We start from the raw sequence: 140,852 nt of genomic DNA, 5'->3' as shown, positions 1-140,852 counted from the left end.
AATACAAAACAGTCTCTTGTCCTTTTCACCTGGCTGACGATTAGCAGTGCTTTCTTTCTTAGCTTGTGTTTGAAAGAAAGAAAGAGAGAGGGGAAGGGAGGGAGAGAAGGAGGGAAGGAGGGAGAAGAGACGGCTCAGGGGTTAAAAGTACTGACTGCCTTTCTGGAGAACCCAAGTTTAACTCGCAGCTTCCACTCTGCTCACAACTGTCTCTAATCCAGCTCCAAGTGATCTGACGCCTACACACAGACATACATGCAGGCAAAACAACAATGCACATAGAATAAAAAAATAGGTTATTTTTTTAAAGGCTGCAAGCTGTGGGTTAGGGCACGGGGCTTTAATTGTGACACTCGGGAGGCAGAGGCAGGTGGGTGTCTGGAAGTTCTAGGCCAGCCTGGTCTACGTAACGAGACTGTCTCAAGACAAAACTTGAAGACAGCTGATTCTTACTCACAGTTGGGCAGCAGAAGCGTGTGAAGTGAGAGAAGAACACGGTGGTTGGAGGATGTCACTTGTCTCTGGTCATCCATAGCTTGCCCCACACCGTCTGACGTATGGCTCAAGTGCCTGTTCTCTAGTGCCTCTCTGAGCCCTCAAACGGTCAAATACCGCATCCTTCGCAGTTCTCTGCGATTTCTCCAAACAGATTTAACTGGAACCTTGGAATCCTGGTGGCAGGCTAAGCTCCTCCAATGCATATGAATAGTTTTTACCAACTCTGTAGTGCCTGCCTCTGCAGTGCCTGCCTCTTGTCTCTAAACAGCTCCTCTGAGGTGTGAACCATATTATCATATGTCCTAACAGTTTAGGGATTTCAGATTTTTTTTTTTTAATTCAAAAAAGCATTTGTTGAACAAATTCCTGCACGCAGAGGCCCAATTCCCTCGGGTTGGAAGGACTGACTTCAGAAATCTTAAAGAGTAAGTGTAATTTCTGTACTGGGAGGCTGAGGCAGGAGAATTGCTAGAAGTTCAAGGCCAGTTTGGGACAGAGTGAACCCTTGTCTTAAAACAGGAATTCAAAAGAAGGATCGCAAATGGAGAGGCAGTATCTCAGTTTGTAGAGCACTGCCTACCATGAATGAAGTCCTGGCTTCGATCTCCAGCACCAGAGTAGACCTGTTGGCCTATGCCTGTCATCCTAGCACTTGGGAGATGGGAGGCAAAGAGTCAGAGTTCAAGGGCATCCTCTGAGTTCTAGGGCAGCCTGGACTTCAGAACTATTTTAGCTTCTAGATTCTAGCCTAATCAGCTAATGTAACTTAGGTTGGCTTTGAAAAAGTAGTGATTCCCCTGCCTCCACCTCCCAACCACTACAATAAGAAATATAAGGCACATTTTTTTTTTTAAAATATAGCAGTGGTTTTCAACGCTCCTAATGCTGCGACCCTTTATATAGTTCCTCATGCTGTGGTGACGCCCAACCATAAAATTATTTTTGTTGCTACTTCATAGCTGTAATTTTGCTATTGTTATGAATTGTAATGGAAATGTCTGTGTTTTCGATAGTCTTAGGCAGCCTCTATAAAGGGGTCATTCAATACTCAAGTGGGTTGGGACCCACAGGTTGAGAACTGCTGGCATAGCCCACTGTGCACCCTTCTGATTGTCTGTAGACTTGGCTGTGACAGAAGCAGGACTGTGGATTTCCTCATGAAGAGAAAATACCGCCCCCCCCACCCCCCATGGCCTCTTTCTGTTTCAGATGATTTAATTTTAGCACAGGGCCTCCAGAGCTCACAGAGAGTGGGGTGAGGGGAAGAGAGACCGGAGACTGATGAACTTAATTTAAAAAGACATAAAGAATTGTGTTCGTTGTATAAGTATTTTGGCTGCACGTATGCATAAGTACCATGTACATGACTGGTGCCTAAAGAAACGTACTGTTTGTATGCTACTAAAAGTAATAAACAAACAAACAAACAAACAAAACAACCAAACATTGACTGGCTATGGTGTGAATTGGATTTCCTGAAACTAGTGATGCACACCTTTAATCCCAGCACTCAGAAAGCAGAGGCAGTTGGATCTCTCTTAGGTTTGAGTTCCAGGAAAGCCAGGGCTACATAGAGAGACCCTGTCTCAAAAAACCAACAACTACATGTGTAATTGATAAGTCTGTGATGGTGGCCTTTACATGGAGTCCCAGCAGAGGTGGAGGCAGGGGGATCACCTCTTGTTGGCAGCCAACCTAAGCTAAGTTTCAGAGCGGGCTCCAGGCTCCAGTGTAAGACCTTGGTTAAAACAAACAAACAAGTCGGGCTGTGGTGGCGCACGCCTTTAATCCTAGCACTTGGGAGGCAGAGGTAAGCCGATTTCTGAGTTCGAGGCCAGCCTGGTCTACAAAGTGAGTTCCAGGACAGCCAAGACTACAGAGAAACCCTGTCTCGAAAAACAAAAAACAAACAAATATGTACATATGACTTAGGTTAATGCTTCAAGGTAGGAGATGCTCTATATTAAAGACAGGTGCATGAAACCCTTGGTCTTAAAGACACTGGTTCTATGAACTAATCACAGAAAATGTTCTCAAGACAGCCTTGATATGTGTGGATAAAGACACTTTGTAATATTAAATCATGTGTGTGTGTGTGTGTGTGTGTGTCTGTCTGTCTGTCTGTCTGCCTGTCTGCTGTTTGGTTTTGCTTGTTTGTTTAAGGAAAAAAAAAAAAAAGGATCTCTTGCTCCACAGGCTCACCTTCACCTTCACTTGCCACGTAGTAGAGGCTGGCCTTGAACTCCTGACTCTTCTGCCTGCTAATCATTAGGAACTTAAGTGCACTCCACCATACTAGGCCAGTTATTTATTTATTTTGTTACTTGTTATTTTTAGTGGCACACAAACAATAGGTTTCATGATGACATTGGTATAACAAGATATGACACATATCTTGTTGTATACCCACTACTGTTCCTTGTCTGGGCTCCTCTCCTTCTTCCACATAGGCCCCCTTCTGCTCTCATCTCATTAATACACATGCATACACACACACACACACACACGCACACACACACACACAGACAGACTGTACATACAAGAGGCCATACATGAGTTTTATTTCAGGAAACATGTAGTTTCACTGCTATGTGGTGGTGATAAATACTTCGTCCTGAGAATGGGCAGGAACTGAGCAGTCTTGGCTTCTAAAGCTCTGCCGTTGTCCTGTTCCACGTTGCTGCTAGTTTCCTGACACTGATTTTGAGAACAGTGATTACACAGCCTTTCTCCCTGAGATGGAGGACGAAACCTGTTACGATGCATGGATGGATAGAGTAGGGAGGGAGGTGTTGCCTTGGTCTGTGAAGAGATTGAAGCCTCAAGTTTCAAGGGTCAGTGTAGTGGTGCACACTTTAATGCCAGCACTCAAGAGGCAGAGGCAGGAGAAACTGTGAGTTCTAGGCCAGCCGTGGCGACAGTGTAAGCACCTGTCTTTAAAACAGGGTTGGCGGTAACAGGGGAGGACTGGAGATGTGATGGTGACTGAGGGGGGACTGGGGAGGACGGCTGAAGATGGAGATTATGTGTTCAAGCCAAGGTAGAAATGTCTCACTCCCAAATGAGATGCAATGTAGTTAAGAATTACGTTGCGTGGAGTTGGAGAGACGGTTCAGGGATTAAGAGTATTGCTGCTCGGGCAGAAGACAGGAGTTGTGTTCGCATAGACAACTGTGTTGTTCCCGCATCCAACCAGTGACCTCTGCTGGCCCCCAGCGGAATTACATTCACATCCAAAAACTCACAGTCAAGACGTCCACAAAATTTAAAGAAAATATTTTAAAACTCTTCTTTAAATCATCAAGATAAATATAAAAATGTTAAAAATAAAAACTTTTTAAAAATTACTCTATGTTACGTGCGTTCAGAAAGCAGCCCTCCTCAGGCCCCTCTCCTGAACGGTTCTCAGCTCCCAGCGCTTTCATCCAGCGTCCTGGTGCGCTTTCTATTGCTGGGATAAGCACCTTGACCGAAAGCTACTCGGGAAAGAAAGGGTTTCTTTCAGCTTACATTTATAGTCCATCACTGAGGGAGGGCAGGGCAGGAAGCTGGAGGGAAGACTCAAGCAGAGGCCATGAAGAAACAGTGCTGAGGGCTTGCTCCCCATGGCTTGCTCAGTCTGCTTTCTTATACCACTCAGGGCCACGTGCCCAGGGCTGGCATCGCCCACGTCAGTTATAATCAAGAAGATGTCCTGCTGACTTGCACACAGACCAATCCAATGGAGGCATTTTCTCAATTGAGGTTTGTCCTTCCCGTTTGACTCTGGATTGTGTCAAGTTGACAAGAACTGACCACTACATCTGTTTGCTTTGTTTTGTTTTTATTTTTTCTTTGCTGATGCTAGATTAGGTTAATGCCTCATTGTAGGAATGGGCTGAAATGTATCTCTGTCCATTTCTTGATATATCTCATTTGATGTGTTTTGTCTGTTTTAGATAGGGTCTCACAATGTGGCACAGGCTAGCCTGGAACTTTAGTTCTGTCTTCTAAAGAAAAGAAGAAAATAAAACTATATATGTGTATGTATGAAATAAAACATATTAGCTTAGGACCTTGTATAGTGGCACAGGCTTTTAATCCCAGACAGAGGCAGGAAGCTGTCTGTGTATCCCTGGCTGTCCTCAAACTCACTCTGTAGACCAGGCTAGCCTTGAACTTACAGAGATTCAACTGCCTCTGCCTCCAAAGTGCTGGGATTAAAGGCATACAGTTTGTTCCTTTTCAATGAGGGTTACTTCTGAGTGTCAGGGGGATCTCCTTTATGGGTTGATATGATCATGAGTCACCCGGATATGTTCAGTGACTGAGAATCCACAGCTAACCTGTAAGATGAGCATTGATCTCTGCGTTTTTAAGCATCTGCAGCAAAAATTCAACAATGGTTTCAGCCAATGACTGAGCAGGCCTCAAGTCTAACCAGAAAACAGTTTGTTACTCCCTAAATAGCCACGACGCTATTGTAGTAGAGTCTGCATCTTACTTAGAAGGTCAGTGTTGTAGATGCAGGGTCCAGCATGAGACCTTGGATGTCATTTCTTCCACAGTGGCCTGCCTGCTGCCTCCTGGCACCATGGAAGCTAGAAGTTTGCTGCTCAGTTCTAGATTGATGTCTCCATGGTGTGCAACCAGGATGTACGATGTCTTCAGTATTGCTGTGTGACCAAGAGCCACGGCAGTGTCTGTTTCACTGGGGTGGAGTGGAGGCTCAGACACTCTTTTAGAAGTTGATTTTTTCTCACTGGGTGGTGACGGTGCACGCCTTTAATCCCAGCACCTAGGAAATAGATGCTGGTGGATCTCTGAGTTTGAGGCCAGCCTGGTCTACACAGTGAATTCCAGAAGAGCCACAAAAGCTGTCAGGAAGGAAGGAAGGAAGGAAGGAAGGAAGGAAGGAAGGAAGGAAGGAAGGAAGGAAGGAAGGAAGGAAAGAAAACAAAAAAGAAAAGCAGAGTTGCCAGTCTTCTTTGGGTAACTTTTTAGTCATTAGTGCCACCTGCTGACAATTTGTAAAAGTGGAAAGTCAGAATTACTGGTCACAGGTGTGCGTGTGTGTCTGTGTGTGTGTTTGTGTCTGTGTGTGTGCATGCTCAGTTTTTGCTTTAAAAAACTGTAGACCCTTTTATTGGATATGATTTTGAGAATGACCCACTCTGGAGAATGAAAATGGATCTTGTGATAACAGTAAAGTAGCAAGCATACCCAGGCAGTGGTGACACACCTTTAACCCAGCACTTGGGAGGCAAAGGCGGGCTGAGCTCAAGGTAAGCCTGGTCTAGAGAGTGAGCTCCAGGACAGCCAAGGCTACACAGAGAAACCCTGTCTTGAAAAGCTACATAAAATAACTGTTCTATTTTCTTTCCCTGCCATTTTGCGATTTTCCTAAGTTTGTTTGAACGCCCCATTTTTTTTTCTAGCCCATTCACCAAAGGAAGAGGAAAATGTGGACCAACATTTTTCTTGTTTCTTGTTTTTGTTTTGTTTTGAGATGGTATTTCTCTGTGTAGCCCAGGCTGTCCTGAACTCACTCTCTAGACCAGGCTGACCTGGTTCTCACAGAGCTCTGACTTCCTTTGCCTCCCGAGTTTTGTGATCAGAGGTGTGGGCCACCGTGCTGGGGTTTCCCCACCCCCTTTAAATGGCAACTTTATTTAGGTGTACTTGATTCAGAGTAAGTTGCACACATTAGCAGGGTGTAACTTTATGAGTTGTAATATATGTGTCTGCCAGCCAGGCACAATCTCTGAGTTCAAGGCTGGGCTGCTTTACAGAATGAGTTTCAGAACAGCCAGAGTTACATAGTGAGACCTTCTCTTGAGAAACAACAACAAAATGTATATATGTGCATGTTTATGTCTAGGAAATGATTGGCCCATCAAGGTAATGAGTATGTCACCACCCCCAAGTGTCTCTCTTGCCTCTCTCCTTCTCTCTGGCTATCTGTAGGCATTTAATTGACCGTCCATGACTTTTTGTCAGTTTGCATCTTCTCCTTTTGTATAAGAGGAAGAAAATAGTAATAGAGTAATTATACCCCCCATGGAGCCCAGCTGTCAATGGATGATCCTCCCAAATGCTGGAATTCTAGGTTTGTGTCAGCTTGCCAGACCCCATTTAATTAACTTATTTATTGAGTCTAAGTTTCCAATGTTGACCTTGAACATTTTTGAGATCCTCCTGCTTCAGCTCCAGCTATCTGCCCTGGTTTTGATGCAGTCTGTCTCTTGGTGTTGAAGTGGTGGGACTTGCAAGGGACAGACCATAGTGGATAGCTCTTGATCACTGTCAAGCTCTGCAATTTGGAAAGATTGAGGTAGTTCCCAGGGGGCCTGGTTAGTTCTCACTAGAGCAACTTTCTATAAGAGAAAGCCACCCTTAGAATTTGGTTCATTTCTAGCTTCCCGTCCCTCTGTGTCTGTCTCTCTCACTGCCATGACAACATCTACCATGGTGTCCTTATCAGAGCCAAGTCATTGCTGGTGCTCAGTTAAACAAGCCTCTTTTCTTTATGAAGTTATCCAGTCTCAGGCACTTCGTTATAGCAACAGAAGGCAAGGCTGCAGCAGATTTCCTTCACCGTGCACTATCACGCTGAGATGTTGCCATGCCTTCTCAGACTTTATCACTTCATGCTACTGCCAAGCCATCATAGCAAGCACAGATTGTCTGCCCCTTACCTGTTGATGGCTGTTTCTAATCAGTTTCCTCCTAATTGAGACATTCCCTTCTGGAGGAGGTAGGGAGCTCCAGAAGCTAATAAAAGGTATGAGGTTTTAGTTCAGAAGTTTCTAAATGCTGGGCAGTGGTGGCACACGCCTTTAATCCCAGCACTCGGGAGGCAGAGACAGGCGGATTTCTGAGTTCGAGGCCAGCCTGGTCTACATAGTGAGTTCCAGGACAGCCAGGGCTACACAGAGAAACAACAACAAAAGTTTCTAGATGCACAAGGCCCGAGTGTCACATAAGCAGTGGCAGTTGCTAGGGAGAGGAAACTTGCAGAAGTGCCTGTAGGTTGTTCAGTGAGATCCAGGCATACAGTTTTCACATGTTGTCACCCATTTAGGGCCTGGCTTCCCAGGGATGTGACAACATTTGAGTCAGCCATGCTCCTGCCTGTGATCCCGTTAAATTCACCATTTTCCCCCAGCCGGGTTTGGATGGTGTCTTCCTTGCTCCGTCATGGTGTCCCATCTGGAGAGAACAGACGTTTGTTTGCCTCCTCTCAAGAAAAGTCGCACGTGGGTGGACATGCGACTGCTTTTGAATCAGGAGCAGGATGTCTAGATTTATGGCAAATGTGTACTTTTATTGCTCTTCCGTTTAGAGAAATCATTTAGCTTCATGTGTATGAGTGTTTTATCTGCGCGCACATGTGTACTGCATGCAGGCAAGGTGCCCACAGAGGTTGGACGATGGTGCAGAATCTCCTGGAACTAGTTACTGACAGTTGCAGGCTGTCGTTTGGGTGCTAGGATCCAAACCCAGGTGCGTTGGGTAAGCAGCCAGGCCTCAGTGAGCCATCTCTCCAGCCCTGTCTTCTCTCCTTTTGTAACAGGATCTCATTTGGCCCAGGCTGGCCTCATCCCTATGTAGCTGAGGAGAACCTTGAATTTCTGATCCTTCTGCCTCAGCTCTTGAGTGCTGGGCTTAGTGGATCGAATCACCATGCCCTTTTATGCCATGCTAGGGATGGAACTCAGGACTTCCTGCATGCTAACAGGCACTCCACCAATCGAGCTACACCCCCAACTCCTCTGTCTGTCTGTCTGTCTGTCTCTACCTTTCTCTATCCCTCCCTCCCTCTCCCTTACTTTTTCCCTTCTCTCCTAAGGCTCTTACTATATACACCCTTGGCTGATCCACGTATTACCTACGTGGACAGACTAGTCAATCCTGGAGCTTACGGTGAGCTTCGCACCTCTGCTGCCTAAGTAGAAACGCAGTCAGATTCCATGATGCCAAGATTGTCTACGTGCCTTTAAGAATGCCTGCCAAGGCGCTGAGAGAGCTCAGCTGATAAAGTGCTTGATATGCAAGCATGAGCTACTGATTTTGATTCCCCCAAATCTTCATTTTAAAAGCTAGTCGTGGAGTTAAAGAGCACCTGCTGTTCTTTTTTTAAAAGAAGATCTTATTTATTTTATCTATATGAGTACACTGTCACTGTCTTCAGGCACACCAGAAGAGGGCATTGGATCCCATTACAGATGGTTGTGAGCTACCATGTGGTTGGTGGCTCAGAGCAGCCAGTGCTCTTAACTGCTGAGCCATCTCTCCAGCCCACACTTGCTGTTCTTATAGAGGAGTTGGGTTTGATTTCTAGCCTTCCTAAGGCAGTGTTGTGGGTTGCCCTGGTGCTGTTTGTATTTTGATGTTAATTCTACTCCCTCTAGAAGAGAAATAGATTATGTATTCAGGTGATCTCACCGAACCTTCTCCCCATTCTGACTGGTCAAATAAAGGCTAATGATTGGGCAGTGGAAGGAAAAGGTGGGAAGGGTAGTCTCAGAGAAGGGGAGGAGAGAGAGATGGAGGAAAAGGAGGTAGAAGGAAGATGGACCAAAGGGGGTCTCATAGCTGGGGAATAAATTAGTATAGTGGTAGATCTGCCCAACCTAGGCATATAGCTTATAAATATAATATCTGGTTGTGTGTGTGTGTGTGCGTGTGTGTAGTGTTTTAATACCAGCTTATTGGTGTAAGAAATTACTGCAACGTTTGGTGTGCCAATGTATAGCTTAGAACTCAACTAACCTTAGATAAAAGTTCACCCCACCACCACCAGTACCCCTCCCCGAATGATCTAGGGCTGCAGCAGTGTGTGGATTGAAAGCTGAGTGGGTCTGAGGGAACTACGGAGAGCTGCTGAGAGGCTCCCTCCCCAAGCCTGTGACAGCCAGAGGCAGCACCCTAGCCCGAGCTGGGACTTGGACAGCACAGGGTGGGGGTTCTCAGAGCCTAAAACAAGGACCAAGGACTCTGGGCCGCGATTGTCAGTAGAAAGGCCTTCACAGCTGAGATTAGACAGCTGGAAAAATAAAAAACAAAAAACAAACCAGTAATTAACCTTCTCACAGGCGAAGCGGGCTGATTCGCCTTAGGGAGCCTTCCCGTGCTCTCTTACCCCAATGCCCCAATCTAAACAGGTCAAAGACCAGCCAGCCCCGCTCTACCAACTGAGATTGACTGGCAAACACCACAGGCTTGCAAACAACAGCAGGACGGTCCAGAAATGAACTACAGTGTCCCAACGAGAACAGCAGAGGGAGACAAAGGTACAACAAACTCCAGATCAGGTAACAAGATAATTTTTAGATAGTTAAAGATGAGAAACAAAATAAATACCTTTTGGATTTTATGGGGTGATATTTTGAACGGTGTGACAGGGATAGATGTAAAGGAAATTGACACTTTGTCAGTTATAATTATTACAATATTGAGTAGCTTGATTTACTATGTCTCTACTATGTCTTCTCAAGAGACAGAGCTTTAGATAAAAAAAATTACAAACCTTAGAAAAAGGATTAAATGAAACATTGGAAAAGATGCTAGAACAAAAGATGCAGAAATTCACAGATGAGACTGAACAGCAAAGAGGTAGCAATAAAGTTTGGAAGCAGAGTCTAGAAGATAATTTACTAAAACTAGTAAATCAAAAAATAAGGTAGATGCTGCAATATCAGAATTACAACACGAAGAGAAGTTAGAATCACGGAAGCAGAGCCTAGAACAGAAGGTACAGGAGTTTACAGAGCAGCATGAGCAACAGAGAGAGAAATTTAAGACCTGACAACATGGCCTAGAGGAAACACTGGAACTACAGATAAGGGATTTATAGGTCAGGATAAGAAGAAAATGAAGGTGGGAGACAGGGCCTGGAAAAGACGCTAGAACAAAGGATGCAGCAGACGACCGATCCTTTGATCCCAGATCAGACTGAGCGGCAGAGAGAAAATAATGAGGATTGGAAGCAAGGCTTGGAGGAGAACCTGTTAAAACTAATCAATCAAAATAAAATAGACAGCAGAATACAGAATTACAACATAAAGAAAAAATTAAAATGTGGAGGCAGAACCTTGAACAGAGGGTATGGGAACTCAGGGAACAGGGGGAGGAACAGGGAACAACTCCTCATTTCTTGGGCTATTAAAAATAGAATAATCCCCCCCAAGACTGGAAGGATATAGCAAAAGCAATACTAGAACCTGTGTCACATTAACAATGGTTCTTATGGTGGAGAGACGAGGCAAAGGCGATAACAGGAAAAAATAGAGCCAGAGTAGAGTAATTTCCACAGATCAGCTGCTTTGCTGGGATAGAGGTGCAGGCTGTATACAATGAAGAAACCTTGGTATTATGTCACTCTGCAGCCTTAAATACTGGGACAAAGCCACAGAATCAGGGAAAAGATTTGAACCATTTTCTCAGATCATGCAAGGTCCAAAGGAAGTATTCCCTGACTTTTTGCAAAGGCTGACTTCAGCTGTGGAAAGGCGTGTATCAGATCTAGCAGCAAGAAAGGCAATGATCGAGTCCTTAGCTTTTGAAAATTCGAATGCTGAATGCAAAGGAGTAACCAGACCATCGAGGGCAAGGGCAGCATCAGTAGACGAGTGATTAGATATACAGCTGATGTTAGACCCTGTTCACCTGATATGACCTTAGTAGGAGAAGCCACCACTAGAGGCCCTGAGATGACCCAAAATTTCAAATGTCTTAATTGTGGTGAGCAGGGTCATTTCAGAATAAACTGCAGAGAAAACCGAATTAATCCCAAAAGGGAGCCCATGCCTCCTGGAATATGTGAAAGATGTGGCAAAGGCTGGCACTGGACTAGGGAATGTAGAGCAATAACAGACAAATGGAGCAATATTTTAGCAAAAAACTCCCAGGGCTCCTGCAGGCCCCAAGGCAGACAGGGAGAATTCTCTTCCTCAGGACAATTGAATATCATTGTTCTAAAAACAGATGTGTGAGACCAGACGAGGCTGAGGCAAGTTCTACAAACAATTTTTTAAAAACTAAAAAGGGGCCAAAAATGAATATTTTGGCAAACTTCTATAGAAGACCAAAGGCCCAAGCTTAAAATATTACTAAACACTATTGAGATTGAAGGAATGGTGGTCACTGGAGCAGAGGTCACCATTATCTCTCCAAAATCTTGGCCTTCAGATTGGCCACTTCAAGAAGTAGACATCCTGTTTCAAGGAGTTGGACTTTATTCCGAATAAAGCAAAGCACCAGATGTTTTAAATGTACAAGGCCTGAGGGCCAGATAGGAAAATTAAGGCCATATGTGGCTGATATAGCCATAAACTTATGGGGAATAGATCTGTTACAACAGTGGAAAACACAACTTAATATCCCTCAGTTTCATAGGTCAGCCACAAAACCTGTCAGGCTCCTAATTTAAAAAAAAATCAAATTAGTTAAGGAACGTTATCAAAGACGGTTACAAACTGTCCAGGCTGCCCATAAACAAGACAAGGCAGAGGCTGACAATTCAACTCTACATCAAGGAGCCAGTGCTGATCAAACATCAGCAACCCCCACTAAGGTGGTTGACTGACCAACCCATTTGGATTAATCAATGATCTACGACAAAAGAAAAACTACAGGCACTAGAACAGCCTAGTCCAGGAGCAGCTGGGGGCTCAGCACATAGAGGAGTCCACCAGCCCTTGGAATTCTCTGGTAAATCTAATAGAGGACGTTGACAGATCTCACAATGATTAATAAGATTATTCACCAATGGGTTCCCTGCAGCCTGGAATCCCATTGCCTTCCTTGTTGCCTAAGGAATGGTCTATCATAGTGATTGATCTAAAAGATTATTTTTTCACAATTCCTCTACATGAACACAATAAGGAGAGGTTTGCTTTCTTAGTACCTACCTTTAATAGACGTTGTCCAATAAAAAGATATCATTGGAAAGTCCTACCAAAAGGAATGTTAAATAGTCCCACCTTATGCCAATATTTTGTACCCAAAGAAATGATATTTGGCAAATGGATGTGTTCCATTTTACAGAGTTTGGTAAACTGAAATATGTGCACCACACTATAGACACATATCTAGGATTTCAATGGGCAACCGCCTTAGCTCCAGAAAAGGCTGATTCTGTCATTAAACATTTATTAGACGTTATGGCCATTATGGGAATACCCACACAAATTAAAGTGGACAGAGGTCTGGCATATGTCTCTAATAGGATGAAGCAGTTTTCTATATAATATAAAACATGTTACAGGCATACCACACAATCCTACAGGACAAGCAATCGAGGAGAGATCTAATCACACTGTAAAGGAGATGCTTAACAGGCAGAGGGGCAACAAAACCCCAGACATAGATTACAACATGCTTTATTAACCTTAAGGCTTTCAAATGCTAATGAACAAAAAAAGTATGGCTGCTGAAAGAGATTGAATTGTGGGAAAATCTGCTGAACTAAACCAGCCTGTTTATTTTAAGGATGTTCTGACATCAGAATGGAAAATGGGAAATGTGTTACGCTGGGGGAGGGGCTATGCCTATGTTCCCACGGGAAAAGAAAAGCTGTGGGTTCCTTTCAAGTTGATAAAAATCAGACATGAGGGCTGGAGAGATGACTCAGTGGTTAAGAGCATTTAAGGTCCTGAGTTCAAATCCCAGCAACCACATGGTGGCTCACAACCATCCGTAATGAGATCTGACGCCCTCTTCTGGTGCAGCTGAAGACAGCTACAGTGTACTTCGATATAATAATAAAGAAATCTTAAAAAAAAAAAAGAACCGGGTGTGGTGGTGCACACCTTTTATTCCAGCACTCAGGAGGCAGAGGCAGGCAGATTTCTTTCAGGACAGCCAGGGCTATACAGAGAAACCCTGTCTTCAAAAACAAAAACAAACAAACAAAAAAGGGTTGTTCCTATAGCTGGGTGGTGGTGGTGCATGCCTTTAATCTCAGTACTCGGGAGGCAGAGGCAGGCGGATTTCTGAGTTCGAGGCCAGCCTTGTTTACAGAGTGAGTTCCAGGACAGCCAGGGCTACACAGAGAAACCCTGTCTCAAAAAACAAAAACAAAAACAAAAACAAGAAAATCAGACATGACAAAGGGAGACCTCCTGAAGACCTCAGTGATGGAGAAGAAAAGGGAGACTAAAACAATCAACAAAATAGGTGATGTACATGCGGTGATGTATATGTCTCTGTACACAGACAGCTATAGGACCATCTGAGACTTAACTATCTATACACAGCCAATAACACTTATTGGGTACAAATCTTTTGACTTATTACTACATACCATCCTTTAAGATGGCATGGATGGAAATTTATGTTGTAGTTTGATTATGTGATCAAACTAACATGTAAAGATAGACAGTTGTCTTTCCTTATTGATCTCCCTTAACTGATCTGTGCACCCTTCATGTCCCATATGAATGTCTTTACAGAGCCATGTGCTGCTTCTAAGGTTTGTATATTGCAGAATGAAAGTGGAGAGAGACAGCCCTGAGAAGATTTACTCTCTGGGGTGCTGAGATCCTGGGACCTTACATTCCAGCTCCTTGCTTGATTCTACCTCAATTACATCGAAGCTGTTTCCTCTAAAGACTTGCTTCTGAGACATTTCCAGAACAGGTAGCTCACCCATCCAGCCTTTCAGACTGTTACAGTCAGGACTTCAGCTAAGGCAAATGATGCCAGCTAGCCCTCCCTTGACAAAACCAATTTTCCTATTTCCCTTTGGGTCCCCAGAAGGGAATCTTCACCCCAATTCAGCTAGAAGCAAGCAAAAGAAGATCATTGTCCCAGGCTCTTAGGTTGGAGTGGATGGTCTGCTTTTTTATAAATTGTAGATTTCTTGTCATTTTAAGGGATCGTTTGCAAATGCTTTAGACAGGGAGGAAACCAGAGAACTCACATGCAGGGATTTCTACCTTTCTTTTCTTCTTCTCTACCTTTCTTAAGTAAATGAAAGGAGGTGGAAGAGTAAGGGGGACATAGTAATATCATAGAAATTAGAGGAATAGACAAATAGGGATAGGTTATCAAATTTACTCCTAAACAAAACACTGTAAACCTGTAATCTTACATTGATAAAAATCTTTATAACTGATGCAAAAATTGAAGTTACAATTTCTTACATTAGCACATAATTTGCATATTGATGTAGGATTAAGGCTTTTATTGGTGTAAACCTGAATATTGTTATAAAATTTGAAATTAATATTGTTACTCGTAGATAGGCATTTGTCTATGCAACTCATTTAAGAATACAAAGCCCTCTAATTACAAACTCTTTAGGATGATTAGTAGCATAAGTTAAGGGCCAGATAGTAAAGTCATGGTTATGTTAGACCTAATTATGATAAAGTGTTTTCTTTTTCTTTTTTTTTTTTAAAGATTTATTTATTAATTTCATGTATGTGAGTACACTGTCGCTGTCTTCAAACACACCAGAAGAGGGCATCAGATCCCCATGACGGATGATTGTGAGCCACCATGTGGTTGCTAGTAATTGAACTCCGGACCTCTGGAAGAGCAGTCAGTGCTCTTAACTGCTGAGCCATCCCTAATAAAGTGTTTTCAATGAACTCAAATAGAAATGGCTAAGAGTAGTTAAGGTTTAACAGGTCAGATATACTTTACATAGATAGTCTTCAAAAGCATCAGAAATCCACAGGATGAGACATTTAATGTTATTTCATTATTAAGAATCATTTGACCATGAGACATATCTGCTCCTGACAGTTTCCCCATTCATGGTTCAAAGAAGACATTGAGCAGCTTTACCTCCAGGCAAGGTTGCTTATCGTAGCAAGGTAGCCACTGGACAGAAATTGCCTATTTCATCTGCAGACAAAATACTGTCCAAAAAGGACAAACAGATGTGGACTAGTCATCTGCTAAGCTCTGCCAAGACAGGGTAAACTAGTCCTTCATATTCCTACTTCATTTCAGGGTCTGTCAGATGGTTCTTGGCCAGAAGGCTGAAGACGGATGCTCCGATGTTAAAAGAAATTAAAAATTAGGCTCTGTCCGGGTAGTCAGCTGTCTCTACAAACTTTAACTTTTTTTTTGTTTGTTTGTTTTGGTTTTGGTTTTGTTTTTTTCAAGAAAGGGTTTCTCTGTGTAGCCCTGGCTGTCCTGAAACTCACTTTGTAGACCAGGCTAGCTTCCAACTCACAAATCTGCCTGCCTCTGCTGCCCAAGCGCTGGGATTAAAGGCGTGCTGCGCCACCACGCCCGGCCTAACTTTAACTTTTAGAAGCTATGTTTTGTGCTTCTTATTTACTCATATAATAATTAATTCATTCTCGAATTTCTGACAGCGTTGAGGACTAGTTATAGTCTCACAAGCAAACTTCAGTTGTTTAGCATTGAGATCTATATATGATACAGACTTAAAAGGATGGTTTTCAGATGGTAATGCAAACTAAAATAAGAACATAATTCAGGTATAGAATTGTAAGCCTTGGGCTGGTGAGATGGCTCAGCAGGTAAGAGCACCTGACTGCTCTTCCGAAGGTCCAGAGTTCAAATCACAGCAACCACATGGTGGCCCACAACCATCCGTAACGAGATCTGATGCCCTCTTCTGGAATGTCAGAAGACAGCTACAGTGTACTTACATATAATAAATAATAAATAAATCTTTAAAAAAAAAGAATTGTAAGCCTTTTTAGTTAGGATAGATGGTAGAATACTTTATCTAAATTGACAACTATGATAGACTAGGTGTTAAGGGTATATTTTACCATTTGCATAATTGTGAGGCTTGTGCTCAATTTATATCTGAGAAAAAAAAAGAGCCTTTTAATTGGACAAAAAGGGAAATGTTGTGTGTTGCCCTGGTGCTGTTTGTATTTTGATGACAATTTGGCTTCCTCAAGAGGGGCTGCCCAAAGGACAAGTAGATCTCACCATCAGGTGATCTTACTGAACCTTCTCCCCATTCTGACTGGTCAAATAATGGCTAGAGCCGACGATTGGGCAGTGGAAGGGAAAGATGGGACGGGTGGTCTCAGAGAAGGGGAGGAGAGAGACGGAGAAAGAGGAGGTGGAGGGAAGATGGATAAGCCCCAAGTAGCAAGGGGTCTCATAGCTGGGGAATAGATTAGTATGGTGATAAATCTGTTCAGACTAGGCATATAGCTTATAAATATAATAACTGGCTGTGTGTTTTTTATACAGGCTTATTGGGGTAAGAAATGACCACAACGAGGCAGCTCACAAATATCCATGACTTCAGAACCAGAGGATTTAGTGCCCTCTTCTGGCCTCCAAGGGAACCAGGCATGCACACAGTGCACAGACATACATGCAGACAAAATACCCACACACATAAACATAAAAACAAATAAACCTTAAAACAAGAAGGCTGGGTAGGGAGGACATGCAGCTCTCCCAGAGGACAGTCCTGTCCCCAGCACCCACGTTAGGAGACTCTCTATGCCCTGTAACTCCAGCCCAGGGAAATCCAACCAATCCTACATTCACATGTACATACCTGCACAGAGACACACATATACAAAGTCTCAGTCAGGTTTCTGTTGCTGTAACCAAAACCAAGGTTTTGGTTTTACAATTTCCAGGTCACTGAGGGCAGGCAGGGCAGGAACTCAGGGAGGAGCCCAGAGGCTGAGCTGAGGTAGAGGCCACAGTGCTGCTTCGGATCTTGTTTTCCATGGCTTGTTCAGCTTGCTTTCTCATAGAACCCAGGACCACCAGCCCAGGGGTGGCCCCACCCACACAGGTATCTGGGCCCTCCCACATCCATCACTACTCAAGAAAATGCTCTACAGGCTTGTGGACAGGCTATCTGATGGAGGCATTTCTTCAAGTTTCTCTTCCTAGTTAACAGCTTGTGTCAAGTTGACAACAACAACAACAACAACACAACAGGACATTAGGCATCACACACTTTGATCCCAGTACTTGGGCAGAGACAGGTAGATTTCTATACGTTGGAGGCTGGCCTGGTCTATATAGTCTATGTATTGACCCTGTCTCAAGACAAAAACAAAACAAAAAAAGCTGGACATAAAAAAATAAAAAGTTAAATGTAAAAGAGTGGGTGAGGGGATCTGAGATGGCTCAGTGGGCGAAGGTTCTTACCACCAACATGATAACCTTAGTTTGACTCCCAGGACCCCCATGATAGAAGGACAGAATGGACTCCAAGTTGTTCTCTGACCTCTACACGTGGGCTGTGACATGTTCTTGACACGCATGGCCTTTCCCGTTAAATGAATAGGCATTTGTTTTTAAAACTGAGCTGGTGCCATTTGTAAGCCACTTCTGGGGAGGTAAAGACAGGTGGATCCTAGTAGGGCTCAATGGCCCGTCATCCTCGCTCGCACAGTGAGATCTAGGCCGGTGGAGACCCTGTCCTGTCTCAAAATAAAAACAAAACAGTATGGACAGCTCCTGAGCAAAGGACTGTCAGAGTTAAGTCAGAGTAACCCTCCTGCTTACACGTGCACACTCCCCCGCTGAAATCTATCGAACCTACCGAAAAACACTTTTCTTACAAACTGGTTGTCCTAGTCTACATTTCTACCACACATGGAACAGCCCATCTCTGAAACATTCCACATCTCGACAATATTAAAGATTGTCAGAATTCTATTAAATTTTTGAGTTTGTACTGGTTTCGTTTGCTTGCTTGTTTTTTTTGTTTTGTTTTGTTTGTTTTTTGTTTTAGACAAGACCTCACTATATACCCCTGGCTGACCTGGAACTCACTATGTAGGATGTAGGCCAGACTGGTCTCAAAGTCCTAGAGATCTACCTACCTCTTCCCCCCACCCCCCACCCTACCCTACTCCCCACCCCACCCCGTGCTGGGGATGACCATGTGGGCCGCCACTGCCCTCACATGAGGAAGCCAGGGGTTGATGGCAGGTGACTTTCTCACTGGGTCACCACACTTGTTATTTCTAGCTTTAATTTTCCATTTTTAAAGTTTTTTTTAAAAGCTTTATTTTATGTTACGGGTGTTTTGCCTGTATACATGTCTGTACCCCACTTATGTGCAGGGCCCTCAGAGGCCAAGGATGGCATGGGATCCTTTGGAATGGATGTTATAGACAGGTGTTAGCAGCCGTGTATGTGCTGGAGACTGAGCTGGGTCCCTGCGAGAGCAACACGTGCTCCTCGCTGCTAAGCATCTCTCCAGCTTGGCTCTCCATCTTATCAGGTATTGTGAGCTTGTAGCCATGCTCACGATGGCACACATCTGGCAGATCCCAGATGTGGAGGTCAGGGGACAGTTTTGTTGAGTTGCTTCTCTCCCTCCACCTTTGCAGACTTCAGGATCAAGTTGTCAGTCTGTCCTGAGTGCTGGTTTTGCAGCCAGGCAGCTGCCGTCCTAGGGAGTTCAGCTGCACCCCCTTGCAAAAGGTCATCCCAATGGGGTTGTTGGCAGTTTACACCCCCACCCCCAGCGAAATCCCCCACGTAGAGGAGCTGAGTGGGAGAATCTCTTGTCTGATTATTTAGCTGCCACCTGGCAGCTGTACACTTGGCCTCACGGTGGGGCTAGAGCCGTGGTTCTCAACTTGTGGCTGGTGACCCACTTCTGGGTCACGTATCAGATAACCCAAACATCAGATATTTATTTATACTATAATTCATAATAGCAGCAAAATTACAATTATGAAAGTAGCAATAAAATAACTTTATGGTTGGGGGTCACCATACCACGAGGAACTGTATTAAAGGTTGCAGCATTCGGAAGGTGAGAGACATTGGGCTAGAGTGTAGAGAGGCTGGGAAAAGCTTGGGGAGGGAGGCTCCTCTGATCCCTGCTGGGTAAGGTTTGAGGGGTGCCCGTGCTCCTGCATGTTAACTTCCTAAGTTATCTGTGCTCTGTAAGAAAGCCCAATAGACTCACTGGCTCCCCAGAGTGAACTTTTGCAGAACCGTGCCTTGGTTTGTCTGTCAGTGAAACCTTAGGGGAAAGGGGTAACCTGCACTTGGTCTCTCCTGGGAAGGAATTTTAGAAGCCCAGGCTTTCCCACCACACTCATACGTGGGCCCATTGAACATCTCACTGGCCCTCCACCTTATTTTTTAAGACTGAGCCTGAAAGTCACCATTTCTGCTACACTGGTTGACCAGTAAGCCCCAGAGATCTGCCTGTCTCAGTCCGCCAGACGGAAGGAAGTTACAGACATGAATCACTGTGTGCAACCTTTAAGTGGGTGCGGGGGACCCAAGCTCAGATCCTCACGAGACAAACACTTTACCCACTGACTATCTCCCCAGCTTTTCTCATCAAAGTTTTAGTTAGATTTGCATCACCCTATTACTAATAATGCTGGTAGTCTTTTCTTGTGTTCATTTGAGCTACTCAGTTTTAAACATTCCATGGGGCAAAGGGCTAAATCCCGAGTCTCAGCAAGGAAGAGTTTTATATGACTGATGCCATAAAACAATGACATTAGCCAATTGGTTATGAAGTTTTTCTTTGAGAGTCCCACCTCTGAGGAATAAAGTTGCTCTTTAAGAATGAGCGATTTTTGTTCTAACATGTTGGCAAGGCTGGAGATGCAGTTCGGTTGGCACCGTACTTGTCTAGCATGCACGAAGCCTGGAGTTCGGTCCCCAGTACTGAATAAATTGCATGGTGGTGCAGGCCAATCCCAAAACTTGGAAAATGGAAGCAGTAGCAAGTTCAGGCCCAGCTCAGCCTACATAAGACGCTGTAAAAAACAAAACTAAACAAATGTCATTAAAGTGCCCACAGTATCTATAAGTTAAGGTACAGGAGTAAATACAGTACACACACAGATACACACAGACGCACACAGAGGCACACACAGACACACGCACACACAGACACAGAGAGAGAGAGAGACAGAGATAGAGACAGAGACAGAGAGACACACACACACAGAAACGTCCCCATTGGAATAGATTATTTCCTAGATGAGCTAAAGGTTGATTCAGAAAATATAAAGACTGTGCTCTGGGAATGGTCCGAGTTGCTAGAGAGGTGTCAAAGAGGAGTTGAGAACTGCAGAGGAGCCAGGCACTGAGAGCCTGCAGGAGAGGGGCGCCAGGCACCAAGTGTGGAATCACTCTCCTTGTTTGGTTAGAAGCAGTGCCTATGTAGAACACCCCAAATAGCACACCTTCTGACCTTAGTTTTATCCTCCACAAGGTCGGTGGCTTTGGGCTTGTTTCCCTTTCCCAACACTTTGAAGGTCTTTGGCTTCACGTGAGAAAAGAGCAGAGCTTTCGTAGTGCCATCTGTCGCCGCAATCCCCTGCCTCTGCCTGCTCCACAATCACAGCCCCTTGTCACTCTCTTTCCTCAGGAATGCGCTGGCTGGCTAAGAGTTACATCTTCAGATGCAAACGGTGTCTGTTCACTGTCTGACTCTGCTACTTATTAGCTGTGTGTCTGTGGGACAGATGCTCAATCTTTCTGTACCACACCTTCCTTACAGTAGAAATGAGATATACAGTGCTTAGACAGTATACACAGGCCCAGGTTCATCCCCAATGCACAGAAACCCCCCAGCACCACCAACATAAAGATAAGGTGTGTGTGTGTGTGTGTGTGTGTGTGTGTTTGGTGCTGGAGATTGGTTCTAATGCTTTGATTCAATCAGGAATCTGCATGTCCAAATGCTAAAGGTCCTTGTCCCCAGGTGGTTTTTGATCAATTAATAAAGATGCCAACAGCCAATGATTGGGTATGGGGTGGGAGAGCCTTGTTGCGCAGGTGAGGACACAGAGAGGAACAGGAGAGAACCACCTCACTCAGGGAAAGAAGATGGGATGCAGGAGCAGCAGGAGATAAAGCCAACCAGCCGTGTGGCCACTGGCCACTTCCCCGATTGGGCCTGAGATAGCAGGGGAAGGTTTAGGAGTGTCCAGCCTTTGACATAGTCAAGGCATTTTTTTTTCAATTCATTTAACTTTTTTTTTCTTTTTTTTTTTGGCATTTTAAAAATAAGCTAATGTGTGTGTCTTTCATTTGAGGACCCAAAGATAGTTCCTGGGTGGATGCAAGCATGCGATCTGGGAGCACAAAGTGGTGAAGCAAAAAAACTTGATATATTTTAAATTTTTTACATGTATGTGTGTTTGTTCAGCATGAATTTATGTGCAGTATGTGCACACAAATGCCAGAGGAGGCCTGAAGGTATCAGGTTCCCTGGAACTATAATTGCAAGCCATTGTTAGTATTGTGGGCGCTGGGAACAGAACCTGAATCCTCTGTCAGAAATCCAAAAGCCATAGAATCCAGTGAAGAATTACACACTCCTCCACCCACTTCAACCCCAGCGCTTGAGGAGTAGAGACAGTTGGACAGCAATGCAAGGCCAGCCTGGACTACATGAGGCTCCCCCGAAAATAAAAAACAAATGTAATAATACTCATGACTCCTTCCTATGAACCAGTTTTTTTTCTCTCCAACAACCTGTAGACTCCAAGAGGGAGGAGACAATAGCTGGTAACTGCAAGGCCTCTTTCAGTGGGGTGAACACACAGCCTCAACTCCATGCCACATCTGCAAAGGGATTTAAAAGAGGCAACAGAGGACAGGATGGAGAACTAATCGCTTTAATAACAGATTAGGAAGGGATGGAAATGCCCGTTTCTGAGTTGGTGCCAGTCTCCAAAAGCTGACTTCCTCTGCCAGACAATGCCCACTTCGTTTCTGAACCAAAAGCTTTTCCTAATTAGCTTCTCCTCTTTTGACTTTCTCAAAGAGAATCATGTTTTTGCCTTTACGATATCTCAGTCCTTTAATGTTTCACTGGTCATTAGCACTCTCACAATCTCTAGGCTTGTAGGAGTGGTATCAGGTGTATGGAGAGTGGAATTTCATTACAAGTGGGAAATCACTAACTGGGAAATCCATGGTGAATAGCCCACACCAAGGTCTGGAGTGCAAAACCCTGGCCCAGAATCTTTATTCTAGGGTCATTTCAGCCCTGGACTGCAACCTCATCTGATTGAGTAAGTGTTGTCTCCTGTCCCCGCTGTTTCCTTTGGCACATCTTTGTGGTTTCTCACACCAACCTCTATCCTCAAATCGTTTCCAAACCAGTCATGGGTTGCTGGCCTACTTACTGAAGCAAAGCCACAGAACAAAGAGGGCCGAAAGAAGCGGGACTAGGCAGATGGCAGGAGAGAGGGGAGGCCCCGCATCTGAGGGAAAGAGATGTAAGTTCTCTAAATCCGTCAAGAAGATTCGGGCATCGTCCAGAGCTGTCTGAGCTGCCACAGTAAAGTTGGGGTCACCGGAGACTGAAACATCAAAGACGCAGGATTGGAAGTAGGCATCTTCAACCGGAAGCCCTTCCTTACACAGCCTTCTGGCAGTATCTATGGCTATAGCCCCACGGCGGTTGCGCTCTGAGCGAGAGAGTCGCTGGCTCGGAGGGCATCCCCCAACACACAGCTGTAGGTCCTGCTCTGCGGAGAAGGCCCGCGCCACATCCTCTGCTACCCTGATGGAGAAGGAGAGCTGCCCAGCTGTCTGTCGAATGATGATAGTTGTTCCAATGTAGGCAGCTCGAATCTCCACGTGACTCCCAAGGTTAGCAGTTTGAATGGACAAACTCGAGCCCCCAGGTCGGTCGCCCCCATTGATAGAACCATCTTCAAAGGCTGCAGGAAGATTGTCCACCTCAGCCTGGTAGACTTTCTGGTCAATGCATTCCTGCATGTTTTTAAATATGATAGTGATCTATGAGGACAAGAGAGAAAATACTTCATTAGGGCCCAAAGCATCCTCACGCCAATCAAGCTGCATAGAGAGTCAGGGATCCGATCCCAGCAGAAATGCGAGTTTCTTCCGGGTCCTCAGTCCTTGATCCTATCCCCTACTGTGTTCCATTAATAGTGCCTGACCCCCACTCAACCTCCTAATATCTCTCTCCCTATGCCTCTCTCTATCTGCCTCTCTCCCTCTCCCTCCCTCTCTCTCTCTCCTTTTTGTCTCAGTCTCAGCAACTCCCAAGTTACTTGCTTTGAAAGAAATTCCTGAATTACATTTACAAGAGCAAATGTTTGATGGAAGGAAGCCATTCAGGATGGAAGGGAATGTTTGGGAAAGACAAGAACAGGGAGCTGGGTGGCTGAATAGTGGGAAGAAGAAGGAGTGGTATGGCGGACAGACCGTGAGAGGGCTCAAGAAATTGTGTTGGGATGAAAATCGAATCTCTGACCTTCCGGATGGTGGTAGCGTTGGCTCCCGACGAAACCGGGGAGCTGGTGGCCTGGACAAAGAGGAAGTCGTTATCTAGCAAGGGCCAAGCTCCTTGGACACGGCATGTGTGAAATTGGTTGTGGAAACTGCGCACATGGGGATCTCCAAAGGATGCGCAATGCAAGAAGCCCGGGGCTCGACCGTGCAGCCTGGAAAACCGGGCCTCATAGTCACAGGGATCTGGGGTCAGGGGCGCTGGCCCGGCCCCGGGCAGGGCGGGGCCCCGGGCCGGGGGCGGGGCCGTGGGACCCTGGCGTGAGCAGTTGTGCTGGATCATCAGGTCCTCTATGCCATGCACCGCAGAGTGGAAAGCAAGGTCCCCGCGGCAGGTGCGGGCCGTGCGCCGCGTGCAGAGAGCGTAGGAGCGCAGGGCGCGACACAAGCCACCTGAGGCCAGCCCACCACGGCCGCCTCCACGCGGCGTGTCCGGTGAGCCACCTCCCCGAAGACTCAGAGTGGACGAGACATACTCGGCATTGCAGCGGAGGATCTTGCACTGGGAGTGAGCTGGGGACGGAAGGGAGAGGGCAGTGAAATGAGACACAGGTTCTATCCAAGTCCAGTATGCACCTAACTGCCAAAAACCATCCGCCATCCCACCGTTCCTACCACTCAGCGTGGCCGCTTTCCCAATCTCAACCTTCATTCTCCCAATCCTTGCCTCCTTCCCTCCTTTCCTCTACTAAAAACGTGTAAAGCAGTCAGACTTCTTTTCCCTGGGGTCTAAGGACGCCATCTGTGTCCTTCTTCAAGTTAAATGGGAAACAAGACAGGCCTCTTTCAGAGTTGGGAGGTGCTGGGACTCAGCACACATCCCTCCTCACTCTCCCCCCACCCCCCACACCCCCACACCCCCACCCACCCCCACCCCCGCGCGCTCATTCCTACCCAGCATCCTAACCTCTGGATATGTCCAACCCTTCCCTGGCCCTTCCTTACCCTGTCCACAGAGGAGCAGCAGGAGAGTGAGGGTGCTTAGAGTTGGAGGGCTGCCGTGGGGGGACCGGGGACTAGGGGACTGGCCCATACCTATCCAGCCAGGTCCCCCCAGGCACCGGTTCTTCCCAGATGATGAGCCTCCTACCTAGTGAATTTCTCTGGGTACTTCTGTGACTGGAAGAAGAAATTTGGCTGAGTGTGGGGAAAGAGAAGGGTTGGAGACCAGTCAAGATGGTGGGTAGAGAGAGCATCTGAAGAGACCAAAACAAAAATGAGACAGACTGGATCTTGGGAAGAAGGAGGCTTCCAGAGGGTGAGCGTGGCTGGTGAGCCTCTGTGCCCTGCCCCTGCGGCCACCTTCAGGTCCCTTGTGCAATATGCCTACGGGGGCGGGGTGGTGGTGGAGGGAAGGTTGAGTGACCTCAGTGTGCAGAGTCCAGTGTACTGCCCCATCCTGACTACCAAATAGCAGATGTGCCAAAAATGGAGGACCCCTAGAGAAAGTGAGGTTCTGACCATGTCAGTGGGTCCCCAGTAGCACCAGGATCTGATCACGCTTTAAGAACATACTTCTTATGGATCCTTCCCACCAGAAACCACCTGCCGTTTCATTTTCTTCACTGTGTTAGAAGGGCACAAAGGGTAACATGGTAGGCAGACGCCCTGTCTACGATATCACCTTCCCAGTGAAAGGAGAGCCGGTCTCTCAGCCTCTCCAGAGGGCTGACAGTACGATCCCTCTCACAGGATGGGGTACAAATCAAGCATTCAAATTAATATATGTTTCTGTCTAACAGTTCATGTGTTTTTCCAGACCCAGCTGAAAAGCCCAATCCAGACACTCCTGGTCTTTTGAGGAGAACAGATATGGGGGAGGGTCTGTCTCCTTTTCTCCTGTCAAAACCCTACTTTGGGATAAGCATATGAGCAGGAGGTCAGAGAGGTCTTGAGGTAGGGATGGGAGTGTAACTCGATGGTAGCTGAGTGTTTACCATGCTCAAGGCCCTGGGCCCAGTCCTTAGCACTGCCCCCTCCCCCTCTCCCAAGGTCTTGGTGTAATAAGATGGAGAGGAAAATAGGAAAGCCAGAGAGAGGCAGCATTAAACATCAAATGGCCATGGATTAGAAAACATCTAGGCAAGAGGAAAAGTGAAGACTGGGGTAGTTGCTAAGGGGAGATCTTAGTTTTCAGAACAGATGTCTGTAACTTTATGAAGTTCTGGCCTTGACCCAAAAGCTTATCAAAGTGATCGACATTTCATCTGGACTTACTGTTTCCCGAGGTCAAGCATTACTCTGATACTGGGTTCTCGAGCCATAGTTGCCTATTCTGTTGGTCTGCTCCAGCCAGGGGGTCCCCCATCTCTTTCTCCATGATTGCCCCGGAATGGCTGCAGTCTCACTCAGGTCAGAGAGCCAGAGGAGGTTTGGTGTGGGGGGAGGGGGGAGGGAGAGTATATGGTTGGCCCAAGTACTGGACAGCTGAGAGGAGGAGGGAGGTGCCTACTGAGTTGACAGTTTTAAAAATAGCTAGGTCCAAAATTCCAGGAACGTTGGTGGCAGTGGGGTGTGGGAGCTAAGGCAGCAGGAACGATGAGCAAAATAAGGATGGAATATGGAAATATTGGATACCAAGGGAGGGAGAGTATAAAGAAAGATGATGGCCAAGTCATATATCCAACTGTAGCTTATAAGCTGCCACTCAGGCCCTCCAGCATTCCCAGTAATGAACTCAGTATTCCCAGTAATGCCTTTAAGACTGCTGGTGGTGATTTTGTGTGATGCCAGTCACTCACTGCTCTCATCCTCTCTTTACTGAGGATTCCATTGAATTTCTTCTACACATAATACACTGAGGTGGCCGGCTTTGAAGATGGACGGCAAGCATAGTTCAGAGACCCTCCCCCATCTCTGCCAACTATTTCAGAAGCTGAAAGGTCCAGCTGTCCCGAGAAATCCGAGAGCAGAATTGTTTCGAGAAGGGTTTATTCCGTCTGCCCAGATCAGATCTCTGCAGCTGTCTACTCTCTCTCCACCTTTTCCATTACACTAGTTTGTGCAACAATCCCTCCTCCCTCCTCCTCATCAATACAAACACAAAAAACAGAAGCTTCCAGGTTGCAGGGGCCGGGGCCGGGGTAGTAACAGAGGCAGAGAGAAGAATCGGAGTCAGTTTTGAACACTACTGATCCACAGAGGAGTGGCGTTAGATAGGTGAATTCAGAAGGAAGACATTTGGGAATATACTTTTATAGACAAACTGTTTGAAGATTCAATTATAATCAGGGTTTTAGCTATGTCCGTCTTTTCACCTGGTGGCATTTCTGGGACACTGTCCCACAGTACTTGCCAAGGGAAAGCAGCACAGGACTGATTACAAAGTGTGTCACAAAAGCTTCTGGCCCTGTCAGCTCTACATGAAGTTCTACAGGTCCACATGGTACATGGTCCCTTCTCAGGCACGCATACACACACACACACACACACACACACACACTTTACAAGAGAAGTGTGGGAGCACATGTATTTTTTATAATGAATTTAGCTTTTTCTCAACTATACAAGACCATATCACAATAATCTTTTACATTAAGTTATTTAGAACATGTCTGTCTCTGTGTGTCTGTGTGTACCTATGTGGATGTCAGAAACGTTATAGGAGTCAATTCTTTCCTCCCACCATGTGGGCGTTAGGGGCCAAATGTGAGGTTTGGTAGCTAGTTCCTCTACCTACCTGCTGAGCCATTTCACCAGCCCACATCCCAAGAACTTTTATTCCATAAAATTTCCCTGCACTGGATGGTTGGGTGTGTCAACTTGACACAGGCTGGAGTTATCACAGAGAAAGGAGCCTCCCTTGAGGAAGTGCCTCCATGAGATCCAGCTGTAAGCATTTTCTCAATTAGTGATCAAGTGGGGCGAGCCCTGCCCATTGTGGGTGGGACCATCTCTGGGCTGGTAGTCTTAGTTCTATAAGAGAGCAAGCTGGGCAAGCCAGGGGAAGCAAGCCAGTAAGTAACATCCCTCCATGGCCTCTGCATCAGCTCCTGCTTCCTGACCTGCTTGAGTTCCAGTCCTGACTTCCTTTGGTGATGAACAGCAATGTGGAAGTGTAAGCTGAATAAACCCTTTCCTCCCCAATTTGCTTCTTGGTCATGATGTTTTGTGTAGGAATACACACCCTGACTAAGACATCCCCCAACTAAATTAATCAAGTGACTTTAAGACATACTAGGTTGTCTATAAAATGCAAAGTGGCATATACTCTGAAACCCAAAATACGTGCAAAAAAAAAACAGTTTCTTGAGGCTGGAAGGATGGTTTAGTGGTTGAAGCACTTGCTGCTCCTACAGGGAATTCAGGTTCCACTTCTATCACCCACATGATAGCTCATTACTAACTGTAATTCCAGTTTAGGAGCTCCAATACCCTCAGTTGACCTCTAATGGCTTCTGCACACAGTTAGTGCACAGACATACATACATTCAGGCCACATACACATACATGTGGTGCACATACACACATACACTCAGGCATACACATATGCACATAAAATTTAAAAAATAAAAATATTTTTAAGGAATCAGTTGTTTTGAAACAGAGTGTTGTTATATGTGTGGTCCCAGCTGGCTTAGAACCTTTTATGTTGGCCAGATGATTTAGATAATTACCCTGAAGGTGCTGGGTTATAGGCAGGGGCCACTGTGCCCAACTAGTACCAAAGTATTTTACAGTCCTCACTATCATTGACAGTGGCGTTGGTATTATTCTGGAACTATTTTGAGTTTGCTGTGGGCTTAAAAAGAAATTAAGGAAGGCTGGAGAGATGGAGCCACAGTTGAGAGCACCTGCTGGTTTTACAAGGGACCTGAGTTTGGTTCCCCGAATCCACGTCAGGGGCTCCAGGAGAGTCAATGCTCTCTTCTGGTCCCCTTGGGAACTACTCAACCCACACACAGACACACATTCAAAAATAAAACCTTATTTTTAAGTAATAATGGTGGGGTTTTGGTTTGGTTTTGTTTGAAACAGAGTTTCACCATATAGCCTAGGCTGGCCTGAAACTTGCGATCCTCCTGTCTCAACTTCCTGGGTGCTATAATTACAGGTGGCCAATTCTTGGACTTTAGAGAGCCATGATATTTGATGTGGGATAGAAATACTGATTCATGTTGATAAGTAAAAACTCCCGTAATTCAAATCTAAACTGCTCCAGGGGACCTGGAGCCTCCTTCTGGTCTCCTCAGGCATTGCATGAAGATGCGCAGAGACGTACATGCAGGCAAAACACCCATACACATTTAAAAAAAAAAAAATTTAAATACAAAGATAACTGTGTGTTCATGACATTTTGTCTTTAACTATTCCTAATTTATTATGAAAATACCTCAAAGCAGTGATCATTGGTAGTGAACACTTCTAATGTCCAAGTTGTGGAACAGAAATATGATGTCCCACTACAAGAAATCAGAATTCTTTGGAGAAATAACCTATTCCCATTTGGAGCCAGGAATTATCCAAGCTAAACAAGGAAGCTTTAAAATACTGTATCAAGCTGGGCGTGGTGGCACATGCCTTTATTCTCAGCACTTAGGAGGCAGAGGTCGATGCATCTCTATGAATTTCAGGCCAACCTAGCCTACATAAGGAGTTCCAGACTAGCCAAGGCTACATAGTGAGGTCCTGTCTCAAATCAAGCAAGCAAACAAAAAGATAGTTGTCGCTCTCCAAAGACAGGACAAATTAGTTATCAAAATAGAAACTGAGTATATTGGGTTGACACACACCAAGTATTTTAAGCCTCAATTCACAATTATACTTAAAAGTAAAAAGCATGGGGAGGAGTACTGGGGTGAGGAACTGTTGGAAGGCAGACTGGGAGGAGGATAATGACTGGACTATAAAAAAAGATTAAATAATAAAGTAAAAGGTGATCGGCTAGTATTGGAGAAAGCTGTTGTATCGTCCATTTTGAGAAGTGCTGGTAAATGGGAAAAAATAGTTAATTATTTTTTTTTGTTCTCAAATTTTCACTACTTTTATTTATGTATTTGTGGGTGGAGGGAGTGAGTGTGTGTCACAGTGCAGATGTGAAAGTCACAGGACAACTTTCAGGCCCTTCTACTATGTGGGTCCGGGGAATCCAACCAATGCTGTTGGGCTTGGTGGCAAGCACCTATGCCCACCCAGCCACCTCACCAGCTTTTTTTTTTGTTGTTTTGTTTTCTGTATTTTTGAAAACAAAGTTTCAAAGGTTAGCTTCCAACCTAAAACGTAGTTTAGGATGATCCCTCTGCCTCCACCTCCCACACACTTGCGTTCCAGGTGTGAGCCACTATTCCTAGCTTTATTCTGATTTTCTTATGAAAACCATATCTTAAACTGATGGAAAAATTCTAGAATCACTCAGTAAATAAATGAAGATGTCACACTGCATGGAGTGTTTAGTCCCAACACTTGGAAGGCTAGAGAGGTTCAGGTATGTGGGTTAAAAATGGCATCCCGTGTCCAGACCATGGCTTGTGCCACTGGGCGAGGTGGGACATGGGAAGTTTGACTGTATGCACCCCATGTCACCTCTGGGCAGGCATCGGGCTGTGAGAAGACGGAGGACCCAGCTCCAGGGGTGGGGATCCGCAGTCTGAGGTCCCCGAGGACCTGCTGGAATTGGCTCGGGGTCCCTGGGCCTGCACGGAGGCCAAGGACAACAGGTTCTCACTCTTGGGCACCACAGACGCCACCGAATGGAGTGGGTGCCCTCGGGGCTGGCTCTGGCCCAAGGCCAGAGGGAAAAGGGAGAAGAGCGCTCCCACTGGGTCCCACAGGGAGGAGAGTCCTAGGCTTGCTTGGTGGCAGCTTGGGCTGGTGGAAGCCGTGGCTGAGAATGCAGAGAGGCCTTCTGTGGGAGATTAGATGCCCGGCTCTTTAGAGGAAGATCTGCTCCATTGCTCCTGCACGGCGGATTCTGATAAGAAGAGGCAGTCCATGGTTTTAAGGCATTTATTGTAGAAAGGCAGAGAGAGGGAGAGAGTAGGGAACTAGACGCCGGCCAAGACCACGGTAGAGAGAGGGGGAAGGGAATTTGGAGAGAAGGGGAGCAAGAGGGCAAGAGAGTGGAAAGTAGTAAGCAGGAGTAAGAGTAAGAGAGAGAGGAGGAGGCAAGCAGCCCCTTTTATAGTGGGCCAGCCTACCTGGCTGTTGCCAGGTAACTGTGGGGGTGGAGTCCAGATAGAATACCAGGGACTTGGGGCGTTGCCCTACATGACAGATGGCCACAGAATTATGGAGCTGGGGCCTCGTGTTGTTAACCTGGTGTCTGGGAGCCTAGCAAACTTCCTTCCATCCCTTGCAGAATTATCTGCTGGGTCTCTGGGGTTGAAACTTAGCTCAACCAGAAAACAGGATGCCTTTCACAGTCCCACACAGGTAGGCCTAGGCTACTAGGTCACTAGACACAGAAATAGATTTATGGTAAATCTAAGTATTTACTATTAAAATACTATATCTCAATCATAATACCAGCATTTTACAACTTCTAGTGAGTTAATGTATCTAGGCAAAAAAACAATTCATCACTAAAGAGAGAAAAATATGTTCTTCTGAATGTAGTTAGGTATACAAGGCTACTTTGCCTTCCAACAAAACAAAACAAAACAAAACAAAACAAAACAAAAGCTGGGTTTGGGATGATCCGCAGGGGGCAAAAGGATCAGAAGTTCAAGGTCACCCTGGGCTTCAGAGGAAAACCTCTGTTACAAGCAAACAAAAAGCAAATAATAAAACATTTCAATCTGGTAGGCTGTGGTGACCCCATTAACATAACCCCAGCACTCCAGAAGACAGAGGCACATGGATCTCTGAGTTCCAGAGCAGCAGGACTACACTGAGAAACCCCATCTTAAACAAACAAACAAACAAACAAACAAGCAAACAAGCAAACAAACCACAAACAACCATTTCAATCTGAAGTTGATCAATCCCTTGTCTAGAACTATTTACTAAGTTATAGGAGACTCAGGAAACATCAAATAGATCTCAGAGATGCAAATTCAGATTGTAAAACTATCTTACAGGAAAAAAATAACAGTAAATTGAAACAAAAATTGGGGAAGGAAAGAGTAGACTGAATGTGACACCAAAGGACTCGGGGTGGCATCCAGGGTAAGCATGCCTGGGGCCCACTGTTTGATCCACTTTAAAGAAAATCAAACAAACAAAACAATTGAACAGATGAACATGGCTCAAACCACCTGAAACTTACATTTGACCTCATCAGATGGTCTGTGAAAAGAACTGTCAAAGGATTTACTGGAAAAGAAAAGAAACTATTTCGAGAGAAAGCTGGATTAAGATGGAGATACAGTGGTAAACACACATAGATTTCTGGCAAATCTATTTACTATATGTTAAAAAAAACACACACACAAAAACCTACTTTGGAGGCTGGAGAGATGGCTCAGTGGTTAAGAGCATTGGCTGCTCTTCCAGAGGACCAAGATTTGATTCCCAGCTCCCATGTGACTGTTCACAGCGGTCTGTACCGCTGGTGCTGGAGGTTCCTACCTCCTTCCAGCCTCTGAAGACACTGCATGCAAGCGGTATACACACACTCATGCAGGCAGAATACCCACACACATGAAAAGGAAAAGGAGAGGGAGGGAGGGAGGGAGACAGAGAGAGAGAGAGAGAGAGAGAGAGAGAGAGAGAGAGAGAGAGAGAGAAACCCTTACTTGGTCCAAACATAGTGGTTCAGGCTGAAGGTCCCCTGCCTCTGCCCTAGAAACTACACAGGGATATTCTGAAGGTTGAAGAAGGAAGATTGATTGCTTGAAGTTAGCCTGGGTTACATAGACCCTGTCTTAACCTTCCTCTCCCCAAAACAATCCTAACAAAAGTAAAAATAGGAAAAATGGAGGATGTAGAGGGCACCGTAATCAGAACTCTCTGAGATTCTCCAATTGCTTGTGGTGGTTAAGGTGAAACTTGCCCCCATAGGCTTGTATGTTTGAATGTGTAATCATCAGTTGGTAGTCTGTTTGGGAAGGATTAGGAGGCGTGGCATAACTGTGGTTTTGTGGGACGAAGCCCATCAGTGGGGTGTGAGGTTTCAAATGCCCGTGCCAAGCTCCGAGTCTGTCTCTGCTGCCTGTGAATCAAGATATAGCAGTTTTCACTATTTCTTCAGCACCAAGCCTGCCTGCCTGCTGCCACACTCCCCACCATAGTAACAAAGGAGGACTCATCCTCCTAGACTGTAAGTGAGCCCCCAATTAAATGCTTTCTTGTATGAGTTGCTTTGGTGGTCATGGTGTGTCTCCACGGCAATAGAAAAGCCAGTAAGACACTGTTTAAGAAGAATAGATCCAGAGCCTGGTGGCACACACCTTCAATTCCAGCACTTGAGAGATAGACACAGGTAGATTTTTGAGTTCAAGGACTGCCTGATCTACAGAGCAAGTTCCAGGAACAGCCAGGACTATACAAAGAAATCTTATCTTGAAAAACCAAAGAAGTAGTCCAAATTGGTTAGTTTTATGCTCTGTTTGATTTTGTGACAGAGTCTGTCTCTGAAACCCTGGCTGGTTTCAGACTTACAGAGATCAGCCTGTCCCTGCCTCTTGATTACTGGAAATAAAGGCATGCTTCATCATACCTCGTTTTTGTATACTTTTCCCCCCCATACAGGGTTTCTCTGTGTAGCCCTGGCTGCCCTTCTTTGTAAACCAGGCTGACCTCAAACTCAGACCTGACTGACCAAGTGCTGGAATTAAAGGTGTGCATCACCACTGCCTGGCATTTTAATGATTGTTTATGTGTGTATTATGTGTGTATGTGTGTATATCCATTAAAATAATAGGAAAACATAATTTTTTAATTAAAAGAAGAATTAAGTAAAACAAAAAAGTTAAACTTAATATAAAAAGACTGGGGGAAGCAAATGATTAAAATACAATGTATGAATTCACACAGAACAAAAGTAAAATACCAGAAAGGAGAACAAGACAGAAAAGTGACAACTGAAATTCAAAGTATTATCATGGTCTAAATCTTACAAATAAGGTTTGGAGAGGGGGAAGGAAGCAGATTCCACTGGCTGTGGCCAGGGAAATGATGTCATCACGAGATAGATTTCAGAGGTAAATGCTTACCTTAGACATTGTTTGTAAGATATTTTCTACCACTTAAAAAAAAAAAAAAAGCAAAGAATCGTCAGCTAGGAAAGATTACAAAGTGATCAAAATGCCTGAGACTAACCTGTATACAGTTTTTAGTGGAACAGAATACTCTGTGAGTGTTAGGGGTAAGGCCACATTTGAAAGCATGGAAAGGTTCAGACAAAGTTAACTGAACACTTGAGAAACTTGTCGAGAAGATATGTCAACCTTCAGTCATTAAGAGAGAGAAGTCCTGATGGCCCAGGGATGGCAGCCGTGAGACACCCTGAGCGGACCCACTGCAAGTGTAACAATAAAATAGAAGCTTCTATTTGTAGACGCCAATGTCAGAGCCACGCTGTGTGATCGGAATGAGTGTCTCCAAACCTTAAGCTGTAAGGTAGCTCATAGCCTTTGCTTCCCAGAGGAGCTCAGATTCAGGAGGCTTCATTATAACTTTGCTATAAATATGAGTAGTGGCACGCCCTATTCAAATCCAGACTTAGTTGGCCTAGAAGTCAGGTATCACTGTGGCTACTGTAGATTCTCCAGGGGCTGTGTGTGGGTGGAAATAAACAGGAAAGATACACCCAGACTTAGACTCTGAGGTGGAGAGGACTGAAGAGGCGATCTCTAGATTGGATTACAGTTCTGGCTAAGGGAGGGGAGGGGAGGGGAAGGGAAGGGAGGGGAGGGGAGGAGAGAGAGAAAGAACTAGAACATATTTTAGAAGTGGGTTCTCTTGCACTCGGCTTGGCCTGACATGAAAGAATCTTTGCCCAGCTGAGCCATTCCACTAGCCCATGACATAGTATTATATATAATGCTGTAGATAAAATAACCAAGTTAGATTGACAGAATTTACTGTAAGAAACTAATCCTCTTAGGTTGATAACTAAAGTCTTGGGTTTTGTTGTTTTTTGTTCCCAAGCACTTACTGCAAATCCTATAATGATATATTTTTTTGCTACGTTTCTGCTTTAGCCACTGCTGTTATTTAGTGTCTTGTATTCTCATTAAATGTTAGATCAAATGGCTGCAATGATGGTGCTTGCCTTTAATTCCAGAACTCAGGATACAGGCAGGCAAATTTTTGTGAATTCAAGGCCAGACTGATCTAAAAGTTCCAGGACAGTTGGGTTTTACAGAGAAACTATCTCAAAAAACAAAACAAAACAAAACAAAAGCCCAAAACTAAAACAACAACAACAAAAACCCCAAACAACAAAAACCAAAAACCACACACACAAAACCTTCTTGTTTCACCTCAGCTTTGGATTGTGTTAATTATCCTAAATTAAACTCAAATAGTGGCACAACACAGGAACTTGTTCAGCTAATTGGCCTGGGTGAATTCAAATATTGGCCAAGCACATAAAAGTAGCTAGAAATATGTAACAATTAAGGCCCTCTAGCCTAAGTGCACTCTTGCCAATGTAACAGTAACAGCTGAATGTAAGATAAAAGCAATTCAGTATTCCAGGGACACACACCCTGCAGTTCTGAAAGTGCAGCAGCAGCAGCCCCTGTGTGCCCAGCAGCCCCTGTGTGCCCAGCAGCCCCTGTGTGCCCAGCAGCCCGTGTGTGCCCAGCAGCCCCTGTGTGCCCAGCAGCCCCTGTGTGCCCAGCAGCCCCTGTGTGCCCAGCAGCCCGTGTGTGCCCAGCAGCCCCTGTGTGCCCAGCAGCCCCTGTGTGCCCAGCAGCCCCTGTGTGCCCAGCAGCCCCTGTGTGCACAGCAGCCAGTTGGGGAACTTTGCAGGTGCTGGTACTCAGACCACAGCCCACACTACTTCCCAGCATCTCTGGGGAGGACTCAGGTTTAAACAATAAAAATCACCCCTGTGGTTAGGCCACTGGCCCAAGAGAATTGTGCACACACACAACTCTCCTGCTCTCAGGCTGCACCCATCCCTCCAGAGCCAGCTCTACCCACTGTGTATGCTCCCTAGTTGAGGTCGGAGCCTGCGCTCCGGAGTGCTACAGCCTGCAAGGGGTGGGCTATCTCTCTCACTCTCATGACCCCAGGATCCAGTCTTTAAACAAACAAACAAACAAAGCAAAAACAAAACAAAACAACAAACAGACAGACAGACAGACAGACAGACAAACAAAAAACACTTTTTACTTTTTGCCAGATTGTGGGAAGCCACATGTGCCGTTGCTGAGTGGCACTGACTACTGCTGGCCACCATGCATAAGATTGGACAAACAACCAATGTGTACATATGCAGTAAAGTTTTTTGCAAAAACACTGCCAGGCCCAGGCATGATAATGAGGTTCTGTAAGGTACTGAGAGTATAACCAATCGGATGTGAGACATGCAAATGAGGTATGATAATGAGGCTCAGTGAGGTACTGAGAGAGAGTAGCCAATCAGATGAGGAACATGCAAATGAGGCTTAGTGCATAACCAATCAGGGTATGAGACACGCCTCTCCTAGGCCTATAAAAGCAGCACCAGCTCTGGGCAAAAGGTCTTTTCGCCTCTACAATCAAGCTCTCCCAATAAACGTGTGCAGAAGGATCCTGTTGCAGCGTCGTTCTTCCTGGCCAGTCGAGCGCGCGCAAGAAGTGGTGCCGAAAACCCGGGACAGGAAACATCTTCAGGCACGAGCGAAGACCCCCTACTACAGGGAGGATTCAGAACTGCATCGCGGGGAAGGAGCGGTTAATAAAGGTTCCCGTAAAACAGACTGCTGAGAAGGATCCGGCGTGGATTCAGAACTCTTCAGCTGGGGAGCGGTGTTAATAAAGGTTCCTGCAAAACAGACTGCTGAGAAGGATTCAACTGCGTGGATTCAGAACTCTTCAGCTGAGGAACGGTGGTACCGGTAAGTATAAAGAAATTAAGGTAAGTCTCTGAGAGGTATGCTTTCTTATGCAGTGGGTCTGGTAGTTGTTGCTGGGTTTGTGTGGGACCAGCTGTTAAGGAAGGGCAGCGACTTTGTAGGAGTACCAGGAAGGCATATCAGAAACAGAGAGAAAGGAAAAAGAAGATGCGCGCAGAAAAATAAGTAACTTAAGAAATATAAAAAGAGAAAAAGAAAGGAAGCTAAAATATAAAGATACAAAGGATAATATAAAATGTAAAGATACAAAGGATAATATAAAGATATAAAGGATAATATAAAAAACGAAGAACAAAAAATTAAGTCAATTTACCCTCCTCTTGAGGACTTTGACTAAAGAGGCAACCTTCATCAAAGGCTTAAAGATAGCTCTCAGGGAAAGAGGAGTAACTATTAGAAGCAGCCACTGTGCAGAATTCCTAGAAGAAGGAGAAAAAATGAAAATAAGCTATTTCAGAGCCCTCCTAGGGACAGACAGAAAACGGGAGACGTCCTGCTTCCTCTCTGGCTCCTATGGAAATATTTTTAGCTTGGAATAGGATATCTGTGTTCTATTTTCTGTTTTTTGGTGCACCAAATTGTCTATATGTCTGTCAACTCGTGTTTGTTTTTGCTTGGATGATTGAATGATTGTTGTTCTGTGTTTCATGTTGAAAAATAAAAAAGCAGTCTCAGTCTGCACAGCAAAAATTGACAAGTTAGCTGCACAGTGGCTGGGAGTCAAGTACAGCTGAAAAAGCCCTGCTGAAGGCTGATTGCAAATGGAGCTTTTAAAGGGGCAGGCAGCCTTTTGCTTGTAACAGAAAGTTAGCTTAAAATTGGAAACCCAAGGTTGGAGTTATTCTAAACAACATAAGAAAACAGGTAATATGCAAAAGCAGTGTACAAAGGGTAGAAAGAGTATGTTTGAAAATAAAGTACATATCTTTACAAATAGAAGGAAAAACCTTTCAAGGTATAATGGATACAGGAGCAGATAAAAGCATTATATCTAGTAAGTGGTGGCCTGCTTCTTGGCCTGTTAATCAATCATCACATAGCTTACAAGGATTAGGATATGAGGCTACCCCAACTATAAGTGCAAAATCCTTACAATGGAAAGATAAAGAAGGAAGGACAGGGCTTTTTCAACCTTATGTACTCCCTTTACCTGTAAACTTATGGGGGAGAGACGTGTTATCAGCTATGAACTTTATATTGACTAATGATTACTCTCAGAAAAGCAAGGAAATGATGAAAGGAATGGGATATATACCTGGACTAGGTCTTGGAAAAGTTTTGCAAGGTAGAATTTCACCAGTTAAAGCCACTGTAAAGGCAGACAAGAAAGGGCTGGGTTTTTTCTAGGGGCCACTGAAGAGCCTTTGCCCATCCCGTAGCATACGGAGGACATGGTGTAGGTGCCTCAATGGCCTTTACCCTCTGAGAAGTTAAAAGCAGCTAAAGAATTAGTACAAGAACAATTAGACCTGGGACATGTGGAACCCACTCAATCACCCTGGAATACCCCCATTTTTGTTGTAAAGAAAAAGTCAGGTAAATGGAGATTGTTACATGACCTAAGAGCCATTAATGCACAAATGCAAGTTATGGGTCCTGTACAAAAAGGACTCCCCCTACTCTCAGCTCTACCTAAGGATTGGAGAATTATAGTTGTAGATATTAAGGATTGTTTCTTTTCAATTCCATTAAATAAGAAAGATAAACCTAGATTTGCATTCACCTTGCCTTCTATTAATCATATGGAACCTGATAAAAGGTACCAATGGCGGGTATTACCCCAAGGAATGGCAAATAGCCCTACCATATGTCAGTTATATGTAGGAAAAGCTTTACAACCGGTTAGGGATGGTTTCCCCTCCTTAAAAATTTGTCACTATATGGATGACATTGTAATCTGTGGACCTGAAGAAGAAAGTATACAGCAAGCTTATGGCTTGCTTAATGAAACTTTAAAAAATAATGGTTTGAGTATTGCACCAGAAAAGGTACAGCAGTCTAATGTTAGTCATTTTCTAGGAGCCACTATTACTTTACAATGTGTCACCCCACAAAAGATTAGTATTAGAAAAGATCATCTAAAGACACTAAATGATTTTCAAAAATTATTAGGAGATATAAATTGGATTAGACCTTATTTAAGCACCCCTACTTCGGAGTTAAAACCTTTATTTCAAATTCTAGAAGGAGACTCACATATTACCTCATTGAGACAATTAACACCTGAGGCTTCTGATGTTCTTAGGAAAGTGGAAAAGGCGATCCAAACAGCACAGTTAACTCGTATAAATGAGCAAGAACCTTTGTGCCTATGCATATTACGCACCATCAATCTGCCAACTGCTGTGTTATGGCAAAATGGTCCTTTAGTATGGATACATCCACATATATCCCCTAATAAAACTATAGAGCATTATCCCACCATGGTAGCAAATATGGCCCACAAAGGGATAAAAACTTCAATCACTCACTTTGGAAAAATGCCTGATAGCATAATTGTCCCGTATACTGTCGCACAAATGCAAATATTGTGTGCTACTATAGATGAATGGGCCATTCTTAGATGCAGTTATTCTGGTTTAATTGATAATCGTTATCCTAAACATCCGTTATTACATTTTATGTTATTACATCCAGTAATATTTCCAAAGGTAACGGCTAATACCCCTATAAAGGGAGCCATTGATATTTATACAGATGGATCCAAAACAGGAGTTGGAAGTTATGTAATCAATGAAAAGGCTGTAAGGTTGCAATTTACACCAGGAGCCCCTCAATTGGTAGAATGTTTGGTGGTTTTAGAAGTCTTTAAAAGATTTCCTATGCCCATAAATATTGTCTCTGATTCTGTTTATGTAGTTAATGCGGTTCTAGCATTAGAGACTGCCGGAAATTTTAAACAGTCCAGTCCTGTATCTGAAATTTTGATGAAAATACAAAATTGTATTCTGATGCGTGAGCATCCCTTTTATATTCAACATATTAGAGCACATACATCATTACCTGGACCTATGGTTAAGGGAAATGCAATTGCTGACTCAGCCACCAGAGACATGGTTTTCCTATCACAAAGTTCTATAGAAAGTGCTAAGAATTTTCATCAGCTTTATCATGTCCCTGCTTCTACATTACGACAAAAATTTAAGCTCACACGAACAGAAGCCCGAGATATTGTCCTACAGTGTGGTAAATGTGTAGAATTTATTAATGCACCTTCCGTGGGTGTTAATCCTCGCGGATTGCGACCCCTAGATGTTTGGCAAATGGACGTCACGCATATCCCATCTTTTGGGAAATTACAATATGTACATGTATCTATCGATACCAGTTCTGGTGTCCTACATGCCTCTCCCTTGACAGGGGAAAAAGCAGTTCATGTCATATCTCACTGCTTAGAGGCTTGGGCTGCATGGGGCAAGCCCCTAGTGTTAAAGACAGATAATGGTCCTGCATATACTTCTTCTAAATTTAGCCAATTTTGCAAACAAATGCAAGTAAAACATATTACTGGATTGCCCTATAATCCACAGGGCCAAGGCATAATTGAGAGAGCCCATCGCACTCTGAAACAATATTTGCAAAAACAGAAAGGGGGAATAGAGGCTATGACGCCAAAGATGGCTCTATCCCTTACAATATTTACTCTTAATTTTTTAAAATTGGATGATGCTGGAAGATCACCAGCTGAAAGGCACGGACAATGGCCTCAATCGCCCAATGAAATGGTCAAATGGAAAAATGTCCTTGATAATAAATGGTATGGCCCAGATCCTATTTTAATCAGATCCCGGGGAGCTATTTGTATTTTCCCACAGGGTGAAGAAAATCCACTTTGGGTCCCGACGCGACTGACAAGGACCGTGAAAGAGCAAGATGAACCCCAAGATGATTCTCCTGCTCCTGATGATTGAGACCGGGATAAGTATACCTTTGTGGGCCATAGTAAGATCATGGCCAGTACCTTTACCGGTACATTCCAATTCTTCTACCTTACCTTTATTTTTTGCAACGGAATGTTATTTGGATGCGCCTTGTGCACGACAAACTCCTCAAGAGCCACGGGTGTATAATAGTTCTAGTTTTCATTTGAATTATACACTATGCTTTGTGCATAATGTGAATAAACCTTTTACACCCTGTATATTTTTAAAGAAAAAGATTATCTCTAATTGGGCAGATCCCATTAGCCAAAATAAGGTGAGCTCTGGAGTGTTGTTTAATGCTTTAACGCAAGTTGCTCGAGGAGCGCAATCAGGCTCAGGTGATGTTGAAAATAATATAACTTCACCTATAAACATCACCACTATTATGATAAAGGGAAAGGTGACCATTCCCAAAAGATCACGATGGCCTGTTGGCAATGCTACTGCTATACGCAGCATGCCTTGGTGTCATCCGGACCTCGCATTTCCTATAGTTTTTTCACCTTGTCAATCAAAAATTTTTCCTCGGAAAGAAATAGCAAAGGGTTTTGTTTTGTCACCCCCACTAGATTTTGCTATAATGAACGATAAAGGAGATGCTACAGGGAAAGAAAATATTTGGCCATATTACCAATGGATTTTAAGCAATGAGGCAGGTGCTAGTACCAGTCTGTCAGCCTTTGCATTGCTGACTGGAACCTTTCATGAGATATTGAATGTTTCTGCCACTCTTTCCAATACCTCTACTCATTTAGATAATGTGACAACTAATAGAATTATCAGAAATATGACTACTTCTCCAGTAGAAGTTTGTGTCAATCCTCCATTTTTCTTTATATTGGCTGAATTTCAAAATAATACAGAATGGTTAGATTGTACAAATGTCACTTGTTTTTTGACGCAATGCTGGAATGGAACCAAATTCTTAGCCTTAGTGGTTCATCTACCAATCTTTGTCCCTGTGCCTGTTGAGGCAGATCCAGAGAAGTTCCCAATAACAAGTCTTATTCGGCAAAAGAGAGGTTTTGGAATCACAGCTGCCATTGTTACAGCCATTGTGGTGTCCGCGGCATCAGCAGTTACCGCAGGAACTGCTATGGCCCATCAAGTTAATACTGCTGACACCATAAGTCAGATAGCAGAAAAATCCTCTGAAGCATTGCTTACCCTGCAAAAGGTGGATTCTCATATCGCCTCAGGGTTAATGTTAGTGAATCAGAGAGTGGATATTTTACAACATAATATGGAACGGATGATGGATGTCATACAAATGAGTTGTGTGGCATCCACATCGCATGTGTGCATTACTCCCAATAAGTATATTAATAATTCTTTTATTAAAAGTACAGACCTATCAAATTACCTGAAAGGGAACTGGTCGCAGGAGCTGGAGAGGTTGCAGACGAGACTGCAGATGCAGATCCTGAACCTTAATGGGACCAGAGTGGAACCAGTGACCCTCGGAGACTTTACCTCTTGGTTTACCTCTGCTTTTTCTTACTTTAAGGAATGGGTGGGAGTGATTTTGTTTGGTGCTGCCATATGCTGTGGACTGGCGTTCATGCTCTGGTTGGTATGCAAATTCAGAACCCAACAAAAACGTGACAAGGTGATTGTAACTCAGGCACTTTTAGCTATTGAAAACGGCTCCTCCCCTGAAATTTGGTTATCTATGCTCAAGAATTAGTCAGCATGAGATTAGATGAGAGAGACTCAACGATCATTGATCAGCCCTTGCTCATCAATAGGGTGATCATGATTTCCCCACTAATTCAATTTTTGGCTGGCCTCTTTTGCAGAGTTCGCCCTAGGTCATTTAGCAGTTATTGTCACACAGCACTGCGGTATCCAGAGACGGGCAACTTTCCTCGTGCACAGTCCAACCTAAGACATGGGGCCCGGTGGCGATAGGGTTACCCTATGACGGGTAAGGCTGTGACATTAGAGGAACGACCTAAAACAGGAGCCACGGCGGATGGGCATAATTGCACAGGCCTAGTCCAGCCTCATTTTATTAAAACAAACAGGGGGAGATGTGGGAAGCCACATGTGCCGTTGCTGAGTGGCACTGACTACTGCTGGCCACCATGCATAAGATTGGACAAACAACCAATGTGTACATATGCAGTAAAGTTTTTTGCAAAAACACTGCCAGGCCCAGGCATGATAATGAGGTTCTGTAAGGTACTGAGAGTATAACCAATCGGATGTGAGACATGCAAATGAGGTATGATAATGAGGCTCAGTGAGGTACTGAGAGAGAGTAGCCAATCAGATGAGGAACATGCAAATGAGGCTTAGTGCATAACCAATCAGGGTATGAGACACGCCTCTCCTAGGCCTATAAAAGCAGCACCAGCTCTGGGCAAAAGGTCTTTTCGCCTCTACAATCAAGCTCTCCCAATAAACGTGTGCAGAAGGATCCTGTTGCAGCGTCGTTCTTCCTGGCCAGTCGAGCGCGCGCAAGACCAGATATGGCTCATGACATTAATCCCAGCACTTGGGAGGCAGAGGCCAGCTAGATCTCTGTGAGTTCAAGGCCAGCCTTGTGTACAAAGTGAGTTCCAGGACAGTCTAGGGCTACACAGAGAAACTCCATCAGAAAGGAAGAAAGGAAGAAAGGAAGAAAGGAAGAAAGGAAGAAAGAAAGAAAGACCCTTTTTAAAACAACTTTTGAGCATTAGTGTCTCTGTGTAGTTCAGGCTGGTCTCAAACACAAGATCTTAAGCCAAGCATGGTAGCTCATGACTGTAATCCCAGCACCTGAAGGTGGAGGCAGGAAGACCAGGAGCTAAAAGCAATAACCTGGCCACATAGTTTATGGCCAATCTGGCCTACATGAGACTCTGTTTCAAATACAAAAACAAACAAACAAACAAACAACCCCAAAGCAAAACCAACAAAACAAGCTAAAAAATAAAACCCAGTGCATTTGCTACTATGCAGGTGTCCCCATATCTAGCTCTGTATTTTCACAACCCAAAAGGAAAACCTGAACCCGCTGATCATCCATTCCACAACCTAGGACAGCTACCAGTCTCTCTGTCTGTCTCTACAAACTTACCCTACTCTGCACATGTCAAATATGTGACTTCCCAGTATAGTTTCTTGGTGGCTTTTGTTTGGTGAGATTTGCTTTGTTTTGTTTGTAGTATAGTTATCGTCTAGGATCTATCATGACCAAGGACCTACTATGTAGACCAGGCTGGCCTTGAACTCAGAGACATCTGCCTGCCTCTGTCTCCCAAGTGTTAAGATTAAAAGGTAGCTGGTTTGAGGATTTTTGAAACAAGAGTGTCAAGTAGTCCTGGCTGTCCTTGGACTCCGGATTCTTTTGCCTCTATTACCCGGTGCTAAGATTCCAAGCATAAGCCACCAAGTCTAGCTTTAGGGTGAAGCTTTTGAGTTTCATTTGTAGCATCATTCAATATTTTGTTCCTTTTTATAGGCAAGTGATGGATTCATATATCAGTAGAGGCTGAAAAATTACTTTCTGAACTAGAATACATACAGTTCTCTCTCTTGAAGAGAATTTTCTGTTTTCAATGTTAAAGACCAACTCCATGACTTCCATATGCTGGACAAACACTCTACCACTGAGCTACAGTCACACATGCTCTCAGATTCCATTTTCTCTCTTCATTTGCTGAAGGGCATCTATGAATGGTTTCTACATTTACAGAGATCTAGAGGTACGCACACCCAACAGTGCTCCAGTGAGCATTCATATACACGTATTTATTTATTTGTTCTTAGTGTTTTGAGCTTTACTCCCAGGCGTGGAATCACTGAGTCATGTTCTATATTTGCCTCTTGGAAGAGCTGCCAATCTTCCCCGTAGCAGCTGCAGCGTCCACTCTTCCTATCAGTAGGCTCCAATGGTCCACTCGCTTACCCTCATAGACACTTGCTCTTCTCTATCTTTTTGTTTAATTTATAGCCATCTAGACCATCTAAACTCAGTGGTTTGAATGAAAATGGCCCCCATAGGCTCACAGGGAGTGGCACTATTTCAAAGGACTAGGCCATGTGACCTTGTTGGAGTGGGTGTGGCCTTTTTAGAGGAAGTGTGTCATTGGAGGTGGGCTTTGAAGCTTCAGATGCTCAAACTAGGACCAGTGGCTCATTTTGTCTTCCAGCTGCCTGCCAATCCAGATGTAGAACTCCTGGCCCCTTCTCCAGTATCGTATCTGCCTGTGTACAACCATGCCTCCCACCATGACGGTAACGGACCAAACCTCTGAAACTGCAAACCAGCCCCAATTAAATGTTGTCTTTTATAAGAGTTGCCATGGTCATGGTGTCTCTTCACAGCAATAAAATCCTAACCAAGATGCCATTTTTTTGTTTTATATGTAGGCCAGGCTGAGATGAAGCAGGCTCTGACCTTCTGATCCTCCTGTCCATAGCTCTTGAGTGTTGGGATTACAGGTGTTTGCCACCATATCCAGAGTTATGGGGCAGCAGGGATTAGAGTGTATGCCAGGCAAACACTCTACCAAACAACTACATTTCTAGCCCTTGTTAAAGTTATTTTTTGTTTGTGTTTTGTTTTGCTTTTTTTTTTTTTTTTTGAGACAGGGTCTCTCTACATAGACCTGGCTGTTCGGTAGCTCACAATATAGATCAGGCTGGCCTTGAACTCACAGAGGTCTGCCTGCCTCTGTTTTCCCAAGTGCTGGGAGTAAAGGTGTGTGCCACCACTGATAGGCTTGGTTTTTGTTTTTAGTTTGTTTTAATTTATTTTAAAAGAGCCTCAGTACACTGTAGCTGACTTCAAACACACCAGAAGAGGGCATTGGATCCCATTCCAGATGGTTGTGAGCCACCATGTGGTTGCTGGGAATTGAACTCAGGATAAGCAGTCAGTGGTCTCAACCACTAAGCCATCTCTTCAGCCCCATTGGTTTTTTGTGTTTTGAGACAGAATTTCAATATACAGTCTTGGCTGACCTAGACTCACTATGGAGACCAGGGTAGCATTAAATTCCTAGAGATTGCCCTCCCCACCCCACCCCACCCCCGCCTCCCAAGTGTTGGCATTAAAGGTGTGCTCCACCATACCCAACGAGTTAAAATATTTTTTATAGTGACTACCTTAATGTATTAGAACTTGGCACGCTAGTGTGTACCTGGAGCCCCAGCTACTTTGGAGGCTGGGGTAGGGGGATTATAACTCTAGGAGTCTGAAATTGGCTAGGCAGCCAATCCAGACTCTCTCTTAAAAGCAGGTAGGGCCAGGGGTATGGTTCAGGAGCAGAGCATTTGCCTAGCATGTACAAGCCCTGTTGAATCCCTAGCATTTCAAAGCAACAACAATGCCTCAGACCTACGATTGTATCATCTAGATGTTGCCAATGGTATGATAAATGCTTTTGAAACTTACATATTTGGGGGTATTAGACAGAGAAAGAGAGTGAGTCTTGGTAACACTGGAGTCTATGTCCCCCGTGGGCCTTTGTGAACAGCAATGATCTACGCGCCTGAGAAGACCTGAGAAGACCTGAGAAGACCTGGGCTCGAGAGCTCAGTAACATCTTCAGTCAGCGGGGATCCTGGCAGCTCCTGAGAGATCAACCCACCAACCTCTGCTGCTAGTTACAACTTTGGGACTGCAGGGCAACAGATCTGCAGATAGAATCTTTCACCTCCACGTTCCCTTTTCTGCTCTACAAAAGTTTCAAGCCATCCTGTGCCTTGGCACACAGTCTCCAGTCCCTCAGAGAGACTGCCATCTTCATTGTTCTAAATAAAGATTGATCTATTATCTCTCTATTATCTATCTACCTGGTTTTTCAAGACAAGGTCTCTTCTGTATAGTCTCTGCTGTCCTGAAACTAATGCTGTAGTTCAGGGTGGCCTCAAATTCACAGAGATCCTCCTACCTCTGCCTCCCGAGTCCTGGGGTTAAAGGTGAGCACCGCTACCTCCTGTAACTAGCCTGAACCAATCTCAGGTACCAGTTCCTACCAACCCCTAGGTGGCCTATGGTGACCCTGGGAGATGTTGCTGCTTTCTTATCATTGAATTTGGGTGAAATTCAAATGCCTTAAGTGTTCTCTGGCTCCATCCCAGCAGGGATGACCACCTTCTGAGGTCAGCCGAGGGCAGACGTCTGGGCACCCACTGCAGTCTTTGAGTAGAATAAGCCATAGCTTATTTCTGTGCTGTTGCCTGCGACACAGCCATTATTATTAAGACGTTTTCTGTCTTGTGAGGCTGGACACAGTAGGCTTTTGTTTAATTCACACACACACACACACACACACACACACACACACACACACTTACTTACACATAAGCCCGTGTATTCCAGGCTGGCCTTGAACTTCTGGTCTATTTCCCAGATTTAGGATTAGGGGTACGTGGTACCACATGCAGTTTAGGAATTTTTAATGTTTATCTATGTTTTGTTTTTGTAGACAGGACTTTATGTGGCCAGGCTGGTTTTGAACTCCCTTTGAGATGACTTTGAACTAATATTCTGGCCCCCACCTCCAAGTACTGGCCATCCAGGTTGCTAGCGTTTTTTGGCTCTAAATCCGGACTATGTGGGTGGACAGGGAGCCCAGAGAAGTCCCCACTTCTGCCTGGTTTGCCTCCTTCTCCCAACCGTTCAGTCTTCTATCTCTTCATACACAATGTCCAGGGACTTTACTCATATTGGGAGTTAGAGAAAAGCCTGCTGTAATCTCACCTTGTGGATTATTGACTCAGGTGTTTAATGTTGTGGGGTTTTTGTTTTGTTTTTTGTTTTGTTTTTTTTTTACTAGATGGGGCAGTTTAACTTTCTTTATATCATTGCTTTGTATTCAGGTGCTCTTTGTAAATGTTTGACAAAATAAAATGAAACCTCTTATGCATCCATTCTTAGATGCGTGGAGGAGGAGACGGGAACCCTGTCCTGGTGCTTTGATGTTGAGACATGGTGTGGAAACTGAAGAAAATGAAGGGTCTTTTCTACCAAAGGGATAAATAACAAACCACTTCATAAACAAACAAACAAAAACATAAATGGCTTGGCAGAAATTCGAATTCCTCCAGGGTCAGCACTTCTTCAAATAAAAATATGCGCTCCAGGTTGTACTGGGTGCTCAAACTGAACTCTGTTTATCAACTGTGCTTTAAATCAGCCAATGGGCTAAGTTTGAGAGGCACAGGAATCCCTTTGCGTTGGGGAAAAAAACCCAGGGGGATCCTCGCTTCGAGTGTTTGCCTGCTTGATTTGGCTGTGGTACACACCTTCTACGAAAGGAAAACCATTTGCCTTGCGAAGTACTTTGGATTGTGTGCTCATTTTCTTGAGACCCCAGACCCATTTTCTTACAAGTGGCAAGCTCCTATCCCAGGGCACACAAGCTTTCCTAGGTTCTCCTGTGTTGCCCCAAACCACCAGGAGGTGGCAGGATAATCGACAAAAAGGCACTGTCGACCAAACGGAAGCAGGCTGAACATTTTGAAAAGCAGCACGAGCTGCTTTTGTTTCTATTTACATTTTTTTCATACAGTATATTTTGATCATCTTTACCCTCCGAAGACTTATTTCTTTTGAATTTATGATTTCTTGTGAGTGTTTCATGACTTTTCTTGAGGACACTGAACGTGTGTCTGTTCACTTCGGAGGATAAACCAAAGACCTAAAAAAAAAAAAAAGAAAAGAAAAGTCTATTTTGCTGCCCCAGAGTTTGAGTTACTTACAGGAACTCGGGTTTCTTGGCATCACTGAGAAGCCTTGCCTGGGCGATCAGCCACTGGGTCCCCTGTACAATTTGCAGGCAGAGCTACACAGTGTCTTCTTCCTGGTTGTTTACTAAGTATATAACCGCTGGAAGGGGTCTTGTGAGTTTCTTGAGCCTCTCTCCTTTTCTCTTTAGCAGGGAATGTTGCAATCCAAAGAAAATGGCTGCAAGTCCAGAAAATTAAGTTTGCATCCTTTTACCAATCCCAAGATGTTGCCCTGTTTTTGATACTGTCACAGATATCGGTTCAGTGAAAACTTCTGGAGTAAAAGAGCTAGAGAGCTAGAAGGTTACTACTTAACATCTTAGCATACTCTTCAAAAACAAATCAAAGCAACCAGAAAGATGCCCCGTCTCGGAACATCCCCAAATCCTACCCGCTATGTCCCCTCCCCGCCTCCCGTTGGTCCCTATTGATATGCACACATAGTTAATGACTCCGTTTTTAAATTGATTCTTTATCATTATCGAAAGTGATGTTTATTCGCTGTAGGTAAGGGTTTGACGATAAGCCAAAGAATAATTCCATCCAGGTGTAGGGAAGTGCTTTCTAAAATGTTCTGTTTGAACTGACGTGTACACGTGTCTTCTCTTCATGGTTAGTTCATACACATGCTCTCCTCCCCCAACAACAAACAAGGACCAATAGCAGCTTTTGATTGCTTAATATTTGCCTTAAACAATTTCAAACCTACAGCAAAAATGAAAAAAGGGTATAGCAAACGTTCTATTCGTTGCCTTGTTGCCACCATTTTGCCAAGTTTGTTTTCTCTCTGTGTCTGTCTCTGTTTTCCTCACGTTCAGTGTTATACCTTGATTGGGGGGGTTGGGGGAGGGAAGTTTACAAGATTTCTCCATCTGGGAATGGGAGACGGCCCAGTGAGTTAAACCGAGGCACGAAGACGCACCAACCTGCAGGCTCATTTCCCCAGTCTCCACACAACCTGTTTGTGGCAGAAGTTTCAGCTGGCGCTGCTATACCCGGTGGCTACCATAGGTCTAGGACATCTTAGCGTTCCTTCCGCGATGCTCTTTATATCCTCTAAGAAAAATGCTTGTTTCCTTTGCCAAGGCCCCTGCTAGTTCCGGCGATTTGACTTTCTAGAGAGGAGCTGTCTGCAAAGGTTTGCCTCTCCGGTCTTGGGAGTGTGATCCTGTGTACGGTATTCTCTCCAGGGCTTAAGAACTAGGCTTGAGAACTCTTGCGCTGTTTTTGTATTTAAATGAGACCTGCTGAAAAAGTAGTTTCGATACAAAGAAGGTTTTATATATAATCTTAAAACTTCAATGGAGCAAAAATGAAACAAATGAAACAAAACAAACACACGCACGCACGCACGCACGCACACACGCACACACACCCACAAATCGCAGTTACTTGGAGCCATATGATCTAAAGGGGAACGAGGCGCTAACTTCCCTGGTGGTCTAGTGGTTAGGATTCGGCGCTCTCACCGCCGCGGCCCGGGTTCGATTCCCGGTCAGGGAAATAAATTTTTTCTCTCAATTTTCTAAAAAAAATTACAAAATAATCACTTAAAATATGAAAATGTAAAGTGCAATCTTTTCTACATTTGTACTAAAGAACGTCACACATTAAAAAACACCCACAGCAGAGCCTTTTACAGGATCACAGGATTCCAGAAGCTCCCTTCAAACGATAAAAAGAATTAATTTTCTTTAAACTTGGCTATCCTAGAGTGTTTGTCTGTCATCTCTCTCCCGTCTGTCTTACAAGGTCCCCCCCGCCCCCGTCTTAATTTTTCTTCAATCAAAACAAATTTGCAAGAAAAGAAACAAAAAACTTTCTGTCATAGCTTTCATTAAGATATCCAAACAGAACAATCGCTAACCTGCGTTGGTGGTATAGTGGTGAGCATAGCTGCCTTCCAAGCAGTTGACCCGGGTTCGATTCCCGGCCAACGCATAAGGTTGTCTTTTTACGTTTAGAAATCCGAAGATCTCTGATCCCTGGATCTAACTCCACCGAGTTTCTTCTCAAGTTTATGTTATTCCTATCTGTTAGTACAGCGAATGGCGTCACAGACTTGTAGGATTATCCTTTTGGGATTGTTCAGGAAAGTATCTAAAATGGAGTCTGGCTCTTTGAGACTTTAGAAGCAGCCCCGCCTTCGGTTCGGGAGGTTTTGTGAGTGGAACCAGGAAACACGGCCCTGGAGAAGGACTCCTTCACCAGCTCTGCTCCTTTTCTGGTTGCACCCTTCTGGTAACAAAACCGTTGATTCCGTGGCTTGTTTCTTTGGAGAGAAACAACATAGGTCTGCTGGTGCGGCGGTTTCTTATCCCAGGTCATGAAATCCCAGGAAGCAAGGAGCTGGTGCTCGTGTTAGTATTGCGGAAGCACCAGGGTTTCAAAGCCAGACTTTTGATATTGCGGCCATATAGACTATACTAAATAAATCAGGCAACTCTGGAAGGCTACTCTCATTCAAAGACCATTAAATTGAGGCCGCAACCCGCTGCTTGCCCGGTGGCTCGCCGTGATCGTATAGTGGTTAGTACTCTGCGTTGTGGCCGCAGCAACCTCGGTTCGAATCCGAGTCACGGCATTTAGTAGTACCGTCCCTTTGCAGCTTTTTACTTACTAATTAACAAAATTCTGATTTTTGCCTTTGCGGTAAAACTGAGTCACCGAAATAATTCCAAGCGGCTTATCCAATACGAGCATCCTAAACTCTTGGGAAGAGCCAGGTCTGTAAAGGAGGCTCCTTCCCCATCGCAAGAGAGAAGTAGAGCGGTGATACCGAAACTTGGCTCCTCCACTGTCGGTCGGAGAACCAAACACTTCGGGAGCAGAGCGCCTGTCTCTGCAGCAAATGTTCTACGAGTGTGTCTCTGTCGATTCTACACCAGATGGCCTTGTTACTCGGACATCACAAACTTGGTTTTAAAAACAAGCTTCTGCCGAAGAAGAGTAAATAGTACCTATTTTCCCAGTAAGGGTCCCTCACACCGGGAGCCGTCATCACTGAGGTCTAGATCAAAAAAGGCACCAGGGTAGAAGAGTCAACTTCCAGGAATTCAAGTCTCCGCGCACCGGTTCCGCACTACCCGGTCGCCACAAGGACTGCCTGCCCTCCACGTCCGCGCTCTCGGTCGGCTGCTCCTCAGTGCCACGCGCCCTAGAAACCCAGGTCTCAGGGCGACTCCATTCAGAAAGACCTGGAGGAAGCAGAGAGGCCCACCTGCCTCTGTGCATAAAGAGTATCAGACAAAAGGCATTAAATTATAGACTCTGGAACTTTGCTAATGTTGATTTAAGAACAAATGGAAGAAGTGCACCATTATGTACAAAGATCATAAAGACATAGAAAGAGAGTGTGTCTCAAGGCCCGGCTAGCTCAGTCGGTAGAGCATGAGACTCTTAATCTCAGGGTCGTGGGTTCGAGCCCCACGTTGGGCGCTTCCTTTTCTTCTTCTGTGTTTTGTTTTGTTTAAAACCCTACTCCTTACGGTTTTGATTCTCTTCTCAGCTGGGAATACAATCGTGAGCATCTATATTTTCATTTAAGCCACTGTTTTAAATTTCAGTAAACTGGTCTTAGGAAGTGAAGGTACAAGGTGTTCTATAATCACCCCGGGTTAAATGAGTCCTTGGCTGAAAAGAGTAACAAAACAAAAATAATAACAATTCCACCACCAACAAAATAACCATTAATAATAACGACGATGACGATGATGAAACAAACCTGCAAATGACTCCAAAGCTTTACTCCTTTTACGCCAAACTCTAGATTTACAAATATTCCAGCTAGAGGTTTCAGAGTTGTGGGAGACCTGGGGCCTTGTGGTTAGGACACTGCTCTAATCCTGCTCAGATGTGACTCTGCCTCTGTGTGTGTGTGTGTGTGTGTGTGTAGAATGCACATGCCCACTTTTGGACAGGGTCTTGCTTTGTCTCCCCAAAGTCCTCTCACCTCAGTCTCCCAACTACAGATTTTTCATCTCTCTTCCCCTTGGAGACAGGGTCTCACTCTGTAGACCAGGCTGGCCTTGAACTTAATGAGAGCTTGCCTCCCTCTGCCTCCCAAGTCTAAAGGGGTACAATACCATGCCCAACAAATTTCTTACTTTGAACAGGATAGCCTGGTTGAGGTGTTTTAATCAGATCACCTCTACACTGGCAGCCGTCAAAGACACTTTGCTCTTGTTTTCTTTTTCGACAACTAGGGAGAAATGTAACATACTGAGGGTTGTCAGGCCTGGCAGTGTAGGTGTATAATTCCAGCTACCTCCAGAAGCAGAGGAACAAGTCAAGGCCTACTTGGCCCTACACATTTAGAACAGCAGGCTTGGCCATTCATGAAACTATGCCTCTGGGCTGGTGAGATGGCTCAGCAGTTAAGAGCTGCTTTTCCAGAGGTCCTGAGTTCAATTCCCAGTAGCCACATTGTGGTTCACAACCATCTACATTATAAAAATTTAAAAAATAATAACAATAAAATAAAAAATAATAAACCTCTGTCTCAAAATTAAGAGTAGACAATATCCTCCATCCCCCCCTCCAAGAAAGAAAAAGGAAAGAAAGGAAAAGGGCTAAAGTAGGTGAATAAATTTAATTCCACCTCTCCTGCTTTAAAAGAAAGAGAGGGGAGGAAATAAGGCTGAGATAAATAATGAAAATGTGGATGCTAAAACTGAAAATAACTACTATACTGGCTAGTGTTCAACCAACACTGATTTATGTCTGCAAATGTTTCCAACCTCTTCTCATCAAATGTTGGGTGAATTTGCAAAAGATTTCCTATTAACCCTCTTCTACAGTTGGGAAATTGGGTAATTTCCTCAGTCTTATTCTGAGGGCTGGGTGGGGAACCAGTATGAAATAATGTCATTAAATTGTGAAGCAGAGAAATAGATACTTAGAGTCTCTACAGTAAATCCTGAGACCTCCCCAGACATGGACTATGGAAAAGCTACACTTGCTGAACTAGTAGGAGGTTAGAAGTTCCCCTGGAATCGGAATTTTCTGTGTATTATTTACAGACTCTGCATACTCTTTAAGGATGACAAATGTAATTTTAAATGGAGAGAGAGAATTCTAACCAGGCAAAAGGCACCGTCCCTGGGTGGGCTCGAACCACCAACCTTTCGGTTAACAGCCGAACGCGCTAACCGATTGCGCCACAGAGACATGTGAAGTGAAGGCTGTAAATCCATTTGCTAATCTTAGAATATATTCTTAACTTCTGGTCTATCAGATCATCTCTCGCTTTTGTGACCTCCAGCATTCCAGAAAATTAATCCTGACATGGAGAAAGCCGTCGTCTTTGGCAAATTTGCATATTAATCCCGTTGAACTCAGCCCTGTGCCTCAGACCTCCTCCCAACACGGGGTTCCAGTTTCTCAGTCCCAAGAGTTGCCTGCCCTCTGCTGGTCACCACCGCCACTCACCTGCCCACTCAGGTAGCGTCCCCAACGTCCCCAGCTCCCCCGGGACCAGCAGGCCGGTGTGCAGGTGAGTCGAGCCGCTGCACCCGCCGCGTGCCCTGCGGCTTCTTCACCTTTCCAGTGCACGCCGAGCACCTGGGGACAACTCTTGCGTGCGCTCCCACCACATGGCTTCCAAAGAAAAAATGACCGGGAGGGCTGTTAGTCCCACGAGGACTCCAGAATGAGAACAGCAGACCTGTTTTGTTTTGTTTTGTTTTGTTTTGTTTTGTTTTGTTTTGTTTTGTTTTGTTTTGTTTTGTTTTGTTTTGTAGGAGTGCTTCCTGCCTTCCCTGCGCCGTTAGCAAAGGTCCTCTCTTGAGAACTCTGTGTGCACTAAAACCAAACGCATTTCCCCGCCTCTCAGGGAAAAGTGGCCTCATCCTTGGGTCTCCTTAAGTGGTTGTGTGAACTACAAAAGCCTCGTCCGTTTATCCTGACCAGTAATCCACAGATTCTGGTGGGCTGAGGCAAGAGGATCACAAACGCAAGTCCAGCCTGGACTACAATCACCTTGTGCAATTTAGTAACAAACCACCACAAATCAAAGGTTACAAAGGATTGCAGACAGCTCAGTGGAAGACTGCTCACAGCCTAATGGAGGACAACGTAGTGAAACCTAGGAACTGGACCTAGGAGAGAAAGCACGATTTATTCGTCAGTTTTAAAATTACATGGCAATCTCTCGGGCGCAGAGAGAACAGGCAAGGTGGAGAAAGCCTTGCTAGTTTTCAGGGGGTCAGACCACTGCGGGAGAGAGAAGTGTGCAAGCCAAAACAGCCTGGGGACTAGTGTGGAACTTGGATGTTACAGGTGTGCGTTAATGGGGCCCTATGAGCCTGGGAAGTAGTGTGGGGACTATGGTGAGTGTCGTGGGTCTATAGTACGGAACTAAATGTCCGGTTGTTGGAGGTAGTTGGCTATAAATGCAGAGAAGGGAAGGTTTTTTTGTTGTAGTTTTGTTTTGCTTGTTTGGTTTTGGGCTGTGAGACAGGGTTTCTCTGTGGAATAGCCCTGGCTGCAGAGATGGAATGTACTGGCCTCCAGACAGACACCGAGAGCACAGATTCTATCGGAAGTACTGAGAGGAAACTATTGCAGAAAGAAGGCAGAATGTGGCTATCTCGGGGTACTACGGTGCTTAGCAGGGGACTTGGTGAACATCAATGCCAGGAAGAAGAGGGCTGTGAGAACACTGGGGACAGAGACAGCCACATCTACTGACATGAAGTTTCAACCTTGGGATTTGAAACCAGAGTAGCATAGCTCCTGAAAACATGCTCCAAATCATTCTGTCACTACAGCACTACAAAGAAAGTCAACTGTATTTGTTTAAAATGAGAAAAGAGGTCATATGATAGGCATAAGATTGGCCCAAATGTCCTTATGATCTGTTAATCACCCCATAATCACTGTCTTATAATTGCCCCCAAATAGCCCTATTAAAACATAACAAAAGCCCAGTGTGGTGCCCTCTGCCTTTAATCTCAGCAAAGAGGCAAGTGGATGTCTGTGAGTGAAGCTTAGCCTGGCTTACAAATGAAATTCATGAACAGTCAGGGCTATTGCATGGAGAAACCCTGTCTCAAAAATGAAAAAAAACACCCAAAACCAAAATAACAATAACAAAAACCAAAACATACAAATAAACAACAACAACACCTAAAATGACCATAACGAAACTCTTCTTTCTAGGCTTCAATTCCAGTTTTGGGGAGCAGAGGCAGGTAGATGGACCACAATGAGCTCTAGGATGGCTTGACCTACTTAGTGAGTGTGATGGTTTGTATATTCTTGGGCCAGGGAGTGGCACCATTTGGAGATGTGGCCTTGTTCCAATAGGTGTGACCAGGTTGGAGTAGATGTGTCACTGTGGGTGTGGGCTTAAGATCCTCACCCTAGTTGCCTGGAAGTCAGTCTTCCACTGGCAGCCTTTGGATGAAGACATAGAACTCTCAGCTCCTCCTGTGCCATGCCTGCCTGGATGCTGCCATGCTCCCACCTTGATGATAATGGACTGAACCTCTGAACCTGTAAGCCAGGCCCCAAGTAAATGTTTTTTATAAGACCAGCCCTGGTCACCGTATCTGTTCACAGCAGTAAAACCGAACTAAGACAATGAGCTACAAAACAAAACAAACAAACAAAAAAATACAAATCAATAAAAACATTAAATTTGCCTTTATCTGCAGTATATATGCCTGCAAATATCCATCTTCACCAACTTTGTTTTCTAAACCTGTGCTTTTCTTTCCCTCATACACTGCTCTCACTTACCCCACATCCCTTCAACAGCCTGTTCTTAAAAGACAGGTCATCAACATTTACAACTTAAAACTCAAAGAAGAACAAGAGATGGTTAGCTGGTTAAGAGCCACACATGGTGGCTCACAAGTGCCTGTAACCATCACCTCTGAAGAGTCTGAACTCTGAGAAGACCCAAACCATCTATACAAAAACAAAATAGAATTAAATATATATCTTTAAAATACTGGGGAAAAATCACACACACAGATAATATAAAGAGAGACCATCACGAGCCCTTCATACTCCCACCACTCGAAAGTACGGTAATCTATAAGATTACAATGTGTGCAGATGTATAGACATGTATTGAGTGCAGCTGAAACCAATCAGGAAAGGCATAAAGGCGGCAAGGTTTTTCTCTGTAGCACCTCCCATTGAGAAAGGGTCATTTTTGTTTGGTAGCTGCACAGAGAGAAAGTAGTATCCCAAAGGACGTAAGGCGGGTTCGATTGGTTTGTGGAGAAGGAGGCTGAGGGCAGTTACCCTGCAGATTGAGCCTCATTTGGAGGGAGAATTTGGAGCCCAAGGGAGAGCAATTCGGGGTGTCAGTAGAGAGCCAGTCTCAAGTGGAGGAGCTGGAGAGGTAGCTGTCATGGACTGGACAGGACGGCTCAGGAAGAAACCCCAGGGCCAAAGGTGTTGGGAGCCGCCCCCACATTCGCCGTTACAAGATGGCGCTGACATCCTGTGTTCTAAGTGGTAAACAAATAATCTGCGCATGTGCCAAGGGTATCTTATGACTACTTGTGCTCTGCCTTCCCCGTGACGTCAACTCGGCCGATGGGCTGCAGCCAATCAAGGAGTGACACGTCCGAGGCGAAGGAGAATGCTCCTTAAGAGGGACGGGGTTTTCGTTTTCTCTCTCTCTTGCTTCTTGCTCTCTTTTCCTGAAGATGTAAGAATAAAGCTTTGCCGCAGAAGATTCTGGTCTGTGGTGTTCTTCCTGGCCGGTCGTGAGAACGCGTCGAATAACAATTGGTGCTGAAACCCGGGACGAGAAAATCCGGGACGAGAAAAAACTCCGGACTGGCGCAGGAGAGATACTTCATTCCAAAACCAGAACTGCGAATCAAGGTTATAAGGTTCCCGTAACACAGACTGTTGAGAAGGATTCAACTGCCGAATTCAGAACTCATCAGCTGGGGAACGACGGTGATAAAGGTTCCCGTAAAGCAGACTGTTGAGAAGGATTCAACTGCCGAATTCAGAACTCATCAGCTGGGGAACGACGGTGATAAAGGTTCCCGTAAAGCAGACTGTTAAGAAGGATTCAACTGTATAAATTCAGAACTTTTCAGCTGGGGAACGAGGTAAGTCTGATCTTGAACTTTCTAAGGAAATTCAGGACAGTCTATCAGAAGTAAAGTGAAAAATGTTTGGCCTTGAATTTTTTCTAGTGTTAGGAGCCCTTTTGTTCCTTTTCACATGTTATATAGTGCTTAAGGCAGGGCTAAAAATTCTAGAGGAAATTCAGGACAAGCTATCAGAAGTAAAGCGGGAAGAAAGAGTAGGAACAAAGAGAAAATATGGTTCACAAAATAAGTATACAGGCCTTTCCAAGGGTCTTGAACCCGAGGAAAAGTTAAGGTTAGGTAGGAATACCTGGAGAGAGATTAGAAGAAAAAGAGGAAAAAGAGAGAAGAAAAAAGATCGATTAGCGGAGGTCTCTAGGAGATACTCGTCACTAGATGAGCTCAGGAAGCCAGCTCTTAGTAGTTCTGAAGCAGATGAAGAATCCTCCTCTGAGGAAACAGACTGGGAGAAAGAAGCAGCCCATTACCAGCCAGCTAATCGGTCAAGAAAAAAGCCAAAAGCGGCTGGCGAAGGCCAGTTTGCTAATTGGCCTCAGGGCAATCGACTACCAGGTGCACTCCCGCCCTATGCGGAGTCCCCGCCCTGCGTAGTGCGTCAGCCCGTAGTGCGTCAGCAATGCGCAGAGAGGCAGTGCGCAAAAAGGCAGTGCGCAGACTCATTCATTCCCCGAGAGAAACAAAGGAAAATACAACAGGCATTTCCAGTCTTTAAAGGAGCCGAGGGTGGGCGTGTCCACGCTCCGGTAGAATATGTGCAGATTAAATATGGAATCAATGCTAATTTTACCTTGGTGCAGTTAGACAGGCTTGCCAGCATGGCACTAACTCCTGCCGACTGACAAATGATTACAAAAGCCGCTCTCCCTAGTATGGCCAAATATGTGAAATGGCGAGCTCTGTGACAAGAGGCGACACAGACACAGGCCCGAGCAAACGCTGCTACTTTAACTCCAGAGCAGAGAGATTAGACTTTTGACTTGTTAACGGGTCAGAGAGCTTATTCTGCTAAACCTGATAAGAGGTATCAATGGAAGGTCTTACCACAGGGGATGTCCAATAGTCCTACAATGTGCCAGCTTTATGTGCAAAAAGCTCTTTTGCCAGTGAGGGAACAATTCCCCTCTTTAATTTTGCTCCTTTACATGAATGACATCCTCCTGTGCCATAAAGACCTTACCATGCTACAAAAGGCATATCCTTTTCTACTTAAAACTTTAAGTCAGTGGGGTTTACAGATAGCCACAGAAAAGGTCCAAATTTCTGATACAGGACAATTCTTGGGCTCTGTGGTGTCCCCAGATAAAATTGTGCCCCAAAAGGTAGAGATAAAAAGAGATCACCTCCATACCTTAAATGATTTTCAAAAGCTGTTGGGAGATATTAATTGGCTCAGACCCTTTTTAAAAATTCCTTCTGCTGAATTAAGGCCTTTGTTTAGTATTTTAAAAAGAGATCCTCATATCTCCTCCCCTAGGACTCTTACTCTAGCTGCTAACCAGGCCTTACAAAAAGTAGAAAAGGCCTTACAAAATACACAATTACAACGTATTGAAGATTCGCAGCCTTTCAGTTTGTGTGTCTTTAAGACAGCACAATTGCCAACTGCAGTTTTGTGGCAAAATGGGCCATTGTTGTGGATCCATCCAAACGTATCCCCAGCTAAAATAATAGATTGGTATCCTGATGCAATTGCACAGCTTGCCCTTAAAGGCCTAAAAGCAGCAATCACCCACTTTGGGCAAAGTCCATATCTTTTAATTGTACCTTATACCGCTGCACAGGTTCAAACCTTGACAGCCACATCTAATGATTGGGCAGTTTTAGTTACCTCCTTTTCAGGAAAAATAGATAACCATTATCCAAAACATCCAATCTTACAGTTTGCCCAAAATCAATCTGTTGTGTTTCCACAAATAACAGTAAAAAACCCACTTAAAAATGGGATTGTGGTATATACTGATGGATCAAAAACTGGCATAGGTGCCTATGTGGCTAATGGTAAAGTGGTATCCAAACAATATAATGAAAATTCACCTCAAGTGGTAGAATGTTTAGTGGTCTTAGAAGTTTTAAAAACCTTTTTAAAACCCCTTAATATTGTGTCAGATTCCTATTATGTGGTTAATGCAGTAAATCTTTTAGAAGTGGCTGGAGTGATTAAGCCTTCCAGTAGAGTTGCCAATATTTTTCAGCAGATACAATTAGTTTTGTTATCTAGAAGATCTCCTGTTTATATTACTCATGTTAGAGCCCATTCAGGCCTACCTGGCCCCATGGCTCTGGGAAATGATTTGGCAGATAAGGCCACTAAAGTGGTGGCTGCTGCCCTATCATCCCCGGTAGAGGCTGCAAGAAATTTTCATAACAATTTTCATGTGACGGCTGAAACATTACGCAGTCGTTTCTCCTTGACAAGAAAAGAAGCCCGTGACATTGTTACTCAATGTCAAAGCTGCTGTGAGTTCTTGCCAGTTCCTCATGTGAAAATTAACCCACGCGGTATTCGACCTCTACAGGTCTGGCAAATGGATGTTACACATGTTTCTTCCTTTGGAAAACTTCAATATCTCCATGTGTCCATTGACACATGTTCTGACATCATGTTTGCTTCTCCGTTAACCGGAGAAAAAGCCTCACATGTGATTCAACATTGTCTTGAGGCATGGAGTGCTTGGGGGGAACCCAGACTCCTTAAGACTGATAATGGACCAGCTTATACGTCCCAAAAATTTCAGCAGTTCTGCCGTCAGATGGACGTAACCCACCTGACTGGACTTCCATACAGCCCTCAAGGACAGGGTATTGTTGAGCGTGCGCATCGCACCCTCAAAGCCTATCTTATAAAACAGAAGAGGGGAACTTTTGAGGAGACTGTACCCCGAGCACCAAGAGTGTCGGTGTCTTTGGCACTCTTTACACTCAATTTTTTAAATATTGATGCTCATGGCCATACTGCGGCTGAACGTCATTGTTCAGAGCCAGATAGGCCCAATGAGATGGTTAAATAGAAAAATGTCCTTGATAATAAATGGTATGGCCCGGATCCTATCTTGATAAGATCCAGGGGAGCTATCTGTGTTTTCCCACAGAATGAAGACAACCCATTTTGGTTACCAGAAAGACTCACCCAAAAAATCCAGACTGACCAAGGGAATACTAATGTCCCTCGTCTTGGTGATGTCCAGGGCGTCAATAATAAAGAGAGAGCAGCGTTGGGGGATAATGTCGACATTTCCACTCCCAATGACGGTGATGTATAATGCTCAAGTATTCTCCTGCTTTTTTACCACTAACTAGGAACTGGGTTTGGCCTTAATTCAGACAGCCTTGGCTCTGTCTAGACAGGTCCAGATGACTGACACCATTAACACTTTGTCAGCCTCAGTGACTACAGTCATAGATGAACAGGCCTCAGCTAATGTCAAGATACAGAGAGGTCTCATGCTGGTTAATCAACTCATAGATCTTGTCCAGATACAACTAGATGTATTATGACAAATAACTCAGCAGGGATGTAAACAAAAGTTTCCGGGATTGTGTGTTATTTCCATTCAGTATGTTAAATTTACTAGGGCAGCTAATTTGTCAAAAAGTCTTTTTCAGTATATGTTACAGAATTGGATGGCTGAATTTGAACAGACCCTTCGAGGCTTGCCATCATTCAGGTCAACTCCACGCGCTTGGACCTGTCCCTGACCAAAGGATTACCCAATTGGATCTCCTCAGCATTTTCTTTCTTTAAAAAATGGGTGAGATTAATATTATTTGGAGATACACTTTGCTGTGGATTAGTGTTGCTTCTTTGATTGGTCTGTAAGCTTAAGGCCTAAACTAGGAGAGACAAGGTGGTTATTGCCCAGGCGCTTGCAGGACTAGAACATGGAGCTTCCCCTGATATATCTATGCTTAGGCAATAGGTCGCTGGCCACTCAGCTCTTATATCTCACGAGGCTAGTCTCATTGCACGAGATAGAGTGAGTGTGCTTCAGCAGCCCGAGAGAGTTGCAAGGCTAAACACTGCAATGAAAAGGCTCTGCGGCATATATGAGCCTATTCTAGAGAGACATGTCATCTTTCATGAAGGTTCAGTGTCCTAGTTCCCTTCCCCCAGGCAAAACGACACGGGAGCAGGTCAGGGTTGCTCTGGGTAAAAGCCTATAAGCCTAAGAGCTAATCCTGTACATGGCTCCTTTACCTACACACTGGGGATTTGACCTCTATCTCCACTCTCATTAATATGGGTGGCCTATTTGCTCTTATTAAAAGAAAAAGGGGGAGATGTTGGGAGCCGCCCCCACATTCGCCGTTACAAGATGGCGCTGACATCCTGTGTTCTAAGTGGTAAACAAATAATCTGCGCATGTGCCAAGGGTATCTTATGACTACTTGTGCTCTGCCTTCCCCGTGACGTCAACTCGGCCGATGGGCTGCAGCCAATCAAGGAGTGACACGTCCGAGGCGAAGGAGAATGCTCCTTAAGAGGGACGGGGTTTTCGTTTTCTCTCTCTCTTGCTTCTTGCTCTCTTTTCCTGAAGATGTAAGAATAAAGCTTTGCCGCAGAAGATTCTGGTCTGTGGTGTTCTTCCTGGCCGGTCGTGAGAACGCGTCGAATAACACAAAGGGAACGCACTTCCTCTGTGCCTCTTTTGGTTTTGTTTGTTTTGTGGGAACGGGACTCTCTGGCCCAGCCCGCAAGGTCTGTGTTGTGTGCTGTGAGTTGGAGGGGCTGTCAGTTCAGTTCGTTTGTCTCGGGACAAACAAACCGCAGGTTTGGGGGGTCATGGTCTGACTTCTGGCAAAAGAGAAACTAAGAAACAATGTAAGAGCAGCCAGGGCCAGCAGAGTGGCTGATAGTCGACATTACAACTGTACACTCTTTCTAAAGCAAGACAAGAGGAAAGCGAATAGCGAGAGGCTGCGCGCTATCTAGAATGTCAAGTGCAGGTCTACTTTTGTCATACAAGGAATGTCAGGGGAGAGCGCGAACGCAGTCCCCCACTACCACAAATTATGCAGTCGAGTTTCCCGCATTTGGGGAAATCGCAGGGGTCAGCACACCCCAAAGTGCAATGGGTGAGCCTCGCCCTGGGAAAACCACCTTCGTGATCATGGTATCTCCCCTGCCAGGTAAGTATGCTTTCCCAGCGCCCGGCCCCGGCTCACACCCGCCGCCCCTGCACTCTTAACACACGGTCACTTCGTCCCGCCTGATAGCCGACCTCCCCCGACGCACACGCCGTCTCGGCGCTCCGCTGACACCCAGGGTCCCGCGCTCCCTCTCTCGCCGCCTGAGAAATATCTCGCTTTCCGCGGCGGGTGCGGACGCGACAGCCCCTGCGCGACCCTCATCTGCATAAGCCACGCCCACAACTGACATCCAGGGTGACGTCCCAGTCTACCAGGCTACCCTTCTACGCGTCCCCGGCCGGCCAGCGCGCCCGCCACCTGGGAGGAAAGGGAACAGCGAAGTTACCCTGCCATGCCCTTCTCTGCGCCTCGCCTGTACACACCGCGACCCAGGGGACACGACACGCGCCCCCTTCGCCCCTTTGCTTTGTTGAACTTTCTTGCCTGCGGAGAGCCGGCCTGTTCAAGGTCCTCTAGAGACAAATCAGCTTCAATTATCTTAAACCTTTAAATAGCCACTCCTTGCCTGCCTCTGTGTCCTAACATCCTTGTAACTGAGGACTGCTGTGTTTAAGAAAAAAAGGCCGTGTTTCACAGGAAATAGAACATTTGTAACGACATCACAGGGAGAAAAACACCAAAAAACTTCTGGCCGTGTCCGGGTGGCTTCTTGACGATTACTCGGACTCACACCGATTGCCAGAGACTTGCGGTTTCTAATAAATGGCACTGCCGTTGTTGATTCATAAACCAACAGTGTTTGCAAATAGATCAAGCTACCGCTGCAGAATCGTGCAAACTAAACTGCTATCCTGACAACAAAGATTGAAATTGCCGCCCCCCCTCCCCCCCCCCCCCCCGCTCCGCAAACGATTTCTAAACAGATTCACATCCTTTTACTCTATTTACCTTTCCTTTCCATTATCTCGGGTGGGTGGTGGGCGAAAAGAAATGTAGCGCCCCGCAGTGGTGGCGCACGCCTTTAATCCCAGCATTTGGGAGGAAGAGGCATGCAGATTTCTGAGTTCGAGGCCAGCCTGGTCTACAGAGTGAGTTCCAGGTCAGTCAGGGCTACACAGAGAAACCCTGTCTCGAAAAACCAAAATAAATAAACAAAAATTTAAAATGTAGCGTTTAAGTACGTCTATTAAAAATACGTTTTAAAATTATGTGAACAATTGCCCTCCATTCCCATAATAAAAGGAGATAACCCCGACTTGGAACCAGCCTTTAGGGATAGGTTAGGTTCCAGGTCACAAATAACCATTATGTCATGGTTGCACTAATATCCCCTGCACTGCACTCTTCGAAGAAGAATGTAATTCTGCAAAATGGACAGGTGTCCTGGATTAAAAACTATTTAGAAAAGAACAACAATGGTGTAGTTGGAAATAATTCTGTCAATCCCTTTGCTGTGTAAATCTCCCACTTGCCCAAGTTCCTAGGATTAAAGCCTCCTCTATTTAAATTGCTCCATGTGTAACCAGGGGATAGGACTCAAGAGAAATTTAAGAACCGCAGCATGGAATAATTGAAGCTGATTTGTCTCTAGAGGACCTTGAACAGGCCGGCTCTCCGCAGGCAAGAAAGTTCAACAAAGCAAAGGGGCGAAGGGGGCGCGTGTCGTGTCCCCTGGGTCGCGGTGTGTACAGGCGAGGCGCAGAGAAGGGCATGGCAGGGTAACTTCGCTGTTCCCTTTCCTCCCAGGTGGCGGGCGCGCTGGCCGGCCGGGGACGCGTAGAAGGGTAGCCTGGTAGACTGGGACGTCACCCTGGATGTCAGTTGTGGGCGTGGCTTATGCAGATGAGGGTCGCGCAGGGGCTGTCGCGTCCGCACCCGCCGCGGAAAGCGAGATATTTCTCAGGCGGCGAGAGAGGGAGCGCGGGACCCTGGGTGTCAGCGGAGCGCCGAGACGGCGTGTGCGTCGGGGGAGGTCGGCTATCAGGCGGGACGAAGTGACCGTGTGTTAAGAGTGCAGGGGCGGCGGGTGTGAGCCGGGGCCGGGCGCTGGGAAAGCATACTTACCTGGCAGGGGAGATACCATGATCACGAAGGTGGTTTTCCCAGGGCGAGGCTCACCCATTGCACTTTGGGGTGTGCTGACCCCTGCGATTTCCCCAAATGCGGGAAACTCGACTGCATAATTTGTGGTAGTGGGGGACTGCGTTCGCGCTCTCCCCTGACATTCCTTGTATGACAAAAGTAGACCTGCACTTGACATTCTAGATAGCGCGCAGCCTCTCGCTATTCGCTTTCCTCTTGTCTTGCTTTAGAAAGAGTGTACAGTTGTAATGTCGACTATCAGCCACTCTGCTGGCCCTGGCTGCTCTTACATTGTTTCTTAGTTTCTCTTTTGCCAGAAGTCAGACCATGACCCCCCAAACCTGCGGTTTGTTTGTCCCGAGACAAACGAACTGAACTGACAGCCCCTCCAACTCACAGCACACAACACAGACCTTGCGGGCTGGGCCAGAGAGTCCCGTTCCCACAAAACAAACAAAACCAAAAGAGGCACAGAGGAAGTGCGTTCCCTTTGGCCCTGGGGTTTCTTCCTGAGCCGTCCTGTCCAGTCCATGACAGCTACCTCTCCAGCTCCTCCACTTGAGACTGGCTCTCTACTGACACCCCGAATTGCTCTCCCTTGGGCTCCAAATTCTCCCTCCAAATGAGGCTCAATCTGCAGGGTAACTGCCCTCAGCCTCCTTCTCCACAAACCAATCGAACCCGCCTTACGTCCTTTGGGATACTACTTTCTCTCTGTGCAGCTACCAAACAAAAATGACCCTTTCTCAATGGGAGGTGCTACAGAGAAAAACCTTGCCGCCTTTATGCCTTTCCTGATTGGTTTCAGCTGCACTCAATACATGTCTATACATCTGCACACATTGTAATCTTATAGATTACCGTACTTTCGAGTGGTAGGAATATGAAGGGCTCGTGATGGTCTCTTTTTTTATAAGGTCTTTATAATGAGGCCAGCATATAATGAGGACATTTGTGACAAGTTTTCACTTGTCCTAGGATTTTTCTCTGGTTTTAAGCAAATTCAGTTAATATTTCTTAGAGTGGTAGGGAGGCATGGTGATTCTGGGCATGTTTTCAGGGGCCAAGCTAACTTTACCTAGGAAGACAGACTGCAGGTTGGAGGCTCTGGCCTGATTTCTGGGAGGGAAGGAGAGGCAGTCATATGGGGTGTGTCTGTGTAGTCTAGGAGCTAACTGCAATACATTTATTTAAGAAAGGGTCTGAGAGATGTTGAACCTCATTAGAAGATTGGAAGAGCATTTTCTTAGGTCACTGCGATGAACAGCCCCACTCTCCTTGAATCTGCTTCTACAGCACTGCACTGTTCGGAATGGCTTTGGTTCCAGGTCCCTGTTTCAAACCCCGTGTCACCTGTTCCATTGTCTCTGGCTCTGTAGCTTCCTCACATCCCTGTTGCTCAGTTACTGTGATTGCCGGCTAAGCTACATGGTTTGAGGATTCAGACTCTCCTGTGACTCTCCTGTGCTATTATTACCCAGGGCTGACTCTGCTTAGCTGCCTGGGTGGATTCAGGGTGGTATGGCCGTAGACGAGGAAGAAAATTCTGTCTTTAAAGACTTTTTAAATTATTTATTCACTCATCTTAGTATGTGTGACAGGCAGGTGGAGTTTAGAAGTTTAGGCAGGTAGTCATGCCTAGTGGTCTTTATTTACTGAGATATCTCTCTGGTGCCAAATTCTACCAAAGCTGTCATTCCTGTGGTAGTGATATAGACCCTAAGACTACCGTCATGCTGCTAGCATAGCATTCTTCCACAGGTCTCCAGCACTCCTTTCATCTTATTTCTTGGCAGGGCACTGCTGAATTGCCAGAGCTGGCTGTGAATTCACTCTGTGGTCTACACAGGGCTTGAACTTTTGGTCAATCCCCAAGCTTCGAAGTAGCTGGGACTAAGGACAGAAGTGACAGGTCAAGCTCCCACCACCGTTGTAATTTTTTAAGTTAACAGTGGTTTTAGCTGTAACGACACATATGGAATAGGCACTCCTCATGTTCTTCTCTTCCTCATTATAGATCTGGAACCACTGTTACCAAAGCCCGACACCCAGGGTTACACTGTAGACCTGACTCCTTGTTTTCAAAAGGGTTCTCACTATGTAGCCTTGGCTGGCCTTGAACTCACACAGATCTGATTCCCTTTGCTTCCTGAGTGATGGGATTAAGAGTATGTACTACCATAACGGGCCTTATTTTTAGATTTACTTTTTCTCATTTGCAACTGTGTGTTTTGCCTGCATTTATGTATGTATAAATGTATGTATATATGCATGTGTAGCACATAATTTTTCGGTGTCCACAAAAAAAGATGTTAGGAAAATGTAGCTACATTTTCCTGTCAGCAACCAAGTAGGTACTGGACACCATACCCAGGTCCTCTGCCAGAGCAACAAGACCTCTTAACCATGTAGCTCACGCTACAGCCCCTTCCGGTTTTTTATTTTTGAGACAGGGTTTCAAGTAGCACAGGCTGATATCACCTATGAATGATGACCCTGAATTTCTAACATTCTTGAGCCAACTTCCTAAGTGCTTAGATTACAAAAACAGGCCACCACACCTACCTGGCCTTCACTGTTAAGTTGTTCTCTGTGAGTGGTGTGTGTCTTTGGTGGCTTTCCTGCCACTTCACTCCTGTGTCCCTTAGGACAGTCTTTCTCTAACAAGGGGGTTTCTCTGTGTATGGAATCCATTCTCCAAGACCCCCAGTGCACAGAGGAAATAAGGACCCCAGTTAGAAAAAAAATGAACCCAGAGAGAGCCAGGTGTGTGGATTCCAACAAGGTCCACAGATAGACCTGGCAGCCGAGACACGGCGGGACACTGGGACCTATGCAGAGTAAGGTCAGAGGACAGGGACTTAGAAACTAGCTCTGGGCAGGTGAGACTCAAGCAGGCAGTTGGGCAGGTTCCCCTCTTCCTTTCAAGTCCCTAGCTCCTTGGGCTCCCTACCTCCTGCCTTCTGAGTTTCTGTCCACCCTACAACAGGCCTTAAGGTCCCTGTCCCCCATTTTCTGGGCCTCTTTCTCATTCTCTTGGTATCTGCTCCCCACTCTCTGGGTCTGCTGCCCACCCTGACTCTGCAGAGCCCAGGCTGAAGATCACTGGTTTCAGCACAGACTGTAGCAACGGAGGAAGATGGAGAGAAGACTTAGCACTTGGAAGTGCTTTCAATAAACTCTGTTGCTTATGACTCACGGGTTCTGCTACAGCTCTTAGTTCTGGCCCACGATGACCTGGAAATCCCAGTAGATGCTCTCTGGACCCCCAATTCACAGGTATAACACGGCTCTGTTCACCCACTACTTAGGGCCATGAGCTGAGAACAAAATGGGGACAGGCTATCAAGAACCAGATGGAGGCTGGAGAGATGGCTCAGTGGTTAAGAGCACTGACTGCTCTCCTGAAGGACCTGAGTTCAAATCCCAACAACCACATGGTAGCTCACAACCATCCGTAACGAGATCTGGCGCCCTCTTCTGGAGTGTCTGAAGACAGCTACAGTGTACTTACATATTAAAAGCATCATCATCAGATGTACCTGCTCTGTCCCTATTGAATCTCCATCTCGCTCAATCTCTCTGCGCTTCACTCCTCTGACTGTACTCAACATCTATGCATCCGTGACTTCATCCCAGCCTCACATCTGCCTTCTATACATTGGCTTCCTCGGCTTTTAGGTGTCAATCCAATTCGCTTAACCTTTGATATCTCTGTGAGCTGTGCACGGACAGCCTGGTCCCTAGTCGAGCACAGGCCTAGGGAATCGCAGACTGCGCCTTCCCTACCCCTGCACAGCCTGACGCCCACCCAGCGCACAGTCAAAACTTCCCGTGTCCTGCCTCGCCCAGCAGCCCGAGCCACGAGTGGCCGAGGGACCCCTTTTTTTGTCGCACATATCTCTACCTGTGGAGATGTGTCTTTGGGCCCGTCTCTCTTTGTTCCTCTCACATTTAATAAAGCATGCTACCATGAAACAGACCTGTTGTAAATAGCAAATGAGCGATGAAGGAACACACAGCTCTTTGGTGGTGGCTGGCACTTGGCACACTGCCTGGGCTCACTGAGTGGGAGCTTTCCTATTTGGGCCACAACACCTCAGAGACAAGGCACTCTAAAACTGATTGTAGCCGGGCAGTGGCGCACGCCTTTAATCCCAGCACTCGGGAAGCAGAGGCAGGCGGATTTCTGAGTTCGAGGCCAGCCTGGTCTACAAAGTTAGTTCCAGGACAGCCAGGGCTACACAGAGAAACCCTGTCTCAAAAAACCAAAACCAAACAAACAAACACCCAAACAACAACAACAACAACAACAAAAACAAACAAAACAACAAAAAAATCTGATTCTATATACGTTACATCCTCGGTACTTATCCACGCTGCAGACCCTGTGACAGAGAGGACACCTGTGTTCTCTGTGCAGCAGCCATTCCTGGGTAGGGAATTCCAGCAGAACTGGAACCCCCAGCAGGTCTGCTCCTCAGGGACCTTCAGGGAACCTGCTCTTCACTCTTCCCTGTGCTCTTTAGTGATGACCTTTTTCTTTCCCTTGCTGATGCAGATGCAGGCCATATTAGACCAGATTAAAAGTGATAAAGGGAGGTTTACTAGGAGGCAGCTCTCAGGTGGGCTCATTGATCTCACAGGTGGAGTCACACATCCAGGCTAAAGCAAGGGGTTTTTATGGGTCCCGGGAGCAGGATGCCAATGTGTATCTAGGAGCTGTAATGTGTCCACACATGGTCAAAAACTGGGCCCCTGGGCAGACACTCTTGAATGGGTTTCTGGAAACTCAAGGGGCGAGATTGTGTGTTATCCCGGAGTAAAACTCCAAGCACATGGGGGAGGGGGAGTTTTCTCTGTGTGGGTGAAGTTGGGAGATGGGGTTTCCTCGAGTGGGAGAAGGACCGGGAATGAGCAAAGTTCCAACCTAACACCAAGTCCATCCTCGTGACTGAGGAGCCTCCATCTCAGGGAGGAGACAGGTGACCAGAGGATTCAGACATGGGCTCTGAGGAAGAGCAGGCTGTGGAAAAGCAATGCCAGGGCCAGAGGTCTGGGACGCACTGCTAACACTCAGGGAAACTCAGCCAGGCTGCCTGTTCCCTCCAGGGTTTCTTTCTCCAGTGGTAAGGATGCCTCCCTCTCTGAATCTTAGTGAAGGCCCCTTAGTGAAGGGGTTAGGTCGCAACCCTTTTGGAGTCACATATATGAATGATAAATTGCCCATCATACATTTACGTTACAATTCATAGCAGTAGCAAAATTACAGTTATGAAGTAGCAACAAGCCAATTTTATGTTTGGGAATCACTACAACATGAGAAACTGTATTAAAGGGTAGAACCACTAACTTAAGAGAGCTGTAAACTCACCCTCACACAGTAAATTATCTCAGATAGGAAACAGAGAACAAACCAAAGCAGGAAAACCACCAAGGTCACAGGCCAACCAGTAAATTTTGCTGGGGTTACTTGCAAAAGCAGAAACAACTCAAAGAAAGCTGCATCAATCACCATAGCATGGATGGCAGTTCACAAACACTGAAAGCCTGGAGTGCACTGCACAACCTGCAGGTAGCTCAGCAGGTAGACAGCTTGCTTCCCAGGCAGCTCGGGTGGTCCGAGAGCATCTCTTCAATCTTCAAGGCTTGTGTGTATGTGTGCTTGTGGAGGCAGGGCCCTAGAGAATCTGGTCAGTTTCAGGGACTTCCTGAAGCTATTGAGTTGTTTACTCCTTGAGCTTCCTTGCAGGATACAGTGTTTCACATCATCTCCCTTTATAAAAGCATCCTGTGTCTGCACTTCCCCTTAGAACAGCTGTTGTTTACTTCCCCTTTAAATTTGTCTCTTAGTCAGAGTAGCTCCACTATGGAAGGTTTTGCTCTCCCAGGAATAAAGAGGGTCTTGGCGCCTGCTTCTGGGGAGAATGGTTGGGGAGAAGTAAATGTCCTTCCACCTTCTGCTTACCATGATTAATGTACCAAGGTGCCGTGTTTAGGGCCAGTGTGTCCCAAACCCATCACACCTAAGATGTAAACCCCAGAATCCAAAACAATGATACAAGTGACTGTGAAGGTTAACTGCAGATGCTTACATCTAATCAAAAAAAAAAAAAATGCGGGTTTGTATACACTTTTTTCTCTCAAGTTTATGTGTCCAACGTTTATTATGAAAAACGCAGTCCTTTGAACATTTCAATGTGTCCCCTAAGAAATTCCAGTATCCATGGATGCGGTCAGCATGGTGTTTGGTATATATCTTATCTCTTGCTTTTCCTTGGTTCTCTCATTCTCCACACAAGGCTCTGAGAATGGCCTGCAGAGGGAACTTGGAGCTTGTGGATTTCCTCTCTAGGACATGCTGAAGGAAAATGAGATTTTGTAACTTGTGATTCATGTAAAAGAGTTGTCTAGGAGCCCAGGTGCCAGGGCAGGGCTCTTGACTGTAAAGATGAAAAAGAATGCAAGGACGCAGGCAAGGCTATCTTGTCTGAGTTGACACCATCTGGTCGGAACCTCCCCTCTGTCTACTGCCCCTTGGCTCTGGGGTAAAGTCATACATCAACTGGTTGCTACGTGAACAAAGATAAGCCCCCAGCCCACAGGAACAAAGTCCTGATGCCCTTTGGCTGACATGTAATCTTACTGTTAATGTTTGAATGAGCCAATCCCATACCTTTGTTGAAATTCCTCGCACCCCTATCCCTTTTTCTTTTATAAAAACCCCTAGCTCTGGAGACTCGGGGTCGACTCCCCTGCCTCCTGTGTGAGGTACATGTCGGCCCAGAGCTAAAGCCTCGTGTGTATTACAACAAGAAGGATTCTTGTGTGTTCCTGGGTGCACCCTATCCCTGGACTAGAGTGGTGGTCCCCATATCGGGGGTCCTACCATGCCAGGGAAGCATCAAGGAGTCTACTCCTCAGAGACTTCTGGCCCTCTCCCTGAGCCTAAACCAAAGCCATTGCGGCAGGATGAAGATGCACTCTAGCGGCGAGCCTTCCAGGCAGGCGGCATCTGCTCTACAAAACGTTCTCACAGGTACCCAAGACTTGCTGGTACAGTTTACCTGTTAAGTGTCCAATTAGGTTAGGAGCTTGGAGACAGGTAGTATGGGGAGTCCCAAGCAAGGAGTTGCCCTCTACACCCACTTATCCTATTCTCAGGCTCATACCTCAGATGTAGGGCTGAAATCTCACTTAAAACAAGTCTTTGCCTCAGGGTAAACAGAAAAGGTCCCACCGAGATTTGAACTCGGATCGCTGGATTCAGAGTCCAGAGTGCTAACCATTACACCATGGAACCCATATGCAATGTGTGTTTTATATACACTTAGGACTGTGGGATTGACTACCATCTAACTTTTCCTGCTGTCCTACTGTGTTTTTCCTCTGTACATACTAAAATGAGGTCAAGTTTACTCAATTTAGAGCTGAGAAAGAGCCCTTCCAGCTTACCATCATCCTCAGATTACCATTCAATCCTGACCAGATGTGAAATTTCTCCAACAAACGGTGATAGTGTTCTCGTTTTGAGCTTTGCCTTACTCCCTCCCACTTCACCCCCGGGGAACACCAAGATTAGGATTTAGAAATTCCTGCCTTATGAGCAGCCACTCTAGTCCACCTTTACTTCTGGTAATTGATAAAGTGGGTCAGCCGTGGAGTAGGAGGGAGGGGGGATGTGAAGGGCCCTTCATAGTTCTCCTCGGACAGACACATTTGTGTATCTTTGGTAGGTTTTGTGTTTCTTACAATACATATATATATATATTTTTTTTTAATTAGAAGCAATAACCTGGGCCTGCTCCTTTAATTCCAACACCTGAGAGGCAGAGGCAGGTGTATATCTATATATCTATATATCTATATATCTATATCTATATCTATATCTATATCTATATCTATATCTATATATCTTTAAGTGCCAGGCTAGCCAGTGCTACATAATGAGAGACGAGGTCTCAGAACACAAAAGCACAGGGGGGGGGGGCTGAGGGTGTAGGAGTGACCAGAAATATTAATATTAAATATTAATATTTTAATACATATCTCTTGGAGCGCTTTGTGGGACTGGACTCACTCTTACATGCCCATCCTACACTGGCTGGCAGAGCAACGGAGGAAACTCTCTGAGCAGCAAAACAAACAGCTACAAGGTGGGTCAGGGTGAGAGGTAGCTAGCTGGAGATTGGTCCTTTTCTGACTGGTGAAGTGATTAATTTTGCTCACTAGGCTTTCGTTTGCCAAGTTTAACTCCACACTTCAAGGCATTCTTAGCCAGACAGCATCTCCAGGAGAAAAAAAAATCTTTATTTTCAAAAATGGGAGGGAGGTGTTATGGAGGAGTGGAGTGGAGCCTTTAATGCCAGCAGACGCAGAGGGAGACAGATCTCTGAATTGGAGGCTAGCCCGATCTACACAATGAGTTCCAGGACAACGAGAACTACACAGAGAAACCCTAACTCGACACCACCCTTCAAAAATAACACTTGTTTGTGGGAAAATGACTAAAATTTATGCCTCAGCACCTGTCCCTGTCCCCATGTGGCGGCTTTGTTTGAGACTGAGCAAAAAACTCTAAATTACCCACATCAGAATAATTAAATAAACATTCATTTTTCCCACCTATGGTAGTGCACACCTTGAATCCCAGCACTCCAGTAGAGACAGGTGGATACCTGTGAGTTCAAGGCCAAGGGTGTAGAGTTACAAAAGAGCAAGAAACATAAAAACAAAACAAAACAAAACAAAAAACTTTTGCTATTAAGTTTGTCACTGCTTCCTTTTGGCTTCACGGGGCCTCCCAGCTCGGCTGACTTTCACTTTATGGTAGAAGATGAAGGTGGAATGAGGCTATAATGAACTTGTGACAGACATAGGGTCATCTGATACTGATCTACCTCAAGAAGGGAATTTAGAGGATTCCAGAAGGGGTTGGTGCTCAGCCTTAATCCCAGCACTCAGGAGGCGAAGGTGAGGCCAGCTGCTCTATAGAGCCAGTTCAGGGACAGCTGCAGTGAAACCCTGCCCTGAGAGACCACGCGGGGACTTAGAATGTAAACCAGTATGGAAAGAAACACAAGAATGCCCGAGGCCTCCCTCAGTTTCTTTTTTTCTCTTTCTTTTTTGGGTGGGCTAGGGGAGTTTCAGAGAGGGTCTCTCTGTGTAACAGAGCCCTCGCTGTCCTGGACTTGAGTTATAGACCAGGCTGACATCCAATTTAAAGAGATCCACTTGCCTTCACCAGAGCTGGGATTAAAGAAATGCACCACCACACCTGGCCCTCTTCTTCAATTTCTAAAATATAGGTCAAATGATGCTCCCGTGTCTCCAATGTCTGATACTTTCTGTAGACATATAGCACTCTTGTGCTATATGATGCTCCCGTGTCTCCAATGTCCAATACTTTCTGTAGACATATAACACTGTTGTGTTATATGATGCTCCCTTGTCTTCAATGTCTGATATTTTTTTATAACACTGTTGTGCTTTGTGTAACCTTGAACATTGCTGCCTGGGAATCGAGCTTCTTTGTTGAACTGCTATCAAACTGTAGTCTCCCCTCCCCTAGCCTGAAACCTGCTTGCTCAGGGGTGGAGCTTCCTGCTCATTCGTTCTGCCACGCCCACTGCTGGAACCTGCGGAGCCACACACGTGCACCTTTCTACTGGACCAGAGATTATTCGGCGGGAATCGGGTCCCCTCCCCCTTCCTTCATAACTAGTGTCGTCGCAACAATAAAATTTGAGCCTTGATCAGAGTAACTGTCTTGGCTACATTCTTTTCTCTCGCCACCTAGCCCCTCTTCTCTTCCAGGTTTCCAAAATGCCTTTCCAGGCTAGAACCCAGGTTGTGGTCTGCTGGCCGAACACAACATCAAACGGGCTGTAAAAATAAAAAAAAATTAAAATTAAAAGGAGCCTGGAGATTCAGTTTACACTCTTGTGCTCTTTTGCCTGGAGTCCCCTGGTATTGTGGTCCGGTTCTTCAGGCATCCTCCATAAAGAGAGGTGAATTGCCCTTGCTCTGACCTGCCTACCTATGTCTCTCAGCTGCTAGACTTAGAGGAGCTCACAGTTCCAAATTCCACGTTCCAACAAGGAAGCAGTTTCATGAAGTTTTATACTTTTACAGAACAAACTAAGGCACAAGTCAAAAACACTGGTGGGTCCATCAGAGAGGCGGTAACAGCAAAATATGGGGAAGGTCTTCTGTAGCCCCAAATGTCAGGGCTACAGAATGACGGTCTCAGCTGGATCAGACTGGCCTGTGAGCATGTTTGTGGGGATTATCCTGATTAGATTGAGAGTCGAAGACCTGCCCACTGTGTGGCATCATCATTCTTTAGCAGTGTCCTGAACTGGATGAAAGTGGAGAGAGAGATCTAGCATTCGTCCATTGATTGGTTCCTCTTTCTTTACTAAGGATGCAAAGTGATTAGTTGCCTCAAGTTCCAACCACTGTGACTTGCACAAAACAATGGACTGTAACCTGGATCTGTGAACTAAAATTAACTTTTTCTCACTTAAATGGACCTTGCCAGGGTATTTATCACAATAGGGAAGGAAAAAGGGGGCAATTCTTTGTGTCCAACTCACCAGCAAAGCACCAGATAGTCATACAATTCTGCTCGATTTACCGGGGGGGGGGGGGGAACAACCTGGACATGCCATTCTCTTTCCTTTTTGGAATTTTTCAGGGGGAGGAGCAGGGTTTCACTATGTATCTCAGGCTGGCTTGGAACTTCACATAAGCATCAGCCTCAGCCTCCCAAGTATTGGAGTTACAGGTATCAGCCACAATGTCCGGCTTAATTTTATTACCTGTATTGAAAGTTTTCCAAAATACTCAATTGACGTAGAAAGTTTCATCTTATTTGTGATTTGTCTTAAGAAGGAAAACCCAGTATTTAAAAATATCCAAGACAGAAAAGAACAATGGTCAGGCTGCTAAGCAAGACCTCAGTGAGGATGGCTGTAAGGCAGTCCCTCCTTTCTTGGTTCTTAACACTTCTCTCAGAAAAGGCCAAGGCAGTTGCAGGGCCTCAGTTGTCTTTTCAACTCAGCCACATGCACTGTGGTCTTAGTCCAGCGCCAGGTGGTGAGAAGAGTGGACAGAGATGGCCTGTTTAACCACACAGAAACTACTTAACTTGGCTTGGACTCGAATCCACATTACTGTGGCCACAAAGCAGAGTACTAGCTAGCAACTGAGCGATCACCGCGAGCTACCGAAACACCCACAAAGACGCGGCTTTTTTACAGTCAGTCAAAGGTTAAGTGTAACAGTCGGTGGCTGCCTTTAAAAATTCAGACAGGTAAAGGTCGTCGCTCCTTCCCCATGCAGACTCCCCTGTCCTCCTCTTCCTCCCATTCTATGCCCCACTAAAAAACAAAAACAAAAAACATTCCTTCACCTCCTACAGCCGCGACTGATGCTCTGCCCTGTCCACCGTTCCCCGCCCCTCCCGTCTCGCCTCCCTGAGCACCCGCACCGCACTGCCCGCCTGCCCCACGCGCACTGCGCAGAGGCTCCAGCACACGCCCAGCGTGACCAGTCCCTCGCGCGTCCGTACTCGTGGTCTGCAAAGTACCCGACCCTAAAGCGCACTTGGGCTTCTTCGCAGAGCCCTGTTGGATCCCTGGGATCTCCCGGTGGCGGTGGGACGCAGGGGGTTCATTCCATTCCCACGAGCTTGAGAAGTGGACTCGAGGCTTGCGGGGCCCAGGGGACACCGAAGCTTCCTGCGCTGACCGCGGGTGGCAAAATCAGTTACCGGGTGGTGGGATTCGGAAAATTCACGTTCCTTTAGAGTAGCTACCCGCGGTGCTTCCGTTTTTAACTGCAGCTGGTAGCACATTATTTTTACAAAGATGCACTCACGCCTTTAATTCCAGCATTCGGGAGACCGAGGCAAGAGGCCTCTGTGAGTTCCGTGCCAGCCAGGGCTGCACAGTGAGACCTTGTCTAACAACAACAACAAAATTCCTGAGATACAGAAAAAAAAAAAAAACAAAAAAAAAAAAAACCTCTGACCAATTGTAATTTGTCCATAGCCTCAGGCCAGAAAAATCGAGTGATTTTTCTAGCACTGTTTTACATAGAGGGGATCATCAGTATAAACACTGAGGGTTGATTGTCAAGCTGGTCTTGAACTCAAAATCCTCTATTTCTGCCCAGAGAGTTCTGGAGATATAGCCAGTGTCTTTCTATTATGTTTGGGGGGAAAGTTTTTTTTCTCTTTAAATACGAATTGTCCAGTTTCCCCTTTCCTGGTTTATGATTAAAAGCCAAGCTACCGCAGTCTTTTCCAACACTGTCATTGGTGACTCCTGCGGGTGTTTGCTTCAATAGTGGAGAGATGGGTATACCACCATCACACGATGGCGTTTATATCATGTTCTGCAAATGCATCTTGCCCAGGGGTGGTACCCAGTCCTGCTCCTGTGTTCCCAGCTGTGTCGTGTTACTTTGTTTCCGTGCCTGCACAACAAACTTTCTCCCAGCTCTCGCTGACCTAGGGCAGGGCGACTCTCTGGCCTTACCCCAGGAGGAGGTGCATCAGAGGACCACAGTGCACAGGCACACAGACTCACTGTTGTATTTTTGAACAGAAACTCCCAAGATGCTTCAAGATTCTTCAATAACTGTACTTTTATCTTTATTTATTTATTTATTTGCTTTTGGTTTTTTGAGACAGGGTTTCTATGTGTAGTCCTGGCTGTCCTGGAACTCACTCTGTAGACCAGGCTGGCCTTGAACTCAGAAATCCACCTGCCTCTGCCTCCCAAGTGCTGGGATTAAAGGCATGTGCCACCACTGCCCGGCTATTTATTTATTTTTTATTGTGGTGTTCTACTCACTCAGATCCTGAGAGGACTAGCCTGGGGGAGGGGGCTGACGGCAGGGAAGGAGGATCAGATATCCTGCATATCAGATATTTACATTACCATTCATAACAGTAGCAAAATTACAGTTATGAAGTAGCAACCATAATGGCTTTATGGTTGAGGGGTCACTGCAGCATGGGAGACTGTATTGAAAGGTCTCAACGGCCCTTTAAAAAGTTTAAGAGAGCTGGAATGGTTAAGAGCACTGACTGCTCTTCCAGAGGTCCTGAGTTCAATTCCTACCAACCGCTCACAACCATCTGTAATGGGATTGGATGCCCTCTTCTGGTGTGTCTGAAGACAGCTACAGTGTATTCATATACATAAAATGAATAAATAAATAAATCTTTTAAAAAGATACATAGAGAAAAAGATTGAAAAATGGGCAGGCATGGTGGAGCACACATTTCATGGTAGCATTTTGGAAGCAGAGGCAGGCAAATCTCTGAGTTCCAGGCCAGGCTGGTTTACAGAGCAAGTCCCAGGACAGCCAGGGCTACATAGAGAAGAGGAATAAAGAGGAGGAGGAAGAGGAGGAGGAGGAAGAGGAGGAAGAGAAAGAAGAAGAGGAGGAAGGGAGAGGAGGAAGAGGAGGAGGAGGAGGAGAGGAAGAGGAGGAGGAAGAGGAAGAGGAAGAGGAGGAAGAAAGAGAAGGAGAAGGAGAAGAAGGGGTCAAGAACCACTGTCATAGCTAGCTTCCTGACAAACTGTTTGTCCAGGGGAAGATTATCCAGATGGTTAATCTGTGCCTTTCCTCTTTGCCTTTCCTCCTTTCTTTACAGACCTTTGGTTCCTTTTAGTGCCTGCTGTTTGCTCGCCTGTGATAGAGCAATGTGCATATAGTAGTGACTACACTTAGGTTGCTTTATTTTATTTTATACACATAAGTGTTTTGCCTCCATGTATACACAGGTACCATGTAAATGCCTGGTATCCCTAGAAGCCAGAAGAGTCCATTAGATCCTGTGGTGGTTTAGATGAGAATGGCTCCCATAGGTGCACACATTTGAATGCTCAGCATCAGGAAGTGGCACTGTTTGAGAGGGATTAGGATTAGGAGAGGTTCCCTTGTTGGAATGGTACCCAATTCCTGTGGATCAGGATGTAGCTTTCAGCTACTGCTCCAGTGCCAGGTTCCCTGCTGTGATGACAATGGACTAAGCCTCTGCAATTGTAAGCAAGCCCTCAATTAAATGCTTTCTTTTATAAGAGTTGCCTTGGTCATGGTGTCTCTTCACAGCAATAGAACAGTGACCTAGACACATCTCCTGGAACTGGAATTACAAATGGTTGTGAGCGACCTTGTGGGTGCTGGGAATCAAACCCACGTCCCCTATAAGAACAAGAGCTCTACACAGTAAGCCATCTCTCCAGCCCTTGGCTGTTGTGTTAATCAGGATTCTCTAGAGTCACAGAACTTACGGAATGACTATATATTAAGGGAAATTATTGGAACGACTTCCAGTCTGCAGTCCAACTAACCCAACAATGGGCAGCTGTGAATGGGAAGCTCAAGAATCCGCAGTCCCATGAGGCCAGGTGTTTCAGCTGGGCTTCTGCATACGCTGGACTCCTGAAGAGGTAGGTTCCAACAGATGTGCTGGCAAGTAAGTGCAAGCAGACAAAGAGTGAACACTTCCCTTTTCCATTGTCCTTATGTAGGCCTCCAGCACAAGGTATGGTCTAGATTAAAGGTATGTTGCCTCAGACCCTCTGGGTCCCTTTGTCTGCGTGGAATGGGTCTCTGGGTGCAGATGGGCAAGGAGTTGGCGAGTGACAGACAGACCAACACTCGAGATTGTGTAGAATCTGAATGTAATTTGTCAAATTGAGCATCAAATGTTTTATACAGAAGAAAATAGGGAAGTTAGGTGACACATCAGCAAGGTACAAATGAGGTTACTGGATGCTTAATGACTCTTACACAGAACAGAGGAATGTAAACACAAAGACTGGCAGGAACTGGGCAATAAAACAACTGAGACAAAGTCAGCTCTAACTAGGTCAGCTATATTCTTAGAAGCCAGGTGTGAGGTCTTTACACTCCAGGGCAAGGGCTTTCACACCCAAGTCATGGCTCTAATTAGGGAGTTCCGCTCTAGCTAACCTTCTCATAAATAATGCAGTACTCTAAAACCACAGCCCGATCTACTTCCTAAACCATTGTAAATTCCTGTATATGGGAGCGACTTGGCTTTTATTCTAAGTGATAGTCTAATGCCAGAGGCAATTCTGAATGTCACTTAATAGGCAACATTGAATTCCAAGCCCATGGTCAGCTCAAGGACTTTCTAGGACGTTGGAACACTGGCGAAGGCTTAGCTATGTCAGAATTCAATCTTAAAAGGCACTTATAATAAAATAATACTAAAAGAGAGCACGTGGATCCATACACCAGACTAACGCGGGGATAGGGTATGACCATATGGGTTATGAGAATGCCAAAGCTCCAGGAGGTGAGTTTCCATGAAACTCTTTGCCTCGTGAGCGCTTCCAGGCCTCTCAGCCTGCCAAGCAGACTTCACTGGGGTGTGTGTGGCAGTGTGTACCACCACACCTGGATTCGGCACCTGCTCTGACCTAGGCTGGTCTTGAACTCAGCTCTGCTTGCCTCAGTCTCCTGGAATTAAAGGCATATACTACTACTACTTTGTCTGAGCCTAAGCTCTTCACAGCCACTATGCCGCAAGATCTGGATCACAGGTTTGCTTTCCATTTCTAGATTGTAGTTCATTCCAATGCAGTCAAGTTGACAACCGTGAAGAGCCACCATAGCTCTATTATTTCTTGGCAGGTAGTTGCAGGGTTGTCCTTAGAGATCTTCCTGAGACATTGTGGGAGCCATTGGTACATCTGTACCAGACAGATGTGCAGTTGGCAAGCATTGCCTTAGGACAGCAGTGAGCTTACAGACCAGCTACTGTTTTCCTCTTTTTCGCTTCAGTTTCCCAGCAGTGTATCTATTGTCCGTGAGCTTCTGGCACAGTAAGGTGAGTTTCTGAGTGTTTGTATGGTGGCTGACATTCATAAGCACCCTCATTTTTTTTTAATTGTTACTATTCTGAAGAACTTCATGTTTCCTGCTGAGAGTGTAGCAGTAGGAAAAGCATCCTTCCCATCTTTCCAGCATTTGGTAAAAATGCCGTGGGCCCAATGGCTGTTATCTTCTGCAACTGGAACAGATCTACAGAAAAGATGGGCATGCGACGGCTCTCCAGTTACCACCTCTCAGTTTTCATACGTTTCTAGAGCTAGGGTGTCTTGGGAAAGAAGAACTTGCACGTAAGAGGCAGCATGGTGAAATTGGTACGAAGAGCCCTCCTGTATATAAGTTCATTCCTGAAGGGAATATATAGAAGTCATTAATTTTTTAGATTACCATACAGATTAGTGAGGTTTTCTATAGGATTTTTATTCATCTGTATGCTGCTTGCTATAGTGTAAGATCAGAGGGTTAGCCAGGGTGCATCATTATGGCAGAAACAGACAAAATTGCTTGTATCTTTCATCAATGCCAGAATTTACTGAATAACAAATAATTCACAAGGTTCAGCAGTTTCAGTGATGGCAGTTTGTGAAGGGAAAACCCACTTACCTGGGTAGGTTGGTTGAGTCCAATGCAAGCTCTTTATTCCAATTATAATTACTAATATTAATTCATATCACACAGCTTATATTAATCTTTATATATTCATTACAGAATCTGTATATCTATAGTTATATGGTTTACAGAGTGAATGCAAGTTTAAAAGGCTGTAGTGCAGTTTAAGAGCTTCAGAAGTAGGCTGAGAAAGAGTCTGTTCTGATGACTAAGCAGACCAGTGCTGAGAGGGGGGCAGAAAAGTAAGGTCTGACTGTGAAACTGCAGAATCAAACTGCAAGGTGGAGAGTTGAGCCAGACCTGAAGCAGAAAACAGGCTGGGTGCAGGAAATGGGTCAGGTTCAGACAGGGAACCGGCGGACTGGCAACCAGTTAGGTATCAACAGCAGGGGACCAAGCCAAGTCAGAGAGTCCTCAGTCCTTGAAACACACCAGGAATCAGATGACAGGTTGGTGTGGGCCCATTCCATCTCAGCTTTAGGTGTGTCCATCACGCTATGGGGTCCAGGAGAGGGAATTATACCCTTGGCATATCTGAGACCAGCAATATTCTCCTCCTATTGCAAAGGGGCTGCTTGACAGGAAATAAGGTGAGCTCGTTCCAGTTGGTCTCCTCTGGGCCTGTGCAAAACCCAAGGACTCAGTTATCACCCTTGGAAAGCTTCCTAGAGACCTTGGAGCTTCAGCTGTCCAGCCTACACAACGCAGTCCATGTAGGTTATATCTGCCTTGGCTCTCCTTTATACCACGTGCTTACTTCTGTCAGGAACACTTGGCTCCCTTATGGGTATATCAGGTGGATATATATAATATATAATACATGATACATAATATATGCTGTGACAGAAATACAATGAACAAAAGAAAATGTTTGAAAAAGCACATTAGAGTACTGACAGTCACATGTCCCATAGACGTGAAATGAAGAACAGAGAGGGAGGCCTCCAGCCTCTGGCTGTACAGAAACATGACGTAATCTCCTGTATGAATTCCCCTTCCCCACACAGGACAAGAAGCAGACAAAACTCGTGAGATGCCAGGTTGCCAGACCCTGGGAATCAGGGAAGCCCTGGAATTGAGAAGGAACAAGGCAGTCCAGCCATGGCTCGGCTCACTGCCTTCAGATAGTGCCCACACACCAAAGGGGTCTGAGGCCAAATCCCAGGATGGAGGCAAGAGAGTCGGTACGGTAATAACTAGTAGAGAAAAACTTCACAATGTCTGTATACAACTAAGGAGTCCCGGCCGGCACGCCAAGGCACAGGCAGTCTGCATACAACTAAGGAGTACCAAGTGTGCTAGATAGATTTATGTCAACTTGTCACAAGCTAAAGTCATCTGAGAGGGAGGGAACCTTAATAAAATGCCTCTATATGAGAGGACTATAGGCCAGCCAGTAGGACATTTTCTTTATCTATCTATCTATCTATCTATCTATCTATCTATCTATCTATCTAAGATTTTATTTAATTTAAGTATATCAGTACACTGTCATGTCTTCAGACACACAGAAGAGGGCATTGGATCCCATTACAGATGGCTGTGAGCCACCATGTGGTTGCTGGGAATTGAACTCAGGACCTCTGGAAGAGCAACCAGTGCTCTTAACCTCTGAGCCATCTCTCCAGCCCAGGACATTTTCTTAATTAGTGATTGATGGTGAGGACCCACCACCAACCGTTACTTAGCTACTGGTTCTGGGTTCTATAAGAAAACAGGCGAAGCAAGACTCGATGAGCAAACCAGCAAGCAGCATCCCTCCATAGCCTCTGCATCAGCTCCTGCCTCCAGATTTCTGCCCTGTGTGACTCCTTTTGATAATGAGCAGTGACATGGAAGGGTAAGCCAAATAAACCTTTTTCTCCCCTTTGACTTTGGTCATTGTGGTGGTTTGAATGTGTTTGAATGCTTGGCCCATATCGAGTGGCACTATTAGGAGGTGTGGCCTTCTTAGAGGAACTATGGGGGTGGGCTTTGAGGTCTTCTGTGCTCAAGCTACTCCCAGTGTGGCACACAGTCTCCTGTCGCTGCCTCTAGATCAAGACGTAGTACTCTTAGCTTCTTCCCCAGCACCATGTCTGGCTGCATGAGGCCATGCTCCCCACCATGATGACAATGGACTAAACCTCGGAAGCTGTAAGCCAGCCCCAATTTTAAACGTTCTCCTTTATAAGAGTTGCTATGGTCATGGTGTCTCTTCACAGCAATAAAACTCAAACTAAGACAGTCATGGTGTTTTGACCCTAAATAAGACATCAGGCATGCCAAGGCACAGGTTGCCATGACCCGTGGGTAGAAAAATCCATCACTGAAACAGAATCAGACGTGTCATTATGTTAGAATTAGGAGAGAACAACTGGGCATGATGGTACATGCCTTTAATCCCAGAACTCAGAAAGCCAAGGCAAGCAGATCTCTATTTGAGGCAAGCAACAAGGGCATGGACTTTAATCCCAGTACCAGTAATTGTGGGAAGTGGGTGCGCGGCCGCAGGCCCCGTGAACCCCACTTGTTTACTGCCCTAGCATGCGCAGTGAGGCTGCATGCGTGGGCTGCCTGCCAGGCTGGACAGTTCCTTGTGATCCAGACCTGTCAGCCTACCTGTGAACGACCTAAGCTCATGCCTGGAGTGTGTGTGTGTGTGTGTGTGTGTGTGTGTGTGTGAATTCTGATTGGATGAGGTGGGGTGGAGCTAGAAGGAGGAGTCAGTGCGAGTAGTGAGAAGAGTTTAGCCCTTGCTGCAAGAAAGATGGAGTAGTAAAAGCTGCAGTTGTAAGTGGTAGAAGCTAGCTGTTGTAAAAGAAGCCAGTAGTAGTGAAGAGAGTTTTTTAGCCCTTGCCCTAGGTAGAAGCCAGTAGTAGTGAATAAGAGTAGTTTTAGCCCTTGCCGTGAGTAGTAATAGAGTAGTGAGTAGTTTAGCCCTTGCCCTAAGAAGAAGCTGCTGGGGAAGAGAGCTGTAAAAGAAAAAGCCCGAAGTAAAGACGTTGCTGCGTGAACCGGACTTGGTGTCTGTGTCATTCTTGTCGCCACCGGCCAGAGCCGGGAGTGGAGAGGACGACAAGTAATCTGGTCTACAGAAAGAGTTCAAGGACAGCCAGGGCTACACAGAGAAACCTTGTCTCTAAAAAAGGACACAACTAGGCTCCACAAATCAAAAAAACTAAGTATGTCACCAGATAGCATCTGAAACCCTTGAGATCCCCACCAATCTACTTAATAAATGCATTGATATATGACTGGCTTTGTTCTGTAGCTAATAAACACAAGAAACATCAGGTCAAATTAGCTCAGACACATTTTAATTAAATCCTAGGCCAAGAGAAACATTTCAAAAGTTGCCCAAGAAAAACACAGTGTATATACACAGGAACAAAAAGGAGGATGGTGTGAAGGTTTTTCTGCAGTTCCAGGATTCTACCAGAAGCCATGCAAGCCAGGAGATAGCCACACCGAATCTTTAAAGTGATGAAACAAGAAAACTAAACGTTAACTGCAAATTCTGTGCCATACAAATCCTCTTAAAGTTAACTGAACTGGGCTTCATGGCCCATGCACGTAATCTCAACACAGGGGAGGCTAAACCAGGAGCGTCAAAAGTTCAAGGCCATGCCCCACTGTATTAAGCACACAACCTAGAGAATGAATATGAATATATAGAATATATATTTTTATATATATTATAACGGTTTTACATGGAGAGGGCATGAGGATCTTGTACTCAGAGAATCCCTAAGAGAAGCAGGAATGTTAATCTTTCACAGGTGTGTCCTCAATGGAGGAGATAAAATAAAAATCTGCATTCCATCCAGAAAGCTGAGAGTAGAGGCTATTAACCACCTGGTGACCTTTTCTGCTATCTGTAGGGACAGACCTCACCCTAACTCCCAGAATGATTATTCCAGACTCGGGCCTCCCTAGACCATTACCCATCTGTAGGGGAGATGTGACATGCACTTTCTGGCCTGCCGACCTCTGTGCTACTGCTCAGAGAACACATTAGATTCTAGGCCTTTTAGCTATAAAGCCCACCCTCATGGCCACGTGTACGTTGTAAAGGAATCTCTGCGTGGGCACACCTTAAGCTTTACTGTGCACCTGGATTCGGACTGATAGGACTGGTTGCTGCCTCAAAACCTCTTCCCAAATTGTGCTGTGTTTTAAATCTACTGACAATGAACCCCCCTGTATTAGACTCCTGAAGTCTGATCCAAGGAGATTAAGTTACTCTGCCCCGGGTTTTCATTCTTACCTCTTCGAGCAGTTCCCTTCCCTACCTCCCTCATTTACAGGCTGTGGTCCTGCTAGTCCAACACCGGCTGTCTGTCTACCAATAGAAGGTCCGGAAATCAGTTGTTGTTCAGTCCACACGGCTGCACATCTCAGCTGGTCTGCAGTGGATGCCAGCATCTGAAAGAGTCGTCTTTAATGCCAGTGAAGGAGTAGACTTGTTCTCAAGAGTGAGAGCAAGCATGCAGAGAAAGCAAGCACCCTTCTTCCATGGCCCTTAAATAGCTTGCCAGCAGAAGGTGTGGCCCAGATTAGAGATGCACTTCCCACCTCAGAAGATCTGGCTTAAAAGTGGATCTTCCCACCTCAGAGGTCCAGATTCCAAGTGGGTCTTCCTACTTCAAATGATTTAACTAAGAAAAAAAAATCTCACACGTGTGCCCGGCCATTTGGGTTTTAGCAAATTCCAGATGTAATCAAGTTGACAACTAAGAGTAGCCATCACACCCTAGCAGCCTGGACTGCAAAGGCATTTTTTAACACATACATGCAGAAGCAGCAGCAGCAACAACAACAACAACAACAAAACAGTAAAACAAGAGTACATCAAGACCTGACCTATAAATACCTTGAGAATCATAACCAGCCAGGAGCAGTGGCCCACTCATTGATTTCTTGCATCTGGGAAGCAGATCTCTAGGAGTTCTAGGCCAATCTGGTTTACATAGGGAGTTCCAGGACAGCCAGAGCTGCAGAAAATCCACTTCCAAACAAAATCCTAACCACCGGATACCACCCCACACACAAATGTAAGAGGGAGTCCAGCAGGCACATTGGGAAGAATACCAGATATGGTGAGGATATCACATGTTGATATTGACATGCCTTTTAGAAATATTTGAACCTTTAGACAAAAGTAATAACCTGTAGTGTGGGATCCACACCAAGGGAAGGAGCAAAATACTTAACAGTAGCGTAGACGCCAGAAACGGAAGATTATCACCTGAAACTAACTATATAGACCAGGCTGGACTCAAACTCCACACAAATCGACTTGCCTCTCTGTTAATGGCTTTCTCCACCTGACTGTCCCAGTGTTATATGGGACAAAGACATATGTCGCAAACCCTAAAGTAATAAAATTGAATTGAACCCTAAAATAGTAAAAGCTACAGACAATAAGTCCCCAAAGAAGAGAAAACAAAAAGGGTATTAATAAAACACAGAGGCACTATTATAGGGTAGCTATTCTACCTCTCAGAAACACATCACTGGCTAAAGAAATTCGTAAAGCAGCATAATTCTCAGTCAGAAAATTCCAGAACCAAATTAATGTACACAGAATATGGAAAAAGCAAAATAAATCACAGAAACAAAGCCGTGTGGTAAGGAATCCGAGGACTGGTGATGATGGTTTTGGTCTCCGAAGTTTTACTTCTATGGACGCTGCTTTGCTCCCAGCTTTTTGAAAAGACCCCATGGGGTTTACCCACTCCGGAGATGCTCCAGCCTCAGCTGTGAGGACCGTGATGGAGGTCTAGTCTATCACGTACCCTGGGGAAAAACAACATCTACAAGAGTAAGGTGGGCCCACGGCCTTCTCAGCAGCGGCCCTCATCATTCAGCTAACTCGAGAAATCTCAGGCTCAGCACTAGCCACCTCTGCTGCCCTCTCTACTTACAGGCGGCCGGGAAGCGTGGAAACCAGCATAGACCAATAGGCGCCTCCGCCCCCTAGACCGCCAAGCCGCTGGCCTGTAAGTACCCCGCACAGGCGCTCCGCAGGAAGCAGAGGGGCAGAGGAGAAGATCAGAGCAGGGGGCTAATGGACTGCAGCTCCCAGCCGGTCTTTATAATTGTTAGCAACCATGGGGCGCGATAGTTTAGTGGTGAGTATTCTGGTCGCTGACCCTGTCGCTGGGCGTGTGGCTTGCCGAGATCGTATAGTGGTTAGTACTCTGCATTGTGGCTGCAGCAACCTCGGTTCGAATCCGAGTCTCGGCACTATCGTCCTTCTGCCCAGCGATCTTTTGTTTCTGCATCTAGACGGAATACAAATGCTCCTCATCTCATTTCCTATGTTTCAGTATTTGCCACATCTCAGATGCTTTGGGATATGCGGTGTCAGTCAGGATGACCCTTCTGACAATTTTACACTAACATTATTAAACTAACAATTATTAAAGTTTATTTCACTTAAAGTAAAATATATATCTGCTTAGATATTGAAAGAAGTGGTCCACACTCAGGTTCGTACAGTACTTTGGTCCCTGCATATATATCTTGATGTATTTTCTCTTTTACCTACAATAAAAGCCTGCCTTTTGACCAACCATGGAGGGGTCCTGTTGCAGTTCCTTTACTGTGCCCCCTTTGCATTCAGAACTCACAGAGATGTGCCTACCTCTGCCTCAGCCTCTTCCCTGACCTCTGGAGCACTTAAAGGCCAATGCCATTCCCCCCAACCTAAATTTTGTTGAGGAGTCACATGACTGAATGTACTCTCTCCTCTGCCCCCTCCCTCCCTGCCACATCACTGCCATGCATTTTAAATCTGTTGCTGTTGGCCTGGCTATCAGTCCTTCATTAGGTGCTTTTGTGGTGTGTGTGTGTGTGTGTGTGTGCTTGTAAGCACACTGGGCAGCTATCCTAAGGCCTAGGGCATATTGAGCACTTGCTCTGTCTTTGAGCGAGAGCCATTCATCTGATTTTGGTCCTGATGAATAGGACCACAGTGTGTGAACACTGCACCTCAGCTAGTGCGACAGTGGGGGTTGTGCTGTGTGCCGAGTGGGGAGAGGATGCAGGAACTACTCTCTCTCTATCCCCACTTGAGCAAATAAGGCAGGTCCTGGAGCCCGGAGGACTACCTTACCCACAGAAAAACAGTCCCCACACCTAGAACTACACAGGTCACCGATTCTGTTTGTTTGACAGGACCGCAGCCCAGGCTACCTTCAGATCGTCCTGTGGTACAGCATCGAGGTCGCTGTGGTCCTCCTGCCTCAGTCTCTCAACGGCTAGGATTGCAGACATGAGCTACTAGCTCCAGCTGACTTGGGCCTGTTTTCTGAGACTAAGGCAAGGAGAATGCTTCCAGAAAGAAGGGGCCTGAGACTTGCAGCCACAGAGGGAGGGGCTCACAGAGCAGGAAGCACACTGTCTCTGGTGAGTTTCTCAGCAACTTCAAGCATCTTAAATAGTCCCTTCCCCCCACTTCTTCCTCTTCTTCCAGCTGTTGTTAGAAAGGGGCTCCTTCTGGGCTCCTTGGGGGCCTCACCTCCTGTTTTTCACAGGTATTGTTTTTTTTGTTTTTGTTTTTGTTTTGTTTTTTTTAAGAGTCTGCAGACTCTTCCGCGGCCAGGCTACATACAATAAAAGGCCATGGGTGAGGAAAACCCACGATACACAAAAGGAAGAAGCAGATGCCGTGTAAATGACGGTGAAGGGGCTCGAGTCTGTGTTCCTCTGCACCTCCTTTGTCAGTAAACTCGTCTCAGCTAGCTTTCTGGAACACAAAAAAATCTAGAAACTTCAGTGAGAGTACTCAGGACTCAGACCTCCACCTGTAGCTAGATAGGAGATAACTGCAAAATGCTCCGGAACGTGTCTCTCTTCCTCAGAAGCTGTGGGCAGAGCTCTGATGAGTCCTCTCCCTCTGTCTTTCCTTCCCATGCCTTAGACGTCCAGGTACTGAGAGTGTGCCTCGACCATCGCTCCCTCTCATCCACCTAGGACAAAGAATTCGCATCATCCTTCAGCAGGTTAAACTGAAAAACAATTACCTGGAGCCAGGATATGGCTTTTCATTGTTTGTTTGTTTGCTTGTTTGTTTTCTCATCTTACTTATTTTATTTAATATGAGTACACTGTAGCTTAGCTGTCTTCAGACACACCAGAAGGGGGCATCAGTTCCCATTACAGATGGTTGTGAGCCACCGTGTGGTTGCTGGGAATTGAACTCTGGACCTCTGGAAGAGCAGTCAATGCTCTTATCTGCTGAGCCAGACCTTTTCCAGACAGGGTCTCACTATCTACATCTGGGTGTCCTGGAACTCATTATGTAGACCAGGCTGGCCTTGAACTCACAGAGATCCACCCGCCTCTGTCTCTCAAGTATGGGATTTTAATTTACTTTTCAAAATATTTACCTAGCAGTCAGGAGAATGAAACAGAAACACGGCTGAGCTAGGCCCCAGATAACCCGGCTGCCAACTGGTACCGTCCTAGCAGCAGCACTCCATAATCCCAGGAAGCCAGCCAGCCAGGCAGCCTCGGTCCTCTGTTCCCCTTGCTGGAGAAGCACTGTGCTTTGTACATCAAGAACACAGGACACTCTAAACAAAGACAAGGGGCTGGAGAGATGGCTCAGAGAGTAAGTCCAGCTCCTAGCACCTACGCCAGGCAGCCCACAGTCACCTGTAATTCCAGCTCCAAGGGACGTCAGGCCTCTGGCCTCAGGAGGCATTTTTGCATTAGTGTACACATGCCACCGACCACCGGTAATAGTCTGAGACACACAGACACACACACACACACGCACACGCACACAAGAAATCATTGTTTTGTTTTGTTTGTTTTTGTTTGTAGGGAGGGAGAGAGAAGCAGTAGATGAGAGAAAAGGAACTATAACCAACCAAAAACTGTATATGTGTATTTTAAAACCCCACTGAACGTCTTTCTTCCTGGACAGCCTGAAACTAACTATATAGACCAGGCTGGACTCAAACTCCACAAAAATCGACTTGCCTCTCTGTTAATGGCTTTCTCCACCTGACTGTCCCAGTGTTATACTGAATTTTAGTGTGAGGCATAAGGAGAGAGTCACATTGCAGATGAAATCACATAACAATACGGTTTCGTTTTGTCCTGTTTTTAGAACATTTTGAGACAGGGTCTGTCACTTTGCAGGCCTGGCCATCCTGGAACTCACTGTGTAGACCAGGCTGGCCTCAAACTCCCAGAAATCCACTTGTGTCTGCTTCCCAAGTGCTGGGCTTAAAGCTGTGCCCCGCCATGCTGGCCACTGAGAAGATGTATGTGCGCCACATACATGCAGCAGCCTGAGGCGCTCCGGAGAGGGCTTATTGGGTGCCCAGGACCGGGAACCCAGACTTGGGTGACCCCACATACCAATGTCCCAACTCAGTGTCGGTTTCGTGATGTTTCTGTAGAAGAGAACGCAGAAAACGACAGGTAAATACATCAAGAGCCTTTGAAAGTACAGCGGCGGAGACCCGCGGCAGGGGCAGGCAGGCAGGTTGGAGCGTCGCAGGGAGACCCCTGCGGTGGGGCTGGCTCCTGTGCTGCCCGACTCCTGTGCTCCGACTTGGAGAAGACGGGCGTCCGTTCGTCCATACCCAAAAGAGTCGGCCACAAGGATGTTGGCACCTGGGGGTGGGCCACGAGCGGCCAGTTAGGGGTAAGAGACGGTGCAAGGTGACTTGTCCCTGGTCCTTCACCGCTCCAGCACTGCGCCAGTGAGAAAGTCCAACAGGCCCCGGGATCGGGCGGCGAAAGGAAGGGGCGTGATGTCACTCCTGGGTGGCTGACGGGGCGGGGTGTATGCAGATGAGGGTCGCGCAGGGGCTGCGGCGTCCGCAGCGGCCGGGGAAACGCGAGAGATTTCTCGCGCGGCGTGGGAGAGAACGCGGGTCGCCAGATGTCAGCGGAGCGCCGAGACGGCGTGTGCGACGAGGGAGACCCGAGATCGGGCGGGGCTAAGTGACCGTGTGTTAAGAGTGCAGGGGCGGCGGGTGTGAGCCGGGGCCGGGCGCTGGGAGAGCATACTTACCTGGCAGGGGAGATACCATGATCACGAAGGTGGTTTTCCCAGGGCGAGGCTCACCCATTGCACTTTGGGGTGTGCTGACCCCTGCGATTTCCCCAAATGCGGGAAACTCGACTGCATAATTTGTGGTAGTGGGGGAGCTGCGTTCGCGCGCTCCCCTGATAACTGGTAACCAAAAGCAGATTACTTTCCCCCTTGTGGTCTTCGCGTTTGCGGACGGGAGAGAACTTTCGGCCATTTTCCTTTTAGAAATTTAACTTCTTGAAGGCCACCAGGTGACCCTTACTTCCCTCTCACCTTTCCTTCTACCTGTACTTTCTCTATTAAAAAGCCTGCAGAAGTACCCTTGACAAATTGCCAAAAATGACACCTAAAAAAAAAAAAAAAAGGAAAAACGACACCTTAGGTAATTATAGGTTGTAAGAAAAAGATTTGACCTCTTGGAGTTTTTATTTCTTAATACCAAAGGACACCCAAGGAACGTATCTCTCAAAATTGGGTTTCAAACCTCAGCCGTTTCCTTCTTAGTTCCAGTGCTTAACACGCAACAGACCTGCACACCACTACACTGCATACGAGTTTTAAAGTTAATAAATCAGTCACCCCTCCATAGTCTTCTACCTACTTGAAGACAGAAACGGCTGCTAGGAAGCAATTCTTCTTTTGTCCATTGGCTTTTGCTTTTCTTTCTCTCTTTTTCATTCTTCTCTCTTTTTTAGGCTCTAGCGCACGCCCCGGGTGACCAGCCCCTCGCGCGACCGTGCCCCGGATCTACGCGGAGCCCTGCTGGGCGCTCGGGCCGCGACCCCGCCAGCGTGGGCCTCCCATGGGCCCCCGATCACCCGGTGGCGGCGGGACCCCAGCGTCTGGGAGACGCCGGCTACACCTTGCCACGAATCCCGCGGTCCTCGCAGGTGTGGCCGCCGCGGTGACGCCTGCCTGAACAAGGAACCGGCGTGGCAGGCTCACCACCGTCTCTGTGGCGCAATCGGTTAGCGCGTTCGGCTGTTAACCGAAAGGTTGGTGGTTCGAGCCCACCCAGGGACGACAGACAGTTAGGCCTCACCTAGGCTTTTAACAGCCTGCTTTGCTTATTAAGCCGTTAATCCTTTCATCACTCCCGTAAACCCAGCAAGTTCACACGCCCAACACAGCCGTCAAAACCCCCAAAACACGCGGCAAACTCAAAACAAGCAAGGGCTTTCTTTAACCTTGCCTGTCGGTCGGTCACAGGTGGATTATTTGTCACATGCCTCGGCCAGGAAGAACTTTTCACTTTTCACTTTTTGTTGTTTGTTTTCTTTGCAAAGAGAAGAACTTGGCGACAACACCCATCTGCGGACAACCCCCGCCTGATATCCCTGGTGTATTTGGGAGTGGGTAGACTGGGAATACTTTCTTAATTTAAAACAACAACAACAACAACAACAAAAATCATCGTACAAGTCTCCAGATTTTAGTAACACAGGTAAACGCTATCATAGGACCCTTGCTCCACCCTGAGCTGCGTTCTTTTGATGTAGAAAAGGTAGGAACTTTACACCCCTGGCTTGCTTCTAGGAACGCCCGTGGACCGCTGGCTTGACCCCATAGCAGCTCGCCCCCTCCCGAGGTGCCCCGGCCCCCGCGGAGACGACGGCGATGGAGGTCTATCGCGGCCTTGGGGAAAATAGCTAAGGGGCTCCTCCTGCGCCTGCAAGAATGGCCACGACCCACGCACGGACCTCAACCTCACCGTGGGTGCTCCAGCTGACGCCCAGGCGCGTGCGCTCGGCGGGGCTCCCGACGCGGCGGGCACCAGTCACGTCTGCGGGACGACAGGCCGGGCTGAAGCCTCTGAGGCGAGCAGAGACCGCTCCGCGGTCCGCACCGGGCGCCGGCCTGCGCTCTGCCGGGGCGGGCAGCTCAGTCCGGGCGTCGACGCCCAGCGGGGAGCGGACGCCGAGGGCCGCGCGGGACCCGGCGGAACTGGATTGACCGAGGCTCGGCCAACAGCGCCTGCACCCTGCGGACGCGTACCTTACGTCGCCGGGCGCGTGGCTCGCCGTGATCGTATAGTGGTTAGTACTCTGCGTTGTGGCCGCAGCAACCTCGGTTCGAATCCGAGTCACGGCATGTCGTCCTTCTTGCTCCATGTCCTGCTTTCTTGCCTCCTGTTTGTAGGAACCTTGCATTCCCCTAATCAATTCCTTGCTTGCCACAGACTCCAGGCTCTAGGGGAAAAAAACAAAAACAAAAAACAAAAGGCAGTGTTGCTGTTGTTATTATTACTATTGTTTTTATCTTTTAATTTTTAATTAATTAATTAATTAATTAATGTCACTTTTGAGCTCGGTGTCTTCCCTGTCAACCAACCACGCTGTCTCATGTGTTCTCAAAATTTGCCAGTCTACCTTGCTTGTTTCTTGCGTCAGGGCTTTTTCATCGAGTTCCTAAGACCTGGGACATACTCCTACATCCAGTTTTGGTCTTCCTTCGGCAAATTGGAGGAATTTTTTTGGGTTTTGTTTTGCTTTGCTTTGCTTTGAGTTTGTGTGTGTGTGCCTGCCCGCGAGCTTTCTTCATGAAACAAATATAAAGTTTTTTTTTTTTTTCCTTCCAGAAACTAACTTTTAATTTTGTTTGTCAATTATGTCTTAATTCCAGCACTAGGAAATAGTAGCAGAAGAAGTAGATCTCTGAATTAGAGGTCATCCTGGTCTTAAGCCAGGACTGCACGGAGAATCTCTGTCCCAAAAAAACACCCCTAGATCGATATATAGATAGATAATAAATTGATTCTTATTGTGGTTTTCAAGTATTCATGAGGTGTAAAAAAAGAAAGAGGAAGAAAGGAAGCTGTATGATGCTCCTACCCACTCTGTCATTATTCACAAAGTTGCAATTTTTCTTTCAGAAGAACTGACCGCTTTTCAATAATCCTCTTTGTGGGGCAATGGGCTACGTGCAGACAGCCTGGTTTCCAGTCGAGGCTAGATCTCGAACCCTGGGACCCGGGAGTGATAATTCACCTACATGGGACGGAAGGAGTTCTCTCATGTCTCCAGGAGTTCCCGCCCCCACAACCCCCACAAGAGAGGCGTGGCTATCAGCCACTTAGGAGCAGCACCACGCCCTCTCACATGCAAATAGGTGTTCCCCAAACTCTCAGCCCAAGCCAATGAGAGGGGCTTGCTGTCAAACTCTAAATCTCGGCAAGAACTGTATATAGGAGAGCCATGCAGGGAATGAAAGGAATGCGAGAACTATTCTTTGTCTGACCCTTTTGTTCCAAGAGCTGTAACACTTGGGAAGAGATCTTCACGCCCGAGTTCCTCACTGGATTGTGGGCTTTTCGCAGACCCAGGCTCGGAGTTACCTAGCGAACCTGAGAAGGCATGGCAGAGGCTTCATCTGTCTCCCTGCCTGCACTCACTTCCCTCACTGGGGCCTTCCCACCTGGCCTGGATAGAGGTCTCCGTGGAAAACTTCTGGTACTTATGCCCATACCTCTTGATAGGTTTTGCTAGTGAGTTATCATTTTCTTTCAGAAAGTAATGTCTAGAAGATATAACTAGTAATTAGTATCAATGGTAAATTCTAGTTTCCATTTCTTTTGATAGTGGACTAGCTTATTTGTTTAAGTGCCAGAGATTAGCTTTGACAAGTCAGGAACTGTGGGGAATGTGTGTAGGAAGCGTAGTCAGATTTTTTACTGAGAGAGCAAAACTTAATTCTTTGGGGCCAGCCTGAGAAAAGGGTGAACACACACACACTGTTAAATGTGTCTGCAAATGAATTTCAAATTGCCGGTCAATTATTATTTATTCTGTAACTCAACTAATAAAAATGTTTCAAGTAGAGTCATCATCTACTTAAAGAGCTCTTCTAGATTTAATTAGTCTCAGTCCTGCCATCCTGTGCTGTAATTAGAAGAAATTAATTTTAAGTATGATAGTGTCTTGGTCGTTCTATACATTGGGACTCTGAAGAATAGATAATGGGAGGCTGGGCCTCACGCTTTTCAGAACTCTTTGGCCAGGAAAAAAAAAAATATATATATATATATATATAACATATATAATCGCATATGTTATATATTTAAGACCTCAGACTAGACCTCTGATTCATTGCAATGAACATCTGCAAGTAAAGATATCTGGATACCATGTACTTGGAGACAACAGTGACACAGTATAACTTTCACAAATGCAAGGATTCTCTGCTTTGTATTGTTTTCTTTACTTTCTTCTTGTAATGCCAGCTGGCCCAGCAATGCCCAGCCACGGCCCCCCAGTGCCCAGCCAAGCGGGGGAAGTGGTGGTGGCAGCGGAGGGAGCAGCAGCAATAGTAACAGTGGCACAGGCGGAGGGGCTGGCAAGCAGAACGGTGCCACAAGTTATAGTTCGGTTGTGGCAGACAGCCCTGCAGAGGTGACCCTGAGTAGCAGTGGGGGCAGCAGTGCCAGCAGCCAAGCCCTTGGGCCCACTTCGGGCCCTCACAACCCAGCTCCCAGCACCTCAAAGGAATCCAGTACGGCAGCCCCATCAGGGGCTGGGAATGTGGCTTCAGGCTCAGGGAATACCTCGGGGGGACCCAGCCTCTTGGTGCCACTGCCTGTAAATCCCCCAGTTCTCCAACGCCCAGCTTCAGTGAAGCCAAGGCAGCTGGTACCCTGCTTAATGGTCCTCCACAGTTCAGCGCCACCCCAGAAATCAAGGCCCCTGAACCACTCAGCTCTCTGAAATCCATGGCAGAACGGGCAGCTATCAGCTCTGGTATTGAGGACCCTGTGCCAACGTTACACCTAACTGATGGAGACATCATCCTGAGCAGCACATCAGCACCACCCACCTCATCCCAGCCACCCCTGCAGCTGTCAGAGGTGAACATACCATTGTCACTGGGTGTCTGTCCACTGGGGCCAGTGTCCCTCACCAAGGAGCAGCTATACCAATAGGCCATGGAAGAGGCCGCCTGGCACCACATGCCCCACCCCTCTGACCTCGAGCGCATTCGGCAGTTCCTCCCCCGGAACCCTTGCCGGACACCCCCCTACCACCACCAGATGCCACCCCCACACTCGGACACTGTGGAGTTCTACCAGCGCCTGTCAACTGAGACGCTCTTCTTCATCTTCTACTATCTGGAGGGAACCAAGGCACAGTACTTGGCAGCCAAGGCCCTAAAGAAGCAGTACTGGCGATTCCACACCAAGTATATGATGTGGTTCCAGAGGCACGAGGAGCCTAAGACCATCACAGATGAGTTTGAGCAGGGCACCTACATCTACTTTGACTACGAGAAGTGGGGCCAGCGGAAGAAGGAAGGCTTCACCTTTGAGTACCGCTACCTGGAGGACCGGGACCTCTCTACCCTCTCTACACCGGCCCCCCTCTACCCTCTCCCTCCCTTGCATGCTGATCCCCCTGCCCAGGTGAGGGCCCTGCCCTGGAAGACTGGGGGAGGCCCAAGGCCATGAGACACCCTCCCCCCCAGGAAGCAGGGAAGGGATAGGGAGGTTTTCTCTTCCTCTCTGCCCTACCCTGGGGGCAAGGGCTGCCCCCTCCTCCCCTCCCCAGTGAGGGACATTTTTTGGTAAACCTATTTTCATTTTGGAAAATATTTATGAATAAATAGTTTTATATGACGGCTGGCAAAAAAAATATATATATATAAATATATAACATATGCGATTATATATGTTTTATATATATATATATATTTTTTTTCCTGGCCAAAGAGTTCTGAAAAGCGTGAGGCCCAGCCTCCCATTATCTATTCTTCAGAGTCCCAATGTATAGAACGACCAAGACACTATCATACTTAAAATTAATTTCTTCTAATTACAGCACAGGATGGCAGGACTGAGACTAATTAAATCTAGAAGAGCTCTTTAAGTAGATGATGACTCTACTTGAAACATTTTTATTAGTTGAGTTACAGAATAAATAATAATTGACCGGCAATTTGAAATTCATTTGCAGACACATTTAACAGTGTGTGTGTGTTCACCCTTTTCTCAGGCTGGCCCCAAAGAATTAAGTTTTGCTCTCTCAGTAAAAAATCTGACTACGCTTCCTACACACATTCCCCACAGTTCCTGACTTGTCAAAGCTAATCTCTGGCACTTAAACAAATAAGCTAGTCCACTATCAAAAGAAATGGAAACTAGAATTTACCATTGATACTAATTACTAGTTATATCTTCTAGACATTACTTTCTGAAAGAAAATGATAACTCACTAGCAAAACCTATCAAGAGGTATGGGCATAAGTACCAGAAGTTTTCCACGGAGACCTCTATCCAGGCCAGGTGGGAAGGCCCCAGTGAGGGAAGTGAGTGCAGGCAGGGAGACAGATGAAGCCTCTGCCATGCCTTCTCAGGTTCGCTAGGTAACTCCGAGCCTGGGTCTGCGAAAAGCCCACAATCCAGTGAGGAACTCGGGCGTGAAGATCTCTTCCCAAGTGTTACAGCTCTTGGAACAAAAGGGTCAGACAAAGAATAGTTCTCGCATTCCTTTCATTCCCTGCATGGCTCTCCTATATACAGTTCTTGCCGAGATTTAGAGTTTGACAGCAAGCCCCTCTCATTGGCTTGGGCTGAGAGTTTGGGGAACACCTATTTGCATGTGAGAGGGCGTGGTGCTGCTCCTAAGTGGCTGATAGCCACGCCTCTCTTGTGGGGGTTGTGGGGGCGGGAACTCCTGGAGACATGAGAGAACTCCTTCCGTCCCATGTAGGTGAATTATCACTCCCGGGTCCCAGGGTTCGAGATCTAGCCTCGACTGGAAACCAGGCTGTCTGCACGTAGCCCATTGCCCCACAAAGAGGATTATTGAAAAGCGGTCAGTTCTTCTGAAAGAAAAATTGCAACTTTGTGAATAATGACAGAGTGGGTAGGAGCATCATACAGCTTCCTTTCTTCCTCTTTCTTTTTTTACACCTCATGAATACTTGAAAACCACAATAAGAATCAATTTATTATCTATCTATATATCGATCTAGGGGTGTTTTTTTGGGACAGAGATTCTCCGTGCAGTCCTGGCTTAAGACCAGGATGACCTCTAATTCAGAGATCTACTTCTTCTGCTACTATTTCCTAGTGCTGGAATTAAGACATAATTGACAAACAAAATTAAAAGTTAGTTTCTGGAAGGAAAAAAAAAAAAAACTTTATATTTGTTTCATGAAGAAAGCTCGCGGGCAGGCACACACACACAAACTCAAAGCAAAGCAAAGCAAAACAAAACCCAAAAAAATTCCTCCAATTTGCCGAAGGAAGACCAAAACTGGATGTAGGAGTATGTCCCAGGTCTTAGGAACTCGATGAAAAAGCCCTGACGCAAGAAACAAGCAAGGTAGACTGGCAAATTTTGAGAACACATGAGACAGCGTGGTTGGTTGACAGGGAAGACACCGAGCTCAAAAGTGACATTAATTAATTAATTAATTAATTAAAAATTAAAAGATAAAAACAATAGTAATAATAACAACAGCAACACTGCCTTTTGTTTTTTGTTTTTGTTTTTTTCCCCTAGAGCCTGGAGTCTGTGGCAAGCAAGGAATTGATTAGGGGAATGCAAGGTTCCTACAAACAGGAGGCAAGAAAGCAGGACATGGAGCAAGAAGGACGACATGCCGTGACTCGGATTCGAACCGAGGTTGCTGCGGCCACAACGCAGAGTACTAACCACTATACGATCACGGCGAGCCACGCGCCCGGCGACGTAAGGTACGCGTCCGCAGGGTGCAGGCGCTGTTGGCCGAGCCTCGGTCAATCCAGTTCCGCCGGGTCCCGCGCGGCCCTCGGCGTCCGCTCCCCGCTGGGCGTCGACGCCCGGACTGAGCTGCCCGCCCCGGCAGAGCGCAGGCCGGCGCCCGGTGCGGACCGCGGAGCGGTCTCTGCTCGCCTCAGAGGCTTCAGCCCGGCCTGTCGTCCCGCAGACGTGACTGGTGCCCGCCGCGTCGGGAGCCCCGCCGAGCGCACGCGCCTGGGCGTCAGCTGGAGCACCCACGGTGAGGTTGAGGTCCGTGCGTGGGTCGTGGCCATTCTTGCAGGCGCAGGAGGAGCCCCTTAGCTATTTTCCCCAAGGCCGCGATAGACCTCCATCGCCGTCGTCTCCGCGGGGGCCGGGGCACCTCGGGAGGGGGCGAGCTGCTATGGGGTCAAGCCAGCGGTCCACGGGCGTTCCTAGAAGCAAGCCAGGGGTGTAAAGTTCCTACCTTTTCTACATCAAAAGAACGCAGCTCAGGGTGGAGCAAGGGTCCTATGATAGCGTTTACCTGTGTTACTAAAATCTGGAGACTTGTACGATGATTTTTGTTGTTGTTGTTGTTGTTGTTTTAAATTAAGAAAGTATTCCCAGTCTACCCACTCCCAAATACACCAGGGATATCAGGCGGGGGTTGTCCGCAGATGGGTGTTGTCGCCAAGTTCTTCTCTTTGCAAAGAAAACAAACAACAAAAAGTGAAAAGTGAAAAGTTCTTCCTGGCCGAGGCATGTGACAAATAATCCACCTGTGACCGACCGACAGGCAAGGTTAAAGAAAGCCCTTGCTTGTTTTGAGTTTGCCGCGTGTTTTGGGGGTTTTGACGGCTGTGTTGGGCGTGTGAACTTGCTGGGTTTACGGGAGTGATGAAAGGATTAACGGCTTAATAAGCAAAGCAGGCTGTTAAAAGCCTAGGTGAGGCCTAACTGTCTGTCGTCCCTGGGTGGGCTCGAACCACCAACCTTTCGGTTAACAGCCGAACGCGCTAACCGATTGCGCCACAGAGACGGTGGTGAGCCTGCCACGCCGGTTCCTTGTTCAGGCAGGCGTCACCGCGGCGGCCACACCTGCGAGGACCGCGGGATTCGTGGCAAGGTGTAGCCGGCGTCTCCCAGACGCTGGGGTCCCGCCGCCACCGGGTGATCGGGGGCCCATGGGAGGCCCACGCTGGCGGGGTCGCGGCCCGAGCGCCCAGCAGGGCTCCGCGTAGATCCGGGGCACGGTCGCGCGAGGGGCTGGTCACCCGGGGCGTGCGCTAGAGCCTAAAAAAGAGAGAAGAATGAAAAAGAGAGAAAGAAAAGCAAAAGCCAATGGACAAAAGAAGAATTGCTTCCTAGCAGCCGTTTCTGTCTTCAAGTAGGTAGAAGACTATGGAGGGGTGACTGATTTATTAACTTTAAAACTCGTATGCAGTGTAGTGGTGTGCAGGTCTGTTGCGTGTTAAGCACTGGAACTAAGAAGGAAACGGCTGAGGTTTGAAACCCAATTTTGAGAGATACGTTCCTTGGGTGTCCTTTGGTATTAAGAAATAAAAACTCCAAGAGGTCAAATCTTTTTCTTACAACCTATAATTACCTAAGGTGTCGTTTTTCCTTTTTTTTTTTTTTTTTAGGTGTCATTTTTGGCAATTTGTCAAGGGTACTTCTGCAGGCTTTTTAATAGAGAAAGTACAGGTAGAAGGAAAGGTGAGAGGGAAGTAAGGGTCACCTGGTGGCCTTCAAGAAGTTAAATTTCTAAAAGGAAAATGGCCGAAAGTTCTCTCCCGTCCGCAAACGCGAAGACCACAAGGGGGAAAGTAATCTGCTTTTGGTTACCAGTTATCAGGGGAGCGCGCGAACGCAGCTCCCCCACTACCACAAATTATGCAGTCGAGTTTCCCGCATTTGGGGAAATCGCAGGGGTCAGCACACCCCAAAGTGCAATGGGTGAGCCTCGCCCTGGGAAAACCACCTTCGTGATCATGGTATCTCCCCTGCCAGGTAAGTATGCTCTCCCAGCGCCCGGCCCCGGCTCACACCCGCCGCCCCTGCACTCTTAACACACGGTCACTTAGCCCCGCCCGATCTCGGGTCTCCCTCGTCGCACACGCCGTCTCGGCGCTCCGCTGACATCTGGCGACCCGCGTTCTCTCCCACGCCGCGCGAGAAATCTCTCGCGTTTCCCCGGCCGCTGCGGACGCCGCAGCCCCTGCGCGACCCTCATCTGCATACACCCCGCCCCGTCAGCCACCCAGGAGTGACATCACGCCCCTTCCTTTCGCCGCCCGATCCCGGGGCCTGTTGGACTTTCTCACTGGCGCAGTGCTGGAGCGGTGAAGGACCAGGGACAAGTCACCTTGCACCGTCTCTTACCCCTAACTGGCCGCTCGTGGCCCACCCCCAGGTGCCAACATCCTTGTGGCCGACTCTTTTGGGTATGGACGAACGGACGCCCGTCTTCTCCAAGTCGGAGCACAGGAGTCGGGCAGCACAGGAGCCAGCCCCACCGCAGGGGTCTCCCTGCGACGCTCCAACCTGCCTGCCTGCCCCTGCCGCGGGTCTCCGCCGCTGTACTTTCAAAGGCTCTTGATGTATTTACCTGTCGTTTTCTGCGTTCTCTTCTACAGAAACATCACGAAACCGACACTGAGTTGGGACATTGGTATGTGGGGTCACCCAAGTCTGGGTTCCCGGTCCTGGGCACCCAATAAGCCCTCTCCGGAGCGCCTCAGGCTGCTGCATGTATGTGGCGCACATACATCTTCTCAGTGGCCAGCATGGCGGGGCACAGCTTTAAGCCCAGCACTTGGGAAGCAGACACAAGTGGATTTCTGGGAGTTTGAGGCCAGCCTGGTCTACACAGTGAGTTCCAGGATGGCCAGGCCTGCAAAGTGACAGACCCTGTCTCAAAATGTTCTAAAAACAGGACAAAACGAAACCGTATTGTTATGTGATTTCATCTGCAATGTGACTCTCTCCTTATGCCTCACACTAAAATTCAGTATAACACTGGGACAGTCAGGTGGAGAAAGCCATTAACAGAGAGGCAAGTCGATTTTTGTGGAGTTTGAGTCCAGCCTGGTCTATATAGTTAGTTTCAGGCTGTCCAGGAAGAAAGACGTTCAGTGGGGTTTTAAAATACACATATACAGTTTTTGGTTGGTTATAGTTCCTTTTCTCTCATCTACTGCTTCTCTCTCCCTCCCTACAAACAAAAACAAACAAAACAAAACAATGATTTCTTGTGTGCGTGTGCGTGTGTGTGTGTGTGTCTGTGTGTCTCAGACTATTACCGGTGGTCGGTGGCATGTGTACACTAATGCAAAAATGCCTCCTGAGGCCAGAGGCCTGACGTCCCTTGGAGCTGGAATTACAGGTGACTGTGGGCTGCCTGGCGTAGGTGCTAGGAGCTGGACTTACTCTCTGAGCCATCTCTCCAGCCCCTTGTCTTTGTTTAGAGTGTCCTGTGTTCTTGATGTACAAAGCACAGTGCTTCTCCAGCAAGGGGAACAGAGGACCGAGGCTGCCTGGCTGGCTGGCTTCCTGGGATTATGGAGTGCTGCTGCTAGGACGGTACCAGTTGGCAGCCGGGTTATCTGGGGCCTAGCTCAGCCGTGTTTCTGTTTCATTCTCCTGACTGCTAGGTAAATATTTTGAAAAGTAAATTAAAATCCCATACTTGAGAGACAGAGGCGGGTGGATCTCTGTGAGTTCAAGGCCAGCCTGGTCTACATAATGAGTTCCAGGACACCCAGATGTAGATAGTGAGACCCTGTCTGGAAAAGGTCTGGCTCAGCAGATAAGAGCATTGACTGCTCTTCCAGAGGTCCAGAGTTCAATTCCCAGCAACCACACGGTGGCTCACAACCATCTGTAATGGGAACTGATGCCCCCTTCTGGTGTGTCTGAAGACAGCTAAGCTACAGTGTACTCATATTAAATAAAATAAGTAAGATGAGAAAACAAACAAGCAAACAAACAAACAATGAAAAGCCATATCCTGGCTCCAGGTAATTGTTTTTCAGTTTAACCTGCTGAAGGATGATGCGAATTCTTTGTCCTAGGTGGATGAGAGGGAGCGATGGTCGAGGCACACTCTCAGTACCTGGACGTCTAAGGCATGGGAAGGAAAGACAGAGGGAGAGGACTCATCAGAGCTCTGCCCACAGCTTCTGAGGAAGAGAGACACGTTCCGGAGCATTTTGCAGTTATCTCCTATCTAGCTACAGGTGGAGGTCTGAGTCCTGAGTACTCTCACTGAAGTTTCTAGATTTTTTTGTGTTCCAGAAAGCTAGCTGAGACGAGTTTACTGACAAAGGAGGTGCAGAGGAACACAGACTCGAGCCCCTTCACCGTCATTTACACGGCATCTGCTTCTTCCTTTTGTGTATCGTGGGTTTTCCTCACCCATGGCCTTTTATTGTATGTAGCCTGGCCGCGGAAGAGTCTGCAGACTCTTAAAAAAAACAAAACAAAAACAAAAACAAAAAAAACAATACCTGTGAAAAACAGGAGGTGAGGCCCCCAAGGAGCCCAGAAGGAGCCCCTTTCTAACAACAGCTGGAAGAAGAGGAAGAAGTGGGGGGAAGGGACTATTTAAGATGCTTGAAGTTGCTGAGAAACTCACCAGAGACAGTGTGCTTCCTGCTCTGTGAGCCCCTCCCTCTGTGGCTGCAAGTCTCAGGCCCCTTCTTTCTGGAAGCATTCTCCTTGCCTTAGTCTCAGAAAACAGGCCCAAGTCAGCTGGAGCTAGTAGCTCATGTCTGCAATCCTAGCCGTTGAGAGACTGAGGCAGGAGGACCACAGCGACCTCGATGCTGTACCACAGGACGATCTGAAGGTAGCCTGGGCTGCGGTCCTGTCAAACAAACAGAATCGGTGACCTGTGTAGTTCTAGGTGTGGGGACTGTTTTTCTGTGGGTAAGGTAGTCCTCCGGGCTCCAGGACCTGCCTTATTTGCTCAAGTGGGGATAGAGAGAGAGTAGTTCCTGCATCCTCTCCCCACTCGGCACACAGCACAACCCCCACTGTCGCACTAGCTGAGGTGCAGTGTTCACACACTGTGGTCCTATTCATCAGGACCAAAATCAGATGAATGGCTCTCGCTCAAAGACAGAGCAAGTGCTCAATATGCCCTAGGCCTTAGGATAGCTGCCCAGTGTGCTTACAAGCACACACACACACACACACACACCACAAAAGCACCTAATGAAGGACTGATAGCCAGGCCAACAGCAACAGATTTAAAATGCATGGCAGTGATGTGGCAGGGAGGGAGGGGGCAGAGGAGAGAGTACATTCAGTCATGTGACTCCTCAACAAAATTTAGGTTGGGGGGAATGGCATTGGCCTTTAAGTGCTCCAGAGGTCAGGGAAGAGGCTGAGGCAGAGGTAGGCACATCTCTGTGAGTTCTGAATGCAAAGGGGGCACAGTAAAGGAACTGCAACAGGACCCCTCCATGGTTGGTCAAAAGGCAGGCTTTTATTGTAGGTAAAAGAGAAAATACATCAAGATATATATGCAGGGACCAAAGTACTGTAAGAACCTGAGTGTGGACCACTTCTTTCAATATCCAAGCAGTTATATATTTTACTTTATGTGAAATAATGTTTAATACTTTTATGTTAGAATAGAAATTGTGGAAAGAGTCATCCTGATACCACATGTCCTAAAGCGACTGAGAAGAAAGTCTCTGATAAAAGACCACATCCATAACTGGACAAATAAAGCCCGATGTATTTTGGGGGTTCCTGGGAGTGGACAACTGGCTGCCTCACTCTAAGTCAAGACTTAAAAGAGCAGCCCTTGCTGCCTTCTTGAAGTCTGTTTTATAGGAGAGCTACCATGTTCACAGGTATGCGATCGAAAAATCCATAGAAAGGGAAGGACCAAGGGTATTGCTATGTGAATGGTTTGCAAGCAGTTTACAGCAGATCCAAGAAACAGGAACGTCTCTTTGTTTTAACATAATATTTTCATTAGTTATGTGGGAATCTCATGTCATACATTCCTATCCCCCTCACCTCCCAATCCTCCCATGTCTGCTCCATGTCCCCCCCCCCCCAAATGAAAGGAATAGAGAACATGGTCAAAGTCCTAGTGGCCATCCCATGCCTCCCAAGGGAGGCTGAGCTGTTCTCCACCTGCATCCTTGTCAGAGGCCATTGACCATGGAGAGCTATACTCCAGACCCCCCAACAGAGTTTTTTTTTTTTAAATCTCTCTGGACTGTTGCCTTCGAGGTGGGGTGTAGGCAGGCGTTGGCACAGAAGCCTTTCATGTTCGTCTACTGTCTGCAGCTATTCCTACGGCTGCAAGGGTGGCTTCATTGCCTTTCACAGCGGAAGCATGGATCCTAGGATCACACGAGTTTCTGGCAACAGCACAGCACAGGAACATTTACTTGGTCTCTGGTTTCAGCCTGTGCCAAGGACCTCTGCCTGATGTCCAGTAGCACTTATAGTCCACAGGTATCAGTATGGTCCTCTGTGGCCTCTGGGGCGAGCATGGACCATGGAGGTCTTTTGAGGAGGTCCAATCCAGGAAAGGGAACCACTCTTCATCTCCAGCATCCGTCACAGCTGTCGTGTCTCCAGTTCTGCCATGTGCACACCACTCTGTAGGCTTAGGTTTTTCAAGCCCTACTTTATTTAGGGTTCTTTAATGCCTCAACCTCTCTGCTAGCCCACTGACAGAAGGCAGGGGAGAAAGATGGCTAATAAGACGGAGGGGGTTGTGGGCCTGTTGAGAAGTAGTTCTTTGGGTGGGCGATTCCAATCTTTGTTATCAGGATAACAACAGTCCAGTCCAATAGCAAAAACCAAACTCAAATCAGTAGCAGCTGCTTAATCTAGCAGAAACCACAAGGTTCTGCCAAATTGGCAGAAGTGACAAGAAGCAGCCAGAATACCATGAGAAGTTTTTTGACGAGTTTCTCTCTACAAAGTCACAACAAGCAAAGGCCAGCAAAGCAATGCGAGAGAGTCACTGACTGTCTGTTGGGTTCAGTTTTATACCCTTTCCAAACATCATGCCTCCTCTCAAGTGTCTGCCTCAGCAAAACATCCTCTCACAAGACAGCTTCCAGAGCGACATCTCATGACACAACGGGTCTCCAAAGGAAGGAAAAATTTCCATATTACTACTTAGCTCTTCTATCTTTCCAGCTTCTCCATCGCACGTTCATCGACGTAGCACCATTGGAAGCTGCCGTGTGTCACACAGTATATCCCCTTTTGCCCAAAATCGCTTTAATGAATGGTCACTGCAGTGCATCACTGGTCTGGTTCAAGGGCTCTGGCTTCTGCTACACCATCAATACTGGATCCTCACTGGGACTCCTTTTGGACATCCTGCTGTTGCCAAGAGCCATGGAGATCCTGCAGCTTTATTCCCAGGACCTGCCCCTTCATGTGCCCAGCAGCTCATACATGGATGGAGTAGATGTGGGGGGTGGGCCACTCAGTGCCCTGCATCTGGGTTGAGTGATAGCCGAGTTGGTCAGCCCTGCCCTCCACTGGGACCCCACACCACAGAGCTGACCTACAGTTAGTGGCGGTGACACGGTAACATATTCTTAATTACAAATAGAAACCTTACTTTGCAAGGACTTAACACAGGGAAAACAGTAACTTCTCACTTACAAATAAAAACCTTTACTTGCAAAACAACTTAAAACAAGCAAGACCTTATTCTTAACTGTCTTGATTGCAAACAGAAACCTTAACCTGCAAGGTATGTTATTCCTGTTTCCATCTCACATATCAGTCCTACCTTTCTGTCTCCTGAGTGCTGGGATGAAATGCATGTGCACCCTACCAGGTAGGGCAGGGTGTGGTAGTTTGATGTATCTGAACACTTGGTCCCACTGTGTGGGGAAGTCATGGGACCATTGGTATAAGGAACTTTGTTGGAGGATGTGTACAACTGGAGGTGGACTTTAAGAGGCTATAGCCTCAGCTCACTTTTAACTCTCCCCCTCCCTCTCCCTCTCCCTTTCCCTCCATCTCCACCTCCCCCTCCCCCTCCCCCTCCCTCCTCCTCCCCCCCCCTCCTCTGCTGCTTGTGTTTGGCTAGAGGTGTGACTTGTCAGCCTCTGGCTGTGGCCACCTTTTGCCATGCCTGCCTCACTGTTACAAACTCTCACTGTAGAACCAACCGTAAGCCAGAATGATCCTTTCTTTTGTAATTTGTGCTTGGACATGGTGTTTTATCACAGCAACAGAAGAAGAGTAAGTCTCACACACATGGGACAGTAGCCATCAAAAGTGTTGGGAAAGAAGCAGAGCCAGTATTGAAACGGCAATGGGATGGAAACAGGCGGCTATTGGTCAGGATTCTAGGGAGCCATGGCATCTATGGGAGAGCGTAGGTGGAAGAGTGGGGTAGACAAAGAATTGAGAAGGACAGGGAGAGATTCAGGCATAGAGCAGGGGCAACTGGTACTTGGCAATCTGCCCCCCTTTAGTTCTTGATATTGTGGTACATGAAACAGGTTCCCAGTTGGAAGGAGGATGTTTAGGGACCCAATTGGTGACCATCAACCTGGACTCTGCAGAGGGTTAGGTGAGAGCAAGGCTCAGATACTGAGAGATAGCATCTGGCTCCAAGAGTAGCGAACAGGAGAGAGAGAGAGAGACAGAGTCAGAGAGAGAGAGACAGAGACAGAGACAGAGGCAGAGAGAGAGAGAGAGAGAGGACTTAAAGGGGAAGGAGGAAGAGACCTGACAAGACAGAGGGGGATAGAGAGTCATAAGAAGAGTGAAGGAGACCTGGGGTGGGAATAGAAACCCAGAGAGTGGAATGGTGAACCAGAAAGGGAGCTGAAGATCTGGGGATGGGGACTCTCAAGACTACCTGCCTGCAGCCCCCTGACCTGCTGAGAACTGGTTTCCGAGGCCCCTCCCACTCACTGGCCTTCTCTGCTACATCAGGTTTTCTGGGTGGGTGCTTCCTTCCAGCCTTCTGTGAGCCTCGTTAGAGTGCACAGTACTAGTGTCCTGCCTGTTTCTGGGCACATCTTTGCTAAGTGGCCTCACATTTCTGCTTGAGCTGAAGGCCTCAGAGTGTGAGATATATACAGAAACCTACTCCTTAGGGAAAGAGTTTTTTGGTCACAGGTAACAGCACCCAGCAGTCAGTGAGAGGTGGTAATGCCTTTGAGGACATTTTTATAGGTGAAGCAGCAGGATGCCCACATACATTCATGCATGTCTAGAAACATATCAAACAGTGAATGAGGATTGATTCAGACCTGCAGTCTGGCCTGTGGGGTTTCCTGGTTTTAATGTGGGGCTTCAGTTATAGCAGATGTCACCAATGGGGGGTGGGGGGAGGGAGGGCAGGGGCTCTGTTCTGTATTGAACCCATATTTATAAAAACAAAACAAAACACAGAGATATCTGACTGTTCAGGTCTATGATCCGAACTGCTACGGAGGCTGGGGCAGGTGGTTCAAGGCCTGCCTAGGCAACGTAGTGAATTACTGTGTGTACAAATGAAAAGTGACAAGTGCGGGTAGGATAGTCCAGTGGTAGAGGGCACACAGTTCCGTTCCTAGTACAGAGTATCGGAACATTCTTCTCTTCCAAATAAAACAAGCCAAACATAACAAAACCCCAACCCCTTTATAAACACAAGCCTTGTGAACTCCAGGACGCCTGGGATGGCAGATAGGGGAAAGGAGACACAGAAATAACTCAACCTTTGGTTCAGGGTCTGTTTATGAATGTGGAATGAAACCTGGACTATGAACCTAGCCATCCTGGCTTCTAAGAACATGCAGAGAACCATGGTGATTATCCTGCTCATAACATTCACATGAATGTTAAGGATTTTCACAGAAATGTAATGGCTTCTGACTGGATAGCACACCACCAGCTGTGCTGAACTTTCCTAAAACTCACCCAGCTGTCTGCAAGAACTGGGCAGGCACCAGCTCCACGCAGTGACAGCACAGGAAGGGCAAGGATTAGTGTCCTTGTGACAGGGAACAAAGCATATTTAAAAAAAAAAAAAAAAAGGCTTACAAAGAAGATCGCGTTCAGAACCCCACTGTAGATCTAAGAGAACCCTGGCACACTGTGTTAAGAGATACAAGCAGCTTGAACTGGGAGGTGACAAGAAGAGAAAGGGCCAAGTGACCAGGTTCTAAGTTGATTTTTCACAAAAACAATAAAATTGTAAGGTTAGATTTTAAAGAACAAAAGTTAACAGCATTTGTTTGGAGAGGAAACAAAAGAGGAATTGTCTCCTAGTGACTCTTTCCCTGTTCTTTCAATTGCCAGGGACTCATTTCAAACCATGCTGAGAAGGTTTGTGCTGGCAGCTAAGCCCAGGCTTGGTGGTGTGAGACTTCAAAACAGGAGCCGAGGAAAGGAGAAATTCAACCCAGAATTTGAGTTACTCGCCTGTAAGTGTGCTCTATGGTTTTAAGAAACAACACTGAAACAAAAACTCCAGACTTCTAATCTTAGGGGTTTTCTCATTCATTTATAACTGATCAAGACGTCATTTCAAAGAATTAAAGACTTGACAAATAGGCCACTCCTCAGATGACAGTCAGCGAAGACTATGGGTTTACCAGTTCAGTACCTAGCATTAGAAAAGCAAAAACAACAATCGCTGCACTTTTCTGAATTTAATCCTTAATCGTGGCTAAGGAATTTTTTTGAAAACGTACACTACATAGTTACCACTTTTCTCTCCCTTAACAGCTCTTCAGTGTCCCAGGTTATGCAAAGAAACCAGTATACAAAACTATAGTAAATTAAAATAAACATGCATGCACTGTATCTGATATAAACAGCCACGAAGCTACAACGCACACACAAACGTTTCCAAAGGAAAAGAAATACAACTTTTGAACTCTATGAACAGGCTCAGGTGTGAGAGTTTGGGGAAATCGCAGGGGTCAGCACACCCCAAGCACAGTGTATCCCGACCATGGAGTCTCTCTCCCCTGCTGGGTAACTCTGCTTGCCATAGCAGCAGCGAGGACACAGCCCCACAAGGAAGATGGGTCTGGAGGTCTTAGTGTGCCAGGTGAAGAGACAGGAGATGGGAAGGAGAAAGCTAATAGGGAACAGAACCACATGGCCTGTAGAAGCTGCAGGTAGCAAGACGTCTCATAGCTGGAGAATAAGTATAATGCCCATTCTAGACATATAGCTTATAAATATAATAACTGGTTTGTGTGTGTGTTTTTATACGGGTTTATTGGGGTAAGAAATCCACGAAACAGTTGGCACCCCTACGTCGGGCTTAGAACCTAACTAACTTGAAATAAAAGACCCCCGCCTCCCACCCCCGTCCCCCCAATATAAACAGCTAGGGCTGCGGTCTAAAGCTGCGGCACTGTGTAAATTAAACGCTGCCTCCCCAAGCCCTAAGCAAACCCTAGCAACCAGAGGCGGCACCCCAGCCAGAGCTGGGATTTAGGCAGCGCTAGCATCACAACAGTTGGGGTTCCCTGAAACTAAAGAAGGACTAAGGACCCTGGGGCGCGACTGCCTGCGAAATAGCCTTCTCAAAAGCACAGCAGGCATCTCCGCCCAAGCAGCCTTCCCCGTTTGCTTCCCCGTGTCTTCCAGGTCTAAACAGAAAACCGGACAACCAGACCGACTGCCCCAACCACCTGAAATCCGCGTCCTTGACCCAAACAAAGACAGGACCTCACAGAAGCGAACTGCAGTGTCCCAAAGCGAACAGCAGAGGGAGACAGAGGTACAAGAAGCTCTGGATCAGGTAATAAGAATTATAAATTGATATTTTGAACAGTTTGACAGGGATGGATTTAAAGGAAATCGACACACTGTCAATTATCATTATGACATGGTTACTATCATGGTTTATCATGTCTTCTCAAAAAGACAGGGCCCTAAATAAACAATTACGAGCTTAGAAAAGGAATTAGAGGAACTAAAGGTACAGGATTTATAGGTCAAGATAGGCGACAGAGAGAGAAAATTGAAGGTTGCAGAGAGGAACTGGAAAAGATGCTAGAACAAAAGATGCAGAAATTTACAAATCAGACTGAACCACAAAGAGATAGCGATAAAATTTGGAAACAGAGTCTAGAGGATAATTTACTAACACTAGTAAATAAAAATATGGTAGATGCTGCAATATCAGAATTACAACACGAAGAGAAGTTAGAATCACGGAAGCAGGGCCTAGAACAGAAGGTACAGGAGTTTACAGAGCAGCATGAGCAACAGAGAGAGAATTTTAAGGCCTGACAATGGCAACATGGCTTAGAGGGAATGCTAGAATTAAAGTCACTGACATTGACAGGTCATAGTAAGTGACAGAGAGAACAAAATGAAGGTGGGAGACGGACTGGAAAAGACGCTAGAAGAAAGGATGCAGCAGCTCACAGGTCAGACTGAGAGGCAGAGAGAAAATAATGAGGATTGGAAGCAAGGCTTGGAGAACCTTTTAAAATCAATCAATCAAAATAAAGTAGACAGCAGAATACCAGAATTATAATGAAGAAAAAATGAGAATGTGGAAGCAGAACTTTGGACAGAAAGAACAGGAACTTATGGAATAGGAGGAACTTAAAATATCAGGGAAAATACTCAGGTAGAGACAGAAGATAACATTGGAGAAAACCAACCAAAGGTTGATAGAAACCAGACTTTAGTTCATCCGGTTAGCACACAGCAAAGAACAGCACACGATGGTCCTTCACAGAACTGTCGGGAACTCGAATGGCAACGTGTGGGTCTGTTAGACCGGAGGACATTTAAGGAAAGTGTCACTAATTTTGGAATACATCTGCCATTTGTAAAACAAAACAAATCCTGACTTCTTGGGCTATTAAAAATAGAGTAATCCCCCAAGACTGGAAGGATATGGCAAAGGCAATACTAAAACCTGCGTCACATTTACAATGGTTCTCATGGTGGAGAGAAGAGGCAAAGGAGATAGCAAGACAAAATCGAGCCGGGGTAGAGAGATTTCCACAGAGCAGCTGCTTGGTGAAGGTTGCTTTGCTGAGATAGACGTGCAGGCTGAAGACCTTGGCTACAGACAAGAAGAGAAAGATTGACAAGATCAACAAGATAAGTGAGGTGTATGCCTCTGTACACAGAGACACTCTGGGGACTAGTGAGACTTAAACGTCTACATACAGCCAATAATACTTATTGAATACAACATTCTCTTGACTTATTACTACATACCATCCTTTCAGATTGAAAGAATGGAAATTTATGTTGTAGTTTGATTATGTGATCAAACTAACATGTAAAGAAAGACAGTTGACTTTCTTTATTGGTCTTCCTTAACTGATCTGTGCACCCTGCACGTTCCATATGAATGTCTTTACAGAGCCATGTGCTGCTTGTAAGGTTTGTATAATGCAGAATGAAAGAGGAGAGAGACAGCCCTGAGAAGATTTACTCTCTGGGGTGCTAAGAATCTGGGACCTTCCATTCCAGCTCCTTGCTTGATTCTACCTCAATTACATCGAAGCTGTTTCCTCTAAAGACTTGCTTCCAGGACATTTCCAGAACAGGTAGCTCACCCAGCCAGCCCTTCAGACTGTTTCAGTCAGGACTTCAGCTAAGGCAAATGATGTCCTCCTTTGACAAAATCAATTTTCCTATTTCCCTTTGGGTCCCCAGAAGGGAATCTTCACCCCAATTCAGCTAGAAGCAAGCAAAAGAAGATCATTATCCCAGGCTCTTAGGTTGGAGTAGATGATCTGGCTATTTTATGAATAACAGGTATGTTGTCATTTTAAGGGGTAACTGACAAATATTGTAACTTCGGACAGGGAGGAAACTTGAGGCCTTAGACTCAGGGATTTCTACCTTTCCTTTCTTCTTTTTTCTTCTTAGGTAAAGGGAGGGGGTGGAAAGAAAAAGGGAGAATATAGTAATATTAGAAAAATTAGAGAAATAGATAGAGATAAGATATTAAATTTGCTCTTAAACAAAGCATTGTATAGCCATAATCTTACATTGGTAGAAATCCTTATATTGATGCAAAATTGAAGTTTTAGTTTCTTACATTGGTATAGAATTTATATATATATTGATAGAGACTTAAGGTTTTCATTGGTATAAATCTTTGTATATTGATATAAAATTTGAAATTAATATTGTTACTCTTAGATAGGCATTGTGCCTCTGCAACTCACTTAAGAATACAAGGCTGTGACCCAGTCTTTCTATAGCTGCTATTACAAACTCTTTAGGATTATTCAGTAAGAGAAGTTAAGGGTCAGATAGTAAACTCATGGTTACAAGGACCAGATAGTAAACTCATGGTTATATTAGATTCTGATTTAATTATAATAAAGTTTCTTCAATATTATTCAAATAGAAACAGCTAAGAGTAGTTAAGGTTTAACAGTTCAGATATACTTTACATAGTCTTCAAAAACATCAAAATCCACAGAATATGACACTTAATGTTATTTCATTACTAAGGATCATTTGACTGTGAGACATTGTCAGCTCCTGACAGTACCCCCTTCGTGGATCAGAAAGTTATTGAGCATTATAACCTCCACATGGAGTTGTTCTAGCAGTGGCAAGGTAGCCACTGGGCAAGAATAATTCATCCTCAGATAAAAAGTACTGTTTAGGAAAGGACACATGTGCAGGGTAATTGACAGCTTAGTTCTGACAATCAAACTTAAGTTGTTTAGCATTGAGGAAGATGGTGTAGATTTGAAAGAATGGTTTTCAGATGGTATAGAAGTTAAAATCAGAACATACGTCAGGTATAGAACTGTAGAGTCTTTAAGTTAGGACAGATGGTAGAGTGCTTTATCTAATCGACAAAATTGATGGACTGGGTGTTTAGTGTACCTTATACTTTATAATTTGCATAATTGTTATGGTTGTGTCCCACTTATATCTGAGGGGGAAAAGGAGCCTTTTTATTGAACAAAAAGGGGGAATGTTGTGGATTGCCCTGGTGCTGTTTGTATTCTGATGTTAATTCTGCGCCCTCAAGAGGGGCTGCCCATGTCAAGGGCTAGAGCATGCGCTCAAGTGATCTCGTGCAAACCTTCTCCCCATTCTAACTGGTCAGATAAGGGCTAGAGCCTGTGATTGGGCAGTGGGAAGGAATGGTGGGACTGGAGGTCTCAGACAGTGTGGCAGGTGAAGAGAGAGAAGGAGAAAGGACAGAGAAAGAGGACGTGGAAGCCAATATGGAGCAGAACCACATGACCTGGAGAGGCTGCGGGTAGCAAGGGGTCTCATAGCTGGGGAATAAATTAGTACAGTGATAGATCTGCCCAATCTAGATATATAGCTTACAAATCTCACAACTGGGTTGTGTGTTTTTTATACAGGCTATTGAGGTAAGAAATTATCACAACATTGTGGTTACACGGGAATTTTGAGGCTAGATTTTGCTATCGTGTGCGATCTGGTAAGTTTAGCACTGGATGCAGGGACTCTTTCCTGTAAGCAAGGGAGTCTTCTGGCCCACAAACCTTTTTTTCTGCTCTAGAGTGGAAGGTAGAAAGATTCTGCAGACCAGACAGCCTCTGCAGAGTAGTTCACACAGTAGAAGCAAATGCAGCCGTTCATACCTTGTGGCCACACCCATTCATGAGATCAAAATAAGGATGATGTGGTAGCTCAGGGCTAGAGCAGGTCCTTAGCATGCTCTAGACCCCCAAGATGGAATCCAGTGTGATAGAACACATACATATCGCCCTCCCACTCAAACCAAAAGGAAATCAAACGAAGGAGTGATAACCACACCAAAGTGGACAGATTCCCAAGGCACGAAAGCTATGGAAAAACCTGGTGGGCCAGCGGAGGCACATTCACTCATGAGAATCAAGGAGTAAAACTCAGCCTGGCTTGTTAGCTAATGTCTGTAATCCTAGTACTCAGGGTCTGAGGCAGGAGGATCAGGAGTTCAAGTTACAGGACAGCGTGAGACCCTGTCAAAAACAAGCAAACAGGAAAAAGCCAGTGGGCCGCACCTTTTTAAGGTGGGTGGGAGGACTTGCCCTGAAAGCCTGGTAAAGCCAAGTTCCTTCAATTCCTGAAAATTGTCCTCTGACCTTCCTAGATGCACCATGGTTCCCTGTCCCTCCTCCCTCTCCACCCCTCCCCTCACAGACGGATGAGGAAATTTCACAGTAACCTGGTCCAGGTGTTGACTTTTCAAAACCATTTTATTGTAAGATGCTTCGGTAGTTTTATTACAATATGCATACAAATATGAAGAAGGTGAATGCTGACTGCTGACAGCCCGCTGCAGCAGGATGGATTCAAAGACATTAAAGGTTCATTCCCATTTCCTGCAAAACAGCTTGGGAGAGAGCAAGCACTTCCCACGCTTCCTGGGTGACGATGAGCGGAAGCGGGTAGATCTGTAGGGAAGAGTTCATCAGAGAGAGAGTGGAGCAAAAAAGTGACCAGAGGATAATGCCGTGACTCGGATTCGAACCGAGGTTGCTGCGGCCACAACGCAGAGTACTAACCCCTATACGATCACGGCGGACCACACACTAGATAGCAAATTTAAGCTCTCCCGCTGTCAGCTGAGCCTTAATCCACTTCTGCTTGGACCTGACATCGATGTTAGCTTTCTGTCGGATGCCTGCGCAGTAACTCGGCTACGCGCTGCTGCGCTCGGGGATAAAGTGAGCCCAGCAAGGATTGATCCGATGTTTATTTCCGAGGCGTCTGAGAGGTCTGTGACGCAAAGGTTGTGGCTGTGGCTGCAACTGGCACTGATGTAGAGACTTGTTTATGCTGCGATGAGGAACAATCACACTCATTTCTTCTGTGGTTCAGCTGGGTAGTGAGGTTGCTTTGTGTTAGGAAGGTCCAAAGTTCGATTCCCTGTATTAGACTCCGTTTTCTTTGTGTTCACACGTGTGCCCCCCTCCCCTTTTGCTAGACAGCATGAAGCTTTCTTCGCCCTTCAAGTCTTTACTGTAGCTGATGCACTTCTAGAGGCTGTGAATGGTGATTCTGGCCAGCCTGGTCTACATAGTGAGTCCAACCAGAGGTACGCAGTGAGACCCTACTCAAAACAACAAATAATAATAAAGTAAAAAAGAAAATAAATGTTATAAGTCGTTCCCTGGGATCCTTTCAGAGACTTAGGGAAGAAACAGACGCTTTCAAAAAACCCTGTCTTCTGAAATGCCCTTGTTTAGATGACCTCTTTTTTTTTTTTTTTTTTTTTTTTTTTTTTTTGGAGTTTTGAGACAGGTTTCCTCTGTGTAGCCCTGGCTGTCCTGGAACTCACTCTGTAGACCAGGCTGGCCTCAAACTCACAGAGGTCCTTCTGCCTCTGCCTCCCTAGTGCTGGGGTTAAACGTGTTCATAACCATGCCCAGCCCAGAAATAACTTTCTTCTAGTTGGCATAAACCAGAGTGTTCTTCTCTGCTTGATACCTGACGACATGGTAATCTTTGTATGGTTGGGGGATTTTCAGCTATTGTTTTTTCAAGCATTTTTCCTTCTCTATCCACAATTTTCATGAAACCCAGTTTTCACATATTAGGCAATTTAAGTTTTTCTTACAGTTCATTTTTTAGTTTCTTTTTTTCCTCAAGTTTCAGTTTAAGTATTTTCTTTTTAAAATGTTTATTTGCTTGTTTGTTTGTCTATTTGTATGTGTATGAAGGTTTTGCCAGCACGTCTATATTCCCTGGTGCCCTAGGAAGCCAGAAGAGGGCATCAGATCCCCTGAGACTGGAGTTATAGACTGGAGCCTCTGGGTGGGTACTGAGAACTGAACATGGGTCCTTTCGAAGAGCAGCCTGTGCTCTTAACTAGTACACCATTTCTCGAGCCCTGGTTTGGATATTTTCAATTGTTCATGGCTATATTACCCCGCAATGTGTTCTGCAATGTGTACCTTGCTACTGATCCCTCTACAGAAGCTGCCCTCTCGTCCAGCATCTTTGAATCTCTAATATTTCATTTGACTGCTTTTAAATGTTTTGAATCTCCATTTTAAAGATGTGGGGCTATGAAACTCAGACATAGTAACCGAAAGTCTTGTCTCCTAGTTCTGCCACCATGACACGTCGGGTTCTGTTTCACTGATGGATTTTTCTACTTGTTGTGGATCATGACTGCCTGTGCCTTGGTGTGCCGGGACTCTTTAGTCATATGCAGACATTGTGAAGTTTTTCTCTACTGGTTATCACGGTCCTGACTCTCGCCTCCATCCTGGGATTTGGCCTCAGACCCCTTTGGTGTGTGGGCACTATCTGAAAGCAGTGAGCCAAGCCATGGCTGGACTGCCTTATTCCGTCTCACTTCCAGGGCTTCCCTGATTCCCAGGGTCTGGCAACCTGGCATCTCACGGGTTTTGTCTGCTTCTTGTCCTGTGTGGGGAAGGGAGAATTCATACAGGAGATTACATCAGGTTTCTGTTCTTCCCTTGAAAGGACAACATAAAATCCATTTGTCTTCATTTAAGGACCAGGATTGATTTAGAAAAGAAAGCCGTAAGACACCAGCTCCAGGAACAGACCATAAAATCCAGGAGCAAGGTCATCAAACCCCCTCCCAAGAACAGCCTGGGGATAACCACAAAAATGGGAAAATATCTCAGGGTGAGCCATCTGTGCTGGGCAGCCCTATCCCATCTCATGGTTAAACATTCATGACATAGGAATACAGACCACTGACCACCTGTGACCACCTAGCACCCACCAATAAGTTTTACATTATCTAATCCCTCTAAAAATTCCCCTAATTCCCTTTAAGAAGGCCTGTGCACCTTTGTCTAGGGTTGCCATTTAGAAGAATGGTTGACCCCACCACCACCACCACCAATGTTGATTGTTTCTGCAGAATAAATGCTGTTTGTCTTTACATAATATCTGAGTCTGGGGTCTTCCTTCAGCTATTTTCTAATGTGCTTTTCCAAACTTTTTCTTTTGTCCATAGTCTTTCCAGCACAGCATATGTTATATACATCCACCTGATATACCCATAAGGGAGCCAACGTTTCCTGACGGAAGTAAGCAGGTGGTATAAAGGAAAGCCATGGCAGATATAACCTGGATGGGCTGCGTTGTCTAGGCTGGGCAGCTGAAGCTCCAAGGTCTCTAGGAAGCTTTCCAAGGGTGATAACCGAGTCCTTGAATGTTGCGTTCTCTCATTCTTCTCCTATCCCCCGAAGTGGAAATTTCTAGCTGTGTCATGTGATATGTTGCTGAAGCAGACCCCCGAGAGGACACGTGAGGTTTGGAGAGAGTGTAAGTAAGCCCTAACAGACAGTGAGGAGCGCTTTCGTTGCCTGCCGTGCAACACTGTGTTAGTTTTTCTTCTTTGCAGATCTTTACTTTGTTTGTTGAGAGAAGCATGGCAGAGAACTTCTGGCATTCTGGCTGGTTCTGGTCACTCCCGTAGAGTCCTGGCTGTTTCTGCTGGATCGTGCCATCACTGCTGATTCGTATTTGGTGACATGTTTGAACTGGACTGTTGGTATCTTGACAAAGAAGATTGGAATCACTCCAAAGACATAACTTCTAAACATGCCTACATCCCCTTTCCTACTGACCATCTTTTCTCCCTACCTTTGGTCAGCGAGCTGGAAGGTGGGTTGGAGCATTTGAGAACCCTTATTAAAATAAATTTTTGAAAAAAATCTAAGCTCCCCCCACCCTTCTCTCCAAGATCTGGCCCTGGTTGGTGTGGAACTCATATAGATCAGGTTGGCCTTGAACTCACGGAGGTCTGCTGACCTCTGCTTCCCAAATGCAGAGGTTACTTGTGTAAACCCCTTTTGGCCACCCTAATTAACCTATCGCCAATCAAAATTAAACACTTCACCCTAGCCCAGGCTTTCCCTTTCTCCCTTTATAAATAGTGCCATTTACCATGGGCACATCTGTCTCCTCTCTATCCAGACAGCCTATCTTTTGTCCCTCTAGGACAAATACCTCTTTCCCCTCTCCCTTGTTCCCTTCCCTTCTCGATAATCCTCCAGTCTCCTGTCTTTGTCTCTTGTTCCCTGCCCTTTGTCTCTCTGGGGCAAATAAATCTCCTTTGTGCTGAGTGCTTAGTCTTGGAGTCCCTTTCAGTGTCACCAGCTGGGAACCAATGATTCCGACCTTTAGCCTCAGGGAGACATTTCACATTCATAGAACTGAGGAAACAAACACCCCATGACTGATGCACAAGGGACTGGCCAGATGACTGCCTGCCCCACACTAAGTCGGGATTCAAAGAGCAGCTCCTCACTGGTGTTTGGGTCCCTTTTATGGGCAAGGGTTGGGGTTGATAGAAAACAACTGTTGAGATATAATTAACTGTTGGCTCTGGACAAAAGAGTGGGGGACCTGGGGCTCAAGGCCACCTGTGGGGTAGATACTGCAAGAATTCATCATGTGGAAGAGGAGCAACTTCCTAAAGCAAAGGAGAAATCATACGTTAGTAAGACAAAGGGGTGGGCAAACATCATGGGGGTACAAGTTCAGGGTAGGTTGAAAAACATTAGGCTTAGGAAACAGCACTTATTCTAATAAGGAATTGGGACTTAGTAACAATGTGGGACAGTGTGGCTCCTGTTTTGGTATCACAGTTACCTCTCTAGAGCCCTGTGGGACCTGGGAGAATGGAGCCTTAAAATGACGAGGACTAAAGTCTCATGCAACAACTAACTTTATTTAGAGAATCTGACAGTTTATATTCTGAGGGTGAAACAAGGCCACATGAACAAATTTCTCATGAGTTCAAGCTGTATACAATCACAAGGCCAAGCCACAGGTGGCAGAGCAGTGACAGCAAACGGCAAAGATGATCTGAAGCAAACACACTCCTGTCTACTACAACTGCGAGGGACCCCAAAGCACGCTCCAAGAGCAATCCCTTGCTTTGGAGGACAGAGATCACAAGACAGCTGTCCTGTCTTCTTGGAGTTGTCTCACAAACACTCAGAATTCTTCTCAAAGAGCTTCACTCAAGGAGCATGTTCTAACCAGGCGTGCTGGTTTTTTAAGAAAGATTAATTTTAATTAACTGTATATGTAATGGGATTTATTAGGATGGCTTACAGGCTGTGGCCCAGCTAATCCACCAATGGCTGCTTGTGAAGAAGTAGGCTCTAACATCAGTGAAGGAATGGACTTGAAAGTGAGATTGAGGGAAATCAGGCAGAGAGACAGACAGACAGACAGAGAACTTCCTTCTTTCATGTCCTTTATATAGGCTGCCAACAGAACGTGGCCAGATTGAAGGTGGGTCCCAATCTGAATTAAAGGTTTATCTTCCCATCTCAAACTCTAGATCAGAAATGCATTTTCCCACTTCAAATGATTTAATTAAGAAAAAAGAAAAATCCCTCAAAGATATGCCTAGTTATTGGGTTTAGTTAATTCTAGGCGTAGTCAAGGTGATCCCCAAGAGCACCATCATGAGGGGTGGGGCATGGGGGGTTCTATGTGAATGTAGCTGTCCATGAGGCCAGGAGAGGATGTCAGATCCCCAGGGGCTGCTAATTAACAGGGAAGGGGCTATGGGCCACCCAATGTGATTGCTGAGGACACAACTCAAGTCCTCTGGAAGAACAGCAAGCAAGGGCCTTTACCCTGGCAACCAACTCTCCAGCCGCAGGGTTTGCTTTTCTCCAGAGGATATCTCCTTGAGACAGACCAGTAGATCCATAGACTTCTGCACGTGATACTCTGTCTTAGGCAGATGTGGATCAATCATGTTGTCGAGTGCCTTTGCCACTGAGCCTCGGGAGTAACCTGAACCCATTGGCTTTGACACACTCAAACCCTATATCCAACATAGCTTCCCTGATGTTTCTCCAAATAAAACATTTACATGTGCTCAAGAAAGAAAATGGATCCCTCACTAAGGAGAGAATATAGTTGTATTGGGTGAAGAACTTGGTTCCTCAAAACCACCGAGAATGATCACAGCTCAACAACTAAAAGGCAAGTCAATTCAGAAGAGACGAAGCATTGTGCAGATACAAAGCAAGTAGCCAACACGCCCACGTTTTGAAAGGTACTCAGTATCATTAGTCATGTGACATTGAAAATGAACGTCAAGATACCATCCATAGCTAACAGGTTTACTGATTATTTATAAAACCAAAGTATATGGTAACAAGCAGTAACTGAGTTAGCGATGTAGCTTAGATGGGAGGGGTCAGACCTCCCTACTTAGAATAATAGAAGATGCTGCTTGAAGTTTCCACAGAGCTGCTGTGGGGTGCTATGCACTTGTTACACCTTGGGAGATGGAGGCATGAAGATCAGAAGTTAAAGTTGTGTTCTTCTCTATAGGGAGCTCAGGTCTCCTGGATACAGGAGATCCTATATTTGAAGAAGGAGAAGGAGAAAAGAAGGAGGAAGAGGAGGAGGAGAATGAAGAGGAGGAGGAAGAGGAGGCAGAAGAGGAGGAAGAAGAAGAGGAGGAGGAAGAAAAGGAGGAGGAAGGAGGAGAAAAAAGAAGCAGCAGCGGCAAGATAGAGATTGGACTTCCCCGAGTTGCTGGTGGGCAGTGTGGCGTGGAGCAGCTGCAGCTGCACTCGGCTTGACAGTTCACAAGGAAGTTAGACCTCCCCCCCATCTGTCATATAGCTCAGTGATTCACTCCTGAACACATACATGCCCAAGAGGGCTTATGCTGGATCTCCACACTAAAACATGTAGAATATCAGTCACAATAGCCGTCAGCAGGTGAGTGCGCAAGCAACAGGGTATAAGTCTACAATGGTACATGATTCAGTCATATAAAAAAATGAGGTGGTGTGGTTCATCCTCCTCTGCTACGCCTCCCTAGGAGTCTGGGTTACATCATTCTGCATGAAAGACGCTCATTGTACAAAATGTCACATGCTGTCAGTTCCACTTATATGAAATGCATGGAATAGGTGACTGGAGAGAAGGCTCAGCTGCTAACGGTTAGACTCATAACCGAAAAGGTTATGAGTACAGGTTAGGGAAACACATACAGAAAGCAGGTTACAGATGACTGGAGGCCACAGGGTGGGATGGCTCCTGTAGAGATTGTGCTCTTGAAGTAGATGGCAGTGGTGGCTGTAGCCTGGGAAGAAACTAAATGACGCTGTGGTGCACACTCCAAAAGGGTGAATTTTGTGGTGTATAAATGTATGTCAAAAAAAAATTTAAGACATTTGGTAGGTAGGACAAGGTGGACCAGAGACTTGTTATTTCTGAGGGAAATGGAAATCGCTGACAAGTTCCCAGAGAATCCAGAACATTAAGAGAAAACTGACATTGCTCCATGAGACACGCCAAGGTCTGGGTATCTTCATCATGAACATGCTGCATGAAGTTTCAAACATTCTTATCAAGTGAGCACAGGGCTTGACGATGGGTGTCTCTGGCTGTGGCATGTGGGGATGTAAGAACAGGAACGTCAAAGATAAACTCTCATCCCACCACGGCTCAGCCCTGTGAGATCCTTCAGTTGTCCTTTTCTAACCTCTGACCTCATAATAGCTCCAATAAACCCAAAAAATGGTTGTCTTATAATTAATTTAGGACAGGCACAGAAAGCTTTATTAAAATATGGCAGCGAGCTGGAGAGACACCTCGGAGGTTCAATTAGAGCCCCAGGGGATCCAGTGCCCCCCTCTGGCCTCTCTGGGCACCAGAGAGACATGCAGATAAAATGCCCATATTCATAAGATACATTAAAAATATATATGATAATGATGCCCTTCTAGCTCCTGGTAATAAGACATAACCACAAGTACAGCCTGAAGAGTAGGCACAAAAGAGCTTTAAGGAAAGATCCCCAGGGTATCAGCCCCTTCCCTGATGGAAAGGCCCTTACCAGCCAGGTCCCCTTGAGCAATCCTTCTAATTACAAAGACATTCTTTGTGGATTCAGATCTGTGAAGGCTTTACCCCTATGTAATGACATCTTAAACAAAGACAGGTTCCTTTTATAAGGTTATTCTCTATTAGAAAGATTTTTTAAAATTTCTTTTTACTACAGGCACTTAGCTCTGTTTATTGTAAATCCTTCCTAGATTGTGCTTTACAGTATCATTGAGACAGTGATAGAGTGAGGTGGGCTACTGAACTTACTGAATATATACTTAAGTATATATACTTAAGCCATCTCATGAAAGTTTGGAGTACAGTCCTGTAACTTATTTTGTAGACTAGGCTGGCCTTAAACTCAGATTGAGGTCCAAAAGCATGCGCCCAACGTGGGGCTCGAACCCACGACCCTGAGATTAAGAGTCTCATGCTCTACCGACTGAGCTAGCCGGGCACTTCTGAAAGCTGCATTCTTAAGAAATACTTTAAACCGGAAAGTGATGACTCATGTCTTTAGTCCCAGTTCTCTGGAAATAAAGGCAGGTGGATCTCTATGGGAAGGGTTCCAGGGCAGCCAGGGCTATACAAAGAAACCCTGTCTCAAGAAAAAAGGAAAGAAAGAAAAAAAAAAAAGGAAAAAAAATCAATCAGGTGAGATGGCTCATCGGGCAAGAGCAGTCACTGACTGCTCTTCCAAAGGTCCTGAGTTACAAAGTGGCCCATAACGAGATCTGATGCCCTCTTCTGGTGCATCTGAAGACAGCTACAGTGTACTTATGTATAATAATAAATAAACCTTTGGGCCGGAGCGAGCGGGGTTGAGTGGAGAGATCAACCGCAGAGGTCCTAAATTTCAATTCCCAACAACCACGCGAAGGCTCACAGCCAACTGTACAGCTACAGTGTACTCGTATACATAAAATAAAGAAATAAAAAAGTCAAACAAACAAAGGAAGGAAGGAAAAGAAAAGCTTTAGGGGGAGAGAGGATGGGATGAGAGGGTTCCGGAGGGGACTTTTCAAGCCTTCCAGGTGCCACATAAGAAAGGGACTGCTAGACTGTGGACAGATGGTTCCTGCTACTGTTTTCAGTCTGCCTTGATGGACATCATCTATCCCGGGTCATAACTGGAGACAACTCCAACAGGCCACTGAAGATCAGCAAGAGTGGTTTGGTTTCGTTCCTTCAGATGTTACTGCTACTGTCACCAGCCTGGCCTTGGGGGAGGGGAATCTTTAGTAGAGCTAACTTCAAGCCTGGGAGTGGCTAAACCTCAGCGGGCTGGCTGTGATAGACTTACAGACTTTCCTAGTTTTACCAGATAGTTGGAAACAAGGAAGTCTTTTCAGATTTGGAATGCTGCACCCCTAAAATAGTACAACTTAGTCATATGGGTTTCTTAGGAACAAAGAAAACATTTATTTGACGAATATATACGTTTCACCATACTGTTGGGATGGATTCCTGTAGTTACATCACAGTGTTAGAACAAACTGGTTGCTTTGCTGCCAGGAGGCTGTGAATTCTACAGGTTGCTCCTCTGGATTCCTGGATGCACAGGTAATAACTCTACTGACCTGCACACCTCCCCATGCTACAGCATAGATGGAAGGGGTTTGATCCCTGCTGCTGTGCTGTTTGGCTCCCAATTTTACCCCTGAGTAAGGAGTAAAATGGCTTAAACAAATGGTGTATATACATGGATATTATTCAACTCTAAAGGAAAATTAAATGTAAAACATTTCAGGAAAATGGACGGACTTAGAATGTATAATGTTAAGCAAGGTCACATAATCTCAAAAAGCAGCAAACCATGCATTTGTTCTCCCTCAGCTACAGCGTCCTGCCAATATTACATATATTATACATATATATATATACATGTATAAACACATATATTATACATGTAAACAAATATGGATTAGTTTAATTATATACAATTAATATATTTAATTCTATATAAACATATTACATAATATGTACACATGTGAGTACACTACAACATGCAGCAGGAAGAGAACAAGAAACACTAAATATTGGGGGATGAAGAAGGACTGAATACAGACCGCAGACACCAGTTATGAAGGAGGATGTATCCAGCTGGGCAGTGGTGGCACACGCCTTTAATTCCAGCATTGGGGAGGCAGATGTGGGCGGATCTCTGTGAGTTTGAGGCCAGCCTGGTCTACAGAGAGAGTTCCAAGAGAGTCAGGACTACACAGAGAAACCCTGCCTAGGCTGGAGATTATAGATATAGATAAGATATAGATAAGATATATAGATATATAGATATGAAGCTATTTGGTTTTCCAAGTACCCACACTGGGCAGCTCACAACTGACTGTAACCCAACTGACCCCTGGGAGCACCCATACATACGAAGCATACAGAAAGACACACAGAAGTTAAAGTAAAACTGATCATGTTTTCAAAGAAACATAAAAATATGTTTGATAGTCAAAGTGTACAATCCAATATGGGACTCCAACCTTCAGAACTGCCTTCTAGACTGTCCATTAGATGTATAGATTTGGGCTCTGGTTAATCTTAGTGTGTGTGTGTGTGTGTGTGTGTGTGTGTATAGGTTTCTGTGGACGCAGAACGAGAGGGAGAGGAGGACAGACCAGCCTGCCAGGGGAGGAGCAACGGCACCATTTAAATTGTCTTGATTTTAAAGGTAGCTTCAGAGAGTTACAAACACATGAATAATGGTAACCGTAAAATAACTTCTCTCCTCCAGGGGTATGCCGTTAATGCCAGTGCCTGGCAGGCAGACACAGGGTCAATACTCTACACGCTGAGTTCAAAGACATCCAGGGATTTGTGTTAAAGTAGGGGAGGTGCGGTGTCCCATGCTTTTAATCCCAGCACTCCGGAAGCAGAAGCGGTCAAATTTCTAAATTCGAGGCCAGCTTGGTCTAAAAGAGTGAGTCCCAAAGATACACTGAGAAATCCTGTTTCTGGGGGAAAGAGGAGGAGAAGGAGGAGGTGGTGGAGGAAGAAGAGAGAAAGAGAGAATGAGTGTGTGTGAGTGTGTGTGTGTGTGTGTGTGTGTGTGTGTGTGTGTGTGTGTGTGTTCCAGCTGGACTTGACTTTCCTAGAAGCCTGTGATTGCGGGTTGTTTTCTGGTCGGGTCCCAGCTCAGCCCCTGGCCTTTTGCTTTTGGTAATCTTCCCATCACTGTCCCATTGGCTCAGGACAGACTGAGAAAGGAATCTGTTCCATGCCACAACTGCAGGCCTGGCAAATATGGGAAATGCGATTGGCCTTTCTGTCTAAGTCAAGGGCAGGGTGCAAAACAAACAAACAAACAAACAAACAAAACAAAGCAAGCAAACAAACCAAACCAAACCAAACCAAACAACCTGGGCTTCAACAATCTGTCCTCTCAGGAGCTTAGGTTAATGCAACGGGTTGGCCCAATACTTTCTTTCTGCCTCACATCCTCCCCTCCCCCCTCCCCCTTCCCCTCCCTCTTCTGTTTGCCTGGGCATTGCCAGCCAAGTGACCTCACAGTTCTCATTCCACTGTTCTAGTATTTTAAGTAAATTCTAGTTGATAGAATAAAATTAAACACGATGACTTTCTTCAATTATTTTTATGACTGTGTGTGGCTGACAAATGAGCCATCACCTGAGTGAAAGGACAGAGAGAGCGTTGATCTCCATCTGCCCGCACTGTGCAGGTAACAGGTTAGTCACCACCCACTCCATATACGTGGCCACCATCCTGATTTCTCTTTCCTTCTCTGTCCACCCAGAGGTCAGATGTCAGGTTTAAGCATCAGTAAGGTTTCTGGAGGGGAGATGGGTGTTTGTGTGTGTGTGGCCGGGGTGGGGGTGGGGTGGGGTGGTGGGGGGTGGTGGCAGGGGGCATGTGTGAGCAGATTTAGGCCTCTTCTCTTGCTCTTGTCCATCATCTCCTGGGTGGTTTTAAGCATGGCTGGGTTTTCCACACAGATGGTATTCAGTTAGTTTACTAGCTACTTTTCCCAGCCGTTGCTATGCAACATCCCAGAAGAGCAGCTGTAGTGCGTTAGGAGACCACCTGCCCTGCAAAGTAAACAACTCACAAACCTGGGGAACAATGGTCGGCTTCCCCACCCCCTACATCTCTCCCTTCTTCCTGCTCAAACCAGGTGGATGTAGTGCTCAGAGAAGGTTCTTGTCAGTCCGTGTGTGTCACACAGATGGGGTGTTGTCAAGGAGCTATACCAAGTGTGTTTTGTCTATTGATAATTGAATGATCATAATAATTATAACAATTAATAATTGAACTTATTTTGGTCACGAGTTTCAATTGGAACTAGCATTTCCCTTCTAATGAATTGAACCTCTCAGATAGTGGCAGGCAGAAATAGAAAGTTCTGTCAGTTGTGCCTCAAAACTCCTAAAATGACAAATTTGACCCAGATTTATCACAGCTTAGCATCTAGGAAGGTCTGTTTCCTTTCTCAATGCTGGAAAAATTAAAAGTTTCGTGAGGAAATGTTGGTTTACGTTGCTATTTTTCTGTAGAAATGCATTAAGATGTATAGCTTCTCTTACCTTTTCCTGATGCACTGTCACTAAGTGCTCTCAAGGGTGCATTGGTGGTTCAATGGTAGAATTCTCGCCTCCCACGCGGGTGACCCGGGTTCGATTCCCGGCCAATGCAATGTGGTCTTTTCTGTCTGCTACCTACACGTTTTTCTCATTGTGAAATTAGAATCAGACTAGGACCAGAATCAAGGATTTTTTTTTTTTTCCTGGAATTGAACTTTTCTAACTGTGGCTCAAGCAAGAATCCAGTGCAAATTTACAAATATTGAATATTTACCACAGCTGTTCTGCTATTTTAAAGGTCTGTTTCCATTCAGTCACCCTTAGCCTGAGGTTCTTATTCTCATGCCAGAAAGTGGTTTCACCCCAATATTCTAGGCAGTAAAAAGAGGATAGGGTTAGGAAGACTTGGACACCGCCCTGATGTTTCTCAAGATCCCTGAACCGCAGCTACGGAAGAATCAAATAGAAGTCTCATGTTTAGAATGACTCTCACCAGAACAATCCAATCTGAGGACAATATGTAAGGACAAAAGCTAAATAAATCCTAACCAGAGAGAAATGTTATTCCCCACCAGGAGTAAGATTAGGAGTTCTTTAGCAGAGCGGGGAGTTATTTCAGTAAACCCAGGTTCAACTGCAAACAGTCACACAAATTTTTCTGGTGATAGCAGCGTCACTATTATGGAAGATATTTCATGTATGGAAAGTAGGCAAAATATACATACAAAAGCTTCAAAAACATTCTCTGAACAAGAACTCCGTTGGTATGTGACTTCCTCATTTTCAAGCATTACAGATTAAAAGGTAAAGTAAGTAGTAGGCACTTATAAGTGATGAAAACATCTCCTTTCAAGATTTATTGATTTATTCCTTATTTATATGAGTACACCGTCGCTGTCTTCAGACACACACTAGAAGAGGGCATCAGATCCCATTATAGGTGGTTGCTGGGGATGGAAATCAGGATCTTTGGAAGAGCAGTCAGTGCTCTCGACTGCTGAGCCATCTCTCCAGCCCCCTGATGGAATCATCTCAGTTATCTTGTGGCTGTGTGGATTTCATTTTCTTTTACATTTATCTAACGCATCTAGCAGCCTGCTAGATAAAATTGTCAAAATAAAGTGGACACTGCATAGAAGAGAAAATACAGTAAGAAGCACAGGCTAGCAGGCACCTTATCCTAAGGCTGAACACTTTCTCAATAAGACTTCGTCCAAAAATTCCTGGTCTTTATTTACAGACACATTCAGGGGAGCGCGCGAACGCAGCCCCCCACTACCCCATATTATGCAGTCAAGTTTCCCACATTTGGGGAAATCGCAGGGGTCAGCACACCCCAAAGTGCAATGGGTGAGCCTCGCCCTGGGAAAACCACCTTCGTGATCATGGTATCTCCCCTGCCAGGTAAGTATGTTTTCCCGATGCCACGTCTGGACCTGACTCACACCCACTAGCTATAAACACAGTCACTTCGCTGCCCCCACCCCCGCCGCATGTCTTCTGTGTACTCCTGCCACTTATGGCCCCTCTCTCCTCCTGGCCCCATTCTCCTGTCCACGCCACTCGAAATCTCGTTTGCAAAGTGACAGCAGTTCAGGGAGCCCTTTGATTGCCTCTGATCTGCATAGACACCCCCTTACCCTCCCTCCCCTGCTTGTCCTGCCTTTTGTCACTTTACTTCTCCTGCCTCCCACTGTGGACCTACCATCATCCCATTTTCGCTACCTTATTGGCTCATCGGCAAATTTTGAAATGTTGCTTTAAGGTTTACAGCATTTGGTCGTTGTCCCCACAGCCCTTGCTCCGGCTGTTCATTTGTTCATTTTTCCTCTTCTGGTGCGTATGCCATTCTTACCATGAATTCTGCTCCTTCCAAGTCTGTAGACCCCCATAAGCTATTATTATTTTTTTGTTTAAACAGTCCTTTTGTTTGTTTTTCCAAGACAAGGTTTCTCTGTGTAGCCTTGGCTGTCTGGGAACTTGCTCTGTACATGAGCCTTCTTCAAACTCAAGAGATAGATCCTCCTGCCTCTGCTTCCTGAGCACAGGGATTAAAGGCGTGCGCTACTACTGCCTGCCATCAGTCAATTTTGTTTTCCCAAGCAAAATTTCAATAATATCCTCACTTGTTTCTGATGTTTTTCATAACTTCAGTGGAAAAAAAGTCGATGGAACCATCGATATTCCAGTGTAATATTCAAATTCGCAATGCAGCCTTTTCCCCATTATATTGGTGGCACACAAACTTTCTAAATCACTTCCTGACTGGTCAGGAGGTGAAGAGGAAGGCATGGTGGTCAGCACCTAGACATACTCTTACACTTACAAACTGCCTAGGACGCTTTCCAAGAAGCCCAGCTTGGGTTCTCACCTAAGAAGATCTGGGAAAGACTGGCCTGAAGGAGCTCGGCTTGCTTCTGGTCAGGCAGCTCATCTAATAGGATAGTAACAAGAGAAATAACAAGGCTGGGTGGGCTCTATGGGTTTTTTTTCTTCAGAGGTCCTCACCTATCTCTCATCCAGCTAGGTCCTTGCTGTCATTTAAAATGGCCCAACCAGCTAAATACCTCCTGCACGGTCCAATTCAAGAAAGAGAAATGGTGCCTTTAATCCCAGCACTCGGGAGGCAGAGGCAGGAGGATTTCTGAGTTTGAGGCCAGCCTGGTCTACAGAGAGAGTTCCAGGACAGCCAGGGCTACACAGAGAAACCCTGTCTCAAAAAACCAAAAAAAGAAAAAAGAAAAAAGAAAAAGGAAGAAAGAAAGAAAGAAAGAAAGAGAGAGAGAGAGAGAGAGAGAGAAAGAGAGAGAGAAAGAAAGGGAAATGGAGCCACACTTTGTTTCACATCCTCTTGCAAAGCATATAAACCCAGACTGCCCAGGGGGACAGACATTGCTCCCTCTCTGACCACCCTGACTCCGTGATATGCAAGGAACTCTGGCTTTCATACTTGGTGCAAATAAATCTTCAGCAGCCTTCTAGTCCTGTGACTTTTCTGACGGAGAGACAGACTTGTGGGAGGGGCTAGCAGCCAATGACACCAAGCCTCCACAACCCACACTTTCCACTCTTGACCCCTCTACTTTGTCTGGCTCTGCCATTCTCCATTCCTCGTGATCCAGGCTGTTTCCAGGCTTACCCACCATCTTACAGACTTCAGCTTTCAGGGGTCATTTTTGATGGTGCTCACCAGCCTGTGGGTGGGAGGTACTAATTAATACAGCCATGGGGCCAGCACACAGCAGTCCGTGTCTGGCCACCACAGACTGTTTTGTAGTGTGATTAATGGGGTATCCATCCACAAAATAACTTCAGTATTATTCCATCTCACCCAAACATGTGGTGACCTCATATTTCTGGGCTTCCTGCCTTCCTCCTTCCATGTCTGGTTCTCTAAAGTATTTGGAGCTTAGCATCCAGTAAGAAAGTCCTGTGTGAAGGGTTAAAGGTTTGTCCAGAACATCATAAACACCCCAAAATAGAACTTTTTCCATTAATATCATTTCTAGAATGCCGGAATGTACTTGGACATATCTCTATTCCAACTGCTCCAGACCAGTAGTTAAGGTCACACATCTCTGAGATGCCACCGATACCCAGAGAGAGGAGTGAGAAGCTCTTAGTACCCGAGTCTGAGATCTTCCATGGAATAAATAATTTTGTTAGCATTTGCCATTATTATTAATGTGGGTGAAAGGCCCACTCCTGTTATGACAGTTGGCATCAACTTTTCAAATAAATATATTTTACTTGGTAGTTTTCCAATCCACTGACATGAATTTGGTCCCTATATTTATTATCATCAATATTACTGTTGGAAACCAGACATGGTGGTACACATCGAATACCAAGCTGAAATCGAAGGATTTGAATTTGATTCCCAGCACCTACATGGTAGCTCACAACCATCTTTAACTCCAGAGGAACCTCTTCTGAACTCTGTGGGTACCAAGCACACACGTAGTGCACATACATACACAAAGGAAAACACTAAACAAGTCAATCTAAATAAAAAACCAAAAAACCAAAAACAAACAAACAAACCAAAGCTTGAGTTTATTTTTTGTTGTTGGAGATGTTTGACAGGTGGGTAAGAAGACATAAACGACAACCACAGTGGAAAGAAGTCAATCTATTTTCCTTTGCAGATTTCTCAGCCATTAAGAAAACCCAGTAAAAGTGAATTGGACATGTCAAGTTAACAGATGATCGCAGGATAGTTGCCAGGCCACAGATCAATAAACAAGATTCACCTGCTTCCAAGCGCAGAGCGAAGCCATTGCCTGGGTTTGGCCCTGGGCCTGAAATCACTTTTCTTAGCCCTACTTCATCTCTGTTGTTGGAAGCCCAGGCAGCTATGTGAGCTGTGGAACTAAACACACCACAGGTGAGAGGCTGATGGCTTCATCTTACCAACAAAATTAATTTAATTTCTCCATTCAAGATTTAAGTCCTGTCAACTAAAAATAATTTGAACTGATTTCCTATGAGAACTCCTTTTAATTAATTTATTTATTTGGAAGTCCTCTCACAATTTAGCCCTGGGTGGCCTAGAACTCATTATGTGGAGTAGGTTGTCCAGCCTCTGCTTCTTGGTAATGGGACTTCAGTTGTGCAAGAACCGATACAAAGAGAAGCAGTTTGGGGCACCTTTTTACGTAAACATGTCACATAGTATGTATCCAAAAGTAGCATACAGAAGTATATAATTTAAAATGCTATAATGTCGTGGTAAATCTCCAACCCCAATATGCCCATGCAAAACCACACAACTCGGGTATAATATTTACAAGCCGCACACCTAGCCTGGGCAGATTCACCACTGCTCTACTCTATTCCCAGCTACATGATCTCTGGCTACTTGCAGCTTCTCCAGACCACGTGGTTCTGCTCCACCTTCATTTCCTCTCCTCTCCCTCCATCTTCCTCTGCCTTCCCCCTCTTCCTCTCTTCCCTTTCTCTTTAAAACCTCCAGCCCCACCTTTCCCTTCCACTGCCCAACCACAGGCTCTAGCCTTTATTGGACCAGTTAGAATGGGGAGAAGGTTCCCATGAAATCACCTGAGTACCGGATACACTCCTAGAGCAGGCAGCCTTCTCTTGAAGGAAGCAGAATTAACATCAGAATACAAACAGCACCAGTGCAACCCCTTTAAGTTGAAATTGTGGGACCCCGAGCGTTTCTCCCTGGAAGGTAAAGCCCCTGGACGTTCCCCAAGCTTGTTTTCCCTGATCTTTAAAAATACAGCCAGAAAGAAGCTCTTTGTTCTCTATAGCCAGCAAAAAGCCTTTTTGTTTCTATACTTTACAACCAGAGATGCCTGCCTTCGTGTGCCGAGGACACGGAGATAAAAATTCAGAAAGAACTCACTCCCCACTCCTGCCTTGTAAATTTCACCAAGGACACCCAGAAAAGAAGAACTCTCCTTCCAACTCCTCCCAACTCTTCCCAACTCCTCCCAATTCCTCAGCTAGCTGTTAAAAGCCCCCTAGGGGTCAAACTCCCCTGCCCTGCATGGTGGAGGAACTTCGTCCTCAGTAAGCTGATTATAAAAGCTCTTGCAGTTTGCATCAGGTGTGGTTTTCTTTTGGGACACTGGGGTGCTGGCCAGCTCATCCTGGGACTTGAGCGGAGGCCCAGCTTTAGGGGTCTTACAAAATCACAATCATGAAACAAAGTAATACAGCAAGACAAATTTACCAAAAATTTAAAAACATTTGAGTTTAAATATGTGATGGAATTGAGGGACTCTAAAGGCTTTTCCAGTCCCACACCCTCCTTACAGCTTCCCCCTCCTGCCTGGGGTCAAGGCTAGGCCGAGTTCCATTCTCCACCCACAGGAACATTCTTGAGTAAAAAATTCTCAGAATGTACTGACTGATAATTACCTGACCCTCTGGAAAGTACCAGGTAGAGTTCAAATAGAGCCAACAGATTTAAAGGTCAGTATGCTTAGCCAGTAAGTTTGGACTGTAACCTTGCTGATGTAACCTGTCCCTGAAAATATAAAAACTGCTTGTAATAGCCATTCAAGGTCACCTTCTAGTCATTCCTCTTGAGAGATTAATTGAAGGTTGACCCTGACAGGCCGGAAAATAACCCTCTTGCTTTTCCATTGATCCGCATCTCAGTTTCTCACTAGGGGGTGTCTCAAAGTAAGTACCACTGGCCAAGGGTCTAATACAGATCCAAGCTTAAGGAAGACACTGGGAGGTTTGGCTTTGGGGCTAGGCTTAAAGATGGTTAGAATTTAGATTTATTAGAAGCTGGGTGAGGTGGCTTACCTACCCAGCTTCTTGCAATCTCAAGGGAAGCCAAGGCAGGAGGGTTGAAGCAAATTCAAGGTCAAATTGGTCTACTTATTGTGTTCTAAACCAGCCAAGGCTCCATAGACTGTTTGCATGGCTTTCCAATGAATTCAGGTGCCGTAGCAAGCACAGCCACCGGTGTCTCGGGGATCTGGATAGGAGGAGGATGTAGACAGAGACACAAGACACCTAGTCCACTTCAAGAATGAACAATTTTTATTTTTCTCCCGATGCCCTCTATTGTTTTTAGCTGATAGTGCTAACACTGCAGGCAGAACTTGAGCAGTCAGTGACAAAGCCTTGGTAAAATATTAAGGCCTAGATGGAATGTGAAAGCCTAGGTATGGCTTTAACCCCAGCACTTGGGAGGCAGAGGCAGGCAGATTTCTGTGTTCGAGGCCAGCCTGGAGCCTGGTCTAGAGTGAGTTCCAGGACAGCCAGGGCTACACAGAGAAACCCTGCCTGGGGGGGGGGGGGGAATCCTAGGCTAACATTGCTTGGTTAGCCTGCCATTTTAAGGAAACTTTTTCATGTTTTTGCTGTTACTAGAAAAGTTTCTAATGCCAAGATTGATTGCATGTTCTCTTATGTTCTGTGCCCTTGGAAACCAATATAATTGTTTTGTATAGTTACCCACAATAAGCTCGGACCCAAACCAACCACTCAACAGCACTTCCTGTACCTGTGTATTAGTTGTTATGGTACAAGCTGCCCCTGGGTTAGAACCTGACATAGATTTTTTTTTTTTTCCGAGACAAGGTTTCCTCTGTGTAGCTCTGGCTGTCCTGGAACTCACTCTGTAGACCTCGAACTCAGAAATCCACCTGCCTCTGCCTCCCGAGTGCTGGGATTAAAGGCGTGCACCACCACGCCCGGCTAAAGTTTAAGTTCTTAAGATCTCCCTGGAAACTGACATCTGCTCTACAGAAAGAGACATGCACGTGTGTAAGTGACACCCTGGTTGACATGTTAGGACAAGAATGTTAGACAAGTCCTATCCTGGTAGACAAGTTAGGAGATGAATGTTAGACAACTCCCTTGCCACAGTTGAATACCTCAAACAATGGGAGCAGGTTGTGTACAACAAAGATATGTCCCTAAGGAAATTCCCTGTCCCCAAATCCTGATTGGTGAAATAACTTGGCACAGATGTTTGTGGATCTGTAGGATCTTACCTCAGGGCCATAGTTAAGTTCCCGGATCTGGACTGTGGCTCTGGTGGATCAGTTCTGAGGCATCGTATGCTCAGTAAACTATCCTCGTCTGAGATCCATGTTTGTGTGGTTTGTGTTGCAATTCCTGGACCCAACAACAATATCTTTTACCTCCTTATGTGAGTTCTCCCCTCTGTGCCTTCCTGACCTTGCTGTGGCCTTGTTTGGCCCAGAGGACATTCCTTCTAGGTTCTCTGTATGCGTTCATTCTTCTGTGGTTCTTGGGCACATTGGAGTCAAGCTTTGGACTTGACAAAGAAACTGCAGATCATCTGGACCCCCCCCCCCATTTAGGTTTAACAATGTACCAGCTATCTGACTTAAGCAAACTGTGTTCCTCATAGATAAGGCGGGACTGCTCATGGTCATTGTGAAGTTCAGTTGGGATAAACAAATTTTAAGGTGCATAACAAAAAACACAAAATGTTGGTGTTTGTTTAAAAAAAACTAAAGAATTTCTGGAGGCAGGCAGTTACAGAAAACATGCTGATATTCTGAGTTGCCTGCTAGTTGGTGCCATTCCACCAGAGTGAACACATCTCTGTTGACCCTGATTTTCTGTAGGTCTGTCTGTGTGTCTGTCCTTTCTCCAGCAAGGGCTGACCCTAATCGGGGTCCCAGGACCCAAGCCTTGAGAAAGGCAGTAGTATGTCATCTAGTTGAAATGACACATTCTCTACAGTGTCCAAATGACATCTTTGTGCTAGACAGAACATTTTATTGGATGGACTATGGCTGACCACTTGGCTTGGGGGGGGGGGGGCGGCGAGGGGCGGGGGTCCCTCATTTGCTTGTTATTAACACTTGTTTGTTTGTTTACTTGTTAGTAGGAATCTGCTCTACCACGTGGGTTCTACATGGTTCCACAGGGGTCACCTGGTCCGTTTTTGTTTTCTGGGACAGTTTTCACAAATGTTGTCTAGACTCCACGTTGGCTTTGAAGCCTACAGCTATGAGCCTCTGTGCCAGTTTATGCAGTAGTATCTCTCGGGTTGTCCTTCACCGTTAGTAGTGGTGCTCTTAGAAGGCACCGTGATTTTTTGCTTTCCATCTCTTTCCCCTGCCATGCCTTCTGTGGTTCTCTGCCAGGCACCAAACTGTTCAGAAACTCTCCAGCCCGGTAGAGAACGGTAGGGGGAAAGAACTGACGTGTGGAAGGGATGGGCAGGGAGAAGAGGCACCGAACTCGGTCTTAAACAAAAAAAAAAAAAAAAAAAAAAAAGGAGCATTAGAAAAAAAAACAAATTTGTGACCTTGAACTACAGACCTCCTGCCTCAGCCTCCTACAAGCTGGGATTATAGGCTCGGGTCAGCTACCCTTGAAATTCTTTTTCTTTCTGGAACTCAGTACCTGGTTGGCCATGCACTCACAAGAGATCCGCCTGCCTTCTGTCAAATTCTGGAATTAAAGATTTGCGCCACTTTTCCCCACTTCCACCCCCGGCTGTGGGAGTGGACTGGGTTGAAGGTGGAATTTTTTTTTTTTTTTTTTTAGTGAAAAAAGGGGGGATTGGAAATATCCCTACTTTCAACTCTAGTATATTTCAGAAACCAAGCCTCAGAGATGTGCGTGCGTGCGTGTGTGTGTGTGTATGTGTGTGTGTCTCACAGCAAGAAACAGATTTTATTATTTATTTTTTATTTATTTATTTTTTGCAAGTGACTGGCTAGGAAGAGTGGGGAAGCGGGAGGACAAATGGGGAAGAGGGAGCATTTCCGCAAGTGCTGGGCTCGACCAATCAGCGCGCGCCATGGGGTATTTAAGGTCGAGGGCGGCTAGGCCTCGGCACCTAACCCTGATTTTCATTAGCTGTGGGTTCTGGTCTTTTGTTCTCCGCCCGCTGTTTTTCTCGCTGACTTCCAGCGGGCCAGGAAAGTCCAGACCTGCAGCGGGCCACCGCGCGTTCCCGAGCCTCAAAAACAAACGTCAGCGCAGGAGCTCCAGGTTCGCCGGGAGCTCCGCGGCGCCGGGCCGCCCAGTCCCGTACCCGCCTACAGGCCGCGGCCGGCCTGGGGTCTTAGGACTCCGCTGCCGCCGCGAAGAGCTCGCCTCTGTCAGCCGCGGGGCGCCGGGGGCTGGGGCCAGGCCGGGCGAGCGCCGCGAGGACAGGAATGGAACTGGTCCCCGTGTTCGGTGTCTTACCTGAGCTGTGGGAAGTGCACCCGGAACTCGGTTCTCACAACCCCCATTCCCGCTGGGGAAATGCCCCGCTGCAGGGCGGGCCGCTAGAACCTGCGACTCTGGGGAAAGGGGCTTCGGTGTGAGACGGTAGCCAGCCAAAGGGTATATATCGCCCTCACGCCCCGTCCCCCTCCACTTTTGTCTAATACTCCTGTTTCTGTTGTGCAGATTTTGCAGGCGTTTCGCTGGCTCTGCCTGAACGAGCTATGCAGCCATGTGGTCCTTGGGGGTGGGGGTGGGGATGGGAGGACTACAGGCGTAGATCTTCATACTGGGTTTGTGTAGTGCTGGGAATTGAACCTAGTTTCCTAAGTTCTCTATCAACTGGTATTCCCATTGTATGGGAGATTTTTTTTTTCTTTTGTATATGGGGGCGTTGAACATTTTGTAAACAATTAGAAAATCTAGTAGTTTTTTAATGAAAATGTTCACTTTTCTTTGTCTTTGGATGCAAAACATTACATTGAAGCTGAGAAGTTTAAAGATGCGTGTCTTCCCCTGCCTACCTTCGCGTCACACAGAACCTGGTATCTTCAGAAAAGAAAATGAGATAGGCAGGTGGATCTGGAGTTCAAGGCCTTCCTGGTCTGCAGAGTGAGTAGGCCACACCAGAAAAGTATGTGTCAAAAACAAAGAAGAAAGGCTTTGTGGGGGGTGGGGTAGCAAACGATCTTAATCCCTGTGCTTGGGAGGCCCGCAAGGGGGATATCTGTGAAGGAGACAAACAAAGCTACACTGTGTGGTAAACAAAAAACGAGGAGGAGGAGCAAGAAGAATATGAGAGCCCACGGAAGGAAGAGTATCAGTCCCCAGGCCACCAGTTCCTCAGGGGTAACTATGTTTGTGAGTGTCTCGGTGCCTTGACTTCCTCAGTACTTTTCTGGGTTTTAGTCATAAAAACATTGAAGAGATGAAGAAGTGTATGTTTAGTAAGTACATACAAAAGTTTGTGAGCTATATGCATATAGCAACTCAGTCACCTGAAACAGGCCCCTTGCAGCTAACATATTTCTTAGTATTACTATTATAAAGACTAGGGGAGTTTCTAAGCCGGCACTCCTTACAAGGGACGAAGCCATGTTCAGCTCCAGCTTGCCAAGATTCTGAAACCCAACGTCAAGCCTGACGAGTTCGAGCCTGGCATCTCTCAGCCGCTGCTCGAGCTGGAGATGACCACGGATCTCAAGGCACAGCTGTGGGAACTCAACATCACCGAAGCCAAGGAAATTGAAGTTGGTGGTGGTTAGAAGGCTGTTATAATTTTTGTACCAGTTCCTCAGCTTAAATCTTTCCAGAAAATCCAAGTCTGGCTAGTTTGTGAATTGGAGAAAAAGTTCAGCGGGAAGCACGTGGTCTTCATTGCTCAGAGGAGGATTCTGTCCAAGCCAACCAGGAAAAGCTGTACGAAAAATAAGCAAAAGCACCCTAGAAGCTGCACCCTGACAGCAGTGCATGTCTTCTCAAGTGAAATTGTGGGAAAGAGGATCCATCCGTGTGAAACTGGATGGCAATCTGGAGCAGGTTCATCTTCCTCTCTGGTACATCCCATGTCTCCTCGTCTCCATCCTCCCCTCTGCCTCTGTGTCTCATCTCTAAAACTCTCAGCCCATCTTCCTTTACCACTGCCCAATCACAGGCTCTAGCCTTACCTTTCACCTGCCCTCACCTGCTTATAGACAGCAATCTACATTTCTCCCTTTTTGTCCAATTAAAAGACTCTTTTCTCTCGGATATAAAATGAGCACAACTATTATTACCATTCTGTAATTTATAAAGTATAGATAGACCTAACACCCAGTCTATCATTTTGACAGTTAAATAAAGCATTCTGCAATCCTATCCTAACTTTAAAAGGCTTATAATTCTACACTTGTTATGTCCTGGTTCAGCTTGTATATTAGAAAACCATCTCAAATTATATATATATATATATATATTACACACACACATATGTATATATACATATATATGTATACACACACACACATATATATATGTATATGTATGTATGTATGTATATATATATACTTTTAATGCTAAATAGCCTGGGTTGGCTAAGACTACTTCAATCCTGCCAGAATTCTGAGAGCAACATAAAATTTACCTGAAAATATAAGAAGCCTAACATAGCTTACAGAACTGAAACTTATTGTAGAGATAGCTGCCTACCTATACAGTCTGCTGTTTTTCAACACGTTGGAGCATCAAACTGTGGCTGTTTGGCCTAGGATCATCTGACCTTTGTAACGCAGAATTATGAAGGACTGACTATTCTGTCTTGGCAGAGATAATCAGTTGACTCTTTTTCTAGATAGTAATTTGTAGATGAATGGACAATTTCTGCCCATTGTCTACCTTGCCACAATGAACAACCCCACCAACCACGTTGGCTCACAACCATCTCAAATGGGATCCGAAGCCCTCTTGTGGTTGTCTAAAGACAGACAGTGTAGTCACATACATTAAATAAATAAATCTTAAAAAAAAATAAATAGTTGAGTTGAATTTTATTTACTTATTTATTATTGGCTGGTTGTGTTTGATTCTACTCTACTTTTCTGGGCTATCCAGTCTCAGGAGCCTGGCCATCCAGGTAGTATAGTATATGGGTTCCCTCTTGTGTGTCAGCCTCAAGTTAAATCAGACATTGGTTAGCCCACAAGGTCTATACCACCATTGCCCCAGCAGATCTTGCTGGCAGGATAGATGTTGGTCAAAGGTTTAGTGGCTGAGTTGGTGTCCCAAGTTTATCTTTCAGTATCCTGCGGGGTACCTTCCCATGCCAAAAAGATTAGAACATAGGGGTGAAGGCTCCATGCAGGCAACAGCTCTGTACATTCACCCGGCTGTGTGGATATTGTCCTTGGCATTGGGGTCCCACTATCAGTTTTCAGAGAGCAATTTTTTGTTCTAGCATCAGTCTGGGTTGTTTAGGAATCTCCACCAGACCCCCAGGCCAACAACTCAAAGAAAGGCAACCCAGTCTTATCACTGGAAGCTTTGCCTAGCTACAAAAGATGGACAGTTCAGACTCTATCCTCCACTACTAGGAGTTCTCAGGGGGCTAGAGAGAGGGCAGTTGAGAGCACTGAGTTCAATTCCCAGCAACCATCTATAATGAGATCTGATACCCTCTTCTGGTGTGTCTGAAGAGAGTGATATTATACTCACATAAAATCTTAAGCTGCCCTGGACGGAGCGGGGCCAGCCAACTTCTGTGACTCACTGGGCGACATTTCTCAACCAGAAGACAGAGCAACATAGGTTTTGTTATTAGCAGGCGCAGGTAACAATAGTTCTGCAGAGCCCTCTAGTGTTGCCAAAGGAAAGGCCCTGTCCTGTCCCTGTAGAGAACATAACTCACAGTGGAGATGGCCGATGTACTCATATAGGCAGAAAAAAACAAACAAACTAAGACTACACTGAGTCTGATGAAGCTCCCTATGAATGTCTGTAATCACCACACATAGGAAGCTGAGGAAGCAAGATGCTGGCACGTTCAGGTTACTTGCTGAGCTATAGTTGTTTGAGGACAGCTTAGACTGTAGTGTGAAATTCTGCCTTAAATTAACAAAGAGTCAAGTAACACTAGATTTGAAGACTGTTTATCTGTGAGTGTTCCAGGCTCCAAGGCCTATCTTATGCAGTCTAGTGGGAGATACAACGTGGTTCTGGGATGTCTCTCCCCACGTCGCTTAGCACAAACGCTTCACCTGTTCATTCAAACAGTGTAGTAAAAATTATCGAGACCCAAACCATGGGTGGCTCTATCTCTCAAAGGTGAAGCAAGTACTTAGAGTTCCCTGGGCCTTTGGATGGAGACACAGTGTGTTTGTAAGTACACACGCACACACAACACACAGAGGCAAAACTGAAAGAATATCAAATGGAGTTGTAAGCACACTAACAGATTTTCTAAAAACAATTTATTTTATGTTTTTATTTTATGTTCATGAGTACACTGTAGCTATCTTCAGACACACCAGAAGAGAGCACCAGATCCTATTACAGATGGTTGTGAGCCGCCATGTG

The 140,852-nt window shown here is 45.8% G+C and overlaps 2 protein-coding genes, 4 long non-coding RNA genes, 20 other non-coding genes and 1 pseudogene across 34 annotated transcripts; 15 read left to right on the top strand and 12 right to left on the bottom strand.

The window, feature by feature from the left end:
* Positions 1–22,043: 22,043 nt before the first annotated feature.
* Positions 22,044–26,097, bottom strand: Hjv (hemojuvelin BMP co-receptor). Of its 2 annotated transcripts, none has more exons than NM_027126.4 (4): positions 25,930–26,075; positions 24,658–24,831; positions 23,678–24,225; positions 22,044–23,196 (listed from the first exon to the last, which is right to left on the bottom strand). In NM_027126.4, exons 2-4 carry the CDS (start codon positions 24,743–24,745, stop codon positions 22,570–22,572), a joined length of 1,263 nt encoding a protein of 420 aa, NP_081402.3. In that variant the 5' UTR covers positions 24,746–24,831; positions 25,930–26,075; the 3' UTR covers positions 22,044–22,569. The 2 variants fall into 2 exon arrangements, with proteins under 2 accessions (NP_081402.3, XP_006502100.1); XM_006502037.3 differs by having other exon boundaries at positions 22,046–23,196; positions 24,658–24,849; positions 25,930–26,097.
* Positions 26,098–42,479: 16,382 nt separating this feature from the next.
* Gm40100 lies at positions 42,480–44,870 on the top strand. The gene is made up of 2 exons (XR_867483.1): positions 42,480–42,512; positions 44,725–44,870. It is a non-coding gene; the product is annotated as a predicted gene, 40100 (long non-coding RNA).
* Positions 44,871–49,741: 4,871 nt separating this feature from the next.
* Positions 49,742–49,813, top strand: n-TEctc13. Its single transcript has one exon. It is a non-coding gene; the product is annotated as a tRNA-Glu (tRNA).
* Positions 49,814–50,179: 366 nt separating this feature from the next.
* On the top strand, positions 50,180–50,251 carry n-TGtcc7. The gene has a single exon. It is a non-coding gene; the product is annotated as a tRNA-Gly (tRNA).
* Positions 50,252–50,822: 571 nt separating this feature from the next.
* Positions 50,823–50,894, top strand: n-THgtg8. The gene has a single exon. It is a non-coding gene; the product is annotated as a tRNA-His (tRNA).
* A 781-nt stretch (positions 50,895–51,675) lies between these two features.
* Positions 51,676–51,748, top strand: n-TKctt16. The gene has a single exon. It is a non-coding gene; the product is annotated as a tRNA-Lys (tRNA).
* Positions 51,749–53,405: 1,657 nt separating this feature from the next.
* Positions 53,406–53,479, bottom strand: n-TNgtt12. The gene has a single exon. It is a non-coding gene; the product is annotated as a tRNA-Asn (tRNA).
* Positions 53,480–62,366: 8,887 nt separating this feature from the next.
* Gm22614 lies at positions 62,367–62,531 on the bottom strand. The gene has a single exon (XR_003954733.1). It is a non-coding gene; the product is annotated as a U1 spliceosomal RNA (small nuclear RNA).
* A 2,009-nt stretch (positions 62,532–64,540) lies between these two features.
* On the top strand, positions 64,541–64,705 carry Gm25890. Its single transcript, XR_003954722.1, has one exon. It is a non-coding gene; the product is annotated as a U1 spliceosomal RNA (small nuclear RNA).
* Positions 64,706–71,797: 7,092 nt separating this feature from the next.
* On the bottom strand, positions 71,798–71,869 carry n-TQctg3. The gene has a single exon. It is a non-coding gene; the product is annotated as a tRNA-Gln (tRNA).
* A 12,465-nt stretch (positions 71,870–84,334) lies between these two features.
* Positions 84,335–94,000, bottom strand: Gm10685. 3 transcript variants are annotated; one of them, XR_003954520.1, is made up of 4 exons: positions 93,931–94,000; positions 92,800–93,288; positions 88,240–89,015; positions 84,335–86,838 (listed from the first exon to the last, which is right to left on the bottom strand). It is a non-coding gene; the product is annotated as a predicted gene 10685 (long non-coding RNA). The 3 variants fall into 3 exon arrangements; XR_003954518.1 differs by lacking the exon at positions 88,240–89,015 and having other exon boundaries at positions 84,335–84,512; positions 85,307–85,464; XR_003954519.1 differs by having other exon boundaries at positions 84,335–89,015.
* On the top strand, positions 87,217–87,288 carry n-THgtg1. The gene has a single exon. It is a non-coding gene; the product is annotated as a tRNA-His (tRNA).
* On the top strand, positions 89,784–92,265 carry Gm40099. Of its 2 annotated transcripts, none has more exons than XR_867482.3 (2): positions 89,784–91,014; positions 91,795–92,265. It is a non-coding gene; the product is annotated as a predicted gene, 40099 (long non-coding RNA). The 2 variants fall into 2 exon arrangements; XR_867481.2 differs by having other exon boundaries at positions 89,784–91,350.
* Rnu1b6 (U1b6 small nuclear RNA) lies at positions 91,071–91,236 on the top strand. The gene has a single exon (NR_004413.2). It is a non-coding gene; the product is annotated as a U1b6 small nuclear RNA (small nuclear RNA).
* Positions 92,049–92,122, top strand: n-TNgtt13. The gene has a single exon. It is a non-coding gene; the product is annotated as a tRNA-Asn (tRNA).
* Positions 93,119–93,190, top strand: n-THgtg9. The gene has a single exon. It is a non-coding gene; the product is annotated as a tRNA-His (tRNA).
* On the top strand, positions 95,310–96,720 carry Gm9207 (predicted gene 9207; annotated as a pseudogene).
* Positions 96,899–117,472, top strand: BC107364 (cDNA sequence BC107364). 4 transcript variants are annotated; one of them, NM_001256180.1, is made up of 5 exons: positions 98,954–99,084; positions 109,093–109,217; positions 110,398–110,551; positions 116,430–116,523; positions 116,818–117,472. In NM_001256180.1, the coding sequence occupies exons 2-5, from the start codon at positions 109,109–109,111 to the stop codon at positions 116,881–116,883; spliced, it is 423 nt and encodes a 140-aa protein (NP_001243109.1). In that variant the 5' UTR covers positions 98,954–99,084; positions 109,093–109,108; the 3' UTR covers positions 116,884–117,472. The 4 variants fall into 4 exon arrangements, 3 of the variants coding, with proteins under 3 accessions (XP_030108514.1, NP_001243109.1, NP_001243110.1); NM_001256181.1 differs by lacking the exon at positions 116,430–116,523; XM_030252654.1 differs by lacking the exons at positions 109,093–109,217; positions 110,398–110,551; positions 116,430–116,523; positions 116,818–117,472 and adding an exon at positions 102,870–106,452 and having other exon boundaries at positions 96,899–99,084.
* n-THgtg7 lies at positions 98,694–98,765 on the bottom strand. The gene has a single exon. It is a non-coding gene; the product is annotated as a tRNA-His (tRNA).
* Positions 99,619–102,101, bottom strand: Gm26232. 2 transcript variants are annotated; one of them, XR_867475.3, is made up of 2 exons: positions 100,871–102,101; positions 99,619–100,089 (listed from the first exon to the last, which is right to left on the bottom strand). It is a non-coding gene; the product is annotated as a predicted gene, 26232 (long non-coding RNA). The 2 variants fall into 2 exon arrangements; XR_867474.3 differs by lacking the exon at positions 100,871–102,101 and adding an exon at positions 100,535–100,621.
* n-TNgtt11 lies at positions 99,762–99,835 on the bottom strand. The gene has a single exon. It is a non-coding gene; the product is annotated as a tRNA-Asn (tRNA).
* On the bottom strand, positions 100,649–100,814 carry LOC115489800. Its single transcript, XR_003954753.1, has one exon. It is a non-coding gene; the product is annotated as a U1 spliceosomal RNA (small nuclear RNA).
* Positions 115,217–115,288, bottom strand: n-THgtg2. Its single transcript has one exon. It is a non-coding gene; the product is annotated as a tRNA-His (tRNA).
* A 5,480-nt stretch (positions 117,473–122,952) lies between the features above and the next one.
* Positions 122,953–123,025, bottom strand: n-TKctt15. Its single transcript has one exon. It is a non-coding gene; the product is annotated as a tRNA-Lys (tRNA).
* A 4,131-nt stretch (positions 123,026–127,156) lies between these two features.
* On the top strand, positions 127,157–127,227 carry n-TGccc6. The gene has a single exon. It is a non-coding gene; the product is annotated as a tRNA-Gly (tRNA).
* A 1,135-nt stretch (positions 127,228–128,362) lies between these two features.
* Positions 128,363–128,527, bottom strand: Gm24136. Its single transcript, XR_003954774.1, has one exon. It is a non-coding gene; the product is annotated as a U1 spliceosomal RNA (small nuclear RNA).
* Positions 128,528–136,426: 7,899 nt separating this feature from the next.
* Positions 136,427–136,823, top strand: Terc (telomerase RNA component). Its single transcript, NR_001579.1, has one exon.
* The last annotated feature ends 4,029 nt before the right edge of the window (positions 136,824–140,852 follow it).

The sequence above is a fragment of the Mus musculus genome, chromosome 3 (assembly GCF_000001635.26).
Source record: "Mus musculus strain C57BL/6J chromosome 3, GRCm38.p6 C57BL/6J".
In the NCBI taxonomy this organism is placed as follows: Eukaryota; Metazoa; Chordata; class Mammalia; order Rodentia; family Muridae; genus Mus; species Mus musculus.
This window is presented reverse-complemented; position numbering and strand designations above follow the sequence as displayed.

Bases quoted from the DNA above. Each gene is read 5' to 3' on its own strand.
- Hjv (XM_006502037.3), bottom strand. From the start codon at position 24,745: ATGGGCCAGTCCCCTAGTCCCCGGTCCCCCCACGGCAGCCCTCCAACT. The intron at 24,226-24,657 runs GTAAGGAAGGGC...TTCCGTCCCCAG, and splicing joins GCTGCTCCTCTGTGGACAGG to CTCACTCCCAGTGCAAGATC. The intron at 23,197-23,677 runs GTCAGAGATTCG...TTGTCCTCATAG, and splicing joins ACGCTACCACCATCCGGAAG to ATCACTATCATATTTAAAAA.
- BC107364 (XM_030252654.1), top strand. From the start codon at position 98,635: ATGCAAGGTTCCTACAAACAGGAGGCAAGAAAGCAGGACATGGAGCAA. The intron at 99,085-102,869 runs GTCCGTGCGTGG...TCTTTGTCCTAG, and splicing joins GCACCCACGGTGAGGTTGAG to GTGGATGAGAGGGAGCGATG.